This window comes from Ochlerotatus camptorhynchus, unplaced genomic scaffold, assembly GCF_037179485.1.
Source record: "Ochlerotatus camptorhynchus isolate MF236.1 unplaced genomic scaffold, CSIRO-AGI_Acam_v1.1 ptg000105l, whole genome shotgun sequence".
In the NCBI taxonomy this organism is placed as follows: domain Eukaryota; kingdom Metazoa; phylum Arthropoda; class Insecta; order Diptera; family Culicidae; genus Ochlerotatus; species Ochlerotatus camptorhynchus.
Window position 1 is genome coordinate 2,114,626 of NW_027040595.1, and position 121,896 is coordinate 2,236,521.

At 39.7% G+C, this 121,896-nt stretch overlaps 2 protein-coding genes across 2 annotated transcripts; one reads left to right on the plus strand and one right to left on the minus strand.

The window, feature by feature from the left end:
* Positions 1 to 51,112: 51,112 nt before the first annotated feature.
* Positions 51,113 to 119,954, minus strand: Ir64a (Ionotropic receptor 64a). The gene is made up of 9 exons (XM_065219446.1): positions 119,620 to 119,954; positions 107,903 to 108,193; positions 107,295 to 107,462; positions 99,184 to 99,335; positions 85,717 to 86,283; positions 77,817 to 77,918; positions 65,270 to 65,481; positions 64,918 to 65,213; positions 51,113 to 51,470 (listed from the first exon to the last, which is right to left on the minus strand). Exons 1-9 carry the CDS (start codon positions 119,874 to 119,876, stop codon positions 51,113 to 51,115), a joined length of 2,403 nt encoding a protein of 800 aa, XP_065075518.1. The 5' UTR covers positions 119,877 to 119,954.
* On the plus strand, positions 57,397 to 59,880 carry LOC135699230 (uncharacterized). The gene is made up of 4 exons (XM_065219435.1): positions 57,397 to 57,628; positions 57,697 to 58,029; positions 58,088 to 58,335; positions 59,851 to 59,880. The coding sequence occupies exons 1-4, from the start codon at positions 57,397 to 57,399 to the stop codon at positions 59,878 to 59,880; spliced, it is 843 nt and encodes a 280-aa protein (XP_065075507.1).
* Positions 119,955 to 121,896: the final 1,942 nt, after the last annotated feature.

Consider the following 121,896-nt stretch of genomic DNA (forward strand, 5'->3'; position numbering starts at 1 on the left):
AGAACAATCATCAAACAGAATATTACCATTGGAATTGCTTTGAGCATTATTCCATGAGCGGTGTTTTGCATTAAAATCACCAATAATGAAGAATTCAGACCTATGACGGGTATGTTTCTGAAGGTCACCCTCGAGAAAATTCTTTTGCTGGCCTACGCATTGGAATGGCAAATAGGCAGCTATAAACGTAAGTTTTCCAAACTTTGTTTCAACAGAAACTCCCACAGTTTCAAAAATGTTGGTTTCAAAGGAAGAAATTTTTTTAGGTTTGATTCGTCTATGAATAATGGTGGCAACGCCACCACAGGCTCCATCAAGACGATCATTCTAAGGCCTTAAGGTTGTTTAGTTCATTAGACTTGAAGTGAACTAAATAAAAATCATTAGAAATCCCGTTGCACAAATCACCAGGACGGGATTTCATTTTCATTTTGATTTCTTGGAGTGGCACAACTCCAAGTAATTGTGCCAGTTAATCTTTGATCTGATCCAGGGATTCACCAATGGGCAGTCCTTCCATGATAACCTTGAACACACGTTCAGTTTTGGTGTCGTAAGTAAAAAATTTGGGCTGCTTCACTGTAAGCTCCTTGAGAAGACATTTAAATCCGTCCAAGGTTTCAGCCAATACACAGAATTCACCCCGACGTCCAATTTGCAGTGAAAACTTAAATTTCACGAAGTTCAAAAGTTCAATGCGAAGAGCATGGAAATCGGAAGTGGTTATCACAAGAGGGGGAATCTTTTCCTTCTTGGAATTAATCCGGGAAAGTTTACTAGAATTTTTCCTGGATGATGGATCATTCTTATCATCCATGAGCAAATCAAATTGATTGCTTAAACTCGAGCTCAAATTAATTTCATCAGAAGGGGATAAAAAGTTTGCCCTTTTCTTTTGCGCTTAGTTACCATGGCGGTAGTAAATTTTTATCCAAATCCACTTCCAAGCAGATTATTTACTATAAGAATTTGAAGGATGGAAGAAAATTTTTCAAATCGATATACTAGAAGGATTACCTCGGGTGCGGTCCAAAAAAGGATCGAAGAGGAATAAGAGTTGAGGTTGTAAAGGTAAAATTGTTGTAGCTTTAGGTAGTAGTAACACTTCCTTTTGTCTAAAGTTAATAGATCCACACGGCAAGAGAGCACGATGCGGACTGAATTTGATCTACGATCATTTTGTCTTCGCCAGTGCCTACGTGGATCTTTTGAGAGTCACCATCATCCCTTTGCCCTGGTCCTGCACTACCATCGTATAGATCTCTCTTTTGGAACTTTTCCCTTATGTTGGCATTTCCAAACTTGAAATCAAGGATGAATTTACTGTTTTTAATGGAGTTCAAGGCTACTCCAGCGACAGTGAAAACTTGTGCTACATGTTTATTTTTTACGTTGTGCTGCAGTAGCCTTGATGCATCAACAGCCAACTCATCGTTTTGACTTTCTAGGAGAGTCATAATTTCTTCATTGTAGAAATAATACTTTTTAGCCAGTCTGAAAAAACAATCGTCAAATTTTGGTTTAAATTGTGCTTTTCGTTTTCCTGCTACTTTAGCTAAAAGTGCTTTTTGCATAGCAATTAACTGGGGGCTTATTACGGATGTCACTTTACAGTGAAAACTTGTCACTTGTCATCACGGTGAAGTGATTCCCATTTGATTTATACGGCAATCACGGCTCTTATTCTGAGTATCACTTCCTTATCACCGTGTAGTGACACCCGTAATAAGGCTCCTGAGCTGCTGTGAGCTCCACATTCGGGTATCCTTTTGGGAGCAAACCCAGCTTCACATACTTAGCAACATCACTGGTTGATGTTTGGTTTGATCTTACCCTCTTTACCTCTATGAGGTTCTGAGTTTTCTGATCGAACCGCATCAATACGATTTAGAAGCGAACTATTCTTGTTATGCTGTGCAATTTTAGCGGGTGTTACAGTTACAGTTACTTCAATTTCAAGCAGTACAGGGGTAGTTCGGGTAAAATTAACCAATAACAGCAGCGCAATCATTTTTAACTTGGAAAAGAATACTTTCATGCATTTTTTAAATTACCCATCAAGATTTGAGGAACGACACACATCCACACCACCAAGATTTCCTCATATGAATGGTAAATTAAGGGAAAATAGTGTTTAGCTAAAGCAGATATCCCAACTAACAATTGTGGTTTTATAAGGGTTTTTCAACCATTATTTTGACTTGTAGAATGTCTCGATAAAACGTAAAATTTTTGTTGAGATCACGAATATCAGAATACAAAATATGTTTACTGACTGTTAACAGTCTCTGCATTCATTCAGAAATAGTACCATTTCCTTTCGTACGTAATCGACTCGAAAAGTACGTTGCTTTAAAAATGAAATAAAATGCTGATTATTTACTTTACGAAAACAATCATCATTGGCGAATCTACAAACGACGTCAATAAAATAGATTATACCAGTTAGACTCGACAAACTTCATTCCATCTCTCACCAAAATGATTGACACTGAACTCCCCCACTCGAAAATCATAATTGCTTAAGGCGAACATTTTGCGGTTTACCACATCACCTTGTGATTTTCGGGAGCGCTTAATCGAAAGGAGCTAAAACATATCATCCATGTGACACGTATGGTGTTGTTTGTCTACTGAAGCTGGAGGAGATGTAACACCGTTCGTTCCTTGCAGTTGATGTGGTTCAAATACGTGAGGATACCGTATCGTTCCTCCGGCTGTCATCTGACGGCTCTGACAGGTGATGTGAACGTCAGCGTTTCTTACCCACCTTCACCATTTTCCGACGTTCGTTGGTTTTGTAGGCTACAGAGAGCCATTTATCATCCCTCAACTCAAGGCGTAAACCAAATGATTCAAATAAATCCAGGCTACAGTTTACCATCCACCAAACCACTAAACCACGAAATTGTTTGATAGCACTGGAAGGAAGCGTTCCGGATTATAAGGGCCACTGTTACAGAATAATGATATAGTCTTGTATTGAAATTTAATTCCTGACTGTGAGAACAAGTTCCGATAACAATATATACAAACAATCAATCACCCTTAAGAAATCTCAAAACTGTAAATTATTTAACAAGCCAGAATCTAATGCAAAACATTCAATTGCAACGTCCGACCGGAACTCGGAATCAGACGGAACTTATCCTGTTGCACCGTAATTCAAATTTAATCGCTGCAGTCAGGGAGCAAGAAAAATCATAAATTGCCGAGTGCCACAGCGCCCCGCGACCACAATGGCACGCCACCACCACCAGCAACAACAGAAGCAGCAGCAGCTCTCCGATACAAGACGCGTTCAGAAGCTAAATTTATGAATAGATATGCAAATTAATGCTTGTACTACATACCGAACATCAGCAGCGCAGCGAAGCAAACTGTGTGCCTCGTGCTATGTACTTGGTTAGAGCTTTGCAGAAAATGGTTGAGTGAAAAACGAAGGCGAGCTGGAGCGTGAAATAGTTCGGGGCACCGCGCATTCGAGGTGGCAGCAGTTGGTCGCAATGTTAGCAACACTTGTTTCGCGAACATCAATTCCTGGTCAGGGAATAGTATCCGCATGAGGAGAAAATGATTCGAAGTGTTTTTGGAGTTTCGTGCAGTGTTTCCCTAGCATGTACACTAAGAAGTTTGCTTTTAATGATACTTTGTTGTTGTTGTTGTTGTACAACAACGTGTGAAAACAAACTATTAGTAAGATGTTTTGAAAGTTAAGTTTAACTGATGGTGGCATAACAAGAAAGAGCGAAATTTCCCGTACAGAAAATTAATGTTTAATAGGAAGGAGTTCGAATCAATGGACGCAGATGTTTAAATTTCCCTGCAAAAAAAAAAAGAAAGTAGATGATGTATACGTTGTTACGTGGCGCATCGAGGTCAGTTTCGCATTTGTAAAGGTGTTGAATCGCACGAGAAATCAAACATCCGTTTGGTCCGGGGTTCCACGGGTTTCCAGAGGAAGAGATTAGACGTAGTAGGACGAGAAAAATCATGATGGAACATTTTACGAACAGTCGCTGGAATTCTTTCCAAGGCACTCAAAAAGGCAGAGAAGAGCAAAAAATTACAATTATTTTGATTATCTTAAATAGTTTACAGAGTGCACAGTTTAATATTTCTTTGTTGAATTTTAAATTAAACTGAACTTGTAATTCTATATTTGAATGATCTAAGACATGAATTTATAAACTCTGAAAAAAGTTTGTATACTAAACTTCCAAAGGGGGAAGGGCTGAGATGTCTGTAGCCAGTGTGTAGTATAATGAGTTGTTCTAAGTTAATGTGTATTATAATTAGCTGTTTATAATTGGCGTGTTTGTAGTGCAATGGTCGTTCTCGTTGAACGGAAACTAACACATGCGAGATGATAAACGACTCCACAGACGAAGGTCTGATCTAAGAGGATAATAAACAAGACAATCATTTGCATCTGACACTTTAAAGGGTCCAGTTCAGTTTATTTTGTCTTTTTCTCCAAATCACAGACTCCGTTGATTATACTCCAGTTTCACACCTTATTCTAGATCTTGGCTTGTTTTCGCTAAGTGATTGACCTTTAGACTCGAACATTTCAGACTAGACTTTCTCGGTTCCATAACACGTTGCGCAAACGCTACCCATGTTGTTACCTGTAATGGGAGAAAAATAATTAGAAGTTTTACAGAGAACAGATCATTCAAGACAGCTTAGTAATGAAGTCAATAAGCGGTTCAGCGGTAGTAATGAGCAGCTATGGGTTTCTCTTGCCTTAAACTGGTACGTTGTTTGTCAACTGAGTTTAGTTGGGAACCACCAAGAAATTTCACATCTTAACCATTAGGAATTCCAGCGGTTACCTTTCTTTGTGCATATTTCTATAGGTGCTCACAATCAAGCACACTCCTGGCAAAAGTACCAACCTCACCCTGAGGCTTTAAAAATAAACGATCTAACTGACGTTTATCAGAAAAGAAGCAAACCCAATCTTGATATTCAATCTAGGTTGTAACTGATTAGTATATTAATTCGATATAAGAAAGATCCTCCCACATCGTCGGCAGAATGGCAGATGTGCTTAAGGCCAAGGATGAAGTGATGGCTCAATTGGATCGAATCCGACGTAAAAGAGCAACCGGGTGTCGGTGTGTGGTAGCATGGAAGGTTCCAAACGGGCACGACGCCACTGTTGATTCCAACCTATTTCTTCTATCCCTGTTCTATTTTTGTATAGAGAAATACTAAAAAAAAAAAAAAAAAAAAAAAAAAAAAAAAAAAAAAAAAAAAATCCCATCAGATATTTTTTACCAGAAAATCGCAAGTAACTTAAATGCACCATTATGAGTTTCGTTCCACCTGGTTTATTCTATATTTATTCTACCGCTATCCGTTACAAATTTTAAAGATGCGCCGTGAAAAAAAATGACATTTCAATGAAAAAAACATGCACGCCTACGTTGATCAAAAAAACCGATTTTCCCTACTTTCACCCACTGCGCATCATCTTCCAGTCGCTACCATAGCAACACCATCGTAACCAAATTTTCACATGCCACGAGCCTATATAAGGAAGCCTGCTGCTAACAATCGTCAAGAAAGCGGAGTATGACTTGGTCGTCGCCCACCTGAGGACTTCCAAGGTGGAATTCTTCACCCACGACATTCCCGGTGAGAAACCATTCAAGGTCGTCATCAGGGGCCTACCAAACTTCGACCCGAAGTTTATCGAAGCTGAAATCAGGGACCGGTACAAGCTGGCCCCAAGTGCCGTCTATCGGATGACAAGAAGAGACGAGAATGTGAAGGCGTATCCGGATTGCCTTTTCCTGGTACACTTCCAGAAGGGAACGGTGACGCTCAACGCGCTGAAAGCCATCCGCTCCATTAATTGCATCATCGTCCGCTGGGAGCCATACCGTGGCGGCCATCGCGATGTGACTCAGTGCCAACGGTGTCTGAACTTTGGACACGGCACCCGCAACTGTAACATTAAGCCACGCTGCGGCAATTGCGCTCAAGACCACGCCACTTCCGACTGCCCTGCGGATGAAGCCGTGGCGTTAAAATGCGCCAACTGTGGTGGTGCTCACCAAGGTTCCGACAGACAGTGCTCCAAACGCGAGGACTTCAAACGCATCCGAAAACAGGCGGCAGTTAACAACCAACCAGGACGCAAGAAGGACAAAGTCCCGGCATTTCGGACGGAGGATTTCCCGCCTCTTCGTGCTCCTCAGCAAAGGCAAGCAAATTCGCGGGTGCATTCCGCTCAAGCAACTTCTGGTGATTCTGCTGGCCAAATCTCTATATCCCCCCCTGGATTCTGGAGACAACCACCAGCGCAAAACAACAACCCCGATCTGTTTTCAGCGGATGAACTGGTGGAAATTTTCGTCAACATGACCGGTGCTCTACGTAAGTGCAGCAATAAGCCCGAACAGATCCAAGTGCTCGGTAAGTTCATCATCCAGTATGGTGTCTAAACCGCTAACCATCGCTACCTGGAACGCTTGCTCTGTAAGAGCAAAACAGATTGAGCTTGCCGACTTCCTCCGCAAGCATAGCATCGACGTGGTTCTTCTAACCGAGACCCACCTAAAGTCCGGTGACAGCTTCTGGTTGCCTGACCACAACATTATCCGGCTTGATCGCACCAGCTCCAGGGGGGGTGGTGTAGCGGTCATCGTCAGAAAGGGAATCAAGTTTTGCACTCTGCCCCACATCCGCACTTCTATCATCGAGGCCATCAGTGTGGAGGTGGAATCACCAACTGGAAACATCCGGTTCATCGCTGTTTACTGCCCACGCCAGTGTACCGCAAGCAACGGATTAGGAATCCAATTCAAGAAGGACCTGACCGCCATCACCCGTACTAGCTCCCGATTCATCGTTGGGGGCGACCTGAACGCCCGCCATGAAGCTTGGAGGAACTATCAGAGGAACCGGAACGGATGTCTATTGTTCGACCACGCACAACATGGTCTGTACACTGTGCAATTTCCGGACGAACCAACTTTCATCTCTCCGGCGGGAAATCCCTCCACGCTGGACTTTTTCCTGTCAAACATCGGACTATCCAAGCCGGAGGCGCACAACGATCTCAGCTCCGACCACCAACCGGTGGTGACTGAAGTCGGTGTCAACGTGGTTCCTGCTAGAAGCTGCCTGCGTAAAGACTACCACCATGTCAACTGGGTGCAGTACGGACGAATGGTGGACAGCAACATCGATGAAAATCCTCTACTCAACACCGTAGATGACATCGACCGGACGTTGGAAGGGCTCCAACAGGCCATATCCATGGCTGACGAGGCATACGTTCGACAAGTTCCTGTGAGGGGTAAGTTTGTTGCTATTGATTCCCACACCCAATTACTGATTCGGTTGAGAAATGTTCGTAGACGCCAGTTTCAGAGGACTGGAGATCTGGGCAAAAAACGTGATATGGCCGATCTGAATAGGCAGATTGCTTCCAGAATGGACTCACTCCGAAATGAAAGTTTCGGGCGTGTTGTCCAGAATCTGGATGACCGCTCCAGACCATTCTGGAAGGTAGCCAAGGTCCTGAAAAATCATCCCAAACCCGTTCCACCTCTCAAAGTCGAAAATGATGACGATCGGCTTTTAATTACCCCACAGGAGAAAGCAAATGCGATCGGCAAGCATGTCGCTTCATCGCATTTGCTTGGCTCGACTATCCAAAGTCCGCTCGATGATCAGGTTGCGCAATGCGTTCAAAACCTAGATACCTCCCCTTGTGTCGTGCCTCCGGCGGATATGATTACAGTACAACAAATTTGCTCAGCGCTGAAATGCACCAAGAACATGAAGGCTCCCGGGTTTGACGGTATATTCAACTTGATCTTGAAGAGACTCAGCATGAAAGTGCAGTCTCTTCTAACCGCTATCTTCAACAGATGTTTGGAACTGCACTACTTTCCAAGCATCTGGAAAGTAGCAAAAATCATACCGATCCGCAAACCCGGTAAGGATCCAACATTGTCTTCAAGCTACAGACCCATCAGCCTCCTTTCAGCGCTGAGCAAATTGTTCGAGAAACTCATTCTCAATCGTTTGCTCAAGTTTGTCGAGGAAAGCAACATTCTCCTTCCGGAACAGTTTGGATTCAGAAAGGGGCACTCCACCAATCATCAGCTAGTACGGGTGATGAATAACATCCGAAGTAACAAAGCTGTATCCAAGTCCACAGCCATGGCCTTGTTAGACGTTGAAAAGGCGTTTGACAATGTTTGGCATGATGGACTTGTGTACAAGCTTTGTAACTTCAACTTTCCTTTACATCTTATTAAAATCACCCGTAACTACCTCCAGCAAAGGTCGTTTAAGGTATCGTTGAATGGCTGCCTTTCAAACACGTTCTCCATCCCAGCAGGAGTCCCGCAAGGTAGTCTGCTGGGCCCCTTGCTTTACAGCATTTACACTTCCGACATTCCTCCCCTTGGAGACGGTTGCGTGTTTTTCCTGTTCGCAGATGATACCGCAATAGCCGTCAAAGGAAGGATGCCTCGCGAAATAACGAACAAACTTCAACGATGCCTTAACGCCTTTGCTGATTATGCCACCACGTGGAAAATCAAAATCAATGCCACAAAAACACAAGCGATCATGTTCCTCCATCGGCAATCGCCCAAACTGAAACCGGCTCCATCTTGTACTGTAATCATGGATGGCACAAGGGTTGAGTGGTCTACCGAAGTTACCTATCTCGGGATGTTGTTCGATGAAAAGCTCCTCTTCCGTTCGCATGTAGAGAAAACTGTAGTCAAGTGTTCTACCTTGGTTAGGTGTCTGTATCCGCTGATTTGCCGCAGATCCCGCCTCTCAAGGGTGAACAAACTGGCCGTCTACAAACAAATCATAGCACCTGCGATCCTCTACGCAGCTCCGGTGTGGGAATCATGTGCACAGACTCACAGGAACAAAATCCAGGTCGCTCAGAATAGAGTGCTGAGGATGGTTCTTGATCGTCCTTTCGACACTAGAATAACAAATTTACATGAAGAGGCAGGCATTGCCAAAATAGATTCCAAAATTAACGAAATTAAGACTAAATTTGCACAAAAATGTAATTTATCAGAACATGCTTTGATAAGCAATTTGTATATAGTTGGTTAGGTGTACATAGTAGTTGTAGGTTAGTTGTAGTTGTAAATAGTAGTTATAAGTAGTCTCCTTTTTCAAATTTTCAAACAAACCAATCCCACCAAGGTGGTCATTCTCTAAAACAGGCCTGATAGGACTAGGAACTGTAATTAATAATAATTGAAATTTCACAGGAACTAAAGTTGAAAAGACGCATCTGTGTCACTTGATAAGTTATACATGTAAACCACACAAATTCAAGAAATATAGATCATTTAAGTCAAGTCAACAATCGTCAAGAGGCTTCTGAGGAGGTTTCATAGCAGACGTGTTTTTCATCGCTCTTCCCATTTTTCCAAAACAGGACTACTAATCAAAATGTTTGCAAGTAAGGTGAAAAGCGGTCGTGATGTTCGGCAGACCCGGTCCGGCCGGAATGTCAGACCGGTATCGTTGCCGATTTTTATGCGTTCTGACCCAGATGGCAAGCTTACGGCCATTTATAACCGTATAAAGGCGGCTTCTTCAAAGCCAAAGTTGCCAAAAGGGCAGAATCGCTGGGATATGCTCAAAAATCTACCGGTGACTGACGAATATGACAATGTAAGGTCACCGGTCGGTGAGTATTGCCGACGGCCATTTAAAGCACAAACTTGCAAACAGGCGATTGGTGAGGGATTTGGAAGGGGCGTTCCAGAACTCCGCTACGAAACTGCTCAGGATGCCTCAAGCAAGGATTATGTTAAGGAAGATGTAAGTAATAGTTTTGAAGAAGTAGGGTTAAAGATTAATAAGGAATTAGGGGAAAGGGTGGGTCAAAATTTAGTTGAGGGATTTAAGTGTAGCCTAGCAGATATAGATTCGGTTTTGTTAGCTGGAATAGCCAAGGTACAACAATGCGAGACAACGTTAGCAGTTGAACGGCGCCGGTGGTGTAGTGGTAAGCGTGATTACTTCTCACCCCAGCAGGCCTGGGTTCAATCCCAGTCGGCGCCGCCGGGATGTTCTGAGGCATAACATCTCTGATCACGCCTTCCTTCGGATGGGAAGTAAAGCCGTTGGTCCCCGGTTCATGAGTTGATGGGTCGATAGGTAGGGTCCAGGTGTGGGAGCTGCCTTCCTGGCGCATCGGTAGCATTGGTGCTCAGCACGGAAAACAAGATCGACGGTAAACAAACCAAAGGAAAAAAAAAAAAAAAAAACGTTAGCAGTATTCGAAGTGTATGCCAAAACACACCATGAAATTTTGGAACGTGTGACTTATGTAGCGAGTACTGCTAACGTTTCTACGCAGACTACCACTCCCAAACTTCAGCGATCACAAATGAATCTTGTATATGCTGGATTTTGGGAGAGTTGTACTTTGAGAGCACATCAAAGTATGCAAACCGAGGATCTAAATTTGACGTTTTCGAAGCCGCCTACTGCGATGCTTCAGAAAAATCCTAGTGGCCCAAATCCAAACTTTGTTAAAAAGCTGTTTGACTGGAAAACTTTTGGAATGTCCTTTTTCGTTTCGGCCATGATCCTCGGTTTGTTGGAAATTCCAAATTTTCTCTAGTAGTTTGGCTTAGTTTGGTTTAGTTATTGGATCGAGCTCACTGGTGGTCTAACGAATTTAATCAAAATTACTTAGCTTCTCCGAGGTCTTCTGACGAGTAAAGGTGCTGTAGCCGGGTACGAACGAATACTTCGAGCTACCATCTTTTCTACGAGAATTCCTCGGAACCCATAAACACCGGATAGGGACCTTTTGGTAAATAAAATTCGTTTAGGGACCGTGCTTGGATGGCCCATACCAATTCTACCATATTGGGAATGCCTTCCGAGCAAACCAATCGATCTGGCAGAATGCTTGCATCGAAGATATTATTGTTTATGAAGTTCGAAGGACCACCGTGAGCTCGATCTCCAGAGTAGCAATGTTAGGTTTTAGAAATAATCAGGTAGATTGATAGGAGCTAGGGCAGGAGCACATATGTGATTGGCAGGGAATGTGGTGGGAGTTTAAAGGTATTGAAAATTTACCCCTTTTGATGATTTCGATCGAAACTGAAAATCGGTTTTGATCGAAATTAGGAATAGAGGTGACTTTTCAATACATTTAACGGGGCTTATCACATATGTGCTGCTGTTGTCTTGCATTTATAGTAGCTAGCTAGTTAAAAGGGTGGTGTCGCATTTCCCGGATTTTAATTTCAGAATTAATATTTTCGATTTCGATTAATGAAGGAAAGAAAGCTTTGAAAATTGAAATAAAATGGGAATCTTTCCTTCTTTGAGTGTTCATTGCGTTGTTTTAACATGATTATTGTTATCTTTTACTTTTGTTTGTTTATTATTATTTTTTTAATTTGATATTTGAATAAAGAAGGAAATATTCCCATTAGCAAAATTTTGAATATTGAATAAACTATTTCCGTTTTGAATGTACATGATGTTGTAATTTCTTGTTAATGGCCCATTATAGGAAATGAAACTCCGGGAAATGTGATACCTCCGTGAGAAGCGTTTTTAATCAGTTAGGAGCTAGGGCAGGAGCACATATGTGATTGGCAGGGAATGTGGCGGGAGTTTAAGAGTACTGGATTCTTTGTTCAGTACTTTTAACGGGGCTTCTCACATATGTGCTCCTGTATTCTTGAAACACAGGATAGATAAAGACCTCAGGTCAGAGTAAGATTGTAGTTAGAGTGAATTTATATTTAATAGAAAAGTGTTAAGACTGGAATTTAATCATCAGGAGAAGTAGTGCCACGTTTGAGATGTTCTACAATTTAATTACAGTTATAATTGTGCATTTCAAGGTAACATTTTCAAGTTAAAAAAAAAACATCCCATCCCATCTTGTTTATGAATGAAAGTGTTCAATTTAGTGTATCAGTTAAGTGGTGTTGCTTAATTTTGTTGAATTACGTGCATAAGGCTTCAAAAGACCCTGCTGATAAATGAATAATTCAAATAGTATTGCCTAACTAAAGCTAACCAAGACACCATTGTGGAATGCTCTTCGGCAGGGGAACTATGCCATTAGCGCGAAGCATTTTTAAACCACTGATGCTGGCGCCAACTAGTATTGTTTTTACTATTTGGTTATCACTTGATTCAATAGGATCAGATCCGCTATTGGCACAAAATGGGTAAGTGTGTCAGTTTTTGATCTTGGTGTTCCTCTAATTGACCCTGTTTTGATAAAGAGGTAATTTCGGTTCATTCTACCTGGATAAAATTATAATCAGAGATTGCCGCTTTATCTAGTTCAGATGGGATACTAATCTGATGCTATAAATCAGTTTTAGATAAATCCCAAAAATTTGAATGTTTATTTCAAGTTGCTAACATATTTTTCAGAGGAGGATCTTTAGTTTGAGCTTATTGTCAAAACTGTAAACTTAATCAAGTATGTTCAACCTGTTGGTGTACTGGATTCATTTTGCAATAGATTAATCTGCCAGGAAATAACATGGATCTTACGTCCAGGTCTAAGGTCTCTTCTTTAAAACTAATAACTATCCAGATTGGAGGGTGTAGAAAAAAAAAGACGAACAGACTGTTTGATTCTAAGCCAAACGAACTTTCAATGTCAGAGTCAATCGAGCAACGCACCTACGTAGTGCCTTTGGCTGTTGTGCTATAATCTCGGCTATGATGTGAAATAAAGTCGTACCTTCGTTAGTCAAGATGCTCTGGTTCGGCAGTCAACATTGTTCTGCTGGCTTGAATGTTCTGGACCAACTTCAAAAAACGCCAACCGATTTGTTACCTGCAACGGGAGAAAAATAATTAGAAGTTTTACGGAGAACAGCTTAGTAATTAAGTCAGACTCAGGAGCCACTTTCGATATGACAAACGACGCGTCTATCTTGGAGAAGCTGGACAAGTCGATGCAATCTGCAATCTATTTAGCAAACAGCCAATGCATCAAATATAGTCTGCCCATAAAAGCATAACTGGCCCGTTATGGATTTTTATTAGAAATGAGTTATCCAGTACACTAGATTGTAAACTACCTGTTTTTTTTTTCACTGTGCACTAAAAGGCGCATGTTGTGTTCCGAAAATATGGTGAAAAATACCACAACTTGGGTCCCATCCATAAGAGTCTACGAATAAATAAATTTTCAATAGCGTTTTTTCTCGGCTTAATGTTTTTTTTCCAGATGGGACTGATATGCTTTTATGGGCAGTGTAAGAAGTAGCAGGCTCGTGTCCGTGAGCGGAAGTGGTGCCCGGATGAACGATTCGCTGGACAACAGTAAAGCGAACCCCACACGTATCAATATATTGACGCGAAGGAGAATTATTGACAATAATATTGATGATGTGATTTCATAAATATTGTCAATACCGATGTATTGACATCAATATAGAATGTATTGACAATACGGTTATTGTTAATAAAAGCAATCGTGTAGGGTCCACTTAAAACACGACATGTATAAACACAAAATCATAAATTTCACCAAAGAGGAAGAGCCCTCCTGGTTCACCACTTGCCCTGTATTACCATTTGTAAACCACGTAAAAAATCACAAATCCAGAAGAATTTTACTACAACTGCCTCTGCTTATTTCCGCTTACGACAGCGTGGCAATCAGTGAATTTTCTCCCTCTCTCTCTGTTGCCGTCGTGCTGAACATTCTCGCAGGTGCTGCGACCGAATGATATTGTCGATGTCGTACCGAAGACCTTTTTTTTTTCATCGGACAACGCAGTGGAGATCGGGTTAATTTTTAATTTTAATTTAATAGGTTCCTGTTGCGAAGAAGTTGAATTGGGTCACTCTCGACAACAATGACGTTCAGAACTGATGTCAAATTAGATAATTGAAAATGTTTGTGTTTTCTTTACAGCCTTTTACATGAATGCTAAAACTACTAATTTCATAAAACAACTTTAAAAATATTGTTCGAAGCGTACAAAACGTACGAAAAACCTATTATGTCACACGGTCTAATTTGTTTTAAGGGAGACCCAAGTACCTAAATAATTATTGTTTATTTGTTTTTGTGAAGTCCACTGCTTAAGAAGGGCATTATTTATGGATTTGGGCATGGATTTCGAAAGAAAAATTAGCTTTCAACTTATTTTTGATACAGTCCTTATATGGGGTTTGATCCTTTCTTTTGTGAGTTGCATATACTACAATGACATCCCATTTATTCAATTACAACATTTGCTATTAAAAAGATGTTTCATTGAGTACAGGCGGCAGATTAAATGAATTTAACTTAACTTAAATAAGTTGGAGTTTAAATCCACTTGTCTGTCATAGTTCTGCAACATAAAGATTTTTGATGTCAGGTGAACTTTGATTTTAAAGTTGTTTTGACATGAATAACATTAGTATGTTTCTGGCAGTTGGGTGAACATGCCTGGAACATATTTATGAATTATAAATAAAATTGTTTATTTTGAAGTAAAGTTTCTTAACCATTTATTTTGTTATTAATATACCTATTAAATAATGGAGCAGTAAAATTAATCTCGTAGTACTAGGTCAACAATGCGGTCTTGCTTTGTATACAACCCTTAATTTTTTAACTGTTACTTAATTAGTCCCAGTAATAATTTTCCACATGGGAAAACAAATCTCCGAACAAGAATATGTTTAATTTGAAAAAGCTCATCGTTTGACATTTCTGGCTAAGACCCCTTGCACCCCTTCTAAATTTAAATGAAAAAAATTCAATTTTTGTTACATTCAAAGTGTTTTTTATGTTACTTCATACGCGAAGTTAACGATTTTCAGAGTTGGTTGGAAATGCTAACATGAAGCTTTAGTGTGATGATTTATTAGCTAGAGAATGATCTTTAGAAGAGGGTAGGTGGATAGTTCCGTTAGAGTACGGCAGTATGAAAATTGAATAGAAGTTGAAAATGAGCGAAGGGCCATTAAAGCGACAGTTTTCAAGATGACGCACATTTTTGCCTAGCCCGTACGATGTACGCGGGGACTTGAAGGAGCAACACAATAGTTGGGTAAAGAAGAACTGCATTATAACACACCATCGACTGGAAATGCTCTCGCAAACGTGGGGCTTTAGGTAGTGATGAAAACGTCGCTAGAACTATTCCACAGCCGCAGTCAGTTTATGAGCAACAAGAGGGACGCACATTTTTGCCTGTGGACTTGGAGACATACTTCAAGTCCCCGCGTACATCGTACGGGCTAGGCAAAAATGTGCGTCATCTTGAAAACTGTCGCTTTAATGGCCCTTCGCTCATTTTCAACTTCTATTCAATTTTCATACTGCCGTACTCTAACGGAACTATCCACCTACCCTCTTCTAAGGATCATTCTCTAGCTAATAAATCATCACACTAAAGCTTCATGTTAGCATTTCCAACCAACTCTCAATTTTTGTGTTTCTTAATTAGGCCCAATAATAATTTTCCAGTGTAAAAACATGTCTCTGAACTATTCTTAAAAATAAAGCTACACCCTAGTGTACCATGTAACATCGCTCGCAACATACCTGCTTTCGGTGAGTAGAATTACTGATTTGGGGTTTCAAGTTTCAGTCGATTAAAATGGTTGCAGTGTCCTGAAAGGCGAAAATGTGCTGTTAGTGGGTCAACGCAAGGGTAGTCTATATTACCTGCAGCGGTTTCCGGAGCAAGCCATGTTAGCGGATTTGAATAATGGAGTTTCCTGTCTACATCTGTGGCCCCGTCGACTTGGGCACCGAGACACGGAGGTTTAGTAGTTGAAAACTCGCTCTGAGAGAGCGAGAGAAACTGAAATGAGAAAAGGAAAATTAGGAGAAGTTGAGCGATGTACAGAATAGGCGAAACAAACCTGATCAGAAATTTTGTAAATACCCATGAAACAACACGTATTACTTCAAAGTTCTTGAAAGATGTCTCCCCGCGTTAGTTACTTCAGGAGGAGATTCGGGACACGGTTTGAAAGTGGATCGATGTCACGGGAAAGTTGAGCCGTGACTCGTTTCCGAAAGTTTCATCTTCGAGAGCTGCTTCCGTAAGTAATAGGGTTCATACGAACCTCGGAGGACCCATGAATGAGCCAACAGCGCGCGGCAATCGATTTGAGAGTACTGTGCTTTGGTACGCTACCAGTTTGGACACTACCCAAAAATCATCAGATCGGATGGTGGTATATATGCCAGAAATCTCTTCATCGTATTCCAAGCAATTTTGATCCAACGTCATGCTAATCACTGATCATGAAATAGGGCATCAGTGAACGGCTCCGTATTCCCCGCTACAGAATGGGGTGACCGAACGTAATAATTGGATCGTTTAGATGATGCAGTGCATGTTGGTGGATTCGAAAATGGAGAAGCTGTTTCATTTGCCTTCGTCAGATTCGTTTGCCTTCGCCTTCGGAGTCTACGCCTTACGAGCTGTGGCACAGGAAGAAGCCTACGTACGGATATCTTCGCGTACTCCGATCGGAAGCTGGATAAAATTGGTGTTCGTTGGTTACGCGGAGGGGCAGGAGGCCTGTCGGTTCGTGAGCCTGGAAATGAAAAGAATCACTATTTGCAGAGATGCGAAGTTTGTTGAACAGTGCGATGTTGAAGTTGTAAAACAGGAGCCTTCGACGTCAGTAGGAGCAGTGGTAGTGTCACTTGAACCTACTCTACCGCCCTAGAAACCGGGAACCTTACAAGTCGATCTTGATGCAACGGAGTACGGCAGCGTGACCGATGAGGAACCATGGTTCCTAGGTTTTCCTATGGATGATATCGCACGCAGATCCGGACGTCCAATCAAAGGAATCACGCCAGTTCAGTTGATTGAGGAGGCCTATGCAGCCGACAGTAGTTGGACCCAGGAATCTGAAGGAAGCATTATGATGATGATGCATTAACCTGCGAGAAAAATGCAGAATGGAGAGTAGCAATGGTGAACGAGTTGAAGTCACATGCTGTTAATGCCACTTCGGAGCTGATTGAGTTACCTGTAGGACGGAAGGTGGTGGGTTTCCGCTGGGTCTTCAAGTTGAAGCAGAACGCAGCTGGGGTGGTGACCAAACCCAAGGCGAATCTGGTGGCTCAAGTCTATTCGCAGTGTTTCGACGAAGTTTTCGCTCCCGTCACGATCCATACGACTCTTCGTGATGCTTGCTCTGGATTCAAAGAAAAAAAAATGACACTCAAGCATTTCGAAGAAAAAACGGCCTACTTGGAGAGCTCGATCAGGATTTTTTTATGCAGCAACCAACTGGAGACGAGGAGAAGGGCAAGGCGTACTTAGTTTGCCGTTTGAATTTGGTTGATCAGTGGGAAGAGGGTGTTCTTGTTAGCATATGCAGCCGATATAATGGTTGGATGTAAAGATGAGAAGTAGATTGACTCAGTGTACCAATAGCTGAAGAAACATTTTGAGATCACCGATCTCGGAGACTTGAGCTACTCCCTGGGAGTGGAGGCTTAGCGAGAGAATGGAGACTATAGTGTGAGCCTCGAAGGCTATATTGATAAACTGATTGACAAGTTTGGTTTGAGTGATGCAAAAGTTGCTAAGACGCCAATGGACGAAGGTTTTTTGAAAGTGGAAGATACGAGTGCCACTTTCGCTGACGAAACGAAGTTCAGAAGTCTGGTTGGCAGTCTTCTGTATATTTCAGTGTCTGCCAGGAAGCATATTGCTGGTAGTACAGCGATACTTGGTCGTAAAGGCATTCTGGGTAGTAGCGAAGCGAGTGGTTCGCTATTTGAAAGCGACTAATCATTGAAGGTTAGTGTACAACGGATCTGTGGTGGTCTGATCGGCTATACTGACGCTGATAGGGCTGGCGACGCTAGTACGAGTAAATCAACGACCGGATATGCTTTCTGCTACGCAACTAGTTTTGTTTCATGGGGCAGTCGTAAACAGGCATGTATTACTTTTCCCTCTATGGAGTCAGAATATGTGGATCTGAGCGAAGCAACGCAAGAATTAGTCTGGCTTTGAGGATTCATGAAAGAGATAGGCGTGTGCGATAATGGTCCTGTAACGATGATGGAAGACAACCAGAGCTGTATCGTGAATTCCGAAAGGACCAATAGTCTTTTTAAACACATTGAAACAAGAGAGCATTCTGTTAAGTAGCTGTGTGAGCAAGGTCTCTTGAAGTTAGAATACTGTCCAACTGAGCACATGATGGCTAACGTGCTAACCAAGGCCCTGAAAACAACGGAAGTTTTCAGGAATGCTGGGACTGTCATCGAATGGTGACACTATACGTTGAGGATAAGTGTTATGAGTGCAACTACTGTGCCACCTTATTCATCTTACTACTACCGTAGAACCCCGTTAGTTTGAATAGCTAAAATTGCAATTACACGGCGCTCTTTTAGAATTTGTTTAACTCGTACCACTACACACGTACCTGTGTAGGGGTTCCAGTTTAACAAATGAATGAACGCCGTGTAATTTCCATTTTAGCTATTCAAACTAACGGTTCTACGGTATCGTATTGAACAGGCAACGCTGTGCAAAGAGGGAGCAGAAAAGTGCTATATGCACCATTTTTCATTCGCAGTAAAACCATTCAAGTGTAAGCATCCTTCCGAAATAAAGTTACTTAAATTGAGTTTATTGAACTAAATTTGGCCTTTCAATTCCGCTGAAAACCTCTGCCCAAGAGTCACAACACTCAGTGGTAATAGATTTTACATGAACATGGTGGACCAAGGTGAAAAAAGCTGAATGGATTCCAAGGTACGGGAATATTGTAGCATGGTGAAGAACCAGTGTGGACGTTTTCCTCGGACGATCCGCACGGATGGAGGAGTACGTCGTTCAAGAAGTTTCTGGCTGAGAACGGGATCATTCTGCAGCAAACGGTAAAGCGGAGTGGAAAAACCGATATGAGGTCGAAATGGTAAAATGCTTGCTCTTGAAATCTGTTCTTTATAAGACACCGGATAAGCTGTGGCATAACAAGAAGCCGTCGAATGTCGGTTGTGTAAAAGTAATTTTGAGTAAAATTTCTGAAAAGCTTTTCAAACTCAATTATATCAAAAAACATATCTTCATGATTTATAATTTATTTTATAAATAAAAATCATAAAAATGCAACTTTTTGAATTATTTAAAATCATGGATACTTGAACATTAGCAAAAATCATAGAACATCAATACCTAAATGTAATTTTTAATTTTATGACGATAAGTTGCTCTACTACTACTACTAAAATCTGACTGCTAAAATCTCAAAAAGATATTCTCACAAATGTATTTCCCGCAACCAGGAATCTGAAAACCATTAGACGCTATAATAATACCTTGCACATGCTAGACACAAGAAGAGGCCAAAAGGCAAGCGTCCGACACACAAAACCCGTCAAATCAACCTACAATCAACGATTCTACGAATCGCGAGCGCTCACGAATCATAAAACCGCCGACTGCGACACTCTGAAAGCAAAATTGACGGCTCCATGCGTCAAACACCCGCCCTCTAATCTCCCCTCGTATCCAACAAACACAAATCCCAACAAATCTAACGAATTCAAAACTCCGAAAATCACTCAACTATATCAAGTGAGTGGAAGCAACCCTGCATGCAACCATTCTTCATGATACTCTTTTTCTGCCTATTTTTCTATTAGGCCTGTGGACATGCGTTAGCTTCGAAACTTCTTACCAAACTGGGAAATCTATCAGATCACAAAAACTTGAAAAATCTTTCAAAGGTATTATTGATTATTTTACACAAAAACGAGAAAGTAATATTAAATCTTTTGTATTGTATGCTAATGCTGTAACAAAACTTATATGATAAAATAATCAGTCCGCATCGTGCTCTCTTGCCGTGCGGATCTATTTGCTTTTTGCTTAAGGAAGTGTTACTACTACCTAAAGCTACAACAAATTTAAACAGCACTTTTCAGTGCTCAACCTGTAAAAATTTTCTACCTTGTTCAACTTCTCTTATTCCTCTTCGATCCTTGTTTGGACCCTACCCGAGGTAATCCTTCTTGGATATCGATTTGGAAAATTCCTCTTCGATCCTTCAGATTCTTATAGTAATCTGCTTGGAAGTCGATTTGGATAATCGCATAATCGCACTTTTCAGTGCTCAACCTGTAAAAATTTTCTACCTTGTTCAACTCCTCTTATTCCTCTTCGATCCTTGTTTGGACCCTACCCGAGGTAATCCTTCTTGGATATCGATTTGGAAAATTCCTCTTCGATCCTTCAGATTCTTATAGTAATCTGCTTGGAAGTCGATTTGGATAAAAATTTACTGCCGCCATGGCGCCTAAACGCAAAAGAAAGGGGCAAACTCTTGACCCCCCTTCTCATGAAATTAATTTGAGTAATCAATTTGATTTGCTCACGGATGATGAGAATGATCCATCATCCAAGAAAAATTCTAGTAAACTTTCCCGGCTTAATGCCAAGAAGGAAAAGATTCCCCCTATTGTGATAACCACTACCGATTTCCATGCTCTTCGCATGGAACTTTTGAATTTCGTGAAAGTTAAGTTTTCACTACAAATTGGACGTCGGGGTGAATGCCGTGTATTGGCTGAAACCTTGGACGGATTTAAATGTCTTCTCAAGTATCTTACTGAGAAGAAGCACAAATTTTTTACTTACGACACCAAAACTGAACGTGTGTTCAAGGTTGTCATGAAAGGACTGCCCAGTGGTGAATCCCTGGATCAGATCAAAGATGAACTGGCAAAATTACTTGGAGTTGTGCCACTCCAAGTAATCAAAATGAAAATGAAATCCCGTCCTGGCGATTCGCGCAACGGGATTTCTAATGATTTTTATTTAGTTCACTTCAAGTCTAGTGAACTAAACAACCTTAAGGCCTTAGAAAAAGCTAGCCTTATGCTCCATGTCCGAGTGAAGTGGGAACACTTCAGGAAGACTGGAGGAAATTTCCAAAACCTCACTCAGTGCCGTAAGTGCCAGGGATGGGGTCACGGAACTAAAAATTGCTACATGCCAGCTAAATGCATGAATTGTGGTGATTCCTCTCACGCAAAGGACGACTGCCCTGTGAAGGAAGATCCTAAGAAATTTAAATGTTCAAATTGTGGTGAAAACCACAAATCCAATTTTTGGGAATGTAAGACTCGCAAAGCGATCCTACAATCTCGTTCTAACCGACAGGTAGGAAACGCTCCACGTTTCCGACCAGGTACAAATTCCTCTGCTGTTAACAACGGTCAGCGAGGAACAAATTCTACATTCGTACCCGTAGGTACAAATATCACCCCTGCTTCAAATTTTTCATCTGTACCTACTCCCCTCGCTGCTAACAATGTTCAGCGATTTAATGGAGCTACCTATGCTGCTATTGCAGCGGGTAGAAATCAAAATACTAACCAACGTTCTAACGGAAATTTTGACAATTTTGACTTAGGAAGCATTACTGCTCCTAAAATGGAATTTTTACAGAATTCATTAATTGACATGATTTCTGATATGCTTAAATCTAACTCCATGTTTGATGCTATTCAAACTGGAGTAAAATTTGCTAATAATATTGTCATGACTTTAAAATTCAGTAATGGATTTTAAAGCATTAAACATTTTAAATTGGAATGCTCGATCTCTTAAAGATAATGAAGACGAGCTATTTAATTTTTTGAGAGTTCATAACGTGCATATTGCCGTTATAACTGAAACGTTCCTTAAACCTGACCATAAGGTTAAGAAGGACGCAAATTACTTGATTTATAGAAATGATCGTCTTGATGGACCCTGTGGTGGCGTTGCCATCATTATTCATAGACGAATCAAACACAAAATACTTTCTTCATTTGAAACCAAAGTTTTTGAAACTTTGGGAGTTTCTGTTGAAACAAAATTTGGACAACTTACGTTTATAGCTGCCTATTTGCCATTCCAATGCGTAGGCCAGCAAAAGAATTTTCTCAAGGGTGACCTCCAGAAACTTACCCGTCACAGGTCTAAATTCTTCATTATTGGTGATTTTAATGCAAAACACCGCTCATGGAATAATGCTCAAAGCAATTCCAATGGTAATATTCTGTTTGATGATTGTTCTGCAGGTTATTACACTATTCAATATCCAAACAGCCCAACATGCTTTTCTTCTGCAAGAAATCCCTCCACTATTGATTTGGTCTTAACTGATTCATGTCAACTTTGTAGCCAATTGGTTACCCATGCTGACTTCGGTTCTGATCACCTTCCAGTAACTTTTGAAATATCCCAAGAAATAATTTGTAATCCCAACAGCTCTACTTTCAATTACCATAGAGCTGATTGGGAGCAGTATCGAACATTTATGGAATATAACTTCGATCCAAACATTCCTTTGCAAACCAAAGATGAAATTAATTATGCTCTTGAATCTCTGACTACTTCTATAGTTGAAGCAAGAGCTGCCTCAGTTCCAAAATGCGAGTTTAATTTGATTCAATTATAATAGACGATGATCTTCAGCTCTTGATCCGTCTTAAAAATGTCCGTAGGAGACAATATCAAAGAACACGCGATCCTGCCATGAAAGTTATCTGGCGGGATTTGCAAAAACAAATTAAAAAGCGATTCTCTGCCCTGAGGAACAAAACTTTTGAAAATAATATTTCTAAATTAGACCCGAGTTCCAAACCCTTTTGGAAACTCACAAAAATTTTGAAAAAACCTCAAAAGCCTATTCCAGCGCTTAAAGAAGGTGGTAAAATTTTGATCACAAATTTGGAAAAAGCTCAGAAACTTGCTAAGCAATTCGAGAGTTCCCATAATTTCAGTTTGGGTCTTACTAGTCCTATTGAGAATCAGGTTGCTGGGGATTTTCTGAATATTTTCTCTCCGGAAAATATTTTTGATGATTCCTGGGGGACTGATTTGGACGAAGTAAGGTCTATAACTAAAAATTTTCAAAATATGAAAGCTCCAGGTGATGATGGAATTTTCTATATCCTCATCAAAAAACTCCCAGAGAGTACCTTGTCTTTCTTGGTAAAATTATTTAACAGATGTTTCCATTTGGCATACTTTCCTGATAAATGGAAAAATGCAAAAGTTGTTCCAATTTTGAAGCCGGATAAAAATCCAGCTGAAGCTTCTAGCTACCGTCCAATAAGTTTGCTTTCTTCAATAAGTAAACTTTTTGAAAAGATAATTTTGAATAGAATGATGCTTCACATCAATACGAACTCAATTTTTGCAGATGAGCAGTTTGGATTTCGCCATGGGCATTCAACTACTCATCAACTCTTGAGAGTTACCAATTTAATTCGTTCAAACAAATCTGAAGGCCACTCAACTGGAGTTGCTCTTCTAGACATAGAAAAAGCATTCGACAGTGTTTGGCATGAAGGTTTGATTGCTAAATTGAAAAAGTTTAATTTTCCACTTTACATTATGAAATTAGTTCAAAATTATTTAACTGACAGAACTCTGCAGGTAAATTATCAAAATTCGAAATCTAATCGACTACCTGTTAAAGCAGGAGTTCCTCAGGGTAGCATTCTTGGGCCTATATTGTATAACATTTTCACTTCGGACCTCCCTGATTTGCCTCAGGGTTGCCACAAATCTTTGTTCGCTGATGACACAGGCATTTCCGCTAAAGGAAGAAGTCTTCGTGTTATTTGCAGCAGACTTCAGAAAAGTTTAGATATTTTCTCTTCTTATTTACAAAAATGGAAGATTTCTCCCAACGCTTCCAAAACTCAACTTATAATATTTCCACATAAGCCTAGGGCTTCCTTTTTGAAACCTAGTAGTAGTCACATAGTCACTATGAACGGAGTTCCAATTTTCTGGTCAAACCAAGTGAAATATCTTGGATTAGTTCTTGACCAAAAATTAACTTTTAAAGATCACATTGAGGGCATTCAAGCCAAATGTAACAAATATATAAAATGTTTGTATCCTCTTATAAACAGGAAATCCAAACTTTGCCTGACGAATAAACTTCTAATATTTAAACAAGTTTTTAGACCGGCCATGCTTTACGCTGTGCCAATATGGTCTAGTTGCTGCACTACCAGGAAAAAAGCACTTCAAAGGATTCAGAACAAAATTCTGAAAATGATTTTGAAGTTGCCTCCCTGGTACAGTACAACCGAAGTACATAGAATTTCGAATGTTGAGACTTTAGCACAAATGTCCAACAAAATAATTAATAATTTCCGGCAAAAATCGTTACAATCCTCAATTGCAACGATTAATTCCCTTTATACTTAGATAAGATTTAGTTTTAGTTATTTAGTTTTAAGCTATCAATTGTTATACTGACATGCAGGTTTTAAAAAACCTGTTTAAAATACTGAATTGCCAAGACAGGAACAATGTAAAAACACTTAGATATATATCATAACAATTAAGGCTGGTAAGTTACTGTAGTAACTGGAGCACCTAGGTTAAAAATGAAATGAAATTTATTTTGAATTTGGAACAAATAAAGAGTTAAAAAAAAAAAAAAAAAAAAAAAAAATATGATAAAATAAAATAAAATGATATGCAAAATTTACTAGAAGATCATTATTTTATTGGTAAGAAGTTTCTAATAAGCCCTCCCAGTTCCTCTGTGTACAGAACAAATCTGATACTATAATAAGATTTGCTCAGTCTGCTTAAAGCAGACGATTTCATCAAGGAAGTTCTATTAACAACCAAGAATTAATCGTTTGAGGCATACTGAAGCATTAAGAAGTGTAACAAGTACGCTTTTCCATTTAATTATTTAGTTATTTATTTGTACAGAATTCCTTTTATACAATTTTCACATTTAAGTACATTGCATGAACGTTCGTTTTTTACAATTAAATTCATAAATGTATTCACCGCCAAGGAACGTACGTCCATATATATATATATATAAAGTTACTTTTGTCATACAAAAACCAACAAGTTCCCGATACGTTCAACTAATTCACTCCATTTGACCCGAATACGCTACCTGTTCGTTAAAGTCCGGGGTTCGAATCCGAACCGTTCTCTCTTATAAAAGAATAACCGAAAATAGATTGGAGCAAGATAGTATACTGAAATTGCATGACAAGGAAAGAGATGTAGCGTTGAATGTTCTTGAGAGAAAGATGATGAAAATTGTCGTTTGAAAGGTCGTTGAATTACTTCGGTAATTTGACGTACTTCCGGCCACGATGACCGTTGAAATCACGCCTATCTGAGGGTATCTGGAACTTCTACTCGTTCACTTTGACTTGAACCGTGGAAGAGGCGGGAGTGCGAGTAATTAGTACTTAGTGTCGCGGTGTGTTTTTCGTGGTAAGTGAAATTAAAAATGTGAGGAGTCTAAAAGACCGATTTTAATGTTACATCTTTGTTCCTTTCCGTTAGCCTGTAGAGTGCAAACTATATGTAAAAAGTTCCGTGCGGTCCATTTATTGTGTGTGCAAAGTTTATAGAAAGGTAAGGTGAATAGTGTCTTTTGTGTGGAGAGGTAACTGAAATGTGTCGAACAGCCGTTCGACGGCTTTTTGTTTAGGATCGTTTTGTGTAGGATCGTTTGTGCGGATTGGAGTTTGCACCGATTCGCTTCTAGCGATAGATGGCTTTGCTCGGCACACCGCAATCGAGGAAATAAATCGCGCTCTCTAGACCCCACGCTTCAACTTCAAGGTTCCCGGTTCGGGAGAGAATTCGGAAGGGAGACACCGTTTAACTGTTCTCCGGCAGAGCGTTGGCCAAATCCGCCAATGTCAACCACGTGAACCTACGTACATTATTCGTCTTCGACGATCCCCTCGTTGACATTTGCGCCACCGGCAGTCGGCGCTGGTTCAGTACCAATTCGAGGGTTCGATTGGGAATTTCCGCACCATATCAGTCCGGGGTGCAATGTGCAACACCACCACCATTTGAATAGGCTGCTACTTTGCCGACCTCCCTTCGACAAAGGGATGCTTCTGTGCCGACACGGAGGAAGCAGCGACGACAACGACTACCGTGAGTAAATGAACGCATGCGAATCTCCACACACACACAGACACATGAGCTCGAAGAAAATTAGCAAGTTAGGCTAGCAATCGCTAGAAACAGAGCAGGATACCGCACACACGTTTAGGGAGAGCTAGCAAACAAACGAACAAAAATGGGAAAGGAACAAGAGTCATGAATAAACCTAGGTTAGGAACACGAATAAATCCTAAATGATTTCCGTTATTTAGCCATGAAATAAATGTTATTTTCGTAAACTAAAAGCTTTCCCCGTAATGTTAATTTTTGTTGGTTAGATTCTTCACGTTTTGGTCGTTCTATTTTGCGTTATCTTCTTGTAGTTGAATTTACTCCAGGTTGGACTTCCTGGGAAAACAGTCTCCGCACTCACGTGTCAGGATCAGGGGAGGAAATCTGAACGGGAAAGTTCCTCCAGTGATGATAAATGTGCGTGGGGTTTTTGTGTTACGGTAGAACAACGGTTAACTTCAACTTTCGCTTAAGACCGTTGGAAGCGGCCTCTGTTGGTGAGGATCTCAATCCCTCATGGAATTTCAGTCTGCTGAATCGCTCTTAAACTAAATTTCGGTCTCTTCCATTCATAAACCCGCCCTGAGGTTGGGTTTCTTGCCGGGCAAATTAAACCTTGACGAGTGGTCCTCTTCGGAGGTGGCGCTTAAGCCACTCGTTTTAGAGACAGGAAGCGTATTCGGTGGTCGAGATCTCGCAGGCCGCGAGGCGTGCGTTACAGAAGGTGATATGTGTCACTATAGGAAATCATCATCGTTGCAAATATAAAGAAACCAAACATAACCCTTTGCTTCAGTACCGTCAACCTCCATGTCCATGGGGAGGGGTTTTAGATAAATCCCACAAATTTGAATGTTTATTTCAAGTTGCTAACATATTTTTCAGAGGAGGATCTTTAGTTTGAGCTTATTATCAAAATTATCAAATCAAGCAAGTATGTTTAACCTGCCAGGAAATAACGTGGATCTTACGTGAAGAAAAGGATAGATGATGGTCTAAGGTAGAAAGGGTCTAGTATAAGAGAGGATTGGCTGGTTTTGAGCCAAACGAACCGTCAAAACCAGAGCCAATCGAGCAGCGGCTATCTTGATTGCATTGGCAGTGTTGCCAGAAATCACCTAGGCATTGGTTTTCAAGGCAGCCGCTCCTCTCTTATTTTAGACACTCTCTACTCTAAGGTCCCTTCTTTGAAACAAATAACAACCCAGATTAGAGCTTTGCATAGCACTAGAGAGGGTGTAAAACAAATGAGGAAACGAACTGTCACTGTCACTGCCAGAGCCAATCGAGTAACGCACCTTTACTGGCAACCCTGCTGAGATACAGAAGCGGTTTCACATTGTCTCACGATTGTTTTCAATATTATCATTGCAAAAGTGTAGATAAAATCGCGAGTGATCAAAGCATATACATTGAAAATGTTAAAGATCACGAAAAGTGTATTAAGGAGGTAGGAATTTGCAGGTTTCGAAACAAAAAAAGTGTTTTTAATTTCCAAGTTAAATTAGTGCATACAATAGAGTATTTGACAATAGGGCGATAACTGTTATACGCGGCCAATGTCTCTCGTATCTCATGTTGCATGCAACATTCCTTGTGTGTAGTGGTAAATAAAATCCTGGCTACACAATAAAAAGTACTGAGTGATCTACATGGTAGCAATTACTTGATTGTATTATACTACGCTGCGAAACAACAAAGCATGCGTATGTGTATCGTAGTCTTCAATGTCTACAAATTTCAGCTAATTATCGGCAATGAGTCAATAATTCTTTCGAACAACACCACTCAAAACAGAATGTAAACACAATCCATTTTCTCACATAACTTGTTTTTATGCTTTCAGCAAAAACATGACTGAACCTAACATCAATACGATGCAGATGGAGGTTGATAGAGAAGAGGCAATTATGGAAAGCAGTTCGATACAGGATATTCCTTCTTGCTCTTCGTCTATTTTGGATACTCCGGTTGGAGACGGCGACGGTTTTGAAGACGACGACGACTTCGAAGATGGGATAAATATCACCATACTGTCAACAACAACTAATACTTTCCCCTAAAATCCACCTGCAGTTGCTACTGAGACTGATTCTACTGAGCAATCAAGTTCATTGGGAAACGGTAAGAATACGAAGTTAAGTGGTGCTGCTAGGAAACGCTATAAGCGAATGATAAACGGCGGAATGAATGTAGAAGAAGCTTATCGTCTTGCTCGAATTCCTATGCAGACACCGAATCCTGATCTTCAAAAAAGATCGCGTAGTGCTGAACTTAGTTGTTCAAGTAGTAGTGGAGGTAATCCTCGTCCAAGCAAAATCCATTGTAAGCTTTCGGAACCGAAGCCTGGTTCGAACCGCCCTGATCTGGGAAAGGCCTCGGTTCAAAATCGATTGATTGTCAATCATAAGGATCGCTCTGAACGTGTTGAAAATACACGGAAAGATACTAAACCTCTTTATCGTGATGTGGTGAATAGTGTTAAGCTAGGAATCATTCCGGAAAACTACCCTAACGTTGAATTATCCACACAACAGTTGGTAGCCGTACGCAAGGCTATCCTTACAAAAGTTGTGCAGCAACGTAAGGAGAAGGTCAAGCCTAAATTTGGACAATGTGTTTTTAGGACGGGGTATCTAGTTCTCGTCTGCAAAAATCAGGAAACTGCTGATTGGCTGAAAAGCGTTATTTCTACCATTACCATCTTGGGAGAAATAAAACTTACTGCTGTGGATGAGAAAAATATTCCTCGCCCTGAAATTATTATTGGTTTTTTTCCTGTGAGTGCTGAAGACCCTACTGATGATATTCTAGCACTCCTTGAGAGTCAAAATGAAGGGTTAAATACTGATGAATGGAGAATCTTGGAAAGAAACACCATCAATCAGCTACATGTTGAATTAGTTTTTAATGTGGATGGAGTCTCACTGAACACTATCAAGAAGTGTGAATTCCTTCTTGATTACAAGTTAGGAACAGCTCCTTTCCGACGCAAGAATATGCAGAAAAATAAGTCACAAATCCAAGCTACTAAAAACCGGGGTGAACAAATTACCGATAAAATACTAGATGGAAATACTGATGATAAACAGGATAAATCAGAAGAAAAGGATGGCGATGGTCTGAATGGGGTCAAGGAGGATGAGCAGCTGAAGATCCCTCTAGAACAGCATAAGAGTACTGGAAGTATGAAGAGTAGTTCAGATTCCAAAGTACTGTGCTTACCGGGACCTAGTGGAATTAGTAAAATTCCCGAAGGAACCAGTTACACCGTACAAGGACCACAGAACACGTTTCAACAACCTCCAGGATCTAAAGGTTCTGTGGGGTCCAAACAAAATGCCCATAATTCTCCTAGAACCCCAAATACAGTACCACACTCCAAAACTGTTCTAAACAAGGGTCACAAAACAAACAATTTACATACAAATAAGTACATTTCAAATTATATGAAAAATTTGGGTGATCGCAAAACCAACACAGGGGGGCTGAAAGCACCTCAGAAAAGCGATACTCTACCGAACACACAATGAACAATAATAACGCAAATAAAATTATTATCAACAACAACAACTGCCTAGACAATAATACGAATAACAGGAATGGCTATAGAAACAATTGTCAAAACAACAACAACAGCAATATCAAATTTATTCAAATAGACTTACATCATGCAAAGGGAGCTACAGCTGTACTTTGTAAAAAGTTCATTCAAAGCCAACTGGATGTTGCTTTGATTCAGGAGCCATGGACGAATAACTGTAGAGTATTGGGAATACCTACACAGTCAGGTAAGTTGATATACGACAAAAATCAACTAGCACCTAGAGCAGCCATTCTCGTCAATGGCAAAACTAATTTCTTACCAATAACTGAATATATCAAAAGAGATATTGTTGCAATTTCAATGGAGGTTCCAACTTCACGTGGAGTGAAGGAAATGTATGTGGCTTCCGCTTACTTTCCTGGAGATGACGAGGAGATTCCTCCAACTGATGTTAAAGACTTTATCTTTTATTGTAAAAGGAACAACAAACCGTTTATTATCGGTTGTGATGCGAATGCTCACCATACAGTATGGAGTAGTACTGATGTCAATAATCGGGGTGAGTTCCTTTTAGAATATATTATTAATAACAATATTGATATTTGCAACAAAGGTTGTGAACCAACCTTTATTAATTCAATTAGAAAAGAAGTTCTTGATCTGACTCTATGTGGTGCCAGCTTATCAGAAAACATTAAAAATTGGCATGTATCGGATGAAATATCCTTGTCTGACCACAGACAAATATTGTTCGAATATCAGGCAAACGAATTGAAAAAAGAGATTTTTCGAAATCCCAGGAAAACTAACTGGGATTTATATTGCACAAATTTAACACAAGAAGGTCGAATTCCTGTAGGTAGCTTTACTACAATTCAGGAACTAGAAGATGCTTCGGTGCAAGTATCAAACTTAATTCAACAGGCTTTTTATGCTAGTTGTCCAGTTACTGAGCGTTCAAATGACAGAGACGTATCTTGGTGGAACAAACGCTTACAAAAACTAAGAAAGAAAGCACGAAAACTGTTCAATAAAGCAAAAAATACAATGCAATGGGATCAATATAGAAGTGCCCTAACCGAATATAATAAAGAAATAAGAAGATCAAAAAGAATGGACTGGAGGCGTACATGTGAAAACATTGAAAACACTCCTGTAGTTGCAAGACTGCAAAAAGTCCTTTCCAAAGATCATTCAAATGGTTTAGGAACTCTCAAAAAGGAAAACAATTGCTTTACTTCCGATGGAACTGAAACACTGGAAGTAATGATGCAAACACATTTCCCATGTTCAGTACTTATAAGCAAAAACAATTTACCAACCTTACAGGACAATACTGATCAAATCAGACACAAGATAAATGTTCAGGATGAATCTAACATAAATAGGTCCAATGCTAGTTTATTAACATCTACATATGATGGAAAAAACATAGCTGATGAAATGTTTACTAGTTCAAAGGTAGAATGGGCCATAAATGCATTTAAACCATTCAAATCTCCTGGCAGGGATGGAATATTTCCTGCCTTTCTTCAAAAAAGTAATGGGATACTTACTTCATCTCTTACTAATATGTTTAAAGAAAGTCTTATGCTTGGGTATATACCGTCATCATGGCGAAAAGTACGTGTTGTATTTATTCCGAAAGCTAACAAGAAAGATAAAACTCCACCTAAATCGTTTAGACCAATAAGCTTATCATCCGTAATGCTAAAAATCATGGAAAAGCTTATAGATCAGCACATAAAATCAAAAATTTTGAAAAGTAATCCTTTGAGCAGCCATCAATTTGCTTATCAATCAGGAAAATCAACTATAACAGCGTTACACACACTTGTTTCAAAAATAGAAAAATCGTTTGAAGCAAAAGAAATTTTGCTTGCAACATTTCTCGATATTGAGGGAGCGTTTGACAACGCATCGCACACTTCTATGGCAAAGACAATGTCAAAGCGTGGCTTTGACATACGTATCATAAGCTGGATTAGTGAAATGCTTTCAAAACGTGAAATTTCGGCTGAGCTCGGTAGCTCAAATATTTCAGTAAGAGCTGTTAAAGGTTGCCCACAAGGGGGTGTTTTGTCTCCACTTCTGTGGTCATTAGTAGTAGACGATTTACTAACAAATCTAGAATCACAGGGTTTTGAAATAATTGGGTTTGCAGATGATATTGTAATAATTGTTCGGGCAAAATATGACGATGTTATTACAAACAGGATGCAAAAAGCCATAAATTACACCATTGCTTGGTGCAAGTCAGAAGGATTGAGCATAAATCCTCAAAAAACACATATTATCCCTTTCACAAAAAGAAGAAACATAAAAATAACTGGTCTTCACATGGAAAGGACATCAATGAAACTTTCACTTGAAGTTAAATATCTAGGAGTTACAATTGATTATAAACTTAACTGGAACCAACACTTAAACCAAATCATACGTAAAGCAACAAATGCACTATGGATAAGTAAAAGAACCTTTGGAAATAAATGGGGACTGAGGCCAGCAATGATCCATTGGATATACACGGCTATAATACGACCCAGAATTACATATGCCTCATTAGTATGGTGGCCAAAAACTAAGGAAAAGTGTGCAATAAACAAACTAGAAAAGTTGCAACGACTGGCTACGGTATCTACAACAGGTGCGATGCGTAGCACACCTACGAAAGCCTTAGATGCGATACTAAATCTTCTTCCACTACACCAATTTGTGCAATTAGATGCTGAAAAGAGCGCACTAAGACTTAAGCGAACTAAAACCTTGTTTGAAGGGAACATTAAGGGACACTTACATATATTAAAACTAATTCGAATCAATCCATTAGTTACAGTCAGTAATGATTGGATGGAGACAAAATTCAATTTTAGTCGACTGTTCAATGTGGTACAACCAGACCGCTCTCTCTGGAGTGCGGGAGGACCACAAATCCGCCCAGGATCAGTTGTATTCTTTACTGATGGATCAAAACAAAATGATAAAGTGGGAGCTGGTGTGACAGGTCCTGGTGTTAATATTTCAGTTTCCATGGGTGGATGGCCAACCGTTTTTCAGGCTGAAATTCAAGCCATATTAGAATGCACTATTGTGTGTTTAAAGCGAAAATATAAACATGCAAATCTATGCATCTTTTCTGATAGCCAAGCAGCTTTGAATGCTTTAAAATCATTTACATGTACTTCCAAATTAGTATGGGAATGCATTCAGTTACTTCAACAGTTGTCTAATAACAATACAGTAAATCTCTACTGGGTGCCAGGACACTGTGGAGTAGAAGGTAATGAAAAGACTGATGAACTAGCCAGGCAAGGAGCATCTAAACAATTTCTAGGACCTGAACCATTCTGTGGGGTCTCTCCAAGCTCCATCAAGATGGAATTAAGGAACTGGAAAAAGATGATGATAGATTGTAATTGGAATAATACTGTCACAGCCCGACAATCAAGAAAGTTTGTGATGCCAAATGCATCAAACACCCAAAAACTCCTTAGCCTCTCAAAGAAAGACCTATGTACTTACATAGGACTAATTACAGGGCACTGTCCAGCCAAATATCATCTAAGACTAATTAAAAAAGTTGATGATGATATTTGTCGGTTTTGTAACGAGGAAACAGAAACCTCCGAACATTTATTGTGCAACTGTGCAGCACTTCTTAACAGAAGGGAAAAGTTCTTTGATAAGGGACTACTACAGCCCTTTGAAATATGGTGTTCATCTCCCAGTAAGGTAGTGCGTTTCATACGACACATAATTCCTTGCTGGGAATATACCTAAAGTTAGGCGTTGATGGTTACTTCTAATAGTAGTTTTTCACCCTAATAAGGTTAACAAAAAACCGGGGAATATACTACAATAGATCAAATAAATGGTCGCAGTGGTAATGTACCCAACAGAAAAAAAAACGCACCTTTAGCTGTTGCACTATAATCACGGCTATAATAGTAAATAAAGTCGTACCTTCGTTAGTCAAGATGCCGTTTAAACACGTGGTGCTCTGGTTTGGCAGTCAATATTGTCCTGCTGGCTTGAATGTGCCAGTCCTGGACCAACTTCATAAACGCCACCAGTTTCGTTAGCTGCAATGGGAGAAAAATAATTAGAAGTTTTACAGAGAATAGATTATTCAAGACAGCTTAGTAATGAATTCAATAAATGGTCCAGCGGTAGTAACAAGCAGATATGGCTTTCTCTTTCCATTATCCGCTGTGTTGTTTGTCAACTTAGTTCAATCGCGAACAACCTACCCGGTAAGAAAAAAGAACCCAACAGTAAGTTCTTTTCACTCATATCAGCACTGTAGTGCAGGAAGCCAACAATAGGTAAAGCGGGTCAAAGTAGTTTTCATTTACTTGTATCCAATTCGAAAGGAGTTTTCCACTAGCTTTTTACCCAAGAGTATGTTAGTTGTACCCAGAAGTAGGTAAATATGATTAACTTCAACGATGGGGTTCCACACTGTACTCTCCTGTTGGGTGGTTTTGCTCCTCGGTTTTTGACAACATTAGAAGACAAATAAGTTAAAAATAGGTAAAAGTGAACTGGCCGCTGAATATTTTTTTCTTACCGTGCAGGAATTAATCGAAAAGCACCAACACCCGGCATGAAAAAAGACGAGTCCATCATCTCATCTTAACCGCTAGGAATTCCGACATTACCGTTCATTGTGTATATTCTGATAGGTGCTCACAAGCAAGCAAACTCCTGGCAAAAGTACCACCTAACTTTGTCCCATATTCAAGATCTCATCGCTATCCGTTACAAACTTTCCAGTTTAAAATGTGCCGTGAAAAAAATTGACATTTCAATGAAGACGAAAACATGCACGCCTACGTTGATCAAAAAAACCGATTTTCCCTACTTTCACCCACTGCGCATCATCTTCCAGTCGCTACCATAGCAACACCATCGTAACAAAATTTTCACATGCCACGAGCCTATATAAGGAAGCCTGCTGCTAACAATCGTCAAGAGGCTTCTGAGGAGGTTTCATAGCAGACGTGTTTTTCATCGCTCTTCCCATTTTTCCAAAACAGGACTACTAATCAAAATGTTTGCAAGTAAGGTGAAAAGCGGTCGTGATGTTCGGCAGACCCGGTCCGGCCGGAATGTCAGACCGGTATCGTTGCCGATTTTTATGCGTTCTGACCCAGATGGCAAGCTTACAGCCATTTATAACCGTATAAAGGCGGCTTCTTCAAAGCCAAAGTTGCCAAAAGGGCAGAATCGCTGGGATATGCTCAAAAATCTACCGGTGACTGACGAATATGACAATGTAAGGTCACCGGTCGGTGAGTATTGCCGACGGCCATTTAAAGCACAAACTTGCAAACAGGCGATTGGTGAGGGATTTGGAAGGGGCGTTCCAGAACTCCGCTACGAAACTGCTCAGGATGCCTCAAGCAAGGATTATGTTAAGGAAGATGTAAGTAATAGTTTTGAAGAAGTAGGGTTAAAGATTAATAAGGAATTAGGGGAAAGGGTGGGTCAAAATTTAGTTGAGGGATTTAAGTGTAGCCTAGCAGATATAGATTCGGTTTTGTTAGCTGGAATAGCCAAGGTACAACAATGCGAGACAACGTTAGCAGTATTCGAAGTGTATGCCAAAACACACCATGAAATTTTGGAACGTGTGACTTATGTAGCGAGTACTGCTAACGTTTCTACGCAGACTACCACTCCCAAACTTCAGCGATCACAAATGAATCTTGTATATGCTGGATTTTGGGAGAGTTGTACTTTGAGAGCCCATCAAAGTATGCAAACCGAGGATCTAAATTTGACGTTTTCGAAGCCACCTACTGCGATGCTTCAGAAAAATCCTAGTGGCCCAAATCCAAACTTTGTTAAAAAGCTGTTTGACTGGAAAACTTTTGGAATGTCCTTTTTCGTTTCGGCCATGATCCTCGGTTTGTTGGAAATTCCAAATTTTCTCTAGTAGTTTGGCTTAGTTTGGTTTAGTTATTGGATCGAGCTCACTGGTGGTCTAACGAATTTAATCAAAATTACTTAGCTTCTCCGAGGTCTTCTGACGAGTAAAGGTGCTGTAGCCGGGTACGAACGAATACTTCGAGCTACCATCTTTTCTACGAGAATTCCTCGGAACCCATAAACACCGGATAGGGACCTTTTGGTAAATAAAATTCGTTTAGGGACCGTGCTTGGATGGCCCATACCAATTCTACCATATTGGGAATGCCTTCCGAGCAAACCAATCGATCTGGCAGAATGCTTGCATCGAAGATATTATTGTTTATGAAGTTCGAAGGACCACCGTGAGCTCGATCTCCAGAGTAGCAATGTTAGGTTTTAGAAATAATCAGGTAGATTGATAGGAGCTAGGGCAGGAGCACATATGTGATTGGCAGGGAATGTGGTGGGAGTTTAAAGGTATTGAAAATTTACCCCTTTTGATGATTTCGATCGAAACTGAAAATCGGTTTTGATCGAAATTAGGAATAGAGGTGACTTTTCAATACATTTAACGGGGCTTATCACATATGTGCTGCTGTTGTCTTGCATTTATAGTAGCTAGCTAGTTAAAAGGGTGGTGTCGCATTTCCCGGATTTTAATTTCAGAATTAATATTTTCGATTTCGATTAATGAAGGAAAGAAAGCTTTGAAAATTGAAATAAAATGGGAATCTTTCCTTCTTTGAGTGTTCATTGCGTTGTTTTAACATGATTATTGTTATCTTTTACTTTTGTTTGTTTATTATTATTTTTTTAATTTGATATTTGAATAAAGAAGGAAATATTCCCATTAGCAAAATTTTGAATATTGAATAAACTATTTCCGTTTTGAATGTACATGATGTTGTAATTTCTTGTTAATGGCCCATTATAGGAAATGAAACTCCGGGAAATGTGATACCTCCGTGAGAAGCGTTTTTAATCAGTTAGGAGCTAGGGCAGGAGCACATATGTGATTGGCAGGGAATGTGGCGGGAGTTTAAGAGTACTGGATTCTTTGTTCAGTACTTTTAACGGGGCTTCTCACATATGTGCTCCTGTATTCTTGAAACACAGGATAGATAAAGACCTCAGGTCAGAGTAAGATTGTAGTTAGAGTGAAACTATATTTAATAGAAAAGTGTTAAGACTGGAATTTAATCATCAGGAGAAGTAGTGCCACGTTTGAGATGTTCTACAATTTAATTACAGTTGTAATTGTGCATTTCAAGGTAACATTTTCAATTTAAAAAAAATCCCAAACCATCTTGTTTATGAATGAAAGTGTTCAATTTAGTGTATCAGTTAAGTGGTGTTGCTTAATTTTGTTGAATTACGTGCATAAGGCTTCAAAAGACCCTGCTGATAAATGAATAATTCAAATAGTATTGCCTAACTAAAGCTAACCAAGACACCATTGTGGAATGCTCTTCGGCAGGGGAACTATGCCATTAGCGCGAAGCATTTTTAAACCACTGATGCTGGCGCCAACTAGTATTGTTTTTACTATTTGGTTATCACTTGATTCAATAGGATCAGATCCGCCATTGGCACAAGATGGGTAAGTGTGTCAGTTTTTGATCTTGGTGTTCCTCTAATTGACCCTGTTTTGATAAAGAGGTAATTTCGGTTCATTCTACCTCGATAAAATTATAATCAGAGATTGCCGCTTTATCTAGTTCAGATGGGATACTAATCTGATGCTATAAATCAGTTTTAGATAAATCCCAAAAATTTGAATGTTTATTTCAAGTTGCTAACATATTTTTCAGAGGAGGATCTTTAGTTTGAGCTTATTGTCAAAACTGTAAACTCAATCAAGTATGTTCAACCTGTTGGTGTACTGGATTCATTTTGCAATAGATTAATCTGCCAGGAAATAACATGGATCTTACGTCCAGGTCTAAGGTCTCTTCTTTAAAACTAATAACTATCCAGATTGGAGGGTGTAGAAAAAAAAGACGAACAGACTGTTTGATTCTAAGCCAAACGAACTGTCAATGTCAGAGCCAATCGAGCAACGCACCTACGTAGTGCCTTTGGCTGTTGCGCTATAATCGCGACTATGATGTGAAATAAAGTCGTACCTTCGTTAGTCAAGATGCTCTGGTTCGGCAGTCAACATTGTTCTGCTGGCTTGAATGTTCTGGATCAACTTCAAAAAACGCCAACCGATTTGTTACCTGCAACGGGAGAAAAATAATTAGAAGTTTTACGGAGAACAGCTTAGTAATTAAGTCAGACTCAGGAGCCACTTTCGATATGACAAACGACGCGTCTATCTTGGAGAAGCTGGACAAATCGATGCAATATGCAATCTATTTAGCAAACAGCCAATGCATCAAATATAGTCTGCCCATAAAAGCATGATGATGTGATTTCATAAATATTGTCAATACCGATGTATTGACATCAATATAGAATGTATTGACAATACGGTTACTGTCAATAAAAGTAATCGTGTAGGGTCCACTTAAAACACGACATGTATAAACACAATATCATAAATTTCACCAAAGAGGAAGAGCCCTCCTGGTTCACCACTTGTCCTGTATTACCATTTGTAAACCACGTAAAAAATCACAAATCCAGAAGAATTTTACTACTACTGCCTCTGCTTATTTCCGCTTACGACAGCGTGGCAATCAGTGAATTTTCTCCCTCTCTCTCTGTTGCCATCGATCTGAACATTCTCGCAGGTGCTGCGACCGAATGATATTGTCGATGTCGTACCGAAGACCTTTTTTTTTCATCGGACAACGCAGTGGAGATCGGGTTAATTTTTAATTTTAATTTAATAGGTTCCTGTTGCGAAGAAGTTGAATTGGGTCACTCTCGACAACAATGACGTTCAGAACTGATGTCAAATTAGATAATTGAAAATGTTTGTGTTTTCTTTACAGCCTTTTACATGAATGCTAAAACTACTAATTTCATAAAACAACTTTAAAAGTGTTGTTCGATGCGTACAAAACGTGCGAAAAACCTATTATGTCACACGGTCTAATTTGTTTTAAGAAGACCCAAGTACCTAAAAGAATTATTTTTTATTTGTTTTTGTGAAGTCCACTGCTTAAGAAGGGCATTATTTATGGATTTGGTCATGGATTTCGAAAGAAAAATTAGCTTTCAACTTATTTTTGATACAGTCCTTATATGGGGTTTGATCCTTTCTATTGTGAGTTGTATATACTACAATGACATCCCATTTATTCAATTACAACGTTTGCTATTATAGAGATGTTTCATTGAGTACAGGCGGCAGATTAAATGAATTTAACTTAACTTAAATAAGTTGGAGTTTAAAGCCACTTGTCTGTCATAGTTCTGCAACATAAAGATTTGTGATGTCAGGTGAACTTTGCTTTTAAAGTTGTTTTGACATGAATAACATTAGTATGTTTCTGGCAGTTGGGTGAACATGCCTGGAACATATTTATGAATTATAAATAAAATTGTTTATTTTGAAGTAAAGTTTCTTAACCATTTTTTTTGTTATTAATATACCTATTAAAGAATGGAGCAGCAAAATTAATCTCGTAGTACTAGGTCAAAAATGCGGTCTTGCTTTGTATACAACCCTTAATTTTTTAACTGTTACTTAATTAGTCCCAGTAATAATTTTCCACATGGGAAAACAAATCTCCGAACAAGAATATGTTTAATTTGAAAAAGCTCATCGTTTGACATTTCGGGCTAAGACCCCTTGCACCCCTTCTAAATTAAAATGAAAAAAAGTTCAATTTTTGTGTTTCTTAATTAGGCCCAATAATAATTTTCCAGTGGAAAAACATGTCTCTGAACTATTCTTAAAAATAAAGCTACACCCTAGTGTACCATGTAACATCGCTCGCAACATACCTGCTTTCGGTGAGTAGAATTACTGATTTGGGGTTTCAAGTTTCAGTCGATTAAAATGGTTGCAGTGTCCTGAAAGGCGAAAATGTGCTGTTAGTGGGTCAACGCAAGGGTAGTCTATATTACCTGCAGCGGTTTCCGGAGCAAGCCATGTTAGCGGATTTGAATAATGGAGTTTCCTGTCTACATCTGTGGCTCCGTCGACTTGGGCACCGAGACACGGAGGTTTAGTAGTTTAGCTCTCTGAGAGAGCGAGAGAAACTGAAATGAGAAAAGGAAAATTAGGAGAAGTTGAGCGATGTACAGAATAGACGAAACAAACCTGATCAGAAGTTTTGTAAATACCCATGAAACAACACGTATTATTTCAAAGTTCTTGAAAGATGTCTCCCCACGTTAGTTACTTCAGGAGGAGATTCGGGACACGGTTTGAAAGTGGATCGATGTCACGGGAAAGTTGAGCCGTGACTCGTTTCCGAAAGTTTCATCTTCGAGAGCTGCTTCCGTAAGTAATAGGGTTCATACGAACCTCGGAGGACCCATGAATGAGCCAACAGCGCGCGGCAATCGATTTGAGAGTACTGTGCTTTGGTACGCTACCAGTTTGGACACTACCCAAAAATCATCAGATCGGATGGTGGTATATATGCCAGCAAGTCTCTGCAGAAATCTCTTCATATTCCAAGCAAATTTGATCCAACGTCATGCTAATCACTGATCATGAAATAGGGCATCAGTGAACGGCTCCGTATTCCCCGCTACAGAATGGAGTGACCGAACGTAATAATTGGATCGTTTAGATGATGCGGTGCATGTTGGTGGATTTGAAAATGGAGAAGCTGTTTCATTTGCCTTCGTTAGATTCATTTGCCTTCGTTACATTCATTTGCCTTCATTAGATTCATTTGCCTTCGTCAGATTCGTTTGCCTTCACCTTCGGTAGAGTCTACGCCTTACGAGCTGTGGCACAGGAAGAAGCCTACGTACGGATATCTTCGCGTACTCCGATCGGAAGCTGCATAAAATTGGTGTCCGTTGGTTACGCGGAGGGGCAGAAGGCCTATCGGTTCGTGAGCCTGGAAATGAAAAGAATCACTATTTGTAGAGATGCGAAGTTTGTTGAACAGTGCGATGTTGAAGTTGTAAAACAAGAGCCTTCGACGTCAGTAGGAGCAGTGGTAGTGTCACTTGAACCTACTCTACCGCCCGAGAAACCGGGAACCTTACAAGTCGATCTTGATGCAACGGAGTACGGCAGCGTGACCGATGAGGAACCATGGTTCCTAGGTTTTCCTATGGATGATATCGCACGCAGATCCGGACGTCCAAACAAAGGAATCACGCCTGTTCAGTTTATTGAGGAGGCCTATGCAGCCGACAGTAGTTGGACCCAGGAATCTGAAGGAAGCATTATGATGATGATGCATTAACCTGCGAGAAAAATGCAGAATGGAGAGTAGCAATGGTGAACGAATTGAAGTCACATGCTGTTAATGCCACTTCGGAGCTGATTGAGTTACCTGTAGGACGGAAGGTGGTTGGTTTCCACTGGGTCTTCAAGTTGAAGCAGAACGCAGCTGGGGAGGTGACCAAATCCAAAGCGAATCTGGTGGCTCAAGTCTATTCGCAGTGTTTCGACGAAGTTTTCGCTCCCGTCACGATCCATACGACTCTTCGTGATGCTTGCTCTGGATTCAAAGAAGAAAAAAATGACACTCAAGCATTTCGAAGAAAAAACGGCCTACTTGGAGAGCTCGATCAGGATTTTTTATGCGGCAACCAACTGGACACGAGGAGAAAGGCAAGGCGTACTTAGTTTGCCGTTTAAGAAAAAACATGGGCTCAAGCAGTCCGCACGTTGCTGGAACCAAAAATTACACGGTGTACCTACTTTTGAAGATGGGTTTCCAGCAGAGTAGTGTTGATCAGTGTTTATACATGAAGATCGAAGATGGGAAGAAGGTGTTCTTGTTAGTGTATGTAGACGATATAATGGTTCGATGTGTAGATGAGAAGTAGATTGACTCTGTGTACCAATCGCTGAAGAAACATTTTGAGATCACCGATCTCGGAGACTTGAGCTACTTCGTGAGGATGTAATCTTTGCTATCAAATTCGTTCGAAGCATTTACCTTTGAGCGGCAGATGACGCGATTGTACGTGTCTCATAGTGTTCGTATGAGAAAATGGCAAAGTTGCCAGTCTTCTTGATTTGGTGTCTTCGCTCGAAGGCTATATTGATAAACTGATTGACAAGTTTGGTTTGAGTGATGCAAAAGTTGCTAAGACGCCAATGGACGAAGGTTTTTTGAAAGTAGAAGATACGAGTTCCGCTTTCGCTGACGAAACGAAGTTCAGAAATCTGGTTGGCACTTTTTGTGATTAAGAACAAACTGAACTATAATTTGGGTTGATTTCATCGGCCATGCACAAATTTAAAGAGAAATTGTAATTGTAAACTATGAAAACTCTTGGCATCAACACAATACAAATGCGTACGATAAAATCCGATTTTAATACCTATGTCACGGTAGTAACACAGATAATATAGAATAACAAAAAACAAAATCAATAAAAATAAATCATGAACTTTTCTTTGAAAAAAAAAAATTGTCTTACCAAACATTATTAAGTTGAGCTTTGAGTGTGTTGGTTTATTTCCATTAAATTCCGTTATAATTGCTTATCTTTTGACAGATACGCGTATTTCGTCTACTACTTGCAGACTTCATCAGTGCCAAGTACTCAACACCACTTGAAGTCTGCAAGTAGTAGACGAAATACGCGTATCTGTCAAAAGAAAAGCAATTATAATGGAATTTAAAGAGAATAAACCAACACATTCAAAGCTCTTCATAAAGGGATTCCGTTAAGAGGTTCGACAAATTTAAAGGATTATTGAGTTAACAAAATGTTTATTAATACAACTAACCTACCGTTGTCAGTTCAACTAAAAATTATAATTGATTTAATTCAAATAATTGTGGATCCAACCAAAAAAGATTGTTGTAACGACAATCATAACCAGTGATGGTGACACGATTGTAGAATCAATAAACAAATTGAGTTGAAATCAATAAAATTGTTTGTTAGCCCTCAGATATCAATCAAGTTTGTTGATTTTGACAAAATATTTTGTTGAACGTGCAATATTTTAAAACATTGTGTTGTCCAGAAGTTTTGAACATGTTTACGTGTTTCAAAGCGTCCCATTTTCAATATCTAGACTGGTAAATAAACCATTGTTTCCTAAAATTTAGGATCAATGCTTGAAAGATTCAATTGAACATGCCTACTCCACCAACATAGTTTAAAAAAATTGTTTTGTCTCACCCGATGAAATACTTGACGTTTTGAATGAATTATTGAGAGATCGTGCATTAAGATTTCTTGATGGTCTTGTGTTTAATGCTTGATTCGTCGTTGGCTTCGTATTTCTATGTATTGTCTCCGTAGCCTCTGGATAAAGAAGACTAAAGTTTCTGGACCGGGGGCATAATCTTTGTGATGATACTTTCCAAGCGTACCCTGATTCAGGTGCCACTTCTCACATGACAAACGAGTCCGACATTCCATTTCTTTGGTCGATGGTAAATCAATCGAGTCTGTTGGTGTTGGTACTATTCCGCTTGTTTCTGTAAATAGAAAATGCAGTCGAATGAATGTAAAGTTGGAGAATGTGTTTCACGTGCCGTCACTTACGAGAAATCTGCTGTCGGTGAGCAGAATAACCGGTTTGGAGAAGAAGCTAGAAAGGTGGTTTATACCATAGGAACGGGCGTTCTTGGCAAGCCCAACACACAATGAACTGTGCCAGTACCTGTGGAATCGTAGATTTGGTTACATAGCGGTGCTGAAGATAGTGCGTAAGGAACTTAGGCATGGATTGAAGATAAACTCTTGTGAAGTGATTCTTTTTCGAAGGCATCTACACGACAAGATCGACCACTGTTGGAGGCTAGTTCATGTTGAACTGGGACGTCTGATGGAGGTAGTAACATCAAGAGGCAATCGTTTCTATCATGGTATTAGTGGATGGCTACAGGCGGTATTCTGTCGTCCATCCGCTCCAGAGGAAATCTGACGCTGAGGAGAAAAATCGTAAGTATCACGCATTATTTAAAAAAAAAATCAATTCGGTCGATACCCTAACTGTATCCGTTCTGACAGAGGTGGTGAGTTCTCTGGGACGTCGTTGGTGAAGTTTCTCTGGAATGAACTTGATAAGCGGTTCTGGGGTGAAACAATCTGTACGGCAAATTATTTACAGAATTATTTGCCGTCATCTTCGATTGATAGAACCCCGTATGAATTCTGGTGCGGGAAGAAACCATCCTATGCGCATCTCTGGATCTTTTGTTCGGAAGCGTATGTCCATGTTCGGAAAGAAACCAGCGTAAGGTTGATATGAAGGCCGAAAAGATGGTGTTTGTAAGGTATGAAGAAGGACTAAAGGCGTACCGATTCCTTAATCTTGAGGCGACCTAGAATACGGTGAAGATTTTGATTAACTATTTGCTCCGGTAACCAGATTCACAAATCTTCGAGCTCTTCTAGTTCTGGGCAGTAGCAGTAAAATGACGTTGAAACATTTTATCTTTAACACCGCCTACTTGTACGTCAAACTAGATCTGGTGTTGATTATGAAGCAGCCGACTGGAAACGAAGTGGCGGGAAACGAGCACATGGTGTGTTGGTTGAAGAAAAGCATTGATGGTTTCAAGCCAGATGGTGTTTTAAAAGAAATAGACTTTCGTTCAAGTGCTGCTGATCTCTAGGCTACAAAATGGTGAGCTGACAAAGAAGGAGCGTAATACCTAGATCCGGTCCGCACAAGTCCCTACCTCACTCCTTCATGAGTCATATGATTACAAACGACTAGGAGAATTCCAGGTTAAACCGACACTGTGTTTAATTTATGTATTTATTGTTTACTGTCTTCACTGGCATGTACATACCATTTTCAGCTTATCTTATGTAATCTTATTCTAGTTTTAAAACAGTCTTTAGTGAAATTAAAATCAAATTGTTCATAGACAGAACTAAAAGCTCTAAAACAGGAACTTAACAGGCTATTGAACCCATAACTTGTTCAGTGTCCGAGAATGACGATGAGAGCGGGATACCGTAGTTGACGATGAGGTGCGTGTGGATACTTTCGATAAGTTTATGAAGGTCACTGAGTATACATTATGGCAATCATGAGTAATTTAATTTTAATGTATAAAACGAACAGAAAACGTAACACTAAAAATCATCTGTGAACACGAAAAGCTTAATTTAAATAAAAAGCAGTTGAAGCAGTCCGTCGGTCTGATGTTAAACTTGAAACTATTAACATCTATTATCAAACTGCTACAATATCTCGGTACCATTAGTTCGTCTGTTCTAACAGTTAGCATATGCATCTAAATACTTAAAAGTGCGCTGAGCACAACTTCTTGCAGCAGGTCTGGACAGTCAATGTTGTTCATCAAGATGTCGAATATAACCAGCTGTTGCAATGTTGGGGTTCTTGTGGAGAGTAGATCTAAATTGATCAGCTGGCATCGTGCCTGGTAGTCCGGAAAAGGGATCGTTCCAAGTCCCGAATGCTCTGTACCCGTTCCAGCGTAGTAGTGTCGATATGGTACTGGTGAATGATCGTCGACCAGCTTTGGCTAAACGTGATAACTTTGCATTTAGCAATGCTAATGCACATACCGTTCTCATTATACCATTGCAGAGCACCTTTCGATATCGGTCTGAGAGCGCAATACAGTCTAGTATGTGTAACAATCCCTTTTGTTACGCCCGCTCAGCCCACAAGTAACTCTAACCACACTCTGGGTCGGCTTCTTTTCACCAAGGTTTGCGAGGTAAGAGGAAAAAACAAAAGGTAATTAATTTGCTTACTGACGGCGATTTATTTAATTTTTGCCCTAACGGTCCCTAACAGCCCTATCTCTTCATATCAATAAATACTCACAGTTTCTGTTTGTGTGTAGTGTCAGTGTCTGGCCCGTCGATGAACGTTAGCTTTCTGGTTAAGTCACGGCTGGCACGAGGACTCCGTGCCTGGTTGGATGCTACGGACTTTGTCTCCTTCTTTGTCGTTCACGCCAATCGTGCGGAATGCCCCGATTGCGCCGTTCGCGTCGATTACGCGGATCTGGCTTCTCCGAATCTGGCGGGATGGTAGCGCCAATCGTGCCGATTGCCCCGATTGCACCGTGTACGTCGAACACGCTTATTGTGGAGATTGCATTCGTCTGGTTCCCCGGGACGTAGATGGTTCCAAGCCGACACGTGTTACGACGGGACTACCCTCAGTGGAGCGTTGATTCGCAGCCTTATTGTTTGGCTTCGTCCACTTGATGACGGTGTCGCTTACCGTTTTATTCCAGTATGGCAGTCGATCGTGGTTCACAGAACTTTTCCACCACTTCACTTGGTTTTGGTTTTCTTCGAGAGCTAAGGTCTGGATGCTTTTCTGGTGCTCAAGCAAGTGACCGAGCCTCCAGACTTGCAATCTTCGGGAACTGGCGAATAGGCCTTTTTCTGTGGTTGTAGTAGGTAACAACCACCCATCAGGCAGTACTGCTACCATAATTACCAGCGTTTAGGGGTGTACTGTGGGTGTGTCGTGTTGTTGAGGCTGTGTACAATACATTCGCAGTGTGTTGTGTTTTTTAATTTAGTCGTTAGCCGTCTTTTGCCTTCTAGATTAAGTTTGCATGATACCTAGTTGAGTTTATTTATTTGCATGAATTTTACTATTTATATAGCTTTTATATTTATTATTTTAGTTTGAATTAAGTCCCTATCTAGCTAGTTAAGGTTTTATTTATGATTTTTCCTCTATACACATAAACAAATCTCCATTTGTGGTAAAATACTATGGACTGAGTGAACGAACGGAGTGACTTGTCACATATGGATGCGAAAATTCTTTATATTTTTAAGTTATCGTCAAAGAGCAATTTACCAGAAGCGATTCAAAGGCACAAGCCGTTGATGAATAGGACTAATATCAAAGATCCCTTGCACACTACCCGGTGGGACACCAGATGGCATGCTAAAGGTTCTGGAGCGTGAAGAATTCACCTGTTCAAACGCTTCTCGGCCCGTTAGGTAACTAGTCCATTTTCCAATCTGGGAAACCCATATGTTTTAGCTTCGCCGTCGCATAAGCATGTGGGACGGTGTCGAACGCTTAAGAAAAGTTAATGTAGGGCTATGGCTTCAATGTTGGTCTATGGATCTAAGATTGGGCCCATCGGGCCCAAAGTCTGCTATTTATCAATTTTATCTAGATGAACGCGTCATTAGGACGGTACTGATGGATATTTTTGGTCTCTATTGAAAATTTAGTCGATTGCTGAATTTATGTATGGGCCCAAATTAGGGACATGTAGGCCGACATTACCTAAATTTCCCCTATATAGAGTTCATCTGGTTTCGATTTTCCGGAACAGCACGTTGGTGATGCACATTAAGTTGGTTGTCGTGAACCGGCGAGGTATGAATCCATGCTGATAATCGGATAATCGGTCTTGCAGCAGGCAGTACAGCACTATGTAGAAGCGATTCCAGGACTTTTACTAAAAAACCTTTGAATTTTCAGATTATGAGCTGTTTTCAACAAGATTTTTAATAACTCTACAGCTGCCGTTATCTTGTATCTGTCAAAATAAATAACAAAAAATTAATTCGGTTATCATAACCAAAAAAAAACTTCATGGGTTCACAGCAACGTCGGCCACCGAATCACCTCCAAAACCCCGATTGCAGCCACACAATAATTAAGTATGATATCAAAGACATTGAGGTGGTTGATGTGGAAAACTCTAAATGATGTGAAAATTGTTACGCGGCATCGAAAACTAGCCATACTATACGTTCACTAACTGAAAGGGAATTTTCAAATTATGTAAAAATAACAACTGTCTGTAGACCTGTTGAATTTTCAGATGTAGATGTCAGAAGTAAAATGTCGGCTGATCAATTGTTGGCAGTGATTAACATTTACGGTAAGTTGGAATCAAATACTCCCTTTCTGTAAGCGAACGTTTAGTCTACAACGGGTGCCATGGCGTCTACAAACCTACTAGCTATTAAATAATTGAATAAAACTGTGATTCATTCAAGTTCAAAAATCAATCATTCGTTTGATCCGATATGTTAGTTCAAAAGCTCCAACAGAACACCTATTAGGATGCCCGAACACACTAACTTGAAAGTAAGTTTTCTTCAAAATGGATACTTTCAAGTGAGCGTGCATAGTGTGAATACCCAAGTAACATTTTACGTTTTATGAAGTACGACAAGGTTACTATAAAACAAAATTCATAAAACCCTGGTCAAGACAGCTTTTCCTTTATGAATCCACCAAAACCCACCCCGAAGAAGGTTTTCAAGAGAAAATTTTTGAGGCACATGCTGCAAAAAGGTTATACGATGAAAGCATTGTGAACCATTTGTAATCCTTATTAAAGCTGCAATAAAAGCCATATGACATCAACAATTGTGCCATTTGCCTTTCACGCTGGCTAAGCGCACTAAAAATAAAGCATCAATCATGATAAAAAAGGATACATAAATATCATCCGATCTTGCCAAATTCATTGTTCTAAAATTAATAGGTTATAAACCATCATAAATTTCCTCATCATTAAAGTGAATGCTTTACCAAAATTATCAAAACAGTTCTCATTTTGTGGTAAATTTTTAGGTGACCGATTAAATCTAATGTGAAATCAAGCTGAACATTGCATTAGGTCCTAAGTAACATTGCCAGATTCTCTTGGTCGACTTTTTCTTTGTATTCTCAAGGCCATCTTAAGATATTCCCAATGTATTTTCAGCACACAAATCGTTAAAAGAAGCTTTATATAGCATCTAATATAACAAACACAACAAGATGTGGTAATGTGCTCTTGTTATTAACGAAAGAGAAAGTCGACGAAGAGAATCGATCCATGTTACTTAGGACCTAATGCAATTTTCAGCTTGAAACTAGGCTTGAAATGTGCTTCGGAAGATCGAAAAAAAAAAATAAGTCCGCCTTCGAAAATCGTTGATTTTACTTATTATTTTTAATTTGGGAAACAAAGTGTAGTTATTTTTTATATTAATCATTGCATCCAGCCGAGAAAATATGATGATTTTTTTAATCTTTATTACTGCTCATTGAAGAATTGATGAGATTAAAGTTATTTTCAAGGAAAAACAAATGAAATAATAGGAATATGGCGGTGGCATAAAAATTGATTTGCCATTGCACAGTGGTACAGAATGAAGATTTAGGTGGAATGATATGTTTTGAGCCTGAAATTGAAACTTTAGACTAAAAGTCTCTTCTACAAAGTTGTTCCTTATAGTTAGGCCCTCATTTTTATGACAATGAATTCTAGAGTGGTTCCTATTATCATTAAAATCAAAAATCTAACTTTTTTGTTTGAATAAATTAAGGTATACATTCTTCGGCAAAGTTATAGCTGAGCTAATTTTAAGCAACTTTGTTCAGAAGAACTTTTTTGTATCTCTTAAGTTGGCCGATTTAGAGCTATTTTCTTGAATTGAGTTAGGGTGGCTCTTGAAAAAACAGGTTTTTTGCTCTATTTTTCTTATTTCGAATTTCTCAGCAAAGGTGTCTTCAGATAACTTTTAGAACATACGTCCTTTCTAATGCTGCAAAAAAAATTTTTTTTTGTTTGCCCCAACAAGAGATATTAACATTTGAAAAGTGCATATTTTTAGTATAAAAACGTCAATAACTCTTGATCGGCGAAAGATATTGACAAGTTTTGTGTAGCAAAAATTTGCGCCTTCTTAAGATCTAAAAGTTATTTGAAGACACCTTTGCTAAGAAATTCGAAATAAGAAAAATAGAGCAAAAAAACTGTTTTTTTAAGAGTCACCCTAACTCAATTCAAGAAAATAGCTCTAAATCAGCCAATTTAAGAGATACAAAAAAGTTATTTCCAACAAAGTTGCTTGAAATTAGCTAAGCTATAACTTTGCCGAAGAATATATACCTTAATTTATTCAAACAAAAAAGTTAGATTTTTGATTTTAATGATAATAGGAACCACCCTAGAATTCATTGTCATAAAAATGAGGGCCTAACTATAAGGAACAACTTTGTAAAAGAGACTTTTAGTCTAAAGTTTCAATTTCAGGCTCAAAACATATCATTCCACCTAAATCTGCATTCTGGACCACTGTGCATTGGCCAATTGGAAAAAGCTATATTGCTTTCATGAAATCGCTAACAAACACAAAACGCTTTTATTCGGCTTCAATGAAGACAATTTACAGACTGTATTGTGTTTATCTGATCCTATTCCATTTAGTTTTATGATGGCAAAGTTGCCTGGAAAAAGTTAAACGTCAAAATTTGTTTATCTTTCGATTTTTTTTTCGTGCGATCATTGCACCGAGTTTCTACTCCCGGATTTGGTCAAAAAGTTGCGTGGCATACTCCATAAGGGATCCATTGGAAGCAGTTAATCAAGAAGTGTATCTACATAACTAGGAACAGGTGGAAGCTCAATCGTTCTCATACAGTTTCCCTTCTTCCGGATGATGCGAAGAAGTTAATGTGCGCTTGCTGGGATTTTTGGAATAGTTGACTCTTTCGCCGAAAGAATCCGCTGCGAAGGCAGCCAATTTCCAGCTGACTGAAAGATTCCGAAGTTTCCAGTTGGCAGTTTTCCGCAGTCTCAGTTTAGCACTAATGCATGTTATTCGGATCATCATCGAAATGCAATTTCTAGAGAAGTCTGGTCTGTTTTTAATCAGAACATTACGCAAACGCCATTCACAATATTTTGGGTATTCCCATCAATTTTAAGCGTCTAATTTATCGGCGTCCAGTGCTTCGTGAACCGCATTCACTGCACTCTTCTCAGTTGACTGTTCTGTCATTGTTGACTGGTTCAGTCGGAGCTGTTTGGCCTCCCAGAAAGTTCTGGAGTTGTATTCCTTTTCCCTTCCGTCGACAACATCGCTACGATTCTGCGTTGAAAAGCTCCAATCGATTTATTTTATGTCTGTCTCTAGGCGAATCCATATATTTAGTTTAATTTGTAAACAGTAGGGAGTTTTGTGATACACTTTATTGACACCAAAAAGAACCAAAAGGGGAAATGGATCTAATGTAGGCCTACCAATTTGCTATTTATCAATTATATCTAGATGAACGCGTCAATGATACTTATGGATATTTTAAGTCACTATTGAAAATTTAGTCGATTACTGAATTTATGTATGGGCCCAAATTAGGGGCATTCAGGCCGACATTACATCCATTTCCAAATTGCTACTTGGGTATTTATACTTATTGTTTTCAAAAACAAAAGAAACGATATGGCGTTTCAATGCGTTTGGATGGAATTTAAAAAAAATCGTAGGACGAATTGGGGATGAAAAAGTAGTTTTATATTTTTAACAAAACAATTCTGATTCTTTATCAATTATAACGGTACCACAATTTCTAACGGACATGTCTAGACAATATCGCTCAATTACGGTCCTCATCAAGAATGTCCATTGGTACAATAAACTTATCTAACAATGAACAGACTGCACGATACTAAAGGAATAATTCTCCAAGTAAATTGGCTAAAATGCGCATCCAGCAGGGGAATTTAATTCTTCATTATACTAAATTACTGCGCCAATGTTCGACTAACCATCATACTAACCAACAATCCCATTAGATAAACAGAGCCACCCTATATATGACGACCACAGTAACGTCCATCCTCCAGGCTATTGAACTCATTCAACCGAAATCAATTCAATCAACATAGGAATAAGCCAAGTCCTGATCCCAGGTCGGCGCCGGCTTCTGCCAGAGTTGTAGTTGCTGCGGTAAATTCCCGACATTGAATTGATGATGTTGCTGCTGCTGCTGCTGCCACCGCCTCGGAGGCCAGTAGTTTTTCGCCAGTCTCATCTGATGATGCAGTATCTCAATCAGTAGTAAGCCAATGGACACGACCGCTCCGGTCAGTAGCAAGATAAACGCCGAATAAACACTATCCATACCAACAATCAGATCCGTCGCTGCCATTTTGCGCACACATTTCGGTTTCGGTTCCTGCCAAACGTGTCTCTGGTGGTCCATTATGCCAGCTTCATTCAAGCGTCGTAATCTGAAATTTTAGATCGAACCGTGGTCAAACATAAAACTGTTCGGCGGTGTGAAGGATGGGAAAGGGTGGTTCATAGCAAAGGACCGATATAGCCGAATCACAAAAGAACGAATGCACAATCATACACAGATAGATACACTACACATGCACACCGGAACATGAGTGCACTAACTCTCTCGACTGAAGCGTCACACGTGCTCGGCGCTAGAAAAAAAATCTGTGGTGGAAGAAAGCATAACCGAAGCTATGCGTGGAAAATCTACCGAATATAGCGTCAGCGTTGATCGGTGGCATAGTTGTTGCGTACCTGATCCAGGTTATACAAAGCTAGTTTGTTTGCTGAAATGTGGGAAACGTTATTGAAACAATGATTGAAATCGAGCATAAAAATCGAATGACAACCCGTGAATTCCTAACCCCTCCCCCACCCCATTTGTATCCTGTTGGCTTAGGGTAGGAAAATATGGATAAGCGTGGCTCATAGTATCGAAATTGCTCCATACTGCTCAACCGATTCCAAATCATATCATATTTGCATGCGATCTTATTCTGTACTGACCCTTTAAAGTGTATATGGATAATGGTTAATGGTTCATATCATTCAAGCAGTTTGAATGACGCTTTCTACCACTCAAACTTTGCCGTGCAACAATCGAGTTTGTTTTCCTCTAGAACAAGCCAGCCCACCGTTTTTGAACCGCGGGCCAGACCTTTGAATCCATATCGGCTGTGGGGCCATAAATTTTCATTATGCATTTGAACTGGTTTTACGCGGTACATTTTTAATATTTTTCCAATTACATTATCTGATTTGGGCCGAAGATAATAAAATGGCGTTCTTAATCACATTTATTTTTAGTAAATCCAGAAATATGTACAAACTAAATGAGCTGCCAGAATTAATGCTGATAAAACACATTTCTTCTACCAAGGGGGAGGTCACTCCGCACACCAATCTTGGGTCATCTTTTTTGTCAGTGTGCCGCAGGTGTGCCGATTATGCCGGTCATAGAGCAAGCTGCAATTGTTCGCAGTTAATTTATTTCGAGGTATACCTGTATTTTCATTTTTGACGTAGGACTACGTCTTTCGGGAAGATGGGGGTACAATTTATGAAAAGTGAAAAATGAAATTATGAAAGATTTTGAACGCTAATCACTTAGCTGCCCTAGATCAATTTCGATTATTTTATCACCAATCGATCAGAAACATTTCTACGCATCGATAACAATGCTCTTGACTGTTGATTTTTAACAAGAAACTATTGAAAACGCGGTAAATGTCAAGCATTGTCCAAAAGCTTCTAAATAACTAACAAATCCACCAATTACGTACATGCATGTGCTGCTTCCCCAACACAGTCATCAGAGAATGGTTCCTAGATGAAACAAGTCGAAGTGACATTCGCCTCCGATCTTCGGGCGTGTACGAGTAGGGAGGATGCAACTGCGGAACATTTTGTAGCCAATTCAGCACCACACACCCCCAACGACCACACAAAATGCTGTTTTCTTCCTAGGATTTGTTTTTCGTGCTGAGCACCAATGCTACCCACACCCATGCTTGGCATACACAGTTTTGGTCACGAACTGCTCATTTGCTAATAACTTTGCACACAGTTGACGCAACATAGTTCTTTTTGAAGCAGTAGATAGAATAGAGTGTAAGCTTGTTATAGATATGTAAAGTAAAGTAGATTTTAATGCTAATAGTAAACTGTATTTGTTTAAGCGTTGTAAAAATGAGGTGAGAAATGCTCACTACACATCTCGGAATTTAAGTGTTAAATTGATTAGTGTTGATTCAAATGTTAAGCTTTGCCTAATCTTCGCATATCTATAGTAAACTATGAGCCTAATCTATCAATTACTTTAAAGAAAAATAAATTTCAACCTCTGAGTGAAAAATTATTACCAAATGAGCAGTTGGTGTGTACAACTGTGCATGCCCACACGGACCCTGCCTATCGACCCATCAACTCATGAACTGGGAACCCCGAAGGAAGGCGTGATCAGAGATGTTATACCTCTGAACTTCCCGGCAGGGATTGAACCCAGGCCTGCTGGGACGCTTACCTCTACACCACGGGCGCCGCTGCTCTCTATAGTTGTAATCTTGTAACCAAACTTGGAAGCAGGGGATACTCTATATAAATTCTACTCTAACTATTTTCTGAAATGATCTTGGTGGCCCTGAAAAGGGCCGTTTTGTTACATTGGTGATAAGTTTTAACCTCCGAAACCGTACGTTCCGAATCTACGCTTTAGGCTTAGTTTCGATTCACCCGTTCAACGTTAAACAAGCATCAAGTAAGCAAAGGGAAGCAAAGGCTTGGAAAAGGAGGCGCCAAGCGTCATCGGAAGGTTCTGCGTGAAAACAACCAGGGTGTTCCCAAGCCTGCCATCCGTCGTCTGGCTCGACGTGGTTGTGTCAAGCGTCTCCGGTCTGATCTTCGAGGAAACCCAAGATGTGCTGAAGGTGTTCCTAGAAAATATACGTGATGCCGTCACCTACACTGAACACGCCAAGCGCAAAACCGTCACGGCCATGGATGTCGTCTACGCTCTGAAGCGACTGTACGGTTTCGGAGGTTAAAACTTATCACCAACGTAACAAAACGGCCCTTTTCAGGGCCACCAAGTTCATTTCAGTAAAGAGTTAGAATAGAATTTATATAGAGTAGCCCATGATTCACCCATTCAATTTGTCACTAAATACATCAAAATGATTCAAAAATCAAATAATTTGTTGGGGAAATAAATTATGTTCTATTTGTAGTCTTATCGGTGGGTTAATTTTTAACTGAGAAACCCTCATCGTATGCATTCTCCTGCTGCACGACATCTTCGAAAACGTCCGAACCGTAAAAAATTTCGTAGTCCTATGTCAACAATGCGGTTGTGTCTTGTACACTACCCTCCAATTTTTTTCCGATGGAAATCAAAGCTCGCTTTCGACGATTTCAATCGTGAACAACAGCGTCTCCACGGGCTTATGGCAAGCGTACGATGGCTACCAAAACAACCGTGCCATGCTAGCCACCATCAACCGACTAAAGACAGAAATCTCTCGCATCAACGTCGCTTCTCCGAACTGTTTGTGCGTAGTAACGAGACTTTCGTTGCCGGAGAGCCACTATCTACCTACCAACTGCGTGAAAGAATGCGCCGGAAACCCACCATCAAGCAGCTGCGGAACGAGAGAGACGAAATAATCGACGATCCAGCTTCTATTCAGGATCATATCCTACAATACTTCACCAACCTGCACGCTCGTGAGCAAGTGGACGAAGAAGATGAAGGCAACCCTTTTCACTGCGAATGAGTCATCCCCGAACAAGATGCTGTGAATGAAGCCACCATGAACGAGGTCACAACGACCGGAATTCTTTCTGCTATCCGTACGTCCGCATCGAAAAAATCACCAGGGCTACCTTAAGAGTTCTACCTGCGAACATTCGATGTGATTCATCGAGAACTGAATCTGATATTGAATGAGGCCATCAGATCCAACTTCCCAGCTCAGTTCGTTGATGGAGTGATCGTGTTGGTAAAGAAACTCGGTACAGGGAACACCGCTCGCTCATACAGGCCAATAAGCCTAGTCAATGTGGACTACAAAATTCATTCACGGATCTTGAAGCAGCGGCTTGAAAATTTACTTCGAACTCATGGCGTTCTGTCCGGCTCCCTTCAAGCAACACTTGCAGTAAATACAATGCGAGATTTGTTCAGGCGCTTTGAAAGAAACCAAAACAAGCGTTTGAATGAAACCGAAACAACGGTAATCGATGTCGGTGTAATCAGCAATCACCCTCTGTTTTCTGTATAGTGGCTTCGTATGGAGAATACCATCAAAATTCTTGGTGTGGTTTTCGCCAACTCGGTGAGGCTGATGGTTAAGCTATTGGGACTCGCTTGTGACAAACTTTTCTCGGCAAGTATGGCTGCACTCTTTGCGCACCTTGTCAAAACACCAAAAAGTTACGTTACTGAATATCTTCCTGTCGTCCAAATTGTGCTATATGGCAGCAAACCTCCACTTGACGGCTGCACTCGTGGCAAAGCTGACGGAGTTACCTTTTTCGTTGATTTTTTTCTTCAATTCAAATGCAACAGTTAGTGCGCAGTAAAGAGCATGGCGGCCTCAAGCCACATCTACCAGCGATGAAGTGCAAGGCGCTATTAATTAATCGCCACTTTCACGAGATCAAGTCCCTTCCTAACTATAGTTCCTACCTCAACCAAACAAATCCTCCCCAATCAAATTTAATTACAGCCCTTCCTTGCCTCAACTTAATCCTAAACAATTTTTCAAACTTCTCTTTCCAAATCCGCCAACACCCCTTCGCCGATATCATCCTTCGCTTCTTCGTAGAACGCACGGACAGACCAATAGTGGAGATAGCAAGCCCCGAAATCAACTGGCCTCGTGTGTGGAGTAAAATTGCTACACGGAATCTATTGTCATCGCAGCGTAGTGCGTTGTATATCTGGGTGAACCAAAAGGTCCCGCACCGGCGGCTTTTGAATATTATGAGACGTAGGAACATAGTGAACAGGTGGGGCATAGTGATCATCCCGTGCACCAGCGTGGACTTCCGGCCGTTCGGAACAAATTTATTGGTGGTAGGTAGGGTTGCTTCCACTGACTTGCTTTAAAACAATGGTTTTCTAAATTATGAGATCATCAGATGATATAATGATATGCTGTACTTGTAAGTAACAAGAAAAGGGTGTAAAGGATGTGTTCGACTCATAAAACCTGTCAATTTCGCTTTCAGAGCGTCACAATCGGCGATCTTATGATTCGCGAGCGTTCACTCTGAGTGAGCGCTCACGAATCGTTAAATCACTGATTGTGACGCACTGAAAGCAATTTTGGCAGGTTTTATGTATCAAACACATACTTCACGACCTTTTCTTGTAACTTACAAACAGTGATGGAAAAGTTCGCGAAAACTCACTATGACTCGCGAACTTTTCCCTTGGTGAACTTCGTGAAATATCGCGAACGTTTCCAGCACTGCTTACAAGCACTAATTATCATTATCACATCTAATGTGTTATAATTCGGAAACACAATTTTTTATAGCAAGTGAGTGGAAGTAACCCTGGCTGGTAGGATCAATATCATAATGATGTTGAACCTACTACCAGTTGATTTGTTTCATGCAGCTAGAGATGCAGGGCCAAACTGCGTTCACTATGCTCCTCCTCCCCCTACAGACGGAGAAAATTGCACTCATTGTGCGGCTGCTGTAGAGACCATTCAGCATAAATTCTTTGCTTGCCCTAGAGTACGCCCATGTAACCGCAAGCATTATATCATTGCACATTAACATATTTATATAAGCAAGATTAATGTAAACTTCCTTTAAATCTAGATGTTAAATGCCATTGTTGCAAAAAAACATCTTAATACGCTTTATATCGCCATTTGATGCTACAAATTAATGTTTTCCTGCATTAATTTGGCTAATGCATGTTTAATCTTAAAAGTTGCCCTTGAGCTCAATAAAAAGCTTGATGGAAAAGCTACACTGCATCTTTTATTTTGATTCTATTTTTAGAATTTATAGGTATTGAAGCTTATGGATTGTAGGAAGAAATGGCAAATGCTGCTGAAAAGTGGTAATTTTAGAAGAAAAGTTAAAAAATATCGTAACACAGTGGTTATCAGACCATTCCAAGCAGCAAATCAACCGATTCAGAAAGATATTAATTCCACTATAAACGTACCTGGTCCGGTGTTTAAGTTTCCGGAATATATTCAAGATCAGTCCGATATATCGTCAAATGAAGAATCACCCACATCTCAACCGGAACCCAGCAAAAACAATTACTTTGAAGATGTGTCCATGCTACGTTCAGATTCTGAGAGTTCTAGTGACGAATCATTGAATCAGAGTTGTATTGTACCACCTATGGACTTTGAAAAATCTGAGGAGGAAAAAAAGACCGGGGATCTCCAAACATTTTTGCGGAGCTGGGGTATTGAGCATAATATTCGGCAGCATGCCATGAAACCGTTGTTGCAGAGATTAAATCAACTGGATTCAAAAATACCTACGGATCCACGTCGTCTATTATCAACGCCGCGGAATAAGAAACCTATATCATCTATAGAAGGAGGCCAATACTGGCATCAAGGGATTGGTAAGATGATTAAGATTTTGGTTTTTTAATCATTTGTTCAAAATGTAATCCTATACTATGCCTTTCAGAAATTTGCCTTAGACGGTGCTTCACCAATTTGAACGAATCATGTTCAATTTTGATCAACATCAACATTGATGGACTACCCTTGTTCAATAATGGAACAGATCAAGTGTGGCTAATTTTATTCAATATCCATAGTTTTATGCCAGAAATCGATCCCATGGTCATTGGTGTCTTCCATGGCCGCTCGAAGCCGAAGAAAATCGAACAATTTCTAGAGCCGTTTGCGAGTAAAATCCTTCCAATTTTGGAGAATGGATTGGTAATTAACGGGTTTAAGATGCTTGTGAAAATTCGAGCATTTATTTGTGATTCACCTGCGCGAGCGTTTATAAAAGGTATTATTTTCAATCCCTTAAAAACATTATTTTAGTAACACTTTCTCTTTTATTATAGGGGTAGTGAATTTCAACTCATTACACGGCTGTTTAAAGTGCTGCACAGTTGGTCATCATTCAACTTTATTACGAACTAACATATTTCCCAACACTTCAGCAATTCGTAGAACTGATTCTGGCTTTCGAAAATGGATGTATGAAGGACATTATCAACACTACAAGATTCGGGAAAATGGAAAGTTACTCAAGCAACCAATCATTACTCCGCTGCTAAAGCTACCGATAGATATAGTTGAAGATGTCATAGTATCTGACTCGTTTCATCTACTTCATCTTGGAGTTATGAAGAAACTACTTCTTGCATACCGAGATGGTCACAATGGTCTGGACGCAGCTAAATGGTCGAAAGATGACATCAAATCCATTTCAAAACAACTGGACACAATTCGTTTACCATTAGAAATTCATCGTTCTGTACGTAGCATAGAAACTGTAAACCACTGGAAGGCTTCAGAATGTGCTTCGTTTTTAAACTACATGTATCATCCTTCTGAAACAATTTCTTAAAGAAAGTCATTTCATAAATTTTTCAAATCTTTTCTGCGCGGTAACAATTTGCTCTAGTAGCTATTTCCATCGTTTCCTACCAGTAGCTAAAATATTATTCAAGGATTTCATCACTAACTACCACATACAATTTAATTCAGCCACCAGTAATATCCACAATTTAGCTCATGTTGTAGATGAGGTTCAAAGGTTTGGTGCTCTACCTTCGATTTCATCCTACTCATTTGAAAACCATTTACATCAAATTAAGAAGCTTGTTAGGACAGGGCGATTACCATTATCACAAATCATTAATCGTTTATCTGAGAAAAGTAGTTATAATCCAGATCTGAAAAATAAATCAGTGCCTTATCCTTTCTTGAAAAATCCATTTAAAGAGGACAATAATAAGTATTCCATCATACAATTATCGAAAAACTTCACATTGAAAAATTCGTTTCCGGATAAATGGTTTTTAATGAATGACAAAACGATTGTCGCAATGAATTATGCAGATTCAAATGGAATCAATGGATCAGAGCTATTACGATTTGATAACCTGTTCATGAATCCCTTACCATCAATGAATATTCTTGTTTTTTATTCATCAGACATTACCTGCAAAACCCAGAAGATGTATCCTTTACAGCAAATTCTATGCAAATTAGTTGTTATAGTTGTTAGCAATGAAGTCGTTTTTGTACCTCTTCATCATACTCTTCCATCTACAGAATGTATGTAATTGTTCAAATAGAAGCTCATGTAAACATTGTTTATTTTTCAAAGTAAATGAATTCACAACATATTATTAAAAGAAAAATCATTGGACCAGTTCGAATATGCATTAGAAACAAAATTAAATGCGAGAAGATTCGCATATAAGGTTCTGCCTTGAATGATGACTCCTCTTCTAGGAACTCCTCTTCCATTTCTTGAGATCGTCTTTGGCCCTCATTAAGTTCATTTGGACCGCATTGGGAATCTTCACTAAACTCTCGGTCATTCTCAAGCAAGTCATTTGCATTTTTGACACGCCGATTCCTGGCCACTGGCATACGTAGACGTTTGATTTCTTCAAGTCTTTGCTTCGAATTTCGAATACATTGTTTGAGAAATTTGTGGCAAGCCTTCAAAGTAAACATTTCATCAGCGTGGAAAACAACTTGAAAAAAACAGATCGATAAATCTGTCATGTTTCGAAAATGCAATCTTCATTCGCGGGTTTCCATTTGCATCTTTGCTCTTGCTAACCCCTGTCCACGACACTTCACGTAGAAATCTACGATCCACAAAGTAATCAATTAGCTGTAAGCACACAGTTTGACCGTTTCCCGTAAAACGGTGCTTTCCATGGATTTTTGACAATGATTTGATCACGTTTTCAACAAATCATTCGTCCATGCATCTCTGCTCCAATGCTTCAAGCTCAGTAACCTTCCTGACGGGATTTAAAGCAAACTTTTTCACCTCAGTTTGATCGTCCTCCGCATTTTTGTGACCACGTTCATGAGAAGCAATAACATCAAGTTTAGCGTTGGCTTGAGAAAGCATAAGCATTACCTGATTCAACTGGTTTTCCATGCTAACATTACGTTGGTCTTCCTTCTCAGCAATAACATTAAGCTTTGCATTAACTTGAGAAAGAGTGACTATTGCCTGACTCATCTGTTTTTCCAAGCTCTGCAGTCTACCAGACAACGATCCTGACAAAAGGTTTGCGGTTGATTCAGCAACTATAGACTTGGAAAGGTTCTGTGAATAATCCAGCAACGGAGTTGCGTGAAGTGTACCATGGTTGGTCATCACGGAAGAATCCAGCATAGAAGCAGTAGGAGCATCATTGATTAGAGCTGATGTTGATAGAAAATCATTCATTTGCACTGAATTTTCTCTGGATGTAGATGCTGGGGCATCTGCTGTTTGGTTGAGAATCTCCGAAAACAACTTTGCAGCTCCTGTGTCAAATTGAGTAGGTTTCTGTGGTACAAATTCATCCGTATCAAAGTACATCTCCATCAGCTTTTGTTCCTTTTGTGCCTATAATGAAAACCAGGTGATTAGTAACATAAGAAAGATGTTTTTTGGTTGCTTACATTCTTATACGTATCGATTCCCGAACGTTTTATTTTGCATCGGAATGCCGCGAGCGATGTTCTGTCAATCCCAACCGTTGGGTTTTTTTTTTTTTGCCTTTTCCAATAAACGATAACCTGCTGCTTTCACTGGCCAATAGCACAAATCACCTCCGTCGGATGCAGTCAACTTATCAGGAATACCTTTATTCCAGCCATTTTTGGTGACCCAGTTAGAGGGCAAAACGCAAAGGTATGTTTCCTCCTCATCAAACGAACATTGAACAACCGAATACTTATTTTGAGTCATGCTGAAATGGAGGCATCATTGTTGAATCTTTAACTTGATAGTTTAGCTATAGTTTTACCTGAAGATTTGCGTTCTAATAGTCGTTTATATCAGAAAACTGAAAAAAAAAGTACAGCACACAAAGTTGGGCTCTTGTTTTGTTTTTTTTTTCATTGAATGTCAAAATTCAACAGTGCTTCCGGAAACTTTTTTTTTATTCATATTTTTGTGCAGGGGTGCCAAGTCTTCAATTAGTGCAATGTTACTATATAATGCAAATAAAGAGTATTATAATGCTACCATAGCGTGAAAATAGAGCAATAAACCTTTCTCTTCATTTGAGAAGAAGACATGCCGAATATCAAGTTCATTTATAGCTAAGGGTGTAGGATACTGGTTATAAAGGCAGATGACCGTAATCAACCTGGGTTCAATTCCAGCCAGAGGAAAGATTATCAACAGAATTTAGTAATTATAAAAATATATATAAAAATGTAATAGGAATATAAGCAACTAAACAAAAACTAAAAACAAGAGTTATTTATGCTTCATGACGAATTAAAATAAATTTTAAACATTTTATAATATATTTTTTTTTTAAATCCTTTAAATCAACATTCTTAATGTATTGTGGCGTTAATATTCAATATTAAAAACACTTCTATCGATAAAGTAGACACTTGCTTTATATCTACATTAATTATGGCAATATAGTGCTTACCTGACAGATCTCAAATGAGTCTAATAATCGCCCTTTTCCACTTTATACTAACATTACAAAAACATTTAAAGTCTTGTGGCATTTAATCAATATCGTCATAAGAAGATATAAAGCTGAATTAAAATAGGGATATAATGCGTCGTGGTTACTTGGGCGTGTAGCATTTGAATAACTTCAGCAAAAACTGATGACGTTAACTGGCAGACGACGATCCTTCAAGTGCGAAGAACTTCTACGACCTTCATTAGAAAGGATATCTGTGACTACGAGAACAGCAATTCTGAAGATCTTATTTATATACATCACCTTCATTGAAAAATGTAATGATAGGATAGATGTAGATATAGATGCATTGAATTTAAATATTGAAGTCGGAGTTTAATTTATTATAAACATAATTTTTGTTTTTTGTTTGACGAATAAACGTACTTTTAATAAAAAAAAGTTGGAGGGTGGTGTACAAGACACAACCCTCAGTGTTCACTCGGCTGTCGACAAAAGCAGACCACTCTCGATGTGTGCTACGCGATTGTCTGTTTTCTCGGCAGCAACCATTGTGTGGTCCTCCTCATTGTTCTTCATCAGCAGTTCTTTCGGTCGATGCGTCGTCGACTTTGGAAAGCAACCGTTTCGTGATGAGTGTGTGAGTGCTGACCACGTTTTGCGTCCATTGCTGCAATGGACGCGCTCTGACCCTCGTTGGCGTACAACAGTTTGCCATACAATGAAACTACTGGAAGCGGCTCCAGTTCTGATGGAGGAGGCTTTTTGGATAGTGGAAGATAAAGTGTTTATTGTGTTGTACCTTTTGACTATATTTTTAAGATGTATTGTATAGTGACCAAGAATCATCGGCTCTGTTAAGTTAATTCGGTTGAGCCTTATCAAATAAATTAATGAACAAAAAAAAAAAAAAGACACAACCGCATTGTTGACATAGGACTACGAAATTTTTTACGGTTCGGACGTTTTCGAAGATGTCGCGCAGCAGGAGAATGCATACGATTAGGGTTTCTCAGTTAATGAAAGTGAAACGGAAAAAAATTAACCCACCGATAAGACTACAAATAAAACATAATTTATTTCCCTAACAAATTATTTGATTTTTGAATCATTTTGATGTATTTAGTGACAAATTGAATGGGTGAATCATGGGCTACTCTATATAAATTCTATTCTAACTCTTTACTGAAATGAACTTGGTGGCCCTGAAAAGGGCCGTTTTGTTACGTTGGTGATAAGTTTTAACCTCCGAAACCGTACAGTCGCTTCAGAGCGTAGACGACATCCATGGCCGTGACGGTTTTGCGCTTGGCGTGTTCAGTGTAGGTGACGGCATCACGCATATTTTCTAGGAACACCTTCAGCACATCTTGGGTTTCCTCGAAGATCAGACCGGAGACGCTTGACACAACCACGTCGAGCCAGACGACGGATGGCAGGCTTGGGAACACCCTGGTTGTTTTCACGCAGAACCTTCCGATGACGCTTGGCGCCTCCTTTTCCAAGCCTTTGCTTCCCTTTGCTTACTTGGTGCTTGTTTAACGTTGAACGGGTGAATCGAAACTAAGCCTAAAGCGTAGATTCGGAACGTACGGTTTCGGAGGTTAAAACTTATCACCAATGTAACAAAACGGCCCTTTTCAGGGCCACCAAGTTCATTTCAGAAAAGAGTTAGAGTAGAATTTATATAGAGTATCCCCTGCTTCCAAGTTTGGTTACAAGATTACAACTCTAGAGAGCAGCGGCGCCCGTGGTGTAGTGGTAAGCGTCCCAGCAGGCCTGGGTTCAATCCCAGTCAACGCTGCCGGGAAGTTCAGAGGCATAACATCTCTGATCACGCCTTCCTTCGGGGTTCCCGGTTCATGAGTTGATGGGTCGATAGGTAGGGTCCGTGTGAGCATGCACAGCTGTACACACCAACTGCTCATTTGGTAATAACTTTTCACTCAGATGTTGAAATTTATTTTTCTTTAAAGTAATTGATAGATTAGGCTCATAGTTTACTATAGATATGCGAAGATTAGGTAAAGCTTAACATTTGAATCAACACTAATCAATTTAACACTTAAATTCCGAGATGTGTAGTGAGCATTTCTCACCTCATTTTTACAACGCTAAAATAAATACAGTTTACTATTAGCATTAAAATCTACTTTATTTTACATATCTTTAACAAGCTTACACTCTATTCTATCTACTGCTTCAAAAAGAACTATGTTGCGTCAACTGTGTGCAAAGTTATTAGCAAATGAGCAGTTCATGACCAAAACTGTGTATGCCAAGCATGGGTGTGGGTAGCATTGGTGCTCCGCACGGAAAACAAATCCAAGGAAAAAAAACAGCATTTTGTGTGGTCGTTGGGGGTGTGTGGTTCTGAATTGGCTACAAAATGTTCTGCAATTGCATCCTCCCTACTCGTACACGCCCGAAGATCGGAGGCGAATGTCACTTCGACTTGTTTCATCTAGGAACCATTCTCTGATGACTGTGTTGGGGAAGCAGCACATGCATGTACGTAATTGGTGGATTTGTTAGTTATTTAGAAGCTTTTGGACAATGCTTGACATTTACCACTTTTTCAATAGTTTTTTGTTAAAAATCAACAGTCAAGAACATTGTTATCGATGCGTAGAAATGTTTCTGATCGATTGGTGATAAAATAATTGAAATTGGTCCAGGGGCAGCTGAGTTATTAACGTTCAAAATCGTTCATAATTTCATTTTTCACTTTTCATAAATTGTACCCCTATATTCCCGAAAGACGTAGTCCTACGTCAAAAATTGTATGATTGTGTGGCAAGTACAATCATACTTCCGGGGAAGTCAAGATTTTTTTCAAAACGAAAAATACCTAGACGAACTAAGGCACCTTCAGCATGGTCTTGCTTTGTAGCTGCGTCTTTACCGACTGAGCTAAGGGAGGCCCCGATCGACGGTTGCATACAATATTTGTAATAATCCATTAAATGGCTCATAACTTTACATGATCTATACCGTAATATTGTATGATATATGACACTCTATTTATGTTCATCATATCGATTATAAATAACCACTACTTTTTCGAACTGTGATAGTCACTAGAAACATTCTCTAATTTTCCTGGCCTACACCAAACTGCGTAGTGCGAATGCAGATAACAAAAAAAAACCTCCCATGCCGAAAGCAAACAAAAAACTGCCGAAGACGACAAAAACTACGCACATGAATGAATTCAACCACCACACTAAAAGCAGGAAAAACCAGCACTCACTCACCCGTACGTTATGACATCCCGGTAGGGTGAATTTTTCTGCACGATCGCCACCATCCACTGGCTCGACTTGGGAAACATGTCGATTTCGGCCAGTTCGCAGACTTCCCGCTCGCTGAAGGTTTCCCGTATGATTTTGTAGCCAGCCGAAATGGCCACGTGAAATGCGTTCCCGCCCATCTTCACCAGCCCGAGGCCGTCAGCTGCGTTCGAAAAATGCGACTCGTTTTGACCGGTTTTCGGGTTGAGGAAGCTTATCCGGGTTCGAAATAGTTCCAGCGAGTCCTCGTCGGTAGTTCGCTGTGTGATATAAGGTAGAATGTATTCATAATTTTACGGGAATTAGAGGAGCTTACCACGAAGTAATCCCTACTGTACGGGATGTCTTCGATGCCCAGAGAGAGGCGACTATCGATGAGGTTCCGCAACGTGCGGATGTTTTTCGGTGGTTCCATTAGCAGAGAACCGACGATGCTTGCCGAATAGTATTGGAACATGAGATAGCCGAAGATCAGGATAAACATGGAGGTGCATTTTCCGGATGCAAGCCGAGGAATCTCGGACAGACCTGATGAAATGAAAATAATCGATTCTTATTGAGAGTCATCATAGCCACCGAAATTTTACCAAAATAAAACTTTATCTGCTCGGAAATACAGTTTCAAATGCATGGTTCATTTTTTTCCCATAAAATCCATCCAAGAAAAGCCAAATCAAAAACCTTCCATACACTGCAAACTTCCATCGGGAAAGTTCAAATCGTTCCGGTGCAGCTTAAATTCTTACCACATCATTCGATAAATTCTTTACTTCCAATTCAATTTCCATTTGTTTGCCAACGCTCTTCCATATTTTGTTTCACTTGTTCCCTCTGCATAGGACTAGCCAATTGCTGTAGTGGGACCGCCTCTACTATCGGAGAGAAAAAAAAAAAGAATGTGAAAAAGACCGCTTCCACCAAACTGGCACCGACCGGAACCGGAAATCCACTTTTCCGAATCTTACTACAGTTTTCCTCAGCAGCCGGTTTGCCGCTTTTCTTGCGAGCAGAGCTCAATCGCCAACCGCCAAAAGATTGCTGCAACTGCAACTGATTGCCTGACTGACGAGACCGAGAGAGAGAGCGAGAAGAGGATACAAAGGAGAAACTTTTTTTTGCGAACAATTTTCGACAATTGAGTTGGGTGAAAGTTTAAGTAAGTTGCTACGGAATTGGCATCACTTCAGGAAGAAGTACAGTGCGGGTAATTTGGTAAGTTAATGGCGAATTCGATTGCTCTTGGTGGAGCGGAGTCGTGGTTTTATTGGTTGCAGTCGTCAGAAGAAGTTGAATGTACGTTGTGTTGCACCGTGTTTCAGACATTCTGTAAATATTGAATGTGCGTGAAAAGTATTTTGGTTCAAATGTCAAACCATTAATTCGTGAATAGTGAATATGATTTAGTGAATAATGGCAGTATGCGTCAATCAAAATCACGGATACTTAAACGGTTTAATGATGAAATTTGAAAGTGAGATGATGCATCTTTGACGTCGTTTGGGAATATGCTAAGGTGCAAACAATGCCTGTGGTGGTAGGAAGTCGTGGTAAGTCGGTTAGTACTTAGCTATAACCAGAGAAATAAAACGTGTGTTCTAGCCTAGCTTAGCTTAGCTTAAAGCCTCAGACTGACTGCATATAAAAAAATATTTGCTACTCCGTGATTGGTGAGAACCAGACAAATAAAATGTATGTTCTATGTGAAAAAAATCTAAATGAATCCACCTATGGTGACATCCGACCCTTCATACTTATTCAAAGTCACAAAAAAACAATCCCTCGAGTTGTCGCTCTTAAATGTCGCCTTCCATAGCACCCACCTTAGTCAGCGAGTCCGCTTTCTCATTGCCCGGGATAGCTAAGGGTGATATGATATGTGAGCTGTTTGATAAAGCACTCAGTGACGATCGTATTTCGTTCAGGAAATACGTCGAGTGCTTCATCGACCTCATTGAACGCATAGCCTCCAGAGAACTTAGACTACCGAAAAATTTAAATACTGATCAGGGGGAAGTGAGAAACGCATACAATATAGCTGCTAGTTCCGAAACGTATATCGAACATGGTTTTTGAAGCTGATATTTATTTATTTATTTATTTATTTATTTATTTCTTCATCAACAGGCTTCTTGGCCCGAATGATGGATAAGCTGTTGCCAATGAATTTAATTAATATACATTAAAACTACACATATGTTTCAAATTATCTAAAAACATTAAGAAATCTAGCACGTAGCAAGTCACGTGAAACGTTAAAATCAAATTGACTGGCAACCCGGTTGAAAACTCTCTGTATCCCAGTAATGGCACTGTTCATTCCGTAATTGGTGCGGTGAGGTTGAGGTCGTAGCATCGCATTGTTCCGTAGAGATCTTGGTCGCACATACAAGTTGATTCGTCGTAGGATTTCAGGACAATCAACTCGACCCAGCAAGACATCAGAAACAAGCATAGCCTTAGCAAAGACTCTTCGTGTACTAAGTGTATTCAGACGAATTAACTGACATCGGTGCTCGAAGTTTGGGAGACGAAATGGATCCCGCCATGGTAGTCGACGAAGTGCGAATCGAACAAACCGCCGTTGCACAGATTCTAATCTCTCAATTCCATTTTGGAAGTGAGGGCTCCAAACAGTCGAATAGTACTAATGCACAGTAGAGTGCCTTTAGACAGTAAATGCCCATGAACTCTTTTGTTAACCCGGAAGATAAACCCTAGAGGCTTTCACGCGATATTGACAAAATTGTTCGTCACATAGTCACTGACAGACTTGATCCTCAAAAAAACCTTCATCAAAATCTCATTCATTTTTTCGTCAATGACAAAGATTCACCTGGTAACAAATCGTGTAATTTAGTACATTCTGTGTCACATTATTGTTATCCAAGTAGTTCAGGACGTAGATGCTTATTCACTAAAATGGCTCCATGTAGTTGTTTTGCTCAAGTCATTTAATTTCGTTACAAATTTAGTTAATATAAAAATCTACACATGTTCGTCACTGAAAGCATTGTCATTGACAATTGACATAGTCTGCCTTGACTATGACTGTTAGCTCAAATGAGTTACCAAAGCAGAATTGTCAATATCACCGTGTACTGTCGAGATTTTGCAGCACTGCCAGTGGTACTCCAGAAAATGAATAATCGTGGAGTTTTGGATCTTTCAGTCGAGAAAACGTAATAACTGAGTATTTTGCAGGATTTACGGTCATACGATTCATTTGGCACCAATAAGCGAATGCATCAAGTTGTTGTTGTAGAAACTCAGAACGAATCTTGAAATATAGCTTGAAGTCATCAGGAAACGAAAGCCTTGGTCCATCCAGCACTTCATTGACATCGTTGAAGTATAAAAGGAAGATGAGTGGGTCTGCGGAATCCCTGACGTGATTGGAAACGAAGCTGAAGTGGATTCGCCGATGACTACTTGCGAGTGACAACCTTTCAAGTAGGACTGGAACCAATCCAAAAGAGTTCCATGAATTCCAAGCTTTTCAAGCTTCGCTACAGCAATTTGATGGTTGACCTTATCGAATGCTGCGGATAAGTTCAAATATAGTACATCCGTTTGTGCTCGTTCAAGCATACTGTCGGTTACGTAAGTGGTGAGACATAAAAGGTTTGACGCGGTTGAACGACCGGGAATGAAACCATGCTTGTCTGGGCTTAAAAATTGCTTGCAATGAGAGAAAAATTGGTCCATCACAACAAGCTCAAAGAGTTTGGAAACAGCGCACAACGAGGATATTCCGCGATAATTATCAACATTCTTCCTATCGCCGTTTTTGTGTACAGGGAACATGTATGCACGTTTCCAGCAGGACGGAAACACTTCGGATGAAAGCGACAAGCTGATCACTTGAAGTGGCTCGAGCAAGCTGTCAATGCAGTTTTTCAAAAACACCGACGGAATTCCATTGGGACCTAAGTACGTTGACACTTTTAGTTTACGTGCAGCTGCCATAATCGCATCATTGTTGACAGTGACTTCAGGCATAGCTAGCTCTGACGGCTGTGTGTTACTAGATGCTGGTGATATCTACCTATCGGAGGCAAACATGTCACATATGGCTTGTGGTTCAGAGGCTACGGTCCCATTCCACTTCATTGAAGAAGGCAGGTCACACTCGTTACGTTGCTGTTTTACATAATCCCACAAAGATTGTGGGTGGGATTTAAGTCGTCGTTGTAAGCCCGTCTGATATCGAATATAACATCTCTTGCTAACGCGTTTATAGATTATGTTCAGCTTCACGTAGTGGTCACGCAGCGATACACTCTTGTTTTTTCGAAAATCTTCTTAGGGCGGCTCTCTTTTGTCTTTTCAGCCTTCGGAGTTCGGGAGTGAGCCATGGGGTACGACCAACGGCTACCGTCTTCTTGGGAACATGTCGGTCGATCGCATATGAAAGAATATGACAGAATGTCTGTGCAGCTATGTTCACATTGGTTCCGTCAAGAATGTTCTCCCAGTCTAGCGTCTCAAGAAGAAGAATGATGCTGTAATAGTCTGCATTCCTGAAATCGTAAATGACAGGAGATGGATTGACAGTGTCTTCCTTTACATTTCTTCTCTCGATATTGAGATGCAACGGTGGATGATGAGGTACGAACTTCACCATCGGCGCTGGGGCTACCGTTATCGATGGGGCATTGCCACAGGAGCTGATATGAGGCGCTATGAAGAACATTGAATACACCAAAACCAGTGGACGCATTTATTGTGAACCCATCAGTGAAAAATCTCTTCTCGGCATTGGCGTGGCGGTTTTTGTTCGCGAAGATGGATGGTACAATCAGGGGGAAATGGGGCTCTGGTATTCCTTGAATTGTCTCCCTCATTGTGAGATCGAATCTTACGGAAGAACACCTGATATCGTGGGATACTTCATTGGTATTGAACGAGGAGGGGCTGATTTCCAGAGTCATGTACTCGTACTACAAGCTCATAAATCGTGTTTGCGGATTTCGCTCAAGCAGCTTCGCAAAATTCTAGTAAGTACTTCCAGACTCATTGTATGCGTCGATTGCATACAACCTAGTACGATTCGAATACAACGATATTTAATCCGTTGCAGCTTCAAGATGTACCATACTCCAAAACCGAGAGAATGGTGGTTTTGTAAAATGTTATCAGATCTTCCGGATGGGCTCCCACGAAGTTCCGGTGATACAACGAAGAAAATTGATTCTTTGTTGGCATCTCTGACTCAGATACGCAACGTGTTTTCCCCAAGTGCATTTGGAATCGAACCAGACACCCAAATACTTGAAAGATATGATGTGATTCATTGTTTTACCCATGAGTTGAAGCTGCGACTGTGCTCGATAAAGCTTCCTAGAAAAAAACAACCATATCAGTTTTCTCCTGAGCGAATTCGATACCCAGATTCATTGCTCATGTACATAGACAAATTGTTCAAGGTATCTTGCAATGGTCCTTGCAGGTGCGGTGCTTTTGGCTCAACAACGGAGACCATGCCGTCATCTGCAAGCTGCGTTAGCGTGCAATTTTCGGCAAGACAATCGTCAATGTCTTTGACATAGAAGTTGTTCAGAATGGGACTTAGACATGAGCCCTGAGGAAGGCCCATGTAGCTAATTCGTGAAATTGCCGAGTTGCTATGAGAGAAGCTCATTTGTTTCTCGGACAAAAAAAAATGTACAATAAATTATTGATAATTGGTGAAATCCCACTGGTATGGAGTTTGTCCGAAAGGATGTCGATACAAGCAGAATCAAAAGCCCCTTTAATGTCCAAGAAAACTGAACCCATTTGCTGTTTTTCAGCGTAGGCTAATTGCATTGCAGTTGATAGCCATGCAAGGCAGTCGTTCGTCCCTTTGCCCCTTCGAAATCCAAATTGCGTATCTGAGAGTAAGCTATTCGCCTCGACCAACTTGTCCAGACGAAAAAAATCATTTTCTGAATGGCAATAACTATCACTTGTCTCAAATCGTTCGGAACAACGTTGTGCTCCAGAAATGTATTGAACAAGTTCAACAAGCGCCTCTTAGCGACGTCTGGGAGATTCTTGAGCAAGTTGAACTTGATTCGATCAATTTCTGGAGCTAAGTTGTTGCATGAAAGAAGAGCAATTGAGAATTCAACCATCGAAAACGGGGAGTCCATGTAATTATTTTCCACCGACGTATAGCGAGTGTTGTTTCGGACCGGAACCGACTGTTCGAGTACTCCTTGTCCTCGTTGACCGAGGATGGCGCGTTACGCATTCTCCTGCCAACATTCCAGAGCGTTTTCATGGAAGTTTCTCGCGTTAACCTTGCGACAAACCGACGCCATTGGCCGCGTTTTTTGGCCTTGATCAAGCTCTTGAATTTTTCTTCCAGCGCCGTGTAGGGTTAACTACCCCATTTCCGACATATTAAGCACAACCCGCACTTAGTCTTTCTTAATCTAGCACAGCTTAGCACCAAACGAAATGTTATTATTACTGATGCATGTACCGTAAGATTTGATAAAGAAAAACCAATCGTTGAGATATTGTCAAAAGTCTAACACTGCTTCTTGACGCCATACTCGGCCTACGAATTCTAAACTCGGCCTAACGCATTGAAACGCCAATTCACTTCGGCCTATCGGATGAAGACAAAAATTGATTCGGTCGGAGCGCTTCTTTTGTTTTTGGGAATAATGGGTGCAAACCTTCATATCACACGTTTTCATTGACTTCGTTCCGTAGCTTATTAACTAAAGTATCATACCAAATGCATAATTTACTAGTTAACTAAGAAATTATATAATTTATTTGAAGTTTTCTGCTCGATAGACCCAAAATGGGCGATTAGGCTGAAGTAGTTCTCTACCCTACCGCTCAAAGTATTCGATGGAACTGTGCTTACGAAGTTATTTAAACGCGGCGGACTTCTCATTATTCGCGTCGGTGCATTCCTTGTCCCACCACATAGTGGGAGGACGTTTACGAATGGAAGCACCAGGAACTGGCTTAGTTTGTGCTTGAAGCGCGTAATCCAAGATGAGGCACTATAAGAAGTAGTACTCATCAAGAGAAGAGAAAACGTCGACCGGTTCAAAGCCGCCACGGACCGCGTTCGCGTATTTTTCCCAATCGATGTTTCTCGTGAGATCGTATGCGATGTTCATTGGACGTTGTGAAGATGAGCCATTAGAGATCGACACTTTTATGGGCAAATGATCACTACCATAGGGCTCTTGGATTACCTCCCACAAGCTATCCAATGATAGTGAGTTCGAACAAAGCGACAAATCCAATCTGCTCTCTTTTGCTGGAGGTTTGGCTATTCGTGTTACTTCTCCGGTGCTTAAAACAGTCATGTTAAAATTGTCGCATAGGTCATAGATGATGGTTGAGCGATTGTCAACGTACAGCTCGCCCCAGCCTGTACCGTGGGATTTAAAATCGCCTAAGATCAACCGCGGCACAGGTAACACTGAGCAGATATCCGATAAAGCTCGATGAGAAACAGCCGTTCTCGGAGGGATGTATAGCGAGGCAATACTGAGGCTTTTACCTTGAATATTCACCTGGCATGCGACAATTTCAACAACCGACACTGCAGGAAGGTCAATTCTGTAAAACGAGTGACGTTTGTCGATCCCCAAGAGTACACCCCCATAGGAGTCTACACGATCGATTCGGACAATGTTAAAGCTGTGAAGAGAAAAATCGATGTCTGGAGAAAGCCATATTTCGCAGAGAGCAAAAGCATCACAACTCAGGTTGCTTAGCAAGAATTTAAATACGTCTAGTTTCGAAAAAATGCTTCTACGATACCATTGTATCGTTTTTAAGAAAATTATCCATCGAAGGATACGATCGAAGCAAGGAGGGGCCACTTGGAAGCTAGTTGCTTCAGAAGAGGTTTCACGATTGGAAGCATCATATCAATGATGTTCCTTAGAGAGTCAGAGATGTTAAGCAAATCGAGAATGCTGTCCACTAAATATTCCAGAAAACGTGAACATGGCGCTACGCTGTTCTGACTGTGAAACTGGGACATCTGTAGTTTTAGATGTTTCCGGAAGCTGCGGAAATGCTTTGTCGTAATCAACAGGCTTGAAACCCGGTGGAGTGGGTTTCGGGACATTTCCATGACCTTTTGATTTATCCAAGGGGGCTTGTGAGTCAGTTCTAGTTGTGTTTTAAGTTTTCTTCAAACCATTCCTGACATGCTTCCTAGAAGGTCCTTGGAAAACAAAATGACTTCCGTCATTGCCCCCGACATCAGTGTCGTCCTCATCAACCGTGAGAAGGTTGAAAGGATTATTGTCGTTTTTTTTCCGGAGTGATTCTGGGCAGAGGATTAAAAGTCTTCAAGATCTCTGCAAAGGAATACTGAGAGCAAGCCTTCAGAGACCGTTTAAGTTTTCCCCCCTGTTGCTTGTACTTAGGGTAATCTGCGAGAGGATGCGGAGATTCCAAACAATAAACACATTTGGGAGGAGTACTACAAGTACCCTCCGCATGCTTCTCGCCGCACAGATCGCAGCGTGGCTTGTTGCCGCAGAAGGCAGCGGTGTGGTCTAATTGCTTACACTTTGTGCAGTTCATCACCCTCGGTACAAACAACCACACAGGAAGTCGAACCTGACGTAATCTGGCAGTGCCGATCCGGAAAAGGTCACCCGAAACGAGTCTGATAGCAAGTAGGTTTTTTTTTTTCGTTCCATCCAATTTTTACTTCAGGAAGGGTGGGGTTCTTGAAGACACCAACCCCTCTCTTCAGGAAGTCGTCGCTGGTCATACTCGACTCGGTGACCACTCAATCGATTTCCACGTCGTGACATGGGATATAAACTCGATACTCTAACGTAAAGAGCTCACAGGAAACAATCTCGTTCGCCTGCTTACGACTAGCAACAGTGACGCTCAGTTTGTCTGGCCGCACCTTGAAAACGTGGGTCATGGACGAGAAACGATTGAAAAGATTCTTTTCGATCCGGTTAACATTTCTTTTTGTTTGGGCCGGAAGAAAACAACCCATGGACCTTTCGAGGCATCTGGGTATGCCTTGTAGCGGGGGGCAGCTTGTGTTAGTTTTACAGAGATAGGCGGTGTTGGTGGAGACGGAATAGTCGCTGTTGGGGGTAACGGGTTAGGTGGAATGAACGTTGTTGTTCAGTACGATGAGCAGTTCCGGATGCCTGTCGTAGGACTCAATTAGCAGCCCCCGAACGTGTTTGTATTGTGTGGCAAGTTTCTGGCAGTCTAGTCCTTTACGCGGCAGCATCAACTTTCCAACCGTGCGGACACTATGCAGCAGCAGCTTGTTGCTTGCATCGGCACTATCATCCGACGCCCATCGATTAATTCGTTGGGACTTCTCTTCACGTGTGATATCGGTTATCCATTTGATCGTCAGTCGCTCTTGTACTCCAACAATTATTATTATTATTATTTAGCTTTATTAAGGAGGCTTTCAGCCTTGGGCTGGTTCGCCTCCAATACTCCAACAATACCCAGCCGGTCAGCCAGGTTTTTCTCCAACAACGTAACGGAAGCACCTTTGTCGAGGTAACACCAACACCATGATCGACTATGCGATGGAAACTAAGGATTTTAAATTGGCCACAAAATCGATTAACGTACCTCATTCTAGTACTACACTGAATTTGTTTTGATTTGCTATGAAAGTTTGACAGATAAAATTAGGGGTTCGTGGATTTTTCTATGTTTCGAGGGGTGCATCGATTAGCTTGGGACCGAAGAGAGTACCAGAGCTGAGCCAAAAAGTTGAGCACGTTTCTTCGGCATTTTCTGGTCTTAGAGTTACCTCTATAGTAAAACCGCACCAGAAGCATCCGGAACATGACAGAACAGTTGGACCGGATATGAGCACTCATTCTCACAGTGTTTCCCACGGGGTGCATCAGCGAATTGTGGAGCTTCTTGCAATCACCGATGTTACAGCAAATCTTGACATTGCACGGACCACCATGATCATTGAGACACACGCGTCAAAGTTTTTCGTGGGTTACCAGCTTCAGTCGGTTCTCATACAACAGATTTTTTTAACTTTATTAGACGATGACGAAGACGATGTTCTGTGCTATCACACAAATTGCACAGCTTCAACCTCTTCAGGTCGATTAGTCTGGCGCCCGAACTTTTTACTGCGCTGTGGTAGTGCAACGCATCTTTCTCCATCGGCTTCTACACGAGCTTGAACTCCATGTCAAAATTTGCATCGCAGGCGTCCTCGACTGTCTCCATAAAAAAAAGTCCGTCAGCGTTCGCAACGCTCGTTCTCTTGTACCGGACCCATTCGCACTTCTCACGATCCGGAAGCTTGAAGACCAGTCTTTTGATCAGAAGCGAGTTGATGAGATGTTGACGAAGTTCAGCGACCTCCAGATGTCCGCAGAGCTGCTCCACTGTATTCCCAAAAGAAATGAAGCTCCTAATTTTGCCTGGCTTTGCCTGGCTTTGGAGGCTCTAACTGGTTAACTTTATCCATTAAATTCTGGAGCAGTTGTTCCGGAGGACCGTAGTGCCGATGCAGCTTCTCGATGACCCTTGGAAATGACTTGGGAAGAAGCAGTTGACCGGACACCAGCTCAAGAGCATCGCCTTCGAGGGATTCCTGCAGTCGCATTAACTTCTCGTGGTCCATGTAGTCACAAGCTTTGTTCGACGTCTTGTAGACCACGTAGAACAATGGCCATTGTGCTGGTTTGCCACAAAACTTAGGGAGTTTGGCTGTCAACCCATTTCTCGCGGCCAGCTGAGCCTTTGTCGGTCTGACTTACTTCTGCTCCAGCCCGTTTTGGCTTCTTTCATCTTTTTACGGATGTTTCGGAATGTTCGAGAATTGACGCTAGGCTGGTCAGACTCATCGGTAGGCTTCTTTGTGCTGCCTTTGGTACTCCTGAGCGTCGAGCTGACAGGCTTCGTTTTGGCAGTACCATTTTTTCGGCTTCAGTCCCTCCGTTAGACCAAGCAGCGAGAGTGAAAGCAGCTTGCGCGACCGTCGGAACCGACCATTTCTTCGTCACTAGTTTTTTAGCTACGGGAGTGTGGTGTTTTCGAAGAATAGATACCGAAAACACATTCGATCTTGCATTGTTTGAGCGGGGTGGGAGTGAATGTGAATGTAAAAACTGTCTTTCGACCATAGAGAGTGGAAGATCGCAGCATCCGTGGATCCAGGAAATTGAGCGCTTATTACCTTTGTTGGATTCCTGGTCATGCCGGAATCAGCGGCAGGCTTGCTTCCACTCACTTGCTATAAAAACATGATTTTCTGAATTTTGAAATCATTAGCTGTTATAATCCTATTTTGTTCTTGTTAGATGCAAGAAGAGGTTGAAAGGCAAGTGTTTGACACATGAAACTTGTCAAGTTCGCTTTAAGATAGTCACAATCAGCAATTTTACGAGTCGCGAGCGCTCACTCTGAGTGAACGCTGACGAATCATAAGATCGCTTTATGAGTCAAACACTTGCCTTCCAACCACTTTTTGTATCTAACAAGTACAAAATATCATTATATGATTTCAAAATTCAGGAAATCATTTTTTTATAGCTAGTGAGTGGAAGCAACCCTGATCAGCGGTAAAGAAGAAGCAGCAGTCAGTGAAGCACGAAACAGACACCAATCAACGGCGCCGTACCAAGGAATTATGCAATCAAGAAAATGAACCAAATCTTTTGCCAGCAATCGATGGCACGTAGGGCACAATTGACAGATGTCAAGCTGAAGAAGGTCAAAAGGGAAACGAAGAAGTGTATCGATCAGTACAGTTCTGCCGATCAACGTGTTTCTGCTGCAGAAAACATCTCCGTAAGCATGTGACTGCTGCGGGACCATTGTTGACGTTCGTCTCATTATTCTGCCCTGCAGAAAATTTGAAGCGGCCAGGACTAAATACGGAATATCGATTCCACAAGGCGTTACGCAGCGACGAGGATACTGAGAAGCGGCTGCTAAGGTTCCTGCATGAAACCAACGTTTATCGGAAACTTTGGATGGTGATGATACAAAGGAAAGAAAAGTGCAGGATGTAAGAAGAATCCAGAGCGGAGGAAGGCTGCTGAAATAATGAATGTGGACAATGAAGTCACAATGCGATGTAGAAGAAAAAACGAAGTCTGTAATGAATGGAAGAAGATACCGGGGAGGAAATCGAAGTAGATGCAGCGGAAGAAGGTTGCCGATCAATTTTTGGAAGCAAGTGAGTTAACGAAGAAAATGCTGAATGGAAATACAGAAGATGACCTAGAGGAAATCGAAGAAGATTGAGTGAAAAAGGATGAAGATGAAGCAGAAGAGAAAAGTGCGACAGCAGGCGTGAATTATTATGAAGATATAGAAGGATGAAGCGGGGAATCAAAGGGTGAAGCAAAAGATAAAGAGAAGCAGAAATCGGAGAAGCCATTAACGTTGCGGAAACTAATGGATGTAGAAGAAGCAGAAAACGAGAAGATGATGGAGCAGAAACAGAAGTAGCAGATGATGGAAACAGTTGAAGATATACGGAAAAGAAGATGAGAACGTGAAGACAGGGTGGCAAAATTTCCAAAAGTGTTATAGACTAGGGGATGTCCATAAACTACGTAGAAAGTTTAGGGTGGGTGGGGGGTGTTGACAATTATCCACGGCCCAAACAAAATTTAAATTTTTTTTATGGACAATTGTCTACGCAGGGGGAGAGGGGGTCAAGAATCCCAAAAAAACTGTCTACGTAGTTTATGAACAGGCCCCTAGAAGCAGAAAGAAGAACAAAATGCATCAGTAGAGTAGTGGTTATTGTTTCCGCTTTCCAAGTGGAAGATCGTGATCGCATATTTAATTTAAATAGTAATCATCGATCACATGACTCACGACAATAAATGCATTGATCTAGTTTAAAAAATAACCGAGCATCCATTCCTTGGAATTGGAGAGGCAAAGAGGTAACATTGATCTCATGTAAAACAACGATGAATAAATTAATAATTCCCAAAGGGCCTTAAAGGAGATAGAGTTGTGATTGAAAGTGTAAGTTTATATTGATTATTGAGCTGCCCTTATGATGAATTCTATGATAACTCAAATGACAAGGCAAGCGGCTGGTGATCGGAAGGTCCATGGCCACGTCAGAAATAAAGAAATCAATCACTGGTAAAGAATAACTAATTCCCATCACCCCTTACCTTATACTACACTTATAGTTCAAGGTGTTGTGGTTGGATAAATTCTCCAGTTTTGTGTGAACAAAGCCTGAACAGAAGTTATTATTAAAAATAATACAAGTATTATTAAGCATGCAGTTGAATAAAATCGTCAAGTCGTTTCTTCAATAGACGATTCGTACCCAAGCGTTTCTTACGGACGATTCAAAACAATTTGTTTTTAACTATAGTTGTCAAGTTAAAATCAGTTCTTGGTCAAATACAAATTTTTGGCAAAAGACGAGCACCTGCTAATCACTACATCTTCAGAGACGGTGTACATTTCTGATCTAAATTTTCACATTTTTTAATTTTAATAAATCATATTGTGGCAAATGGTGGCAGATCAGATAATTGTTGTTTGAAATTAGAACAGAACTGCAGAACACCGCCGGAATTATCTACATCTGTCAACATCGTGAAATGTTACCGAATCATATTTCTTCTATCAGATATTCGCCTTGATGCATGGGCAACATTCACACTACTTTGAATTGCTTCCTCAAATGATTAAATAAATGTTAGATTTTCTGTTCTCTGTAGTAAAAATACGATTGCAAAATTTTATCATACGTTTAAAATGCTTCAAAAAGGCTACTCAATGTCGTTTGTATCTTTATTGGTTTCAGAGATATTTTAAAATGAAAATTGGTGTTTAATAAAAATCGGCAAAAAGGGGGGGGGAATCCCTAGATCCAGGGGTTGTATGAAACAACAATTTTGATCTAGACTCACCAATTTTGGTTCAAATCGGAGAGGGTTGATGCAACTACTCGGTCACTTGAGATGGCCCACATGACGTTTTCGTACCAATTTATTGAAAAATTACAGAGACGACACTTTGAGAAAAATAAAACTACAAGATCCAAAATGGCCGGTTTTTTGCAAAAACAATTGTTGTCATTAACTCGAAGCTGGTATTTTTCATTGGTAAATTTCAATTAATCTTACTTATTTCAAAATATATGGTAGAATGTTTTCGATATTGAGGAATGTATGATTTTTTGTGATTTTTAAAGGGATGGGTTTCGTTTAGGCGCAAATTATGAATTTCAAGAAATTTGTTTTGTAATTTCTGCTAAAAAAAACCCACTTCGCACACAAATTATAACATCTGATTAAGATTCAGGAACCCAAATTTAATATGAACAGTTACTAGAAATTTACTCGAAACTAATTTGAGGGGTCGATCAATTTCAATTTAACCCCATGAATTTCCAAACCTGATATTTTAAAAATGTCATAAAAATTAAAAAAAAAAACACTCAATATGATAAGTAATCATGCAGAACAATAGGGAACGCAAAAACTACTGATGTTAATACTATTAGCAGTGTTGCCAGATATACCGTTTTATCGGTATTTCTACCGATTTTCGAATTTGATACCGATAAACTGATAACGCTCCTCAGAATACCGATTTTCGAGATTTTATACCGATTCATACCGATTTTTGACGTAGGACTACGTCTTTGATTTCTATATGGGGGTACACTTTGTGAAAACCGAAAATGGAACATGTAACAGATAAAGAAAGATTTTGAACGTTAATAACTCAGCTGCCCTTGGTCCAATTTCAATAATTTTATCACCAATCGATCAGATATATGGCTACGCATCGATAACAATGCTTCCGAATGATGATTTTCAACAAGAAACTATTGAAAAACTGGTAAATGTACAGCATTGCCCAAAAGCGTTGAATTAATTAACAAATCCACCAATTACCTACATGCATATGCTGCTTCCCCAGCACAGTCGTCAGAGAGTAGTAAGTAGACGAAACAACTCGAAGTGGCATTCTCCTCCGATTCTCGGGCGCGTGCGAATAGAGAGGATGGAATTGCGTAATATTTTGCACACTCATCCCCATACTCAGAACCACACGCTCCCAACGACCACACCACTGTGTGGTGGTGTTCGGTCGTCGAAATTAGTAGCAGCAGTAGCAGTGCTTTCGGCGTGTGGCGTTGAAAATTGTTCTCCAGTAACAACGAAAGGCTGCCTGCAAGCAGCGAGCTGCAGAGCCCACATAAGCAACCATCAAAGGAGGAAGAAGCTGCACCGCTATGCTATGGATCGGAATCAGTAGCTCTTCGTGAGTCGCTACGGGTCGGTCATCTATGCCAAGCGTGTCACCCTCGCTCCAAACGACATACAGCTCGACAGCCTCATCCGTGTTGAACACCCAGCTCAGCATTACTCAACCATCACTACAAAACGGTCCTTTTCAGGACCACCAAAAAATTGTTAAAGAGTATTATTTGGACATTTGTCAAGGTCATTAGTTTCCGCTAGCAGCTAGCTATCAAGGCTCAACCTGTCTCTAGAAGGTGTGGAATTGTAGGCCTGAATATATTGGTGCAATTATTTTTTCCTCGGCTTTCATTCCGCACGATTCGTTTCTTTCGTTTAATCAATCACCCTTGTAGTGACGTCGAAAAGATTGTTTCAATCGGCGCTTACACATGAAATTTAATGTAGATTATAGATTTTTTTTGTATGTTACCAAAATTTATGAATGGTTTGCCATTGGTTGTTGCGATAATTTATTGATTATTGAATTATCACACTGTATACCATGAAAAAGCAGCCTGTTTGTGAGTTTTTGCCTGTTTTCGAGTAAGGAGTTATCATAAAAAAAACAAAACGCTGGTATTTCCCGGCATTTTTCCCTCTACCAACACAAACATCAGGGCTTGATAGATCTGCACAGGATCTATAGAATCCACGCAATTTCAAAAAACCAATATGCACAGCATTACGAAAAGAGGTCAGGTTTCGACAAATAGCAGATAGATTTTAATTCTAAACAAGCCAAACGGTTGGAAATTTATCTACGAATCTGCTAAAATGAACACTTAGTTAATTTTCAATAGGTTACTATTGAAAAATACCAAATGTCCAACTGTTGCAATGGTGATCAAAATTATCACCGAATGTCTGAAAACAGCGCATTCCCTAACACAGACTTAAAAATCGAATTCGATGCTGTTCTACTAAACGGTGCTCATTCAATCACCGTAAGTGGTGGTGTCCAGTCCAGCAGCAGCAGCAGGAGTGCTTTCAACAACAACAACAACAACAACAACAACAACAACAACAACAACAACAACAACAACAACAACAACAAAAACAACAACAACAACAACAACAACAACAACAACAACAACAACAACAACAACAACAACAACAACAACAACAACAACAACAACAACAACAACAACAACAACAACAACAACAACAACAACAACAACAACAACAACAACAACAACAAAAACAACAACAACGAAAGGCTGCCTGCAAGCAGCGAGCTGCAGAGCTAATATGAGCAACCTAGAGAAAAAGCGAGAAGTCCCACCGCTAGGCTAGGATTGGAATCAGTAGCTCGTCGTGCTCAGCTCAGCATTACTCAACCATCACTACAAAATGGTCCTTTTCAGGACCACCATAAATTTGTTAAGAGTATTATTTGGACATTTGTCAAAGTCATCAGTTCCCGCAAGCAGCTAGCTATCAAGGCTCAACCTGGTCTTTATTGAAGGTGTGGAATTGTAGACCCGAATGTATTGGTGAGATTAATCATCGTCCGACCATTTTCCAGAACACGCTGGTAGGAAGTGTTAAAAATCCATTTAGAATTTGAGAGAAGTGGGAATAATTCGCTTTGGGTGTATATTCAGTCCCCAGAAAGCCAATAAAATCAAATTTGTGAGAAAATTAGCTCTCACGAGTTCAATCTCTCGAAGTCCCTCCTTTTCTACATATTCTGCACAAACGATACTTCCCACCCCGCCCCATTCATATATTTTGGAAAGAAATCCTGTGAGGGGTGAATTGAATACACTTTAATACCAAAATGCACAAAATTTAAAAATTCATAAATAACAAGAAATTCAAAATACACCTTTTAAAGTCGGGTAGATGAATCGAAAATACTCAAGTTGACAGTCCCTTGGATTCTCTTCATCAACTTTCTCTTTGAAATAAATACTACAAATTTGATACGCTTACAAAATTGATGATTGATCAATTAAAAGAACTAAATGTTCACATTTGTTCCGTCCACTAGTGGTCCTACGTCAAGCTCCCGTTCGTGCCCCTAGGCACAGACCCTTCTACTTTTTTCCTTTTGGTTTGTTTTTTTCCGTCGATCTTGTTTTCCGTGTTGAGCACCAATGCTACCGACGTGCCAGGAAGGCAGCTCCCACACCTGGACCCTACCTATCGACCCATCAACTCATGAACCGGGGACCAACGACTTTACTTCCCATCCGAAGGAAGGCGTGATCAGAGATGTTATGCCTCAGAACATCCCGGCGGCGCCGACTGATATTGAACCCAGGCCTGCTGGGGTGAGAGGTAATCACGCTTACCACTACACCACCGGCGCCGTTAGTCTGTGGAGATGGCAGACTTGGATTTCACGGGTGTGTGGAGACCTGCTAGGTACCATTTGAGGTGGAACCCAAATCCTAATCTTCCCGAGTCCAACCTCGGTATCGTCGAGAGGCCAGTTCTCCACCAAAAGCTACCCTCACAACTAACGGGTCCTAAAGGGCACAAAAGAAACGGTCTTAGGCCCGATTGTCACATGTGACCTTTTTTAATCTCTGTTCCATACCTGACTCTCTCTCTCTATCCACTCCTGCTACTACGACACTCTTACTCTTCTTCAATAAACTTTTTGCGGGTTTTAGCTTATGTAACTGCTCTTGTTTGAGTTTACTTGGCAAGTGGCGGAAGAAGTTTCCGTGCTACTCGCCGTTCCCTTTCTCTGTACTTCTCGTACCCATTCTCCTATGTTCCACTGAACTCAATTTGTTGGCTCATCACCTATTCCAGCAGTTGGTAGTAAACTGTGGTATTGTATAGTGTACTAAAACTAGGGGTATCAAATTGGCAATTATCATTCAAATTTAAATGGACATGCAGAATACGATAAACATACAGAAATAAATCAACAAATGTTACAAACGGTAACATATTAAGGCAATAAGCCAATATCTCGGCTGACGACTGCTACCGAGTTTCCAGCTGAAGATGATCGAAGCGGTGGGTGTTGAAGTCTCCACTCCTGTTGGCCCCATTTTACCATCATTGCGGCCTACTGTCCCAAACTAGTCACCATCAGGGACGGGTCGGCAGCAGACCTGCGGAGAGACATCATCAAACTAACTCGACGCCGTGAGAAGTACATCATCGCTGAACGCCAAACACCAGGCTTGGGGCAACCAAAACGGCACAATCCTGAAGGATTCGTCCTCTCCTTCAAGTTATCAACCAATCAGCCTTCTCTCAGGGTTATCAAAACTGATCAAATGAGCAGTGTACCACAGGCTCCAAACATCTGCCAAAGAAAACAACTTGTTACTTGAGGAACAGCTTGTGACTCGAGTAACAAACATTCTCAGACGGAACAAGTTTGTTTCGAAAACATCTGCCATGGCGTTGTTGGACGTTGAAAAAGCGTTTGACAATGTCTGGCATGATGTTCAAATTTCAGCACTACGATCTTCCAATCTTCCTAGTGAAGATTATAAACAACTATCTATCGAACAGGACGTTCCAAGTCTCTCAGAATGGCAGCACATCGGAAGCTTTCAACATCGGTGCTGGGGTTCCACAAGGAAGCTTCCTTGGCCCCATTCTATTCAACCTGTTCACCTCCGATATGCCGGCTCTCCCTGATGGTGGATCTGTTCGCAGATGACAGATCCATCGTCTACAAGGGTAGGGTCATCGGAACTCTGACTGCCAAACTTTAGAGAGGCCTGGACGTCCTGTCTGGATATTTCAACAGCTGGCAGATCCGTATCAACGCGGCAAAGACCCAGGTCATCATCTATCCACACTCTAAATCTCCCAGACTTGTTCCGTCGGAGAATAATAAGATCTGCCTGAACGGCACAGTGGTGGAATGGTCAAAAGAGGTAGTCTACCTCGGCTTAACACTAGACAGCAAGCTGATTTTCAGGGAGCACGTTGACAAAACCAAAACCCAGTGTAACATCTTGATGAGATCACTGTATCCACTCATCAACAGGAGGTCTACTCTATCACTGAAAAATAAGCTTGCTGTCTGCAAACAAAACATCCTTCCCGTAATAAAATACGGGATGCCAATCTGGGATGCCATCACCTTAAAGTTTAAAGAATCCAGAACAAGAACAAGAACATTGTGGCAGAAAACGAGCACCTGCTAATCACTACATCTTTGGAGATATTGTACATGTTTAATCTGAATTGGAACATTTTTTAATTTTAATAAATCATATTGTGGCAAATGGTGGTAGATCAGATAACTTTTTTTTTATGAAAGTAGAACAAAACACTGCAGAACACCGCTGTAATTATCTACATCTGTCAACATCGTGAAAAGTTACAGAATCATATTTCTTCTATCAGATATTCACCTTGAAACATGGGCAACATTCACACAACTTTGAATTGCTTCCTCAAATGATTTAATAAATGTTGGATTTTCTGTGCACTGTAGTAAAAATTCGATTGCAAAATTTTATTATACGTTTAAAATGCTTCAAAAAGGGTACACAATGTCGTTTGCATCTTTATTGGTTTCAGAGATATTTTAAAATGAAAATTGGTGTTTAATAAAAATCGGAAAAAGGGGGAATCCCTAGATCTGGGGGGTTGTATGACACACAAATTTTGAAGGTCGATGCATTTCCTCGGTCACTTGAGATGGAATGATCCACATGACATTTTCGTGCCAATTTATTGAAAAATTACAGAGACGACATTTCGAGAAAAATAAAACTAAAAAAATCCAAAATGGCCGATTTTTTGCAAAAAACAATTGTTGACATTAACTTGAAAGTGATATTTTTCATTGCTAAATTTCTATTAATCTGAATTGTTTCAAAATATATGGTAGAATGTTTTCGATATTGAGGAATGTATGATTTTCTGTTATTTTTTGAGGAATGGCTTTCGTTTAGGCGCAAATTATGAATGTTTCATAATTTCTGCTAAAATACGCATCGCACACGAATAATAACATCTGATTCAGATTCAGGGAATCCATTTTCAATATAAACAGTTGCTAGAAATTTACTCGAAACTAATTTGAGGTGTTAATCAATTTCACCCCGTATCATGTCATAAAAATTAACAAAACACTCAATATGATAAGTAATCATGCAGAACGATAGGGAACGCTTAACTATTGATTTTAATACCATTAGTTTGCGAATCTCGTTTACTGTAGAAATTTATTTCTATATTTACATTACGGTACATACGGATTACGGTACATACAATGTTTAATTTAACCTTCGAAATTAGGAACTTATTGCGCATCTACAGCTCAGGTCACGGTAGAAAGCGAATCAAGTCAATCGATTTTTTGATCGACAAGTGGACATAGGACCTATCCAAAAATTATTGGAGGATTGTGCTTTCAACACAACATACAAATGCATGCACCTAGAACACTAAGTTGAGAGCCGGCAAAACACTCGCTACAGAAGAAAAAGAAGAATCACTGTAATATGGAATAAACAATTATTTAAAAAGCACAGTCACAAAACACCCTCGCACTAACATGCATATGAAAAGAAAATCAGCCTTTCATGTAGCATACCTTGTTGACAGACACCGCCGAGGAAAAGCACAATGCTTTTCGATAATTTTTCCGCTCTATAATTGCTGTACGTGGAACCGCTTTGGCGTGCATCCTGTGCGGCACTAGCATCCGCGCGATCGTCGTCCTGAAAGGCTGCGTTGAGCTGTGCAAAGCGCACTATTTTTTGCAGCATGTTTCCAGCACCGTTTTCCGCCTTTCCAGTTGTGTTGATGTTTTTGCCACTGTTATTTGCACCGTCAACGTCCTTGCGAGCAGCTTCCCACTGTTGATGTTGATTCAAAAGTTGCCTCCGGCTCAATGTCTTCCGTCTTCTCACCCGTCGACTGCAGCGCCCAAGACGGTGGTCCCGATGATGGCGAGGATCATCGTCGTTATTTTTATTTGTGTCATTAAAAAGTACATTTTCCTTTGTGCCCCGCTGTCGATGGTGCAGTTGCTGCCTCCGCTTTTCGATACTTCCTCCATTGAAATGGAAACTATCTCCGTAATAACTTTCGTCATCTTCAATGTTCAAAGAGCCAAACTTGTTAGCGTGTATCGAACTTTTTCCTCGCCGAACAAAGCCTATGGGGTGGGAAAACGGAAGAAAACAAGCAAATGGATGAGAAGACGTGGCTTGGGATATGAAGCGGCTGCACAATGTATGCAAGGCAATTGAATGAGGGTGCAAAATTGGAATAGAATTGTTTTCGGAAAAGTTTTTGACAGCACCGGAATTCGCATTTGTTGTTTTGGCAACCCGATTATCAAACAATTCAAAAGTAATTTCATGCATTTTTAACATCAATTTGCTTTGCGGTAAAATGCTCATAAAGCATTGTCGTGAGTTTGAATTCACTTAAAACAGAAAGATTGTATTCCTGCTACCAAGATTTGCTTCATATTTCAATTCTAAAAGTCTCACTATCCTTCGATGGCATTAACATCCCAGAAAATAAATGCAGCTTTCACATCACTGTTGAAGCCCGGAGGCCCGCTTTTGCTGCACTTTCCGAGAGTAGTATAGTGCTTTTGTGCCATTATTTTGCCCGCATAGCGAAAATGCTGATGTAACGAGACATTTTTTGTATCAACCCCTTTGCTGCCAAACTCAACAAGACCCGCTGTGTATCGCTATCGCCGCCGATCGATGTCGTCATTAACGTCGAAAAGTTTTGATTTATTTCCTCCCGCTTTGGAGTTTACACTGAAGGAACGAGAATGTATTCTTTTGACAAGTTTCATCCACAGTTTGTGTGTACACATGTTGACAACGCACCACCGCTCATGTCACTTTGCATTGCTAGTTAAGTAACTGCATAACATCGGAGATGCAAAAGACGGTGTACGTAACTAGCTGGTTTTGTGTTGTTGATGAGGCGTATTTCAATAAAAAATTAACCATGTGCAGGGCTATTTTTCACACAGATGGCGCTGTTTCGTTGGTAGTAGGCAATAAAAATTCCTTAATATATATTAGAAAATGTGCAAATCACACGCTGTTGATGTGCCGATGACCCCGGTAATTTGACCGTTCTTAATCAGAACACTTTTTAGTTTGAAAGAGGAAATAATCTGCACGATGCGCAAACTAAAAAATTATCAAATGTCATTTAGCACAGGGAATGGAGAAAAGACAAATGCAACGCATAATCAAAACAAAACAGCGAATAAAGCTAACAGAAACTCGCTTTTATGGTGGTCACAGGATTACTAAAAGGAAAAATTAAAAATTAACACAGTTAAATTGCTCGAATTGTCGTTAAGATTAACGGGGGTCCACTGTATATTCAGGTCAAAACAGTGAATGAAAACCTAAAGAAATCATTCATGAACTTTGTCGTTCAGTTTTTTTTTTCCGGGAAATTATTGTTCTACACAGCAAAAAATACATTTGAATATTACATCCAAGAGGATGCACTTCAACCAACAATCAATACGAAACTAACGATTTTAAATTAGCTCACTACATGACTAGCCTATTGGTCCCAAGCAAACGATTAACGTATCCCATTGTAGTCGAAATTCTAGTACTACGCAATGTTTGTTTTGATTCGCTATGAAAGTTTGACAGATAAAATGAGGGGTTATTGGTTTTTCCTATGTTTCGAGGGGTGAATCGATTAGCTTGGGACCGAAGAGAGTACCAGAGCTGAGCCAAAAAGTTGAGCACGTTATTTCGGGACCTTCTAGTCTTAGAGTTACCTCTATGCTTCAACCATGTCGATAATCTCATGTAATTTTTATGGTCACAACAATAAACAAATGCAGTAAAAGTAGCGTAATGTCAGCTCATGCACTGTATTAATGATAATTTTGCCCTTTTTGGCAAGTAATATTACAACCATATTTTCGACACGATTGAAGTGCATCCACTTTGATGTGATATTAAAATTATTTTTTTGCTGTATACAGACCAGTGCTGAGATTTGTCATTGTCATTGACAGACTTTTGCGCGATATTGACAAAATTGTTTTTCACATAGTCAATGATAGACTTGATCCTCAAAAAAATCTTTGTCAAAATCTCATTCATTTTTTCGTCAATGACAAAGATTCACCTGGTAACAGAAAGTGTAATTTCTTGCATTCTGAGACACTTTTTTTTTTATCCAAGCGGTTCAGGACGTAGATGCTTATTCACTTTAATGGCTCCATGTAATTGTTTTGCTCAAGCCATTTTATTTCATTTCAAATTTAGCTAATAAACAAATCAGCACATGTTCGTCACTGACAACAATGCTACTGACAATTGACATGGTTTGCCTTGACGATGACTGTTAGCTCAAACGAGTGACCAAAGCAGAATTTTGAGTATCACCGTGTATTGTCGAAATTTTGCAGCACTGATACAGACTACAACTAAATTCAAAAGTGTTCTTCCATACACTCAAAAAATTTGTCACATAAAATTCACTGGAAAAAAACACGTAACCTAAGGATGTTAAAAATTGTCTGTAAAGTACAAGACGTTAATAAAATTCATTACAAATCGTATTAAAAGCAATGTAATAAGCTTTAAAACTTAGATGAATATATATAAATTTTAAGAGAATTTCATGTAAAATAATTTCACTAAGATTTTACATGAATTTATTGTGTGAAAATTTCTGACTGGTGATGGCACAAACAAAATCTAACATGGCGTCCAAACAGTGCTGTGCTGACGAGTTGTTGCTGCATTCACAAATACCATTGGATTTGTTGAATTTTCTCATAAGTATGATGTTTTATTTTTGTCATGATACACCATTTATTTATGGTATGTTTTTAGAACGAGGAATGGACGGACGAGGAATGATCTCACCCGAAAGATTGGCAGATAAAGTGCAGCTGGCCGGAAGTTGCTGGAACACATAAGACATCCCTAATAAAATTGTTATGGCTATTTTGCTTAACGACGTGTTTGGGTATCATCCAAACCATTTATGGAATAGTTCTAATATTTGGGTTGTCGTTCGTTTATGGTATTTTAATAAGAATATATTATCAGCTTTCTGAATAATATAATTTTTATTATCTCGAAAAATAATTTTAAAATTCCTAACAATTGATGATGCTACCAAGAAACTTACTAAAATTTAAGAGAAACCATAATAAAATTTACTTTGAAAGTACCGTAAAACGGGGTATCTTTGATCATGAGGGTAACTTTGATAGTATAATATAAAAATCAAATTTACTCGTTGTGCTTTTTCCAAATTAGAAACATTGGTTCCATATTGTAGCTTAGGGTATTTCCGTTGATATCGTATATAGTTTTTATATAGTATGTGCTACATATTTTACAGGGGGAGGTAGCTCATCGATTCTTCCGGTTCGCCTCCTAGCATCGTGCTATAAGGTACCAGGCGATAACCAGGGTAGTTGATCGATAGCTTGATGACGTCATTTCGTTGGCGTCTGCTATGGGAAATTCTCATAGCAGGCGTTGACGATGGGACGTTGTCGAGTTGTTGAATAGCAACTATCGTGGTAACTCACCGATTACCTGTCGATCTGCCAAATTTGGAAAGACGTCTGCATTGAATTGTCTCATATAATAATATTCCGCCCACTATATCACACGAAATTGCGAGTAGTTGAGTGGAATGGAGATAAGTTAAGCATTGGGTACAGGACCAAGTCTCCCCTGGGTGGTGCCAGAAGATGAGCGCAAAAGAATCATCAAGTTGCCATAAGGCACGGAATGAGACTATTGCATGGCTGGGTAGTCAAAGTCTTCCATTCGTTAGTCATTTCAGGTGGATTAGAACAGGTTTAGGTTTAGGGTGGGCGTTGGCCAGATTTGGTTTCCTAAATAGGACCTAGATTATTTAATACACTAGTAACCTCAACTTCTGTCACAATGTTTCATTGTGACTAATCAACACTCAACGGGTAAAATATCAAATTTGCGGTAAATTTGAAAAAAAGTTAACTTGGAGTGTAGAGTGCACTGTCCACTGGACGATTCTGAAGCCTGACCAAGTGAGTGGGTTACGGGTTTATTTGATTGTACGTCATTTCCAAGTTATATATAGATACATTCATACCATTGGCATTTTGTATTTGAGATAAGACAGAGACAGGATGCGGAGGGCCCGCTTAGGGGGAGCGTAACCCATGTTATGGCTTGCATTTATTAAATAGTTCAGATAGGCTGGAAATGATAGGTTCATGGTGAAAAAATGTACCAAATATATGTACTGATCAAAATTAGATTCAAATCGTCAGGCCCTGCCCTGGAATAAGGGGATTGACGATGATTTGTCAAGTTTCATTTTGCATTTGCATATAATTGTAAGTTTAGGTTTGCTTTTGTAATTGTAAGATAGATAGTTTGCCTCAATTGAAACATTGAGTTAAACATGACGAATCATACCTCTAAAATAGTAGTAGTTACAGTGCCGCATTATCTAACTTTTGTTTTGTTTGTTTACATATAACTAATACTAATACCTCCTTGTTTTCTCTCTAATTTGTCTACTATGTCCCACCATCACGATGAGAGATGAGCTACCGTACATGGTACACACTCATATACACTCCCAAAATAGTATGCCGCAAGTAAGTATATCACAGAGGCAACTAAAGATCCAGAAACAAAAACCGAAAACGCTGAACGGCAGATTGGTTTACAGTGGTCGACCAGGGTGTGTGCTGATAAATAAATTACAATTACATCATTATTCCATACATCAGCTTGAATTACGTTGATCGATATTACATTTTTTTTTTGCTGTGCACTACACCACCGGAGCCAGCAAAGTTCAACAATCCATCGTTGCTTATGCCTTTGTTGTCGTTTGGAACCAGTTTTGCGAGGTAGGTGACGATTGTGCGTATTTCTCGCGTAAATTTTGAAAAGGGCCTAGCCTGAACAATACGTAAAGAGCAAATTGAAACATTGTACGTCGCGTGAAAGTGGAACTTAATGAAGGCCTAAGTACTTTTTCGTAGTTTTTAGTTTTCGGATTTGAAAGATCGTCGGTTACAGTGGCCTGCTTACTGAGCAGAAAAACGCGGTCCCAGGTCCTTACATATCAAAGAGATTTATAGTAAAATCGCTTGTGTATCGTGTATTTTGCGAAACTCATTGTTGTCGTTGGTTCCGGGTTTGAATGGATACAAAAATTAGAGCAACGGTATTATGTGATATGAGGGGCTCGGTGGCCTTAGAGCAACCGTTTTTGCTTACTGAGCAGAACATCATGAGTCTAATCTCAGGCCCATCCACAATCAAGATTCGTCAATCGTTTTATTTGTTAATATGACTACATGGTAATAACAGCAACTCGGTGATTAAAAAGGTGCTCGTCTGCCTAGTGGCAAACGTTTTTGCTTACTGAGCAGAAGACCGTGGATTTAGTCCCAAGCTCCTTCGCGTTATATGATCGTTAGGACATTAATTCAGCTTATCGTTTACCAAAACGAACCCTGCTGCAAACCTAACCCTATTATCCAACATCCCAGTGATTCCTCGTGGAAGTGCAGAGGTGTTCTCGGCTTCCATCAAAGCGAGTGTCATGTCAACACAATCCTTCCCATTCCTTTCTTGACCTGTGTTCGGGCGCGGCCAGCGCTGGTATTGCCTAATTTAAGATCACCAGTTTTTACACATTGAGGATGATTGCTAGTCCCAAGCATCGTCTATTGGTTCTCTGTGTAATTACAGCTGATCTGGCAATAACAGAGTAGCAACCGTGGGCGGTCAATCAAGCTCAAGCTCAAGCTCAAGTATGTGCTACATATTTTACAAACATATTAAAAAAACAATTTTCGTGTTTTTCGCCTGTTTTAAAAAGCACTCAAACCATCACTTATGAAATGCATAGACGATATAGCCATAACAAATTCAATGTTGTATTCTTATTGCTTATGATGTTTTCTGATTATATACTCATTAAAAGTTTCATATTTAAAGAACTAAATTGTTTTGGTTTCACTCTTTTTTTTTTCTACATTCATCGAGCACTATCAAAGTAACCCCAAATCAAAATACTGAAGTTTGGTCAAAAAACTAAAACAATAACGCAAATGCTTTAATTTCCGTTAAACATATTACTAACGAATTAAGTCTGGGATAGTCAGAACCTGTTTTGAAAATATAAAATTTGAAAAACATTCATTGCTGTAAAAAATATTTAGATTATACTTTAAAAAAACTATCAATGTTACCCCGTTTTACGGTACCATAAAATCTATGTTGTTTTCTAGTGGATTGGGCAGAGATCTTTTCACTTTGAGTAATTTTCGCTTAGATGCTTCATGTAGTGATAAAGTGAAATTTATTTCCAAATCCTAGACTACCTATTAGAGTTGTATGTGGATTGAAATTAGATCTTTCAAACCAATCCACATATGAAATACGTAAAATTTACGTGAAAAACTAGATGGAAAAAATCTATATATGTTTTCATGTAAAATCTAAGTGAAAAAATTTCTGAGTGTACATTTTTACTCGCACTATTACCAAAGAAAAATTAAATTTGAGAGATCAGTCCGCATCGTGCTCTCTTGCCGTGCGGATCTATTTGTTTTTTTACTGAAGGAAGTGTTACTACTACCTAAAGCTACACGGAGATGAAAAACTACCCAAAATTAAGTACTTTTCCCTCAATTTCGGGGTTCCCAATAACCCACATTTGAGTAAATCGCATATAGTAGTTTCCATGTAACACCAGCAAAAAAATGACCTACTTTTAAGTAAATTCTACCCAAAATTCAGTTTTATTCACGTAAATTTGAGAATATGCAATTTACTCAAAAGTATCTTATTGAGCTGAACTATATCGTAACTCTTGTTTCTTTTTTTTGACAACAATAACGAGTGCAAAGGAGAGGCTGAAGTCAATATTAAGTAAAAAGAACTCAAATTTTGGGTAGTATGTTTTCTCCGTGTACAACAAAATTAAACAGCACTTTTTAGTGCTCAACCTGTAAAATTTCTACCTTGTTCAACTCATATTCCTCTTCAATCCTTGTTTGGACCCTACCCGAGGTCATCCTTCTTGGATAATTGTTGGAAAATTCTTCTTCAATCCTTCAGATTCTTATAGTAATCTGCTTGGAAGTCGATTTGGATAAAAATTTACTGCCGCCACGGCGCCTAACCGCAAAAGAAAGGGGCAAACTCTTGATCCCCCTTCTGATTAAATATTTTGAGTAATCAATTTGATTTGCTCACGGATGATGCATCATCCAAGAAAAATTCTATTAAACTTTCCCGGCTTAATGCCAAGAAGGAAAAAATTCCCCCTTCCGATTTCCATGCTCTTTGCATGGAACTATTGAATTTCGTGAAAGTTAAGTTTTCACTACAAATTGGACGTCAGGGTGAATTTCGTGTATTGGCTGAAACCTTGGACGGATTTAAATGTCTTCTCAAGTATCTTACTGAGAAGCAGCACATATTTTTTACTTACGACACCAAAACTGACCGTGTGTTCAAGATTGTCATGAAAGGACTGCCCAGTGGTGAACCTTTGGATCAGATCAAAGATGAACTGGCAAAATTACTTGGAGTTGTGCCACTCCAAGTAATCACAATGAAAATGAAATCCCGTCCTGGCGATTCGCGCAACGGGATTTCTAATGATTTTTATTTAGTTCACTTCAAGTCTAGTGAACTAAACAACCTTAAGGCCTTAGAAAAAGCTAGCATTATGCTCCATATCCGAGTGAAGTGGGAACACTTCAGGAAGACTGGAGGAAATTTCCAAAACCTCACCCAGTGCCGGCAGTGTCAGGGATGGGGTCACGGAACTAAAAATTGCTACATGCAAGCTAAATGCATGAATTGTAGTGATTCATCTCACGCAAAGGACGACTGTCCTGTGAAGGTAGATCCAACGAATTTTAAATGTTCAAATTGTGGTGAAAACCACAAATCCAATTTTTGGGAATGTAAGACTCGCAAATCGATCCTACAATCTCGTTCTAAGTGACAGGTAGGAAACACTGCACGTTCCCGAACAGGTACAAATTCCTCTGCTGTCAACAACGGTCAGCGAGGAACAAATTCTACATTCGTACCCGTAGGTACAAATATCACCCCTGCTTCAAATTTTTCATCTGTACCTACTCCCCTCGCTGCTAACAATGTTCAGCGAGTTAATGGAGCTACCTATGCTGCTATTGCAGCGGGTTGAAATCAAAATACTAACCAACGGAATTCTTACGGAAATTTTGAAAATTTTGACTTAAGAAGTATTACTGCCCCTAAAATGGAATTTTTACAGAAATCATTAATTGACATGATTACTAATATGCTTAAATCTAACTACATGTTTGATGCTATTCAAACCGGAGTAAAATTTGCAAACAATATTGTCATGACTTTGAAATTCACTTATGCATTTTATAGCATTAAATATTTTAAATTGGAATGCTCGATCTCTTAAAGACAATTAAGACGAGCTATTTAACTTTTTGAGAGTTCAAAACGTGCATATTAACGTTATAACTTCCTTAAACCTGACCATAAGGTTAAAAGGGACGCAAATGATTTCATTTAAAGAAATGATCGCCTTGATGATGGCGTTGCCATCATTGTTCATAGACGAATCAAGCATAAAATTCTTTCTTTATTTGAAAACAAAGTTTTTGAAACTTTGCGAGTTTCTGTTAAAACAAAATTTGAACATCTTACCTTTATAGCTGCCTATTTGCCATTCCAATGCGTAGGCCAGCAAAAGAATTTTCTTAAGGGTGACCTTTAGAAACTTACCCGTCATAGGTCTAAATTCTTCATTATTGGTGATTTCAATGCAAAACACCGCTCATGGAATAATGCTCAAAGAAAATCCAATGGTAATATACTATTTGATGATTGCTCTGCAGGTTATTACACTATTCAATATCCAAACAGCCCAACATGCTTTTCTTCTGCAAGAAATCCCTCCACTATTGATTTGGTCTTAACTGATTCATGTCAACTTTGTAGCCAATTGGTTACCCATGCTGACTTCGGTTCTGATCACCTTCCAGTAACTTTTGAAATATCCCAAGAAATAATTTGTAATCCCAACAGCTCTACTTTCAATTACCATAGAGCTGATTGGGAGCAGTATCGAACATTTATGGAATATAACTTCGATCGAAACATTCCTTTGCAAACCAAAGAAGTACTAAAATGCGAAGTTAAATTTGATTCAATTATAATAGACGACGATCTTCAGCTATTGATCCGTCTTAAAAATGTCCGTAGGAGACAATATCAAAGCACACGCGATCCTGCCATGAAAGTTATCTGGTGGGATTTGCAAAAACAAATTAAAAAGCGATTCTCTGCCCTGAGGAACACAACTTTTGAAAATAATGTTTCTAAATTAGACCCGAGTTCCAAACCCTTTTGGAAACTCACAAAAATTTTGAAAAAACCTCAAAAGCAAAAAGGTAAAATTTTGATCACAAATTTTTGAAAAGCTCAGAAACTTGCTAAGCAATTTGAGAGTTCCCATAATTTCAGTTTGGGTCTCTATTGAGAATCAGGTTGCTCGGGATTATCTGAATATTTTCTCTCGGGAAAATATTTTTGATGATTCCTGGGGGACTGATTTGGACGAAGTAAGGTCTATAACTAAAAAGTTTCAAAATATGAAAGCTCCAGGTGATGATGGAATTTTCTATATCCTCATCAAAAAACTCCCAGAGAGTACCTCGTCTTTCTTGCAAAAATTTTTTGACAGATGTTTCCATTTGGCATACTTTCCTGATAAATGAAAAAATGCAAAAGTTGTTCCAATTTTAAAACTGGATAAAGATCCAGCTGAAGCTTCTAGCTACCGTCCAATAAGTTTGCTTTCTATCTTTTTGAAAAGATAATTTCAAGTAGAATGATGTTTCATATAAATGCGAACTCAATTTTTGCAGATGAGCAGTTTGGATTTCGCCAAGAGCATTCTAATACTCATCAACTCTAAAGAGTTACCAATTTAATAACATAATAATAAAAAACATTAACGTTTTTTTTTTTTTTTTTTGCGAGAACTCCTAAAACGTTCTGGATTTGTTTGATGGAATGCCAGAGAGAATCTTTGGATGATTGTGTTACAAGATCTCTGCAAAAATTGTATAATGCTTCAAAAGGAAATCTAGAGAAATCTGATAATAAAACAATATGATGTTACTGTCTGGTCACCAGTCCATGAGTTATAGTTTTATTTGTTTTATGTTCGGAACCTTCACGTTTCTTGTACATAAACAGTAGGATACCACAGAAGCGGTAGAGTTTCGTACCGCTGTAAGAGAGTCGACCGTTAATTATGTAGCTCCTTCATCTTTCTAACCGTCTAATCTTCACGCATGAAGTAGGGGAATTTACGTATTCTCGGCAACCTAAGCAGCGACCTTCTTTCTATAGCCTTTTTCTCTATGGAACGCACACATATGCAGTATTGGTTTGTTTACAATCTTTTGCTGCCAGCTGCTCTAACTATTTCAGTCGAAAGAATTGTCAAAAACTGTTTTGAAACGCTTTTACAAAGCTCCAATCTTCTCTAGTGAGAGCGAGTATTGTCGGCAACCAGTTTTTCTTCGGCAACCGTTCCATTTGAACTGCATGTAAATCTACTGTTCTATTATCGGCAACTCGAAATCAGCTACAATTTGTAGTGCGTGTGTTTCATTTCAGGAAAACCTTGCTAGATTGCTTTTTCTCAGTGGTAAAAATATAGTCAAATTGAAGCTGAAAGCATAAAGAATCGTTTGCATGCATTCAGCGAAGTGTTTTCGTAAGAAAATCCAGTGAAAATAGTGTTTCAATTTGGGTTGCCGATAATAGTCTGTCATGCCGAAGCCGTCATTTCCCCTAATACAATCTGATTAATAAAGTATATTTCGTTTGTATGAAAAATCATAAAAAAAAAATCGTGTGTTATAAATTGTCTTTACGCAACTAAAATATTATGCGTTTACACTAGAGATGGGCGATTTACTCCCGAGCTGTTCTATAGACGCGATTCTCTAAAGTGAGCTGATGACTCGCGTTTCATTTTTTAGTAATCCCAGCTCATCAGCTCACTGATATCATAAGTCTATACCATTCAATCCATCATTCATAGCGGAACTTTTTAAAAAAGGACTCATTACTCCACTTACGCATTGAATAGTCACCGCGAAAACCAAGACGCAAGCGTAATACACCATGTGCCTACTGATCGACAGCACCAATGGTAAAAGCAGCTTCAAAGCGGCTGTTTGGGAGAGAGAGACATAGTATGCACATGTGCTACGCGATGTTAATTTTCTATAGGTATTATCCAATTTGTTTATGTACCCAGCTCTTATTGCTGATGTTATTCCTCCAGCATATGTGCTCTCACTTCTCCTCCCATCATTCTCTTTGGGAGCGGAAGATTCGCACAAAACAAATAACCGAAAAATGTGAAATGCAGTTCTCTTATCAGCTCAGCTCCGGATCCGAATCATCTACTCGAATAATTCACTGGGAGCTGTTGACAACTCTCGGACCCGTCCAGCTCTTCGGATCTTTTTTTCTCTCTCGATTCTTCACGATTCAGCTCCGGATCCGGATCTGAGCTGATGAGCTGTAGCTGAAGCCGATAATAGTGAGAGAAATTCTGCTGCAGAATTAACATCAGAAATAAAATCTGTATGTATACTGGATTGCATAGCATGAGAAAAGGCGTAACATCGTGTGCCACGATGTGAATCATATCATCGCGTGTGACATAGGTGTAGCTCTCTCGCACACATTTTTTGCTTTTACTCATATGTTGTTGGCACATTTTGTGCAAATTTTGGTTTACGCGGTGGTTGATCAGTTGTTGCGTTATTAGCGTTTTCCATTGAAAAGTAGTGACATTTAATAAGGTACGGATTTATTAGTTTAGACTACTTTTACGGTTTTATGCAGTTTTATGCACTAAAACTACAAATTAATTTCCGATTTTGAATTTGTGCCATAATTTCTATTATTTCAATGTGAGCTGAAGAGCTGTTCAAAAGAATCGACTCCCTTTAGTGAGCTGGATGGGTTTGATCCACTCAGCTAGATGAGCTGTTTTGCCCACCTCTAGTTTACACTGAGAACGCATGTTTCAGCAGCTCGATGGGTTTGGCGGATGTGAACCGTGCAGACGTCCTCTCTCTAGCATCAACTTCCTTATATCCGTATAACTTGCACAAGCGCTCGTCTTCACAGCTTGCAGGCATTTCATAAATGCATAAACTCTGCATTATTTCCCCATTCAGAACTTTTCCTCGCACTTCATCTTGATTTTGATATAAATGCACACGGAATGAAATATTTCTCTCACGAAACAACAATAAAAGAAACTTTCCTTTTTTGAATATATTTTTTACCAATCTTTTCTCACTACTGCTCTGCTGTTCCATTCTAGGAATGGGATTATGAAATCCAAACTCTTCCTTCGATGATGGTTCTGCTACTATACACTGTACTGTACACTGCTCAGTGATATAGGCCAAACTCAGTGAAGGTAGAATGCAGTAACCATCAGTCCTGACGCTGCTCGAAGGGAAGAAATAAAAATTTATATGTACATATCATAAGAATCATCCACGTCCCACAGACGTGAAGATCTGGAGCCCGTTTGCTTTATTTTCTGCTGAGGTCTACAATATGCTTTGAAAAATGTGGATCCACTAAAGAAAACAGCAAATTTCAACCAAAAGGAAAATAGTTTCCCACCGTTAGAGAAAAAAAAATCAAACACGTTGAAAAGAAAAACTTTTTTGCTCGATTTTCTCCGCTTTCATTCATTCTTCGAAGATTGTCCATTTTTGTTCGGAACTCGCACGATTTGAGTTTCAGAAGATTTGCTTCATCAATCATTGCAAGCAGGAAAATGACAACGGGGAAAAAGTTGCAAAAAGTTTTTCCTAACTCTAAACTCTACTTTAGCTCAATGAATGGTAGCTCAAACACACCCACACAGTAGTGCAGCAGATTCTCTTTCGGTGCAGTGCAGTTCGCTTGAACGAATTAAGTTATCTATTTACGATCATATTTCTTACCTGAATCTTCCAAGTAGAAACTGGTGAACAGTACCACAACCAGGATTGCGCCACAAATCACCATCAAATACCAGATAACGGTTTCGAACGGCAGTAGGAAGGGGTTTCTCACCGTGTCTTGCCGCCGTGGATGTCGGAAAATGAAGCATGGCCTTTTAGAATTTGCGCAAAATGAAAGAATACATTGGGAATTATTCGTCTTACATTGGAGTTTACAGTGGCTGTTGAGTTACTGTTGTTCGGGATGTACCTTCTTTTCTATATGGCTTTCTTTTTTAAATATTTTTGCAGGTTCTTACTTGCTCTCAACTTAGAATTGTTTGACGTAGTTTTTCAAATATTACATGAAACACACTACGAACAACTTAGTCGATTCCCTAAGACATAAAATAAACCATATAGGGGAAATGGCTCTAATGTTGGCCTATGGATCTAAGATTGGGCCCATCGCTAAAAGTCTGCTATTTATCAATTTTATCTAGATGAACGCGTCATTGGGACGGGACTAATGGATATTTTTGGTCGCTATTGAAAATTTTGTCGATTTCATAATTTATATATGGACCCAAATTAGAGGTATTTAGTCCGACATTACATCCATTTCCCCTACGATGAGAAATTCAACTCAATAGAAAGACGTTTTTTCGAGTAACATTTTTTTTTTATAAAATTTTTATTTACGGTCATGTCGCCATGAAAAAGAAAACTCCGAAGTAATATTATAAAATGCACTAGCTATTTTCAATGCATATTCGAGCAAGAGAAAATAACTTATGAATACCTTGTTACCGTTTGGTAATATTAAAATCATTTTTTGTAGGTGTATAGGGCCCTGAATGTACAAAAAAGCAAATAGAATATAAAGTCTTAACGAAAAATTAGGGCTTGGTCCTATCTCTTTGCTCAATTCCGGATAATGACAAAGCGGACTCGTTGGCTAAGGTGAGCGCTATGGAAGGCGATATTTTTGAGCGACAAATCGCCTTCAACGAATTTTTCTCCATTGCTAGTCAGCAAGTCCTCATCAGTTGGCAACAAAAATAGAATGATGGTGAATTGGGAAGATGGTTACATTCTATTCTCCCACAGGTGTCGAACAAACCATGGTTCAAAGGGTTGAACATGAGCCGCGACTTTATACGCGTTATATGAAGGCTTATGTCCAATCACTGCTCATTAGACTCACACTTCTATCGAATTGAGCTCTCAGACAGCAATTTATGTGCGTGTGGCAGTGGTTATCACGATATCAAGCATGTTGTTTGGTTATGTATCTTACACCGTGTTGCCAGATCTGAGTTATCCATGTCCCTCAGGGCCCGAGGAAAACAACCTGCGATATCCGTTAGAGATGTCTTGGCGAGCCGAGATCTCGACTATTTGAATGTAATTTATGTGTGTTTAAAACGGATCGATCTGAGGATTTAGTAGTTAGTGTCATCTTGTGTTCTCCCAAGTGTAAGCTGCCCATCGGTGTACCTCCATGTTTGTCTTTTTCATCAGTATGTCACTTAGTTCGAGATCAAGAGCACATTGCTCTCCAAACCTTGTCTTCACAATCCCTACCCTGCCATCAATTTGTTACAATTTGTTACCCCTAACCTCGAGATAGCCGCGAGTAATCGGCCCCCGCTTTACTAACGTTAGTTTTAAGTAATTTTGTAATCTAAACAATGAACATCGGCTCCGCAAAGCTACAGCAAATGAGCCTGGAAAAATAAACGCATCATAAAAAAATAGAAAGGCTAGATTTTTTTTTTGTATTCATTGGTTAGAAGTGGTAATAAGCCACAACTCACTGAACTATACACTAAAATAAAAAAAACACTAAAATAATACCCTAAGATAAAAAAAATACCTCTCTTATGTCTTGTTAAAATTGATGAACATCTATGGAATCATTGTAGATGACATCATTTTAAGAAACTTGGTCCAAAACGATAATTTTCTATCTCTCAACTGGCTGAAGTTATAGGGTCAAAATGGAGTACAAACTACCCCCTTAAACACAATTTGTTACCATATATTTTTTGTTTGAATTTTACAATTTTGATAATGTTGTACAAAGTTGTAATTGATTTAAAAACACAATTTTTTGCTGAATAAACAAACCGCTTTCTCTTTGTGTAAATGATTTACGTCCGTGTGTATATTTTTTAATCACTATGTTTAAGGGATGTATCTTGCAGGAACAGGTATTAGCAGCTAAACTAATAATTTTGTTGAACAATTTATACCCTACTGTTACATATACAATTGATAGATCAATTCAAGGTGATGCCTAATGATTTTTCTAATAAAGTACCGCAATGTTTTGTTAAGTTTTGCTGTTTTCATGACCATTTTCATTAGCAGTGGGGAACCGACCCTAATGTAAATACTTCAAAATATGATCATGAAAACAGCAATACTTAACAAAACATTGAAGTACTTTATAAAAAAATCATTACCTTGGATCCCCATATAAATTGTATATGTAACAGTAAAGTATAAGTTGTTGAACAAAATAACGTTGAGATTAGCTGCTAATACCTATTACCTGGCTGGTAAACGGCTGCACAATGCGTACCATTGATACTTCGCGTATCTGCAGGTATAAAATAGACCCCACTAGCGGTCCTTAGCCTCTTGTCCAGTAACTCCTATCCCAACCTCCCCGCGGTGCCGGCTGGGTACGAGTAACCATAGGAAAGATCGGGTAGCCAACCCCGGTGAGACCTTGGTCGTATGCTGACAGGGAAGGTGGGACTCCTCTCTCCGGGGAGTGCAGTCATCGAGCGTCTGTTCACTATGGAGTTGCGGTTCAAAACGACGTCTGTTGTCCATGTTAGGAGTGGCTGATCAACGTCCTGGTGCCAGCGTGGGACTCTAAACAGTGCTGTGCACGATGGTCCTCCGGCGAGACAATGGGGGTTGGTGCAGGCCCTACAAGCCAGCCGTAAAAAATAAAAGTACAGGAAGCAAGCAATATAAATACGGACCGGAACAATCGGCATAGACCCAAGCAACGGAAACAGACTATTGATTGAAAACTCGGAACATAGAACTGCAAGTCTCTCAATTTCTTGGGAAGTACCCGCATTCTTTCCGATTTATTGAGGGTCCGTAAGTTCGACATTGTAGCGCTGCAGGAGGTTTGCTGGAAGTGATCGTCGGTACATACGTATATGGATGGTTATACCATCTACCAGAGCTGCGGCAATACAAATGAGCTGGGTACAGCTTTCATCGTGATGGGCGAAATGCAGAAGCGCGTGATTGTGTGGTGGCCAATCGATAGCAGAATGTGCAAGTTGAGGATCAAAGGCCGTTTCTTCAATGTCATTATAATCAACGTACACAGCCCTCACTTAGCAAATGACAATGACGATAAAGACGCTTTTTACGCCCAGCTGGAACGGGAATACGACAGCTGCCCAAGCCATGACGTCAAAATCGTCATCGGAGATCTTAACGCTCAGGTCAGCCACGAGGAGGAATTCAGACCAGTTATAGGAAAGTTCAGCGCTCACCAGCTAACGAACGCCAACGGCCTTAGACTCATCGATTTTGTCGCCTCTAAGAACATGGCCCGCACCAGACAGAATCACAAATCGACCACGTTTTGATCGGCGGAAGGCACTTCTCGGCCATTATCGACGTCAGGACCTATCACGGCGCAAATATCGATTCGGACCACTACCTTCTAACGGTCAAGGTGCACCAAAAACTTTCTGTTGCCAACAACATTCGGTACCGACGCCCGCCACGGTACAATCTGGAGCAACTGAAGCTGCCTGAAGTCGCAACTGAGTACGTGCAATGCCTCGACGCAGCGTTGCCGGATGAGGGAGAGCTCACCGAAGCCTCTCTTGAGGACTGCTGGAACAACGTGAACGCAGCTATCTACAGCGCCGATGCTGCAGCAAGGAACCCGTCATAATGTGGAGCAATATAAACATAAGCGAAGACAGCAAACCCATCTTTTCCGGGATAAAAAGCGCCGCCTAGAAGAGCTAGAGTGCGAAGAAATGGAGCAGCTGTATTGTTCTCAAGAAACACGCTAGTTTTACAAGAAACTCAATGCATCCCGCCAAGGCTTTGTGCCGCGAGCCAAAACGTGTCGGGATAAGGAAGGGGATTTCTTAACGGACGAACGTGAGGTGATTGAAAGGTGGAAGCAGCACTACGATGAACATCTGAACGGCGCAGAGGCGGAGAACCAAGGCGGCAGGAGGAATGGCTTCGTTGGTACAGCGGATGAGGGGGACAAGCCAGCTCCCACGATAGGCGAAGTTAAGGATGCTATCCGACAGCAACAACAAAACAAAGGAACTTATTAAAATGGACCCGGATAAGTTGGCCACTGATAGTCAGGGTCTGAGATACAGAACAGCTACCGGAGGAGTGGAAAGAGGGAGTAATATGCCCAGTATATAAAAAAGGCGACAAACTAGAATGTAAGAACTATCGAGCGATCACTATTCTTAACGCGGCTTACAAAATGCTTTCCCAGATCATTTTTCGCCGTTTATCGCCACTAGCATTTGTGGGAAGTTATCAAGCCGGTTTTGTGGACGGGCGATCGACAACGGACCAAATCTTTACGTTGCGGCAAATCCTCCAAAAGTGTCATTAATATCAAGTCCTTACGCACTACGTATTCATCGATTTCAAGGCCGCTTATGATACTATTGACTGTGAAGAGCTATGGAAGATTATGGACGAGAACGGTTTTCCCGCGAAGCTGTGACCAAGTGAATTGGCGTAACATTGTGATGCAGGTGCAATCCTGAGGGATGTCGGACCAGGATAAGTTAGTATGTAAGTAAGTAAGTAACCTGTTAACGTGCAAGATACATCCCTTAAAGATAGTGTTTAAAAAATATAAACACGGACGTTAATCCATTACACAAAGAGATAGCGATTTGTTTATTCAGCAAACATAGGGGAAAAGTTGGCTTCGGCAATACCTTAACCTATTATCGTCAGGGGGTAAACAAAGTCCTAGAGCACTCAAGTTTTGCCAATATTTGCTCTGAAACACAATGTATCCACATGCCAAAATTGAGCTCTCAAGGACGTTGTTTACTCCCTGACGATAATAGGTTAAGGTATTGCCGAAGCCAACTTTTCCCCTATGTGTTTTTGTAGAACATTAAAAAAATTGGAAATTTTAAACAAAAGAGTTATGTTATAAAAAGGGTACTGTTTGTCGATTTTTGTTTAGTTTAAATTATGTTGATAATAAATTAAACTCCAACTTCAATATTAAAATTAAATGCATCAATATCTACATCTATTTATCCTATCATTATATTTTTCAATGGAAGTGATGTAGGGGAATTTACGTATTCTCGGCAACCTAAGCAGCGACCTTCTTTCTATAGCCTTTTTCTCTATGGAACGCACACATATGCAGTATTGGTTTATTTACAATCTTTTGCTGCCAGCTGCTCTAACAATTTCAGTCGAAAGAATTGTCAAAAACTGTTTTGAAACGCTTTTACAAAGCTCCAATCTTCTCTAGTGAGAGCGAGTATTGTCGGCAACCAGTTTTTCTTCGGCAACCGTTCCATTTGAACTGCATGTAAATCTGCTGTTCTATTATCGGCAACTCGAAATCAACTAAAATTTGTAGTGCGTTGTTTCATTTCAAGAAAACCCTGCTAGATTGCTTTTTCTCAGTGATAAAAAATATAGTCAAATTGAAGCTGAAAGCATAAAGAATCGTTTGCATGCATTCAGCGAAGTGTTTTCGAAAGAAAATCCAGTGAAAATAGTGTTTCAATTTGGGTTGCCGAAAATAGTCTGTCATGCCGAAGCCGTCATTTCCCCTATATAAATAAGATCTTCAGAATTGTTGTTCTCGTAGTCACAGATATCCTTTCTAATGAAGGTCTTAGAAGTTCTTCGCACTGGAAGGATCGCCGTCTGCCAGTTAACGCCAACAATTTTTGCTGAAGTAATTCAAATGCACCACGTACTCTAGGGCAAGCAAAGAATTTGTGCGGAATGGTCTCTACAGCAGCCGCACAATGAGTGCAATTTTCTCCGTCTATACGTCTCATAATATCCAAAAGCCGTCCCCTTCTGGGACGGAGCAGAATCTCCCGGGGTAAACAGAAGAGAGTTTCAACCTATAGACGAGTACACGAATGGATTTGAGTTCACTCACTCGAGAAAAAGTGACACCAGCTGAGGGCAATGTTTACTAATCATGAATGTAAACAAATGTTCATTATTAATTATGCATTCACATAACAATAGCTCAAGGAAATCAGCTAGTAGAAAAGTGTGAAAGAATTGGGGATTTAGGAGTTATCTTAGATTCAAAATTAACATTCATTGATCAGTATAACACAGCCATCAAAAGAGGAAATTACATGCTTAGATTTATAAAACATTTTAGTCACAGTCTTCAGGACTCTTAAACAATAAAAACACTGGAATATTGTAGCGTAGTGTGGTCACCTTTTTGAGTCCCGTATGAATAACGAATAGAATCAGTACAAAAGCTGATATATGACAATTTGAATTTGGGATCAAATTGACCCCAAGGTACAGACAACGTAAGTTTTTTTAGAACAGACGAACACTACAACTACTACAATACTACGAACGCTAACAATCCAATTTCTATAGGGTAAACGCTCCTATAGTTCCTGTACGTAAAAAGCGTTAGTTTTCTATAGTCGTGTATTGCAAAACTATAGCAACGCTAACCTAACGCTTATAACGCACCGCAACTATAGAAGCGTTTCCCCTACATGTAGCGATCATACCAAGCCTTTGAGGATTTTCCTTATTAAAGAGATGTATAGATTTTGCTCCTTCACTTTACTCAAATCTTTGGTTTTTATTAGTTAGGTACGTTCCGATTCTACACGTTGTAGTTTCATATTTATACCTGTGATATTGACATTTTAGTACTTATTTTAGTACTTAAGGGAGCTAGATTATGATAAGTCTTTAGTGGGAATGACACTGATGAAGACTAAAGACTTTGTAGTTAAAATACGTATCCAAAATTATTTAAGTGGAGTTTAAAGAAAGTTAACCTTTTCTGCTGTTTTATAAATATGACGATTTTTTTCAACATTGTAGACCATGTTGTCATATGACATCAGTTAGTAACAAGTAAACAAAGGATTACAAAATACAGTGACTTCATCTCGTTGACCTGATCCAGCATGCGAATATGGCATAAAACAAGATCTTCCGCTACGTAATCCTGCCTCCTGTAAGAGAAGAGCCGCACCGAAAAACAAATCTTTATTTCTACCGTCACTGAAAATTTTCCCTCGTTTTATTTGAGGTTGAATACAACATTGCTGATTTATATTAGATAAAATATAGTTTTAACACAGACAAACAGACATAACACATTGAATATTTCTCACTGTAAAACATCGTCGCTAAAACATTGCTGCCATCTGTTGAGTACACTGTGGCGGGCACTACGCTGAACAGATGGCGGTAGTGTGTAAACGTCAAACGAAAGGGAATTGACTATGCGCGCCACAGGTGGCGGTGCTACCAACTACGATACTTTTAAATTTACCGTTAAATGGTTGTTCAATGAACAAGTTGCGAGTGTTATGTCTGTTTGTCTGTGGTTTTAATTTAACCCACATCAAGTACTATATGCATTGCAGAAATTTACATGAACTTTTCAAACAATATATTGCGCAGTTTGCACCAAAGTAGACTATAAATGTTAAAAATAATCCTTGAGAAACTTTTTCGCCCAGGCCAGTAAAAAAACTATTTTGAATTTAAGGGCTACAGCATTAAACAATTTTTTTTTTATGGCCTGAACGAAAAAAAATCTGGGGAATTACGTTCAGCACAGGAGTCTACTTTGGTACTTTATCCGATTCAGGTTAAATTTGCACAGAGCGTTGAGATCAAAACAGATCCTCCAATGTTCAAGAAAAGCCGTTTGAAGTTTATAGGGAAATAAGTATAGGAAAACAAACAAAATTCTTTTATCTTGCAATATTTTCACCATGAAACTCTGATCAATCCTTCTTATGGCTAATATCTTCAATTTAATTTCAGCGACAGTTGTAGAAATTGTTCCATCCCTTTCAACAACAGCAAATCATAGCCTATGTATAAACACTTACCTTTCCATGAACGAACGAGTCGTATAGCTCACCACTCGGTGCCGTTCCTGGCGGAAGAACATCGGTGACCCTCCGAGATCGACTTCCCGCCTGGCCAGTGCACCAATCATCCCGTCGAACGTTCCATTTCGCAGATAGCCCCAGCTCTTGGTCCGTCTCATAATGAAGCTATACAATAGAGAAAATGGGAAAATGAAAACGGTTCATATATGGGATATTTTATTAGTATCAATTTTGCTGGCTTTACTGTGTCCACCGGGCACCGTCAACCGATAATAGATTGAGTGAAAAGGGGAAAAATTGGAGCACAAGTTTTTCCTCGACTCTGTAGCTGGTATGGAGCTACAGCACCAGAAGCGAAAAACTGGACAAAAACTGGCACAGCTGCCGGCAAATGTCATGATGATCCCACATTCAAGTCATCATTATCGTCATAATCATCATCAATCATGTGTGAAAGATGAATGGGTTGCCGTTGTGAAACACACTAAGGGACGCCGTAAATAAGGCTATGTAAGGAGGAAAAGTTAATGCTTTTCCATATTGCTTAATTTGTACTGAAACTCCCAGCTGAATACGACCATCAAAAGAGGAAAAAAGTAGCTCACCTGAAATTGAAATAGCTCTTCAGATAGCTCATAAGCCCAAAATTGTACCGGTGCACCGAGTCCAGGTGAGTATCCGTCGGCGTCGACAGGTACACTTCAAACGGCTTACGGGGCTTCTGCGTCACAACGGTCATTATCTTCAGTCTGAGGCCATTCATGTCCCTGCGGCGTACGACAGTGCTCTCGTGGAAGCGCACGTGCAGCTTCCCACCACTTCCGTCACGGCGATCCACAGTATAATTTCCCATGGCGGTTACGTTTAACCGGCCTCCACTGATGTAACCTGGGTTCCTGGAATTATAGCGACGATAAAGCGGCCGGAAAAATGATTAGCCATTATCTCTGGTGTGCGGGCGTTTGAGGGTGTGCTAGCGGAGCATGTAGTGGCCTAGAAAATTTAGTCAATGCAGTTATGACAAAGCGGAGTAATATAAGTATAATGGGTTTTTGTTATTACTTCTATTGTATATACTTAAGAGCTACGAGATTTGACATGGGCTTATTTCAATGCCGAACGTATGCGGTATAATTTCAGAAATTTCAGAAATCATATCCTCTGACAGCCTAGGAATCCTAATGGATTTCGAAATGAATTGATTCAGTAGATTTATGTTTAGGGGCCTTGATAACCTAGTCAATTAAGGCACAGTATTTCCATGCCGAAGGCGGTGCACACTGTGTTTAAAGACGATTTTTGTAAAAAGCTTAAATGCCAGTCAATGTGATCTCTAAAAGTTAATTTCTTACTAGATAAAGATAGAGAAGAGAAAATATCTAAACTTTTCTGCAGTCTGCTGCAAATAACATGAAGACTTCTTCCTTTAGCGGAAATGCCTGTTCCATCAGCGAACAAAGATTTGTGGCAACTCTGAGGCAAATCAGGGAGGTCCGAAGTGAAAATGTTAGAAACAATATAGGCCTAAGATGCTACGATGAAGAATTCCGGCTTAAACAGGCAGTCGTTTAGATTTGGAATTTTGATGATTTACCTGCAAAGTTCTGTCAGTTACATCATTTCATAATATAGAGTGGAATTTTTTTTTTAATTTGGCACTCAAACGTTCAATACAAACACTGTCGAAAGCATTTTCTATGTCTAGAAGATCACATCCATTTGAGCAGCCTCCAGATTTGTTTGAGCGAATTAAATTGGTAACTCTTAAGGGTTGATGAGTAGTTGAGTGCCCATCCAATGAATGAAATCCAAACTGTTAATCTGCAAAAATTGTGCTCATATTGTTGTGAAGCATCATTTTATTCAAATTTATCTTTTCAAAAAATGACTGATTGAAGAAAGCAAATTTATTGGACGGTAACTAGAAGCATTAATTTGATTTTTATCCGACTTCCAAATTTGAACAACTTTTGCATTTTTCCATTTATCAGGAAAGCATGCCAAATGGAAACATCTGTTAAATAGTTTTACCAAGAAATACAAAGTACTCTCTAGGAGTTTTTTGATAAGGATATATGTAGAAAATTCCTCATCACCTGGAGCTTTCATATTATGAAACTTTTTAGTTATAGATCTTACTTCGTCCAAATCAGTCCCCCGGGAATCATCCAAAATATTTTCCCGGGAGAAAATATTCAGATAATCCCGAGCAACTTGATTCTCAATAAGACTAAATAGTAAGACCCAAACTGAAATGATGGAAACTCTCGAATTGCTTAGCATGTTTCTGAGCTTTTTCCGAATTTGTGATCAAAATTTTACCACCCTCGTAAAGCGCTGGAATAAGCTTTTGATTATCCTTTTTCAAAAATTTTGTGAGGTTTGGAATTTGTGATTAATTTTGAATCATTATTTTCAAAAGTTTTGATCCTCAGGACAAAGAATCGATTTTGACGTAGGACTGCGTCTGTGATTTCTATATGGGGGTACACTTTGTGAAAACCGAAAATAGAACATGAAACAAAATTGTGAAAGATTTGGAACGTTAATAACTCAGCTACCCCTGGTCCAATTTCAATAATGTTATCACCAATCGATCAGAAATATGGCTAATGCTTCCAAATGTTGATTTTCAACAAGAAACTATTGAAGAAGTGGTAAATGTCCAGCATTGTCCAAAAGCGTTAAATTAACTAACAAATCCACCAATTGCGTACATGCATATGCTGCTTCTCCAACACAGTCATCAGAGAATCATTCCTAGACGAAACATGTCGATATATCATTACGACGAGGTTCGGTAGTTCAGTGGTTACCGTTTCTGCTTACTGAGCAGGTCTGTCCCCTTTCTTGCAATTTTTCCCTTTGCCTTATTCTATCCCCACTATATTTAAATAAAAACAAATTCTGCTTTAACCGATCGCATCACTTACCACAGTGAATCCTGATCTAAAAATAAACTACCTCACTAACACAACTATCCTTCCCGAGACAGCCGTGGAGATGTAGAGGTATTCTCGGTCTCTAGTAACAACCAGACGTCGAACTAATCATCCTTCCTTCCCCAAAAGACCGTGAGGACGTGGCCGATGGTGTGAATTGATCTATAGGACGGATTTCACGCCAACTCATCCAGTGGTTGGCAGCACCCAAATCGTCCAATAAGAGTTCAGAACAAAACGTTCTAATGAGGAACAGCCATCTCAGCATGGTTTGCACTTTCCTGTGATGGATTGTATTATAATATATGCATACACTCTATCCAACTTCTATAAAACCACCCTCAAATTGTTCCAAATCAACAGGTAAACTAAGTAAAAATCACTTAGTATGTTTTATTCATGAAAAGATTTCAATTCATGTATTTGTGATTAATTTAATTAGAAAAATAATCATTCATTTATTTTTATGTATTAGGTGTGTCCATTAGTAAGCAATATGCATATATGTTTATACCTCATCTCTCAAGTGAATACATATAATAGCGCAGGTAACTTAACGATTATTTAAGACATGCCTAAAATAATCGTTAAGTTACCTGCTATATAGCAGTTATATAACAACGCAGGTAGTCACATGAGAGATATAAGGTATAAACTTAAAGCACCGCAGTCTGTTTCTACCGACATAATCTAATATTTAAGTTTGGTGATATCACAACAATGCTCATAGTTGCTGTAGTGCATACTATGCACTGCATAGTTGTTGAAAGTGTAGTGCTGCATAGTTGTTGAAACGAAAAAGTGTTTATATATACAACAATGGAAAAATCTGCTGAATTGATTATTAAAAGGGTGCAATGTAGTGCCAACATAAACAATCCCAATTGCAGCCGCAATAATTTACGTAATTTATCATCAAGTCTCATAGAGAAAATACATTCATGGGGCTTTGATCATCAATTGGATGTAACAATGCGTATTTGTGAATCGTGTCGTGGAATTTTAGTGCACAATAGGACACCTCTCCCGAAAAAGAGGCGATCGGATGGAAAAGAATCAAGCCATGCTCGGAAGTTTGAAGAGCCGCAACCATCAACAAGTCATCAGCAATCAGAACATCAGGAATTTGATGATACACTAGGTAAATAATAATAACTTTAACTGTTTCAACTGTGTGGTTTAAGGATTGTACATCGAAGATACAACTTCATTTTCAACATTTTTTTAGAGCACGAGCTGGATGAACCGCTTATCGTACAAATTTGATCGATTGGTAGGCCAACCTCGGTGAACAATCTATCAAATTTTCACGACTGTACGATATGCGGTTTATGCAGCTCGTGCTCCACAAACATGGGGAAAATTCAGATGCGGCTTCGATGTACCGTAAACGGGGATGTCTTTGATAATGGAGGTAACTTTGATAATGCAGCTAATCCAAAAAGTTATGACTTAATGCTCTTCGTATTCATTATTTTGGAAGGGAACATCGGTTTCCTATCCAAAATATTGCGTACGATGTGCCTTAAGTCATAAATTTTTGGCTTAGCTGCATTACCAAAGTTACCCCTATTATCAAAACCACCCCCGTTCATGGTACTATCACCTTAACAGCGTTATATATTAATGTGTGGTAATATTTTTTTTTCTTTTCTTTAATTTTACAGATACAGATCCATCGCTAGAATCAATCCCATCAGCGGATCAGATCCAAGGTCCATATAATGTGGAACAATTCAATTGTATAGCTTCAACCTTACAGTTATCACCAATTTCATCGAGAAGTATGAGAAGTATGAATTATCGTGTTCAAAAATCTGCAGAGATCACAAAGGCAGTGCGTAAAAATATATTTGGGATGGATTCAGACGATGTCAACAAATCAAATGATTTTGACGAAATGATCATGCAGTTAAAGGAGAAATTTAATTTGCCTTCTACGAGTACAAATGACAAATTAAAAGTGTTATCAGTGCTCCCTAAATCATGGTCAGTGAATCAAATAGTTAATGAGTTTAATGCACCCCATCATACAGTGAAACAGATGAAAAGGCTAGTCAGAGAACAAGGTATTCTTTGTAGTAAGAAAGCAAGAAGTGGTCATGGATTTAATGATACTGAAAAACAAATTGTTTTAAATTTCTTTGACAGTGATGATATTAGTAGGCCTATGCCAGGAAGTAATGATTATGTTTCTGAATATCGAAATGGATATAAAGAGCATGTTCAGAAACGTTTATTGATGATGTCTCTTAAAGAGGCTTTTATGATTTTTGAAGAGAAATACAAAAGTGTTAAAATCGGATTTACTTCGTTCACTCAGCTCCGACCAAAGCATTGCATACTGTTGGATAGTACAGGTACACATAATGTATGTGTCTGTACTATACATGAAAATGTTAAATTGATTATTAATAGTGTAAAATTTGATTCATATAAAGAAATTGCAGACAAAATACTTTGCAGTAGTCCTATTAGAACCATAGATTGTTTTTATCGTACATGTGAAGAATGCATTTCCACAGATAGTATCGTGAGGGAACTTACATCAGTATTAGAAGCAGATGATATGGAAGAAGTTTTATTTCAACAGTGGTTGACTACCGACCGTTGTAATTTGGAAACTATTATTAAACCTGCAGATGAGTTTGTTCAATATTTGACGGAAAAAAGTTGAAAAGCTCATAACCCATGATTTTATTCATAAAGAGCAATCATCTTACCTAAGTAATAAAAAAAATTCTCTTCAAAACGGTGAAATTTTAGTGATTTGCGACTTTTCTGAAAATTATTCATTTATTATTCAAAACTCAGCACAGGGGTATCATTGGAACAATAATCAAGCTACGATACATCCTTTCGAAATTTACTACATAAAAGAAAACAAGTTGGAAAATTTAAGCTTTATTATTATTTCAGAAGTATTGACCCATGATACAATAGCAGTTCAATTATTTATATCAAAATTGTTAGATTTCATAAAACAATCTATTAGTTTCACAAAAATTACTTTCATGTCAGATGGAGCAGCGGCTCATTACAAAAATAAAAAGAATTTTGCCAGTTTGTGCAACTTCAAGTCCAAGTATGGATTGGAAGCAGAATGGCACTTCTTCGCAACGTCTCATGGGAAAGGCCCATGTGACGCAATTGGAGGAACTCTCAAACGAATGGCAAAGAGAGCAAGTCTTGCTCGAGATTATGGAAACACAATCACAACTCCACAAGAACTGTATGACTGGGCAGTTAAACAAACAGATACAAGCATAACAAAATTGAACTTCTGCTTCATATCAAATGATCAATACACAAAGAAGTCCGATGAACTCAAGGAGCTGTTCAGTCATGTAAAAACTATACCTGGTACACAAAAATTTCATTGTTTTGTACCTATTTCTCAAAACATAATTTCTACTAAGCGATTTTCACATTCAAAGGAAACTCCGAAAAATTTCACTCTGTTTCCGATAGACTAATAATCAATGAAAAACTCAAATTATGTATGGAGAATTATAGGAAAATAAATTATGCACTAAACAAAAACACTAGAGTTTTCATTTATTAAAACACCATTCGAAATGCAGGAAAATCCTCTGTATTAGGCCCTTTCAAATGTTAGGCTAGATTTTTGTTTTAAGCACGCCCAGATTATCAAAAGGTCAAAATCTTTATGCTCATTAAGTTTCAACGGATTTTAATAAGGTTGTGCGCGTATTACTATTCGACTTTGAGTGAAACACGCTAAAAAAAATTAACATGAAAAAGTTGTTGTTCGAACAACTTTTTTTCCTTAAAAGCGCCCACTTTGCGATGTAAGAAGAAAAGTTAGGTAATTATATTGCCTTTCATGAGAAAAAATATCAAGCAAATCTGAGGGGTACCATTTTTGGGAAAATGACTTTTTAAATATATTTTTTTAGAGTGTAGAAACCAATTTTTTAATTTATTAAATTTTTTAATAAAATTTCAGATTATTTGCTAAAAGTTCGCCATACATCACTATTTTGTAGGGCTTGTCATTTTTAAGCTATATCGATTTGAAAAAAAAATCGACAAAAAACTTTGACCCTTATCAAATGTTAGGCGAGATAAATTTTGAAAAAAATAAGTACTCAAAGTTGCTTAAAATTGCTAAGTCGTGAAATCTATAGATTGAATTAATGTGCTTGTACATTGAAGATGGAAAGCTTATCCCATGCACCCATCTATTTAGTTCTCTTTGCAAGTGGATTGGTTCTGATCATTCACGGAGGAGCAACTACGAAGAGCACGGTCGGATAACGTTAACTCGACGGCAAACACATTCATTGATACGTTTGTTGTTGTGGATGATAGAAGAGCACAGCAGAAATAGTGCGAAATAGGAAGCCATGTCATCCCAAAAGAGGAAATCGATAAAGAGAATTGGCTTTCACCCTTCTGCTTCTATTCTACAGTCATCGCCATAGCATCGCACCGCTTTTGGTTCTAGGGAACTAGCTGGTTGCAATTTTTAGATCAGGATTCACTGTGATGCGATCAGTTGTAAGCAGCAGAAATTTCCTTCCCAACTCTCTTGTGGAATCTTTTAGTGGCTCTGAAAAGGGCCATTTGTTAGATTTAGACGGAGAAATTAAGAGCGTTCACCACAAATACGACGAGCCAGCTGAATGTCCTTTGGCGTAATTGTAACACGCTTGGCGTGGATGGCGAATAGACCGACCAGATAGGCCTCGCTGGATTCCTGTAGGGCCATTAATGGCCGAGCTCTGGAAGCACAGATCGGTCTTGAAGTCCTGGGCGATTTCACGGACCAGACGCTGTAAAGGCAACTTGCAGTCAGCAGCTCGGTCGATTTTTGGTAACGACTGATCTCACGCAGAGCGACTGTTCCTGGCCGGTAGCGATGAGACTTCTTCACTCCTCCGTTGGCTGGAGCGCTCTTGCGAGCGGCCTTGGTGGCCATCTGTTTTAGAGGAGCCTTTCCTCCGGTGGACTTGCGAGCGGTCTGCTTGGTGCGGCCATTATACCATGTGGATATTGGAATTTCTTGTCACATTCGTTTCAACCTTACCCGAAGAAACATCAACAAGATAAAAAATGACTGGACGTGGCAAGTGAGGCAATGGAGGAGCCAGTTGTGTTACATTATAACTTACAGGGTATTACCAAGTCCGCCGTCCGTCGTCTGGCTCATCGTGGTGATGTCAAACGTATCTCCGATCTGATCTAAAACCCGAGTGTGCTCAAGGTTAGGTGTTGCTGGAAAACGTCATTCGTGGTAAAGCCCTACAGTAAAAGTATGGACGACTGTCACCACAAAACTGAAAAAAAGCTGTTCCAATCGAGCAAAGCGGTGCATTTTGACGGTTCGATTGGAACAACTTTTGACAGACGTCCATACTTTTACTGTAGGGCTTTAATTCGTGGCGCTGTTACCTGAAGCGTCAGGGACGCACCTGAGGTTAAGCTTCGTTCATTTTCCCTATCCGAAACGGCCCTGTTCAGGGCCACCAACTTATTTCAAAAGAGATTGTTTAGGAATTCTACTAATCTTGGCTTGAATGAAATTCCTGGAACCAGCATAACGGTAGCAACCAAGCTTCTAATCCTGAAGGAACTGGGCTCTCTGAGTGCCCATTTCTCGTAGCGATGAAGGCTAGCGCTGTCTTTCCAACCATCGGGTCAACCCGTGTCCAGCGTAGCCGTAAAAACAAGTATTTATGGTGATCTTATATGGTTGACACAGAACTCCCTTATTGCATTGAGAAGATAGAAATTCAAATAGCCAGAATTTTTTTGTGACCCTGAAAAGGGTCGTTTGATTTGTCAGATAAGTTCTAATGAACACAGCATGGCTTTGTTGTTGGCTCACACTCCGGTACGGTGCAGATTGGCAACGACAATAAACGCCCTGTAGAAGTAGTTAGTAGTTTTGATATTGCTCCCAATCAGCTCTATGGTCATTAAAAGTAGAGCTGTTAGGATAAGAAATTAATTATACGATAGATGAGGAGTTGAAAGTATAGAGTTAATAGTTCTGTTACAGCACGGCAGTGTGGAAATGGTGTATAGAGAGTAGAAAGCGAGCAATGGTCAATTTTGAGGAAGGCATGAATCGGGTTGATCATCTCCTTTACCAAACGGGAGACACAGCTCACCATCCCTCTGCAACAGGGTAGTTTAGTGAAGAAGGTGATCAACCCGATTCGTGCCTTCCTCAAAATTGACCTTTGATCGCTTTCTACTCTCTATATACAATTTTCACACTGCCGTGCGCTAGCGGAACTAACAACTCTATACTTTTATCTCCTCATCTATCGTATAAAATGACCACTTTAAGTCTGATATTTGACACTACCCAAGTAACCAAAAGTTCCACATTCAACGATTAAAATCACTTCCAAGTTCCATAAAGTTCAAATAAAGTTTCGACAGAACTTTCAATTTCCATAAAGTTCAAATAAAGTTCCGACAGAACTTTCAAGCCACATGAAGCAACCCGCACATAAAAAAAATAACATTCATAAAACCCTGGTCAAGACAGCTTTGCCTTTATTACATCCCCCAAAACCTCATCAAGACTAGAATCTATCTAGTTGGCCCACCCTGGAGAAGGTTTTGAAGGGCATATTTTCGAGTTACTTTAAGATTGATTTGCTGCAAAAAGGTTATACAACGAAAGCATTGAGCACTATTTAAAATCTTTATTAAAACTACAATAAAAGCCATTTGGCACCAATACTCGTGCCATTTGCCTTTGACGGTTCATAAACGCACTAAAAATAAAGCATTAATCAAGATTAAAAGGGATACATATCATCCACTCTAGCGAAATTCATTTTTCAAAAATAAATCTGTCATAAATTTCTTTTTTTATTTTTTCCATTGGTTTGTTTTTCCGTCGATCTTGTTTTCCGTGCTGAGCACCAATGCTACCGACGTGCCAGGAAGGCAGCTCCCACACCTGGACCCTACCTATCGACCCATCAACTCATGAACCGGTGACCAACGGCATTACTTCCCATCCGAAGGAAAGCGTGATCAGAGATGTTATGCCTCAGAACATCCCGGCGGCGCCGACTGGGATTGAACCCAGGCCTGCTGGGGTGAGAGGTAATCACGCTTACCCCTACACCACCGGCGCCGTTCTGTCATAAATTTCATCATCATTAAATTGAAATAATTACCAAAATTATCGAAACTCATATGGTGGTCTATTTTTAGGTGACAAATTAAATCTTATGTGAAATGAGCTTCGGAAGATCGAAAAATATAAGTCCGCCTTCGAAAAATGTTGATTTTACTAATTGTTTTTAATTTAGGAAACAGAATATAGCTATTTTTTATATTAATCATTGCGCCCAGTTGAGATAATTTGATGATTTTCGTAATCTTTATTGCTGATCATTGATGAATTGGTGAGAATAAAGTTATTTTTAAGGAAAACCATATTGAAAAACGAAGATAGTAAAAAAACAAATGGAAAAATAACAACATGGCGATTGCATAAACATTAATTTTCCATAATCCATTCGTGAAGAAGCTGGTTTTCTTTTATGAAATCCATAACAAATGCAAAATATTTTAATGCTGCTTTTATGACGTTAATTTGCAGACTGAATTGTTTTTATCTGAAGTCATTTTGCTTGATCCTATTCCGTTTAGTTTTATGACGGCATTAATGGTGGCAAAGTTGTCTGGAAAAACTTAAACGTCAAAATTTGTTTATGTTTCGATAGTTTTGTTGTGCGATCATTGGTTCTACTCCAGTATTGGATCCACAAGTTGCGTCCTCGATAAGGGCAAATATCATCCATCGGAAGCAGTTAATCAGGAAGTGTATCGACGTAATTTGGAACAGGTGAAACATCAATCGTTCCCGAAAAGTTTCCCTCCTCCGGCTATTACGAGGAATTTTATGTGTGCTTGCTTGGGTTTTTTCGTAGGGTCAACTCTTTCGTAGAATGAAACTGCTGGAATGGTTCGGAAGGCGACCAATTTCCAGCTGACTGACAGCTTCTGAATTTTCCATCAGCAGTTTTCTGCAGCCCCAGTTTTACACTGCGGCAACGCTATTTCTGGAGAAGGCTGGTCTGTTTTTATTCAGAACGCAACGCAAATGCCATTGACAATATTTTGTGTATTCCCATCAATATTAAGTGTCACTGGAAGCCGGTAACCAGTGCTTCGTGAACCGCATTCACTTCACTGTCATATGTTGCACTATTGAATGTTGTATTTGAATGAAAAAGATTGCGATTGCCGTCATAAAACCACAATAAATCAGTGTGAAAGCCAAAAGGCTGTTAAATTGTTACTTGGGTACTGATTATACTGATCGTCTGAAGTATAAAAACAGTGTTGTTTTGGGAAAAAAAAACAATTATTTTTTTTAATTTACCAGGATGCTGCAAAGGCAGTGGTAAACGCTATTGGGAACGCGACTGGTCGTCACAAATTAGAATGTGTGTACATGGCTATTGCTAATCTTGATCCACACCTGCGTAATCTAACGGAGAACATACCACTGGTTTTGTTGTGCAAAACGAAATATTTCGCTTATTTTGGAGCAGACAAAGTTCTCAGAAGACTTACTGAAGATTTGAAAACACTTGAAGAGTAGGGAATAATAGTGCAAGGTGGGGGTTATGAAGAAAGGGTATACGGCTCTGTGTTCATAACTATGAACGACAACCTAGGGGCACATCAGCTAGCACGGCTAACTGAGAACTTTTCGAGAAGTTCTTTTTTTTTTTGTCAATATTGTTATATTAAGCACCAAGCATTCCGAGACAACTGCTTCTCAATTGCTAATCCAAGAACCCCACAATCAAATAAACAAGACATTGCCATGATAAGAAGTGACCCATCGGAGATACCATATCGTGAGGTTAAAGCAACCTGTATCTACAACGAACTCAACTATTTTCAAATGTTTCACTATGGTGCAGCTCATGAGTTATTCGAAGGATGGGCTAATGGTGACTTGTTTTTGATATGCCGTTAGCTGGTAAAGGAAAAAATCATATCCGTTAATTTTTTACAAGCGAGAACGCAATGTATTTTGGTAACCAAATTTTTTTCGAAAAATAAGCTAACATAAAAATTAAAAACTCCTTCCGGTGACCATATTACGAAATATGTTCATGTCGCGAAACATTGCAAATTCTGCATAATCTTCGTGCAAATCTGTAGTAAAATCTAATATGTCCCGGTTGGGTTTGGTAAAATGGTGGTAATTTTGCGCGAAGTCACACTACCGATCGGCGAAAAATTTCAAAGGGGTGGCAAGACAGCTTCTAATTGTGTTAAGGTTTAACCAACCTTAATATTAAAGCTACGCTACATATTCTGTAAAGCTTGACTATCTAAAGGAAGCATATTATATTTTCGATTACCATACATCGAACAGCGCAAAGGTCTGATAGGATGCACTCGCCATCGCTGTCGTTGCCTTTACCAACGTAATTTCCGCGTTGATACTGATGTTCATTGTTTCGAAGCGGCCAAATGTTTCATCAACATCACCATCAGCCGGGCCAGTATCGTAATAATCACCAGGATCGTCCTCTCGGCCTACATTCAAGCAGGGTTTTGCCAATGGGCAGCTGTTGACCGAACGACGACGGCTTCGTTCGGAGTGTAATCGGTACATTCTGGTCCACCGTTCCTGGTTCGATGCGGCCACTGCTATCGTTCCGGTGGTGATGCCTGTGGTGTTGTCGGTGTTTGGTTTTTTATCAATTATTAACCAGTGGAACGAAGCGTTAAAAAGCTCATACCGGGAGGCCTGAAAGCAATAATGGACAGATTAAGAGAGTAACTGGTGTCGTAAATTTGAAAGGCGTGGGAAAGTTTGACAATATGGGTTGAAAGGTTTTTAAATGAAGCTGTAGTACCTAGAAAATGTATAAATGAAATATCCCTACTTCACATTGTATCTGCCTTACTGAGAACTTCCAGGAAAGGCGTACTCTACTCGTAAATCAAATTACTTCTTCTTCTTCTTCGCATTTCAAGCTTATTGCATATCGCATATTAGCTTATTGCGTGCTCTCAACTTAGTGTTCTAGATGCACTTCCACAGTTATTAATTGAGAGCTTTCGATGCCTGTACCATTTTTGCATTGGTATAATTGTGTGGCAAGTCCAATCATACTTCTATACCCAGGGAAGTCGAGAAATTTTCCAACCCGACAAATTCCTAGACCGGACCGGGAATTGAACCCAGCCACCTCCAGCATGGTCTTGCTTTGTAGCTGCGCCTTTACCGACTGAGCTAAGGGAGGCCCCAAATTACAGGGAAATCAAATTACATGAACATCAAATGAAAGGGTCGATTTTCAACATCCTTAGCATTTTTTTCACAACAAATGTAATGGCAGTTCTTACAATGGACTGTAGCGTACAAGTATGAATATTTTTGTTAAAAACCTTCACGAGAAGAATTTCTAGGCACAGTGCATTTGGGGAATCAAAGATTAAGTAACTTAAAATTTCCAAAACTTGAAACTTTAAAAAAAAACCTTCTGACGACCACATTACAGTATCTGTTCATGCGGGGAAACACTGCAAATTCTATATGCTGTTTATGCAAAATTTTATTAGAATCTTACATTTCCCGGTTGGATGTGAAGGCAAGGAAAGAAAAACGATGTTACAGTGGTTTAAAAACGAAACGAGAAGTGTGTTGGTAAATATAATTTGGTCCAGGAACATACAACAGTTACTCGACGAAAGAACTAAACTAGTCATGTTTTGCAGTACATTGCAGCGTATGGACTTTTGACATATTGACATATTGTATGACAGGAGCAACTACAGATTCGTACATAACACGTCCCAGTGGCCAGGATGACTAGGGCAACAAACTTACAAGCCGCTATCTCTTCGCCAACAGTTTCAGTCAACCATTAACATTCAACCTACCTGCTGTAATACGACATCCGAGTTCTCGCATTCCAAATCCAGCAGCACAAATTGATGATGAGCGATCAGACTCCTCATCAACTTCGCATAGTTTCCATCGCTAATTACCTCCCCACCACCACCATCCGAATCGTCCCCAACGGCACCATAATCGTCGATATTAATCGCTCTAAAGGTTACGTTTCCCTCCATCAACCGCTTCGACACGTCGTAAAACATAAACGACCGCTTGTCGCACGTGAAAACAATACCGAATTGCAGCCGCTTATAGTTGACGATAAATTCGAATATCAATTTTGACACATTTCGCTCGTAATCGATATTGGTCTCGGTGGTAAAATCGACACTAGTAATGACCACTATCAACGAGATGTAGAGCACTCTCCGCACTAGAGCGTTTATCATTTTATCGCGATTGTCGGCAGAAAAAAAAGACGAACTGTTTGCTGTGTTCAAAGTGTTGCACTAGATTGACGATGGACTAGTACGGCTGGAAGCATTTTATGGTTGCATCAAAATACTGAATTATTAAAAATTACCGATTAACGTCATGATGCGATGGGAATTTTAAAAGAGTGATTGATAGAATAATTTGATGTTGTGAGTTCTCTGTAATGTGGCTATAAAAAAAGCCATGCTGGACGTGGTGGGTTCGATTCCCATTAAAAGCATGGATTCGATTAAAAGCATGGACCATTTAAAAATGGAACTGCGTGTATTTCGATATTGGATTGTATGCATATTAA

What these genes read in the sequence shown, in the direction of transcription:
- LOC135699230 (XM_065219435.1), top strand. Translation starts at nt 57,397, where the DNA reads ATGGACTTTGAAAAATCTGAGGAGGAAAAAAAGACCGGGGATCTCCAA. An exon ending in TGCGCGAGCGTTTATAAAAG is followed by an intron (nt 58,030 to 58,087) that starts GTATTATTTTCA and finishes CTTTTATTATAG; the next exon opens with GGGTAGTGAATTTCAACTCA. An exon ending in ATATAGTTGAAGATGTCATA is followed by an intron (nt 58,336 to 59,850) that starts GTATCTGACTCG and finishes CACTTCACGTAG; the next exon opens with AAATCTACGATCCACAAAGT.
- Ir64a (XM_065219446.1), bottom strand. Translation starts at nt 119,876, where the DNA reads ATGTACCGATTACACTCCGAACGAAGCCGTCGTCGTTCGGTCAACAGC. An exon ending in CGGCGGTGTCTGTCAACAAG is followed by an intron (nt 77,919 to 85,716) that starts GTATGCTACATG and finishes ATCACAACTCTA; the next exon opens with TCTCCTTTAAGGCCCTTTGG. An exon ending in CGGGATGTCATAACGTACGG is followed by an intron (nt 51,471 to 64,917) that starts GTGAGTGAGTGC and finishes CTAAAATTTCAG; the next exon opens with ATTACGACGCTTGAATGAAG.